At 35.1% G+C, this 144,179-nt stretch overlaps 5 protein-coding genes and 1 long non-coding RNA gene across 7 annotated transcripts in view; 3 read left to right on the forward strand and 3 right to left on the reverse strand.

Moving 5' to 3' along the window:
• Nucleotides 1–9,649: 9,649 nt before the first annotated feature.
• Nucleotides 9,650–17,862, reverse strand: LOC128990868 (loricrin-like). Of its 2 annotated transcripts, none has more exons than XM_054413494.1 (2): nucleotides 17,788–17,862; nucleotides 9,650–12,052 (listed from the first exon to the last, which is right to left on the reverse strand). In XM_054413494.1, the coding sequence occupies exons 1-2, from the start codon at nucleotides 17,846–17,848 to the stop codon at nucleotides 9,729–9,731; spliced, it is 2,385 nt and encodes a 794-aa protein (XP_054269469.1). In that variant the 5' UTR covers nucleotides 17,849–17,862; the 3' UTR covers nucleotides 9,650–9,728. The 2 variants fall into 2 exon arrangements, with proteins under 2 accessions (XP_054269469.1, XP_054269468.1); XM_054413493.1 differs by having other exon boundaries at nucleotides 9,650–12,112; nucleotides 17,788–17,861.
• Nucleotides 17,863–37,021: 19,159 nt separating this feature from the next.
• Nucleotides 37,022–40,294, forward strand: LOC128988580 (uncharacterized). The gene is made up of 3 exons (XR_008490406.1): nucleotides 37,022–37,111; nucleotides 39,413–39,574; nucleotides 40,141–40,294. It is a non-coding gene; the product is annotated as an uncharacterized LOC128988580 (long non-coding RNA).
• Nucleotides 40,295–42,693: 2,399 nt separating this feature from the next.
• LOC128991118 (uncharacterized) lies at nucleotides 42,694–48,462 on the reverse strand. Its single transcript, XM_054413863.1, has 3 exons — nucleotides 48,398–48,462; nucleotides 44,683–44,781; nucleotides 42,694–43,246 (listed from the first exon to the last, which is right to left on the reverse strand). Exons 2-3 carry the CDS (start codon nucleotides 44,768–44,770, stop codon nucleotides 43,032–43,034), a joined length of 303 nt encoding a protein of 100 aa, XP_054269838.1. The 5' UTR covers nucleotides 44,771–44,781; nucleotides 48,398–48,462; the 3' UTR covers nucleotides 42,694–43,031.
• Nucleotides 48,463–52,911: 4,449 nt separating this feature from the next.
• On the forward strand, nucleotides 52,912–64,764 carry LOC128990186 (uncharacterized). Its single transcript, XM_054412471.1, has 3 exons — nucleotides 52,912–52,997; nucleotides 62,589–62,915; nucleotides 64,313–64,764. Exons 1-3 carry the CDS (start codon nucleotides 52,913–52,915, stop codon nucleotides 64,681–64,683), a joined length of 783 nt encoding a protein of 260 aa, XP_054268446.1. The 5' UTR covers nucleotide 52,912; the 3' UTR covers nucleotides 64,684–64,764.
• A 15,421-nt stretch (nucleotides 64,765–80,185) lies between these two features.
• LOC128990387 (uncharacterized) lies at nucleotides 80,186–90,136 on the forward strand. The gene is made up of 3 exons (XM_054412736.1): nucleotides 80,186–80,258; nucleotides 84,723–85,173; nucleotides 90,028–90,136. The coding sequence occupies exons 1-3, from the start codon at nucleotides 80,204–80,206 to the stop codon at nucleotides 90,041–90,043; spliced, it is 522 nt and encodes a 173-aa protein (XP_054268711.1). The 5' UTR covers nucleotides 80,186–80,203; the 3' UTR covers nucleotides 90,044–90,136.
• Nucleotides 90,137–99,795: 9,659 nt separating this feature from the next.
• LOC128990756 (solute carrier organic anion transporter family member 74D-like) overlaps nucleotides 99,796–144,179 on the reverse strand; it is a 65,387-nt gene continuing 21,003 nt past the window's right edge. Inside the window, exons 2-9 of the mRNA XM_054413314.1 lie at nucleotides 127,624–128,860; nucleotides 118,610–118,735; nucleotides 115,852–115,918; nucleotides 110,573–110,735; nucleotides 107,944–108,169; nucleotides 105,065–105,193; nucleotides 101,676–101,833; nucleotides 99,796–100,217 (exon numbers count right to left, since the gene is read on the reverse strand). Of these exons, the coding sequence (XP_054269289.1) occupies nucleotides 101,679–101,833; nucleotides 105,065–105,193; nucleotides 107,944–108,169; nucleotides 110,573–110,735; nucleotides 115,852–115,918; nucleotides 118,610–118,735; nucleotides 127,624–128,851 (2,094 nt within the window). The 5' untranslated portion in view covers nucleotides 128,852–128,860 and the 3' untranslated portion in view covers nucleotides 99,796–100,217; nucleotides 101,676–101,678. The remainder of the gene's footprint in view (nucleotides 100,218–101,675; nucleotides 101,834–105,064; nucleotides 105,194–107,943; nucleotides 108,170–110,572; nucleotides 110,736–115,851; nucleotides 115,919–118,609; nucleotides 118,736–127,623; nucleotides 128,861–144,179) is intronic.

The raw sequence follows: 144,179 nt of genomic DNA on the forward strand, positions 1-144,179 counted from the left end.
AAGATTAGTAGTCCAAGAGTTATTTCAATATGAAACACTGGGGTACTCTGGGGATATATTGCTAGTATAAATAATGTGATTTTATTTCAAAATTGCAGAACATGGATTTTATCAACTAGGCATCGCAGAAATTTCGTGTTGCGTTTGAGAGTGTATTATACACCGTACTATATTATATTATTCCCATTCAATTCCTTTATATTCAATAACTCAATCATTGTCTTATAGATTTCACCTACGACAGTTTTTTAAAGTAGCCGTTTCAGTACAGTTCTTAGAATTGAAAAGTATCTCATAACAGCATTGTTTACTTTCATAACAGCATAGTTTTACTCATAACAACACGGGTAACGGACCAATGAGGTTCAAGGATTGAGAGAGGAGAAGCAAAATTGTAATGATTCGAAATTCAACTAATCAGCTGTTCAGGCCAATTTAATTGTTGATTGGTGCAATTAGTATTTGATATAATGTTTCGTTGCATCACTGTCAGTGGCAATTAGAGGTTATAAACAAAAACATAACCTCTCTTAGAAGTTATGAGTAGTGATTTTTAGTAACTAAAACACCGTCGTAGGTAAAGTAGTGTATGCAACTCGCGTAAATAGTGTTAACGACACTCGTAGAAGTTTTTAAGGCACTCGCCAAGGCTTACATTTTTTTCTACTCGTGTCGTTAACACTATCTTTACGCAATCGTTGCGTAAACTACTATTGCATGGTGTAATGCTTTGATGGGAATTATAAATAACCACTATTTAATCAACATTACGCGCAAAATGACGATGTTATGGCGTTTAATTTCCTAAAAATCTTTAGTGCAACTGGCAAGTTAGCCGTTGTAAATGTAAATCTCCCCATGTCAAAATTACCTTAACAATTGTTATATATTTATTATAATACGTTACAATTATAACTATGTGTATGTATTGAAAAATATTCCTTGACCTTGGGTTATTATAATTTTGGTTATTTATTAACTTAGCAAGTACGAATAAAAATATAAATATGTATTAGTTGTTTAAGACCAAGTACTCCAGGTAAACAAAAGTCCATTCAAGCATATCCGGAAGTGCAGTACAGCAGTACACAGTACACACAGTTATTTTGCCCACATGATGTATTTACTCCTAATGTGTACATGTTGGTTTTTGTGTTTACTGTTCAGTGTTTACAGTAAGCTTGTAAACATTCCGAGATATAAGTAGCTCTAGAGGTGGGGCTTTCACACTTAGCTATGTTCGGATTATCTTATCTCTAAAAGGCTTTCGTCGAGCTACAAGCTACTATCGAACTGCAGCTTGACACTTTCTATTCTCATTTCAATGACGTAGAAGTGTTGTATGGTAAAATATAGTCGTGACTATTTGTCTTACGCAACATTTTTAATTGTTATATTGTTAAAATTAAAACACTTTTTATAATTTCCTTTCTTGAAATACTGTATTGCCGTATTCTTCATGTTTTAATATCTAGATATGGAAGCAATTCATTTTGTAGATTTTAAGTCCCACAAAGAAAAAAAAACACCAGTAATTAACATTCTAATCAAATGCTTTAGTTTTAATTAAGTGATTTAAGTGTGGCTTTTCGCGTAAACTAATATCTACAGTATTTGGTTGTATAGTAAGCTGTTTCTCTTATTAGTTATAAGTCTATAAGGTTGTATTTCTATTTTAAACATATTACCTACGTAAAAAAATATAAAAAATTAAAAACACACAATAATGTACATTAAGAATGGAATCAAAGGTAGAGATAAAAACCATCAGTGGGTCTTTGGCATGAAAAAATGTTATGTGTTATTGCTTCAGTATCCAATAGTCAATCAGTCAATGCTATTATCCTGTACGTTAATAAAGTTCAACTTTACGTTAATTCAAACCACACTAACAAAGATGTAATCGTCAACTGCTCATCCAAACAAAAACACGTGTCAGGTTCAAACATGGTTCAATCGCGATAAAAAGAAGCCTGAAGCCAATTTAGATGAAACGCTTCTGGTTTATTTTGCTGGGCCAATAAAAGCGTCGACCCTCGCAAAACAAGATACTCCAGCGAGGGTGGCCGGGCTGTATTACACTTCTCCATTCAGTAGAGTCTCTTACGTAACAACAAGGGCACGAAAACTGATCCTTGTGGAACGCCGTGTACTGTTGATATTATACTTAGGTAATTACTGCGTTTACAAGCTATATAACACCTGCACGTACTCGCAAGAACGTTTGATTTTTTGCTTAGACTCATTGTAACTATATTAGTACGTGAATATTATGTATACATACAACGACTAGCATTTTTCTTATATGAGATGAAATCAATTTCTATTGAGTTAGGTGATTAGGTAACCAAACAAAATAACAATTTTAGTTTCATTTTTGTGTGAAAATGCATTTTTTAACTTACACGATTTCAATTATAAAACTGAAAGAAAATTAAATATATTCCAAACTAAAATTCGTATTAATAAATAAAGTTGATAACCGATAAAGAATAGTTTTTAATATATAAAAATAAAAAGCAATTAGAAATTAGGGTTAGGTACACAATTAAATCGAAGTGTATAGAAAAAATCAATTTTTCATAATTAATTAAACAAATAAAACATAAAATCACACCTGAAAAACTAGAATTATTATTTATTACAAGAGCGCCTGCGATGCGCAAACTCCCCATTCATATTTTAACAGAAACAAACAAAACAAGGAAGAAAACAAACAAATCCCGTCAACAAAACAGCCGATACATTATCATAAACTACAATACAGATTTTCCAGCGTCTACAACTGTTATGTAACCGCGTCACGAGGCTAATTCAAACGGGACGGTTTTTGAAAACAAGAGGTCAAATAACCTCACACATAAACACAAAGAAAACAAAGAAAGATCAACACACTTACCATTGTTGAAGCTCAGATCATTTATACACGCACTAATTGAGTTATAACAGCACAATACACAGAGATACAATTTATTTCACCCTCATGCCGACACAGTTGTTGTATAATAAGCTAACCTATCATGGTAAACAGCTGATATGGACGCCATGTTGTTTTGTGCGAGTGGTTGAGTGAAGCGCCACTAGGTTGTGCTGCCTCCTTGTGGAGTATTGATTATGTAGGCTCTCTGATGAGTGCTGCTGTCTGGGAGAAATGGTTTGTACTATGACTACTGAGGCGGTTAATTCAAAAGGTCTTTGGCGAGTAGAAAGAATTGTACTGTTTGTGGTGTAAAAGTTTCTCGAGTGCAACAAAGGAACTTTGCACTCACGTTACACATTATATCTGTCTAACAGTTACTATAAAACATAAATAATTGTCTTTAAAATATTATACAACACGTTTTTAGGTTAGGTTAAATCCAAGCATTGAACGAAATTGGAAAAGCTGTACCAGCTGATTGTAGTCTTAGTATCGTTGAGGGTTATTTTCAAGTTTACGCGTATTATGTGCCTAATAAAACACAACGTGTTGTGTTGTTTGGTTGAAATACTGGAGTGCGGCAAAAAATGAGTGTGGCAAAAGTAAAATGAGTGCGGTAAAAGTAAGTAAATGCAGTGATTAGCTACTTTGCGTTATAATCAGTGCAAGGAAGCCCACTTTTCAGGTACAATAACTGTATGAAAAGGAAATTTCTAATTTCACAGTGTCCTAGATTTTAAAATCACTTTGGATGATAAAAATGGAAGAAAAAATTTGTTTTTGTTGATAAATAACTCTTCAGCAGCTGTTTGGAATCATCCAGGATAGCCGTTAGCCTCCGAGGACACTTAACTCCAAACAAATTGTCGAATAGATACCGTGAGTATTGAATATGGATACTGAAAATATTATACTAACCGTTCTGTTATAAATCTAAAGCCTATTATGGGTGTATTTCATGCCTACATGTAAGAGTGCTGATATGCACTGAACATTATCTTTAATTTTATGGTATACTGTATAGTGCGTACTTTGGAACTTTACTTTACTTTGATTATTAGCAATAGTTTAAAAATATGTAGCATTTTCAATTGTTTCGTGAGATAACAAAAATATATAGTATATAAAACATACCCTTCACACACACACACACTGGTATTAGAATAGAAAACTGTAAGGGTCAATACAAATTGACGCCATTGGCTCGAAAACGTGCTAATAACAGTAAAATCTGGTTAAGACGTTTTTTTACAGTTCCTTTTAAATATTTGCTTTCGGACGTATTTTTTATGTTTATGATCCGTACGGTTTTCTGCTTCTGTTCATGGCATAAGAATACCTTAACATTGTCTTCAGTTGATCTGTAATTATGATAAATACAAAACGGATATTGTCTAAAATGCGACATAATCTTGTTTCGCAAAATATCAAGCGACTCCTTTTAAATATATATGCGAGCCAAAACGTAGTTTAAAGTGCGGTGCAAAATTATCAGGAACTAGAGATGTCAAGCTTGTCAACATTTTAGCTCAATAATACAGCAATGAACAATTGTAAAGAAGTAGTAGTTTACGCAACGATTGCGTAAAGACTTTTAACTCGAGTTGCGTACACTACTTTACCTACGACAGCTTTTTAAGTACTAACAATCAGGTTTTTAATTACTAACAATCATTGCTCATAACTTCTTAGAGAGGTTATGTTTTCGTTGATTGTCATTGCCACTGAAAGTAATGCAACGACTTATTGTATAATCAGCTGATTTCATGTAATTACGTGTTTGTAAAATTTCGTTAAATAATACGTTACTATTTTTTTGCAGGCAATAATAGCTTCTTCTAGCAGCATTCTCACCATAAATACTGTATCAGTCACAGTTAGGAAAATATTGCATATTTATTTGGACCACTGAACAATATAGTGAAACAGTTAATTTACAGTTAGATCTCAGCATCGAATATGTGGTCCACAACGAGTTGGGTGAAACAACGGTTAAGAGTATTTTAAAATAAACCAGAAGCTCATTTTTATTTAACAATCTAACCTTATTTTGTTTCGTCCATTTAATGAATTGCTGGTATGTAATTTCATACATTTGTTTCGATTTTGGTGGCAAAAGATTAGCACAAACAGTTTGTGCTCTCATTTCCATCTCGTCAACTTCACTTTCACTAAAACTGAAATTTTTAAATCAGTTTAATCTACCTTCCTTTAACCACCAACTTAGGTTAAAATTACGCGAGTATCAACAGGAACATTGAACAAGACGGACCAACAATTGAAATTGTCAACTGATCAGCTGATCAGCTGATTAGTTGACGTTCGAAACATTTTAATTTTACTTCTTTTCTCTCAATCCTTGAATCTCATTGGTCCGTTACCCGTGTTGATATGAGAAAAACTATGCTGATATGAAAGTAAACAGCTGTTAAGTGAAACTTTTCAATTATTCTAAGAACTGAACTGAAATGGCTTCTTTAAAAAACGGTCGTAGGTAAACATTATTTCTTCCGTAGCAATATGAGTAGAATTTTGCTTCGCAATACAACTGAAACGTGTTACACTAAAACCTAAACTAAACCTTTAAACTAAGTTATTCTATTTTCCACATTAGCGTTATATTGTGATGTTGATATCTTTTAAAGCAATTAATTCTTTGATAGGTCTCTTTCCAGCCAATGGTAAAACAGTGGTTGAAGTCGTATGAACATCGATTTGAAACGTCAAAATATTTTAGTCTACGTTGTCAGACAATAACTACTGTAATTAACATTTAAAGATAATCAGTTAGATAATTGACTTTTAGATGCTAAAGTATTCCCTACAACATCCCTAATATAAGGACCGACCTGTAGCCAATATTAATTTTACATTAAGGTGGTTGAATTTGCTTCATAGAGTGTACCATTGTCTAAATTATATTTATTCCCTTTTAGCGAATTTCCCTATAGGGAAGTAGCTATTACCGTAGGTGGCACAGTAAGACCTAGGCCCGGGGCCGATTTAGTTTTCATTTTGATGTTCCCAGAGGCCAAAAATAAAATTTACACACATATTTAACACAGTACAACCTTGATAACAAGACTCTCAAGGGGATTATTAAGTAAGACTTGTTATCAAGGTTGACTTCTTATCGAGGTTTGCAATAACATGTAACTATATGTAGTTTGAAAATGACACTGGTTATCAAGGGTGACTTGTTATCAAGAGCCCTTGTTATCAAGGTTCCATGAGGTTCCATCAAGGGTTCCGTGTATATATACACGTCCGTAAAAGCGATAACTTGAGTAATTTTTGTCCGATTTTGATGAAATTTTGTTTAAAGGGTTAAGGTGGGATAAACTTGAATGAGTTCGCGAACCAGCATGATCGGACCATGGAATCGGGGTTTTACGGGGGATTTTATGGGGTAAATAATAGGTTTTCTCCCTTTTGACCCTCATAACACAAAATTTCTCAATTTCTCTCTAGACCGTTTAAAAGAGCTTAAGAAAACAAATAATTTAGTACATCAAAGTGTTTTGTACGGTTATTGGTAACGGAAAAAAAATCAAAAAATTGTAATTTAAAAATGCCCATGTTATATTTTTACGGAGAATATTGTAAAATGTTGTAGTTTGCTTGTTTATTGATATATTTTGATCAAACTTGGCAAATATATATATTTTGTACTAAGCTATTAATATTTTCCTAAAACACACTTGATTAGTTTCCTTGTAACAGCAAACCCAGGTACTCGTTAGACATAATGTTATTTAAATAAATTTAATTGGAAATCAATTCAGACAAATGGAATTTCGCTTGGTCGGCAGGTTTTTTGATTGTCAACAATTTAAAAAAAAAACTTACAATAAGTTGTCTTTTGGTTTAGCTTAGTTAAACAGTTACCAGTTTATTCGACATAAATTGGTGATGGACATCAACGCACTACCACGTTGGTTTTTATTCCAAAACTGGAGACAATTTTGACATGGAATAGAGATGTCTGCAGTCAACAGTCATATATAGAAAGATATGTAAGTATACATCCATTCATACTTGGCTGTAGATACAATGACTTGTATGATTCATAAACTGAGAATGCTAAGCTGAGGAGACTCGACTGGCGTGAGGTGAATGTTGGAGAACGTTTGGTGACCATATTGAATTATTCATACGCAATATGTAACAGTCTTGTGAATCACCAGCTGATGTGTCTAAGTGGAAAACTCTGCATGCAATAATGTTTGTACCAAATAATGGCACTAATTACACACAAATAGTGGCAATAATATTTGTACTCAGTGTGTATATCCATTGTACTAACACTTGAACCTTTCAAGTTTTCATTCGTATAAACTAACACTAGAGAGTGTGATTTTATTCGAAAATTACTCACTGATGAATTTATTTTTATTAACATTTTCAGCAGATATTCTCTTTGATTCGAATAACTTCAAACGTAAGAAAACTGGACGTACTAAATTGTTAACGTTTGCACAGCGTTGTGTTAGTCAAACGATCACAAAACTAACACAGCTGGACTATGAGAATGAAAAAGATTCTAATGGTTTGTTTAATTCTATCGTATGGCTTTTGGAGAATAGGATTTCCAGTTCACACAAGTTCATCTTACTTTAGGGATACATTATTTTTTTCTGTATTGGCCCAGCACCATAAATTGGGCTCCAACCATCGGGTCACCATGATTATACATTGTATAGTCAATGAGAATATCTATTGGTTATTTGTGGGATTTTAACCCATTCTCCACGACAAAGTCTTGTGCTCTTACTACTATTTTTTTATTTTTTATTTGTAGAAAGGAGGTATAAATGCATTTACACACACTGAGAAGCTCAGTAGTGTCGGACTCATAAATAACCATGAACTAAATTACTAACAAATAAGCTCTAACAAAACTATACCAAAGCCTCCTCTACTTTTGTACACGTATTTATATATTTTTCGTTGATAACTGCATGTTAAAAACGTTAAATATTTTATTTACATTTACTCTATGGTTGAAATTGAACTAAATACATATTATTTTATCCTTATTACAACGAATAATAAAAAAAAAAACAGAATAAGATAACGTTTTATTTTCAAGCATATAATGAAAGAGCCAGGAACTCCATTCATGATATTTGTGAATTTAAGTAATCTTTAACAAATCATTGCATTTATTCACTGGCCTAGTAAGTAATTACTAAAGTGTAAATTTAGTCCGATAGAAATGATGAATAAATTACTTAAAATCTGGATTTTAACAAATTTTTTAATATAAATTAAAATATTATTAGTTTCTTCGTATATTCTAAAAATTACAAAAAATCCGATCTGAATGTTATTGCAGGCGTTTCTTAACCACACCACTGACAAAACATTATTTCAAACAAACGTGTTGGATAAGTTTTTTTTTATCTTTCTAACAAATCCACTAATACCCTAATAAAAATTAGACTAATACACTTTTTTTCTCAACATTTTCAACTTCAAACTTTAAATTGCAGAAATCCAAATTCGCTCAGCACATTATCGACTATAACCATGATATGCTGGATATAAATGACGGTCTCTACATTCTACATTACTGTGGGAAAGGAAACTTATTAAATACCTTGGAGGAGTTTGAAATATATAAGGACCTAAAAACCAGTGACAGCACACAAATTTTGCATGAAAAACTCAATTATGAATCTCATTATATTTTCAACACTCTACTCAGTCACTACAATAGTCCTATATCAGCTGCTGATAACGCAGACGACAATCCAGAGTCCACGTCGGTCCTTAATAACCTGGTTCAGTCTACTTCCAGTCCTGCCCGCTGCAATGTACGTGCATAAGTTGATAGGCCTATCTGTTACCGTGTATTTAATCGTTTCGTGTTTTGTGTTCGTGTTAAATGTATGTAACAACTCTGACGACACCTCAAGAAGTATATCCTTTTGTGTGCCTGACGATGGTGGAATTTAATAACCACCGAAACATGTAGCAAGTTTATTTTCGACACTATAAAACATGTCAAGGATTGTCTGACAAGGTACGTTTTTAACCATTATTAGTCATATTACGCAATTCTGGGGCTATAAAAATGAATTATAATTCAAACTTTAAACGTTACCTCGTGGCAGTGCATGTGACAAAGTCATTCTCGATCCAATCATAAAATCCGAGAATAGCCACAGCCTCTGTAATCTTCTTCACCGCCTTCGCCTCAACAGCTGATTAATTGATTACTCTGTGACGTCACGTCAAGGTCATCTAAGTGACGTTTCACCTTCAACTCTGCCTTATTGGCGTCTAGAGACGCAATCAATTATTGTCAACTTGGCAGTCGAGGTGAAAATAAACTATTATTATGAAAAAGTATGATCAAAAGGAGTTTAGGAAGTGAAATTAGTTTTTCTGGAATAAATTTCAATAATTATTTTTGTTAATTTCGCCATGTAAATACTGAAATAAAAGTACTTTATGCTAAGACGTTTTCAAAATATTTTCTTTTTTCAATACTTTTGTTCCAAATAATAAAAATGCAGTGCCTTATGCATATATAAGCAAGAACGTAATCAATTACTGTAACAAGAGTTTTATTTCTGTTCCGAAAACAATATTTGAATTTTCATATTCACTTGATTGTATGCAAAGCAATTCTAACTATACAAACAAAAGAAAAAATTGATCTATATTGTTAATTTTTGAATTGTCGAATTTCGTTTGAGGTCCAAACAATAAAAGAGAGTATGTAAATAAATAATACTATTTTATTACTTAATCATTTATAATACTCTAGGTTTTCAGTTTGAGCAAATCAGTAATCAGGTTAATCATCTGGGAAGATCAAATCAGATCCTGAGCTTGACGAGGAAGAGGCTTGACTGCCACTGTATGTACCAGATCCCCCTCGGTTGGCTGAGCCAGAACCTGATCCTGCAGCGGAAGACGCTGATGACTGACTTCCGGAGTGACTTCCAGCTCCACCACCTCCGGAATAGGAACCTGAAGAAGCTTCGCTTTGAGACGATGATGAACTTCCACTGCCTCCATACGATCCAGATCCGGCAGAGGCAGATGACGAACTCTTGGACCCAGAGTATGACCCAGAGCCACCTTGAGATCCGGAATTTGCTGAGGATCCACTTTGAGAAGAACTGCCAGATTGGGATCCTCCACTTCCATATGACCCAGAACCAGTGTTACTAGATGCTCCAGAATTGCTCGATGATCCACTTCCGCTTCCTCCTGAACCAAAGACGTTGGCTATGCTTTCATCGAGGTTTTGGCTGTTGTAGCCTCCGCTTCCTGCTCCACTATTTGCTGCGCTGCTAGCTTGTGATCCTGCATTGGATCCTGATCCAGAATATCCTCCTGCTGGTTTGGATCCTCCATATCCACCACTTCCTGCTCCAGCTTGGGATCCTGAGCTAGACCCTGATCCAGAGAAACCTCCAGCTGGTTTTGATCCACCATATCCACCATTTCCTCCATATCCTGAACTTCCTGCTCCAGCTTGAGATCCTGCGTTTGATCCAGATCCAGAGTATCCTCCAGAAGGTTTCGATCCACCATATCCACCACTTCCTCCATATCCTGAACCTCCTGCTCCAGCTTGAGATCCTGCGTTTGATCCAGATCCAGAGTATCCTCCAGAAGGTTTCGATCCACCATATCCACCACTTCCTCCATATCCTGAACCTCCTGCTCCAGACTGGGAGGAAGCTTGTGCTCCTGCGTTTCCTCCTGAACCTGAATATCCACCAGATGGTTTTGACTCATAAGAGTCACCACTTCCATAACCACCACTGCCTGCTCCACTGTTGGCTTGAGAAGCAGCTCCAGAGTTCGCCCCGGACCCGCTCGCTAGATTTGGGGAGTAGCCTGAGTTGCTGCCTTGTCCTCCACTGCCTGCTCCGCTGCTAGCTTGTGATCCTGCTCCAGAATTTGATCCGGACCCTTGGTAACCAGGAGAGTAACCAGAACTGTCACCTTTACTACCGGCACTACTACCAGCTTGTGATGACGCTGCAGATCCTGCGTTTGAGCCTGAATATCCCCCAGACGGTCTATATTGAGTTGGTGGTGGCTGATACACTGGTGCCTGCTTGGGTGGTGGTGGAGAGTAAACTGGAGCCGGCTTCGGTGGTGGCGAGTAAACTGGTTTTGAAGCGTAACCCCCTTGTCCATAGTTTCCACCACCAGACCCACTGCTTCCAGCTGAAGCACCACTATTAGCTGATGATCCTGATCCAGAGCCATACGATTGAGGTTTCTGTCCGTATGTTCCTACAGGTCTGCCACCACCGTATCCTCCACTTCCCGCTCCAGCGGAACTGCCAGCTTGTGAGTTTGCACCTGATCCAGACGAAGATCCTGGGTAGTTAGATGACCCCCCTGAGTATCCACCACTATTGCTCCCACTCCCTGCATTTGCATTTGAAGACGACCCTGAGTTTGCACCTGGATAGCCACCACTCAAATACCCACTGCCTACTCCCGACCCTGATTGACTTCCTGCATTACTACTTGATCCCGAACCGCTATTAGATAGCCCTACCACCCCGCTGTTTCCAGATCCTCTTTGGCCACCGTACCCAGTTGACCCACTTCCTGCCGCCGCGTTCGCGCTACTACTAGCATCAGAGTGGGAGTTACTTCCTTGGTAATACCCTCCTTGCCCTAACCCATTGAAATGAGGCTTTTGGTCATGTCCACCATAGGGTGTTTGATAATGTGCAGGTGGGTAATTATCAGATTTTGCAGGAACTTCTTTGATAATAACTATATATTCAGGTTTGTTTGGAGGAGGTGCGTAGTCCCTAGGTGGACCCTCATATCCGACACTGTTGGGAGAGCAACCTCCAGGACATCCATAGTCATAGCCACCTCCGTATCCTCCAGAACCAGCATTCGCGGAACTTTGAGATTTAGAACCAGAATATCCGCTCCCGGCGCCGCTTCCAGCAGAACTCTGGGCGCTGGAGCCACTGTTGCTGCCACCCGCACCCGCTGAAGACTGACTACTGGCGGAGGACTGAGAGTAACTACTGGTGAGTCCGAAGGGGCCAAAGTTTGTTCCTAGACTGCCGCTGGAGCTCTGTGCCTGAGAGGACGAGTGAGACCCCGCAGGGTGGACGAGATGAAGAGGGTCTAGAACATTAAGAAGGCCTTTTAGTACACTTCGTCCTCGTAACCTTCGATGTTCACCATCTGAAACAATACATAATCGTCAAACTATAGTGTTCAATTTGGTTTTTAATTTAATAATAATTCAAATGAATCCTAAAATTGTCCACACAGTCGCTCAGAGAATATTTAAATGAGAAAAAACAGTCAGGTCTGCTGGTGATGTGGTCTTTTAGCTATCTTAAACTAAACACCATATAAGTTTTCGCTGAGTAACGTATAGTATCTTGTGACGTGGGGCCCATATCCCACGCAAGTCGAGAAGACTGCTGAGACAGCATCCCCGAGCCGTGGTGTCTTGGACGAAGGCAGAGGCAGTGAGCTGCGAGACACGGGGCCGAGAAGGTCTCCGAGTACAGAGAGCGTCAGTACATCCGCGTCGCGTCGTCACGTGATCGGGTAGAGGGTCGGCCGGTACCTTGATATTTTAGTGCAGGGAATATTATTAATTTTGATTTGTTAGAGTTTAAGTTAGGGAAGTTCGTTATTAATTTTCAATAAATAGTTCGTTCGTCTGCTGATTTTGTTGTGCTGTTTTCAACACCTCGCCACCTCTCACCCAAGCGAGCCCCCCCCCCCCCCCCCACAGTCACAAGGGTAGACGTGACAATCTTGATTAAGTGAATGCATTTAGTACTAAATTGGTTTATTGTATTTTAAAATCTATCCTTACTAAAAATTTTACAGTTTTGAAATATATAACCATCTTATATAGTCACCAATTATTTTGTTACCCAACCTCATCACCACATCTTCTTCTGAAGCATGTGGAGTTTGATCATGTACCTGAATACCCACTAAGAGTAGTTCCCTATGGATCCATCGGGTGCATTTCCTCCACCACAATCTTAGTATGTATGTATAGCTGATTAGCATACAAATAGTCCTCCACTGCTCGCTTCACTATTGGCTTCAAAGGTTGCCCCATACTAAATGCGTACATAGTTACGTACCCGGACTACAATGTTTAAACGCCAATAACAAATTTAAAATAAATCTCCTGTTGTTTGTGACATTTCATGTTCGGAGCACCTGAAAAGAGCCCGAAATGTTAATCCCCAAAAAGGGTTACTAATCCTACGCCTGGAAAGAGCCCGGGTCTCCAAAGTACCTGAGGAGGAGGATGATGCTTCTATCAAATGCTTTTGTAGAAAATTTAATATAATCTAGAAAAATAAATAATATTGTAAATATTTTTGTACAGGGATCATAATATTATGTTATGTCTGTTTTTTGCGAAATAAATGATATTTTGATTTTTGTTTTTGTTGTCTCATTTTCTGCCTCATGGGACTCTGTAACCGGCAGCCACCCTACCCCTTGTTGTACCTTGTACCATCGTTATTTTCCCATAAATCTTACATACTCTGAAATCGGATTTTGGTATTGAAGGAGTTAGTTAATATTTAAATAGTGTACATATACATTAGTAGTACTTTAGTAAATAGTGTTGTGTTTGTCTAAGAAACTAACCAGCTTTGAGGATTATTTAACTGAAAATTATGTTGATCTTGGTTCCCTCTCCCCCTGCAAAATTGGGCTGCAGATTCGGCGGAGTTGTGGCGTACTACAAACGCCTGCGAAGGTTTCCGTTTCAGATTCATCCAACTCTGCCCGACACCAAACCCCAACATATTTATTTATGTCAAATTTTGACTTCTATTCAAGTCAAAAACAAACAGAAACTATTTTCATTGAAATCCCATAAGAGAGGCCATTGTGGGATCGAATTCCCCCGTTCCTCAATTGGCTTTGAGAAAGCTCAGTGGCCTCAAAAGTTTTTTTGAAAAAGTACAAAACCCTGTAGACCAATTTTTATTTTAAGAAACCTGGCCATGACGTTACCGTAACAATAATTAGGAACACATATTGTCTTACTCTTTGCTTGGTATTGTACCAGGGCTTTAATAGAACTCTACAATACAACTGGGCCCTGTTATAACCAGTCATTAAACTTTCCATCAATATGTCTGAACATTATCCGAGCTGTATTTCTCCATAGACGCACAATTGGCAAAGATGATTGACCAATGGTCACGAGTACAGGCGGGAGACGAAATTACCAACCATTAGAGGTTCCGGCACTGCGACCTCTGCAAACGACCGTGACCTTGAACTTCAAGAGGTTCTCCCTCTTTCCCTCCCCTCCTCCAAGCGTGACCATTCTATTTTACTTCTTTCCCAACATACAGACGAGTGTCCAACGATCTTCGTTGACATTCGTGTTTTTAAGGGAAATGCGAAATCATTTGTGCACAATAATGGAGCTGATTGTGAAAATGTGCTTCTTGAGCTGATATACTGGTTGTAACAATTAATCATATACAGTTAGAATCTGACATACTAAAGCATCAACCATGGGCAATTATAAAGATTATGTCTTTTGTATTCTTTTATTTATAGATTAGTTTTAAGACTTAAAATTAATGGTTGTTCTGTGGCGTTATAACCAAAGAACGATGCATGTGAAATTTCTCATAAGGTAAAAGATAAATACTTAACAGTACAGCCACACACAAACGTGTATTTTACGAAACATGAAACGTACCACAAAGTAAGTTTTCAACTCTACAACACGGTGAATCTCCAGAACTTTTGCTTAACGATTATCTTGTGTATTATATAAGTTTAATCTTACTTGAGTATTAATTCGTTAATGAATAATCTAACTTGTGAATGTTAATTCATATCAAAACACCAAACAATACGGGGTTTAAAGTGTAACGGGGTGGATTTTGGAAGATCTCCCTAGAAAATAATTGAAATTTCAATGAACGATTGATTTTATTTCGGTTTAGAGACTGTATTAAGATTTTGTTCCTTTAGGCTTTCATTGGAAACTAATATAAAGTATGACGATTAAAATTTGTTAACAATTATTTAAGGTGTAAGAAAGTAAACTCAAATTCCCTTGTTTACGTGCTTAAGTAAATGTTCACGAGCAATCTAAATTTGTCAGAAGATATTGAAGTAACTTAAGGCAATAGTGTAAAATTGGTATTGTTACATTTGAAATGAACATTAAGACTTAAACGAGTGGTTTTACTGAAGGAGTGGTAAGAATGTTCTGATTATTGTTATTGGTTTACTGGCTATTGTTGTTTGAACTTAATAATATTAACTTATAAGAAACCAAGTAAGGGAATTAAAATCAATTCCTTTGGCTGAAGGAATATTATATATGGAATAAAATCAGCTATACCAATATACTAACAATGTTTTGAAATTCCTAGAAAAAACTATGCGTATCATAATTAGATACATTTGACAAATATTGGCATATGTTACTAATGCAATTACTGTAGGAACAAAAACGTAAAAACGCAAAGATTTCTCTTTCACATTAAAAATAACTGCTTAGATTTTTCGTTTGAACCGTTAGAATACTTAAAAAAAGTTAAATACACCTACAATACACATTAACACACCTGACAATTCCATCATTTTACTTATTCCAACGCCAAGAATAAGCGAACCAACCCCTATAAATATCCATAATTCGTATACATTGATCAACAGAAGCATCTTAAACATTTGAAGTACTTCCAACACAAGTGCCAACTAATCATGGGTGGGTCTACTCAGAAATACATGTTTAACTAGAAGTGAACCACGAGGATTGTGTTAGTACGTTGGCATCACGGCTTCTGGTCACGTAAATTCTACGACGAGGATCAGATAATTTTGTTTACAATAATCTCTATGACACATGTTTTTAAATAAATATCTTAAAAAACCTTATAATACTTATAATATCTTAAAGTCAAAGCTAAGGCCAGTAACAACAGCTTGATTTTGTTAATGCCTGCAGATAATACTTGGAGTATTCTCAATGGAAATGCAATTAAAACAATGACATTATTGAGAGGCAAAGTTAAAATCATTAACAAATTGCCTAACTCGATGTCAAATAAAAACTACAAAACGGTGGTTTAGAATTATATTTGAGGGTAAATTTGTCATTGTATGCTTTATTCAATGAGCATAATAACTAAAAAAAAACCAAGGAGTTGTTTTCAAATAAGCAGAGTTCTTTGTTTTAACATGCATTCTTTTTAAGTTAGTGAATGGCAATAAGTAAACAATAAACATAAAACTCACTCTTCAGGACGGATACACACAATAAAATTATCCTCAGCTGTTACAAAATGAGGACAAATCTTTAAAGGAGTGTAACCTACCTTGCAGCATGTAGGGTAGGCTAGTATATTGTACATGCAACTCGTAACTTTGGAAAACTGCTTTTACTGTCAAGTTGAAGGAATTTATATACGATTGACATAGGCTTCAAAGCTGTTATTGCAGCAGCGAGACCAAACAAGAAAGAAGAAAAGGTGATGATTCAGATAAAAATCATATTAGCTATTTACATTTGCAATATCGTAACGATACGGCAAGTAAACCTATTAACCTCCGTTAAATATAAATGCAATGTATTTTGCAAGTTAAAAGTCCAGCTGAGTGGGTATTCATAGGGATTAAATACCTTTATTTTATGGGTAAGCTTTATATCGTGTTATTATTTCACATGAAAGCCTTACCTTAACTCCGAACAACAAGCATTGGTTGAAATATATTTTGTTTGCTTCGTTGAAATATTTTGAATTAGTTTTTTATTGATTAAGGGTTCGGTCATGTTAAAAGATTAAAAGGTGATCATACAGTGTTTTTTAGCGAATTTCCCATTTAGGGAATAAGCTATTACCGTCGTACTCATGGTAAGACCTGGACCCGGGACCGATACAATTTTTTATTTTGAGGTCCCTAGAGGCCAAAAACACCATCCGTTCACATTCATATATATAAATATATGTGTGTGTCCGTTAGCGCGATAACTCGAGCAAAAATGATCCGATTTTTATGAAATTTGGTACAAACGTGTAAACCTACGTTTATTCAAACGAGTTCGCAAACCAGCATAATCGGACCATGGGAACGGGGGTTTATGGGGGACGGGGTAAAATGGGGTTTTCCCATTTTTTACCCGAAACGCAAAAATTTTACAATTTCTTTTTAACCCGTTTTGTAGAGCTTAAAAAAGAAATAATTTAGTTTATTGAAGCGCTGTTGTATGCCTAACGGTCACGAAGAAAATTCAAAAATAGTGTAAGTTTAAATTCCCTTGTTATTCTTATGGAGAAAATGAAAACTATTGTAGTTTACTTGTTTATGTATATATATTGATAAAATTTGGAAAACTTATTTATTTCATCGTATACTATTGACGTATGGTCAAAACAACTTTTTACCTTCCCCGTAGCAGCAAACCTAAGCACTCGTTATATCTAATGTTATTTAAATTGGGAATAAATATGTCTTATTCATGGAAATATTTTACTAATAATGTAATAAGACAAGTTGAAATTCGCTTAGTCTGCAGGTTTGCTGTGGTGGGGGTATTTTTTTTATTATACACCCGATTTATTACTTGTTATCCATTGTTATGTTTTTAAAAGTATTTCTAACAACATTAAAAGTATAATACTATATAAACCATCCCAAAACACATTAGTGAAATACCTCTACCTTGACATCGACGTTTTGCTTTGTGTTATGTTACGATAATGAGATTTTAGAAATCATCTAAAACTTAAAAAATATAACACTAAAACATATTTACATAATTAAAAAAATAAAATATCTCTAACTCAACAATAATTCTAATGAATAAAAACATCAACCACAAAACACAAACTAACCATAAGAATGGGCAGTTCCACATGCTAAAAGCGCAGCCACAAAAATCACTCGAGGTCCCATGCTGCACTGACACTCCACAACTAACTCCAGCTGGGCTCGCACGAGCCATCATATGTAATTACATTTGTGACGTCATGATTGTGACGTAGACCGGGTATCCCTGGACACTGGATACAGCATAGCAGCGTCAGGGCAATCCTCGGGCACGGGCATTCTGAGAAAACAAATTGACTTTTTCCAGCCTGGAATGCGGATTGCTTTTGTAGAGGATGGTTTTCTTTGTTTATTTTAGAGGAGAATCCTTTAAACATTCACATTTTTAAATGGTAAATTCTCGCTGAACACAAGGCTCAAAAAACTTACGTTGTGACCAGGCTCAAAAAACTTACCTTGTGACAGGGCTATTCGTCGGGTAACCCTTAACAGCCAGGCATTTGTCAACTTCTACCATTGACTTTGAAAAGGGCAAGCACAATTATCATCGTATCGTTAAATCTTGTTATTGGGTGATTGGGCGAATTTTATCATTGAAAAGGCCGGTTTTTTGTGCTTTTCTCTCGGCATTATATTCTTTACCACAAGACGGCAAAGAGTTGCGAAATTAGATCGTTTTAGTTTGGGTGAAAATGGATTGAACAACAAATAATACTAGTCAAAAAAACCCTCTACAAAACTAACTTTTCTTCATGTAATCCAAGAAATAATAAATCAGTAAGGAAGTGTTATATGTTTATTTTGTATGTTACTTATACGTAATTTAAGGTATTTCACCTAAAGCTTTTTTGAATGTGAGACTTACAATTTTATCTGCGGGCTTTGGAAACATTTTGTCCTTTAAGGTAAAACTAGGAAACCAGAAATGGTGCATACTCTAATGGTAATTAAATTCACTAAAGGATGTATAGCGTAGTTTAATGGTACACCCACAGGCGGAAACACGTACTTAGTTTCATACATTATATAACTTCATTATTTTTTATCAGTTCTTTAAAAGTGTGACATGGATAGTAGATAAAAAAGTACAAAAATGAAATGTTAAAACATTAAGTAACAATAGATTTGTATATTGTAAAGAATCGACATTTCACAACAAAAATTCCACATCAGCACTGGCCAAGCTTGGCACAGCATTAAGTCGATAGCTAAATTGGAATCTGCGAACTGACAAGGACACCGAAACAATAATCCTAATATGAAATTCCATTTTGATTGGACCAGTGGTACAGATGAAAAGACAGTCTCCAAAATTGATAAAAGAATATCGATTAGATTTTTTGTTCATAAGCTGTAATTATTAACAATATTTATGAATAAGATAATTAATAAGTAGTCCTTGGGGGAAAGGGGCTATAAAGTAAAAGTTTGATATAATTTTTGAACGCACCAATAATAGCTTTCTGTTAAGGATTTATTTGTCTTTGTTGTATAATTTCTCCTTGCTTAGCATTTCTAGTCACTATATTGTCAAACCATACTTTAAGAAACTCTCATAATCAAATAGTAAGTGTTTTTCAACAACAAGCGAAGCATTCAACTCGACTATTTCCCTACACTCTCTCTTCAAGGTTCACTATGAACAGTATTGAGGGATCCAATGTTTGGTGGGGAGGATTTGTATCCAGAACTCGTGCAAGACAATTCATAACGTCGGAGAATTCGTAATCGTAACAGCGACGTCGTGAATTCAAATCATGTTTCTGGAAACATTATATGTACAGTGCTACTACTCCTTACTTAGTGCTATACCTCACAGGATTATATCGTTTTCCTTGCTACTTAACATCATTTTCACCTAGAGTTACCCTGATAGGGGTTTGCAGAATAGTTTATCCCTGCACATCAATGTTTAATTTATTTTTACCAAACTAACGTATTTGAGGCCCAATCACTAGCTATTTCATTAATGCGGAGTGCGGAAAATAAGGCTCGGCTGGTCTGGTGGTTTAACTTCAGGGGTTTTGTCTGAAAGGCCTAGGTTCGAATCCAAACAATCGCCAATGGATTTTACCTTATTTAGACCTGATAGTCTAGAGAGGTCGCCGGAAGACTGTCCCCCAGAAAACCCCTCCCCAAGCATTTTCCTGCGTCAGAGATCGGGGGGGGGGGGCTGTTTTCCAGTCACGGACACTCAAGTTTCGTTGTCATACATTTAAAAAATAACCTAACCTAACCTAACCAACCATACTTGCTGTAAAATTTCAAAATTCTTTATGATGTTCCCCACATGCCTTTTCTTTTATGAAACGGAATTAATTACTCGAATTAAAATTATAATTTACATAGCATAACATTTTTCTAGAAGGGTAGTATTCCAGTCCCGCGTCACAGCTCCCATATTGGTTAGTTGGCAGATTTCGTGACGTAACGTTTCACCTGAAGGGGGGGTTTCCGGGGGGGGGGGGTAGGATTACGCATCCCCCTTCGGAGCCCAGCTTAGGGTACGTTAGTCGGTGAGTCTACATGTCTATGAAATAATAAGATCTTTCAGGCAAGAAAACTTACTCTGAGTTTGAGAACTCTCTTGATGAAGAGTCGTAAATGCAAATAATACATTCCATCAAAATCATGAGCATACACAGTAAATGCTTCAGACTCTTGTTCTTTCATTTAACAATTTGATTTAATTTATGAAGTTAAGACATTGGGACATATTACATTGGACACTAATTTTATGGGTGTTTTATTAATTTTATATTCGGCCTTTGTAAATATACTTCTTTTCCAAATAACTTAAATTTTTTCCCATATAGGGAATAAGCTATTACCGTAGGTCTCATGGTAAGACCTGGGCCCGGGACCGATTTACTATTTGGTTTTATGGTCCCCAGAGGCCAAAAACACCATCCGTTCAAACTCTGTCAATACTTCAACAACACTTTAAAAATTCAATCCAAAAGATTTATAATTTCCACATATATAAAATATTTTATATGGTTTGATGCAAAAACTGATAATCACGTCATCGACTCAAACAAAAATATCAAATTAAAAAAAACTTTTTTTGGGATGACCCCGAAAACATTAGCTCTGTAAACCCTTCCTTCCCCCCTATTAAATTAAAAAATGTTCCAATGTATAAAATGTTGAAATAGTTTAACACAGTTTCAGTGGGACCTTCTACTCCACAACGCTTGTATTCAAACACACCTGAGTTGTATTCCACATGGATGTACGATTCTTTTCCCATCAACATCCGATATCGCAGTGCCCTTGATGATGTTGCGAAAGATAAGAGGAAAACACAGCCAGTTAATGAACCTGCCACGGAGTATAATCTACGAACTGCAATAACAACAAACTTAACTACGCGGGGAAGTGGTTTACTGTAGTTAGGTGGGTTTTTACCGTGTATTCGGCGTTACCACGGTTGGGTGAACGTATAATTAACTATTTTAATGGTCTTTTGTAGCTGTAAACGTTGGGATATGAATTTTTGCTTTTTGCGGATAATGTAATAAAATAGATAGTAGTAGTGCTCGCTTGACATTCAGAAGATCGTCGGGTCTGCCCAAAGAGAAAATACTTCTCTTTGGGCAGACCAATACGTTGATGGTTCTAAACTGGATACCGGTCCTTGATAATTGTCCTTTAATAAATAGTCGGCTAAAGATGGCATTGACCAGTGACATACGGAGATACGGGTTACATACGGTGTAAGCTACGGAGATAGTCTCACTCCATTTGTATCGGTTTAAAAAAAAATACAATAACTACGCCACAGTATTAACTAGTTAATGCGTGATAATTCCCCATTGAAACAGTAATATATGGTGTTGAATGTGGCAAAGATTACTTTAAGCAAGTATGAAATAGTTGTGTAAATAGTGAGTGAAGTAGCAGGCAATTTGCACTCGAGTTACACATTATATTTGTCCTACAGTTACTATAAAGCATATAGATTATTATTAGTCTTTCAAACAGTAAACAACACGTTTTAGGTTAGGCTAAATCCAAGCGTTGAAAGAAATGGGAAACAACTGCATCAGCTGTTCGTAGCCGTAGTATCTTTAAGTGTTGCCAACCTATTTTCAAGCGTACACGGATTACGTAAATAATAAAAACACGCTGTTTAGTGTTGTTTGGTTGGTACTGGTGTGCGAAAAAGTAAAAAGTTTGCAGCGAAGTAAGTTAATGTAGCAATTTATAATCAGTTCAAGGAAGCCCACTGATTTGAGTTGTTAAAAGATAACTCAAAACACAAAGAACTACTTCAGGAACAGAAAACAAAATAAAAGAATTTATTTGTATACCACAAAATACAAACATTGATAAAGCCATGAGAAAAACGTTCAACCGCTCAAATGTGATGATCAGTTAAAGGACAAAAAATAATGCACTTCAAATTATAAATAACAAAATTTCAAAAGAAAATATAGCCAACCAAAATCAAGATCCTAGAAAATCAAACGGCAAGAAAGTCTAAGCAAGAAAGTAAATTAATTAGAATTCTGTACAATTTTCTAAAAATATATATATGAAATGGATGAATGATTTTTTTTTATCGTAACAATTTATTCTCTTTTTGAATTACTGAATTGCCCTTACTAAGATATTTAACAAACATATTTAATTTGATTATTAAAATTAATAGGATTGAAGAGTAGTTTGACTCTAGATTGGTAACTTAATTTTAACGACTACTTACCAGTGTACAGTGTCAAGGCGGGTCACAGTGTTGGAGGATGCGTAGCTTCGCCCGTGAAGGTCTTGGCCAGACTGTTACTAATTAATTTCGTGTATTATGTAAATTGCGAAGCAGTTTGCTTGTTTTAGAACTGCATCATAAATGTAATAAATTTCCCAATAAGTAAATAAGAAATTATAATTACTTTTACGACCATTTTGAGTTAAACATTTTGAGTCTGTAAAAAAGATACCCATTAAATATACTAAATACTCTATAAAATTCCTTAAATTTAATGATTTTTGTGCAAGGTAAATTCTTAATTACTTACATGCATCTTTAGATGATTTATAGTAACGAGTAATAACAATAATTTGGCATATAATTAAATGTTTTGAATGAGGCAGAATTGTAATAATTAAATACAATGCATTTGCATCACATTAGCATTACATGTAGTTTTATGTTAATTACTGTTCATAAATATTATCTATTACTGATATTTTATGTATTCTGTAGATTTTAGTATTGCCTTTTGATACTAAAAGTCGACACCTTACTACAACGTAAAATCTGAAGTATGTAAAGGATTGCGATGGTTGGTTTAGTGTATGGTAATGTTTGAGTTAGTTATGTTGAGTAAAATCATCTCTAATCAATATAGAACGCGCTTTAACGTAAAAAATAACAGGGAACAAGTAGATAAAAAATTGTTCTGTGTTCTGCAATAACTTTAAATTTAACGAAATAACACATACATTTAGAGACTCACAGAACTCAGTAAATTCTCACAAAAATTGTATCAACTCCTATAAGCGTGTTATCCCAACAACACCAATTACAACGATTGTAAAAAATCAGAAAAAACGTACATTGTATGATTTTGCAGTTTAACGATATTTTATACGATAAGCCATTTTATACATGACGCCATCAATTATTTCCGTAATCTATATATAGTTCGCATTGCTCACGTTTCCGTAAAACACAAGAAATACCAGTAACCATGGTAAGGTCAGTGCTACCTACAAGATCTGCCCTGAATGACAAATGGTAAGGTAAACTAGTAAATGTAACTGCTTGTTGTCCGATGAATCACAAGTCCTCGCCAGAAAGGTGGGGTGTTTTAAGGTAATTGTCATGCTGAACAAACGTAGGGTTTGGGAGGCAGCCAACTGTAGGAGGCTTGGGATCCGGCTGATCCGTACTGTAGCTCATGTCTACCTTCCAGGAGAGGCAAAGATCATAATCAAAATAATCTCTAACATAACAATTAAGATTAAAAATGTAGACGACATCAATGATCAGGAGAACCCAAAACAAGTTTCGAGCAGTTGGACTAACAACATACTTACTTAAATTGGATTTGAGTAGAATTCCCATTCCACTTAACAGGCTGAAAATTGTTTTGTTGCATGATCGTCTAAATGGTTTTTTTAAATAGTAAAAGTTGTCTGCATAAACCGGTTGTAACAAACCTTACCTAAACTTGTCTTCAACTGATGCACATGGATAATAAACGAACGATGGAGTATACTCAATGTATAGCTAGCCTATATCGTACCATTGACTATGGATAGATCTAGTACACTATAACCATAAAATAACTCCTTATAAGTTTATCACTCATTTACTGTGCATCAGTTGTTGAAGACAAGTTTAAGATTTTCTCTATCCCTGGCTAATGCAGACATCGATTACTATTAGACCTACAGATTTTATTTATTGTATTGCTAATACTCGCTATCTAATCAACTTTAAAACTATTTCAACTGAAATATCATTTGCCATCTTCACATAACTTTCACTATTATGTCAATATTGCCCTTCACTATGACTGATATCCTTCCGTATGGTTTGTGACTTTTTAAAACGTTTTTATTAGCTTGTTTTCTTGTCCGGTACAAATTTAGCAATCAATTTTATACTAACTTCCCGATGAGCTAGAGACTTGAAACTTGAAAAATAGCTCACAAAAATGGAAGACAATGCAATATATGACAATATTATATCATTTAATTTTCATATTTCTCTTGGGCTACGCCCCATGGGCTTGTTTTTATTAGCTTGCTTTCATACAAATGTTGATATCAATTTTAAACGAAGTTCCCGATGAGCTATAGACTTGAAATTTGAAACATAGCTCAGAAATGGATGACAATGCAATATTATATCGTTTAATTTTCATATTTCCCTTGGGCTACGCCCCATGGGCTTCCAAATTGTCCATGTTTACATTTTGAAAGAATGTAAATATATCAATTAATTTAAGTCAGCTGTAAATACTTAAATTTGACAGTTCGAACAGCAGAGGTTAAGAGGTACGCTAAGAGGTTATGCTCCCAAGAGATTCTTTATACAAACAAACATTTCAAAATACAGTAAAGATAAACAATCTGATTGCAGATATAAAGGTGTTTGTTTATAATGTCAATTGTTATTTATTTAGAATTCTATAAAGTAAACAATAAATTAAATCAATTAAACCTTAGATTTTCCACATGCCTCTGTCTTAATCTGACATAGATGCTTGAAATAGATTTAACACGCTCACTCCCGCGTGGCGAGAGACGTTACATGCAGAGGTGTGTGACTGAACCTGTTAACATCCACACACATTAAAAACTAAAAAGTAGGAAATAATTTATAAATAAAAAACCTTTTTTAAAACAAAATGTTTTTACACGCGACGAAAAGTAGAAAATAATTTATAAATATGTGGAGAGTATAAATACTTGTAAGATTTAAAACGAAAAACGTGGGGTGCATGCAATTGATAATAATACATTAGTTCAATAGGTGAAGGTAATTGTAAATGATCTATTGCATGCACCCCACGTTTTTCGTTTTAAATCTTACAAGTAGTTATGCTCTCCACATATTTATAAATTATTTTCTACTTTTTATCGCGTTTAAAAACGTTTTGTTTTAAAAAAGGTTATTTATTCATACATTATTTAATCTCAGCTGATTCTAAGGCTCACAGACCAATCTTCTCTACTCTTCATCAATCTCTGGCATCTGGAAGAGTGGATAGCCCTGGTAATTTGAATGGAATCCTTCTGTCGTTGGTTTCTCACTTTTCATTTAAAATCTTAATTTTATATATCAGCTTCAGCATCATCCTCTTCCTCTTCATCCTTTACCATGCTGACTGTCCCCCCTTACTTAACGATAGAGCCATCCGATTGCCATCCTACAGTGCATGTCCTGGAAGACGTCGTCCTATTGCATTACCACATTCCTTGTACATAGAAATATTTTAGCGAAAATCCAATCATAGATGGACTGAAATTCGCTTAGTCTGCTGGTTTTCTGCGGTGAGGTATTTTATTTTGACGTTTTGATTACATCAGGTTGTTGGTACGATGTACTTCCAAATACTGCTGCAGAATGAAAAATTTTCACTTTTGGTAGAAACTGTACGGAGTGTAATATCTTGTCTGATTCGTGATTCCTTAGCCTTTAACATTGAAAAATGTCTTTTGTTGGATGATAAATAGATGTATTTAATATCTTAATCATTTAAGTCCACAAAGTGTAAGTATTTCATACTAGAGATAACAAGGTGAGCAGAATGGAGTGGATAATCAGCAACGGTTGTTTACTAGGTAAGATCATCTGTTTCTTTGGATAGTTTACAAAATGAACAAAGAACAGCTTGATTAAGTTTTCAACTATCAAGCATCTTAATTTATTTTATATTGTCCAATTTTCTGATGTAAAATACAATACAGGGTGATTGATATAAGTTTGCCAGACGTTTTATTCGAAAACAATAAGAGATATCAAAAAAAGTTAAATGGTAAGTGCCTTGGATTTTTGATTTAAAAAATTGTAGTCAAGTCGAAAGAATTATTTTAGCCGCCATTTTTGCAATATGGCCGCCAACTTTGATTTTTCTTATGGAACACCCTGTATTTTATGATGTATTCCGGTAGAAAATGTAATTTTAAGACGATTTTATTCTTGTATTTCTTTTCATAAACCTAACCGTTTCAAAGATAATAATGGTTAAAGTTTTGAAATTTCTGCATGAGAAAGAGTTTCGATAAAGGCCTAAGCAAGCATGCCAGCTGTTTTATTCGAAAACTATTCGAAATTTCACAACTTAAACAATTATTATCTTTGAAACGGTTAGGTTTATGAAAGAAATCACAAGAATAAAATCGTCTTAAAATTACATTTTCTACCGGAATACATCATAAAATACAGGGTGTTCAGTAAGAAAAATCAATGTTGGCGGCCATATTGGAAAAATGGCGGCTAAAATAATTTTTTCGACTTGACTACAATTTTTTAAATCAAAAATCCAAGGCACTCACCATTTAACTTTTTTTGACATCTCTTATGGTTTTCGAATAAAACGGCTGGCACACTTATATCAATCACCCTTATAGCAGAAGTACAATTTAAAAAATCTTGAATTTTCTACTTTACAGAAAGACTTGCTATTACCGACGACCGTCACGTCCGTTATACAAAACTAACACCTGTGGTAACAATCTGTTTCCTGATTGGTCAGTCAACAATAACATGACAGAAGGAACAATGGAACTGTGAACTTTGCAAACGTTTGCCTTGGGGAACCCCAGGAACCTTGGACTGGAACCAAGGAACAGCGGAAGACGGAACGCCTCAACTATGGAGACAGGAGGTGGGTCACTGGAAATCAAAACTGAATTCTGGTGGGGAAAAGTTGATAAATAAAACGTTATCTTAACGCTTGCATTTATATTGGAACGTTTTTAAAAATAAAACAAAATATAAAAACAAATACTGATAATACAGTGAGGATAGTAAACCAAAAGTATTTAGACGCTGTTAACTATTTTCATACAATTAAAGTAAGAGACTACATGTCAACTACAAAACAACAACGATGCAACGTTACAAGAAAATCTTGTTGCTCTATTTTATGGTTGTATTCTTAATTAAATTTTTAACTGGTTTTAATTAGATAATAAATTGCCATAATACATGTCAGACTACATAATACTCTAGATAAAACATACCTTGTGTTGGTTACTCTATGATAATACATTGAACAAAGTCAATGGGCTGGAATTTACTTTAGGTCCTACATTCATTCGAATGAATATATCTATCGATATATCGATTAATCGATTGTTTCATTCGATATATCGTTTGGTTAGTTAGGTAAGGTTAACCTAACCTAACTAACCAAACGATATATCGAATGAAACAATCGAATAATCGATATTTTCATTCGAATGAGTGTAGGACCTAAAGTAAAGTGCAGCCAGTCAATGTATTGATTGTTTTTTATTGTTTGTTGTATGTATTTAATTGTTAATTACATTAAGTCAATGTAAAAGTGCATGTGCTAAAGTTATGATTTTATAGTGAAACATCCAAGAAAGAGTCAAAATAGATGACAACGTGCGTCGACTGGTCACGTTGTTTGTAATGTTTCGTCGTGCATTGTAGGTCTTTAAGTTTAATTACAGATGACAACCACGACCGTGAAGTGACGTCTATGTGGCTTGGCTAGTATCAACTAATTAATGATCTGACAATATTGCTAATGTTGATTGAGCATTTCTTTAATAACATAAAATGCCTTAACTTAGTTACAGTTTGGATAACCTTCGATGTAAAAGAGATATTTTGTTGTTATATTGAAATTTTGTTCAGTTAATCACGATATTCATATCAAGGGTGGAAATAGTTATTTGTGTAACTAGTGGGCGAAATGGCACTTTGCTGCACACGAGAGAAATGTTTACGCAGGAGCCGTAGGCGAGTGTGGAAAGATTTTTCCTTCGAGTTCAGCAAAGACACTTTGCACTCGTTTACACATATATTTTTGCATGCTTTATATGTTATGGTAAATGAACTATGAATTGTTTTAATGAAAACGAGCTGGAAGAAATACGTGTATTTTATTCTTTTAACTTAAACTTAATTTAATCCGTAAAACTAATATCATTCTTAACTCAAATTTACTAATTACCAAAAAACTTGAAACTGAACTACTGAACTTAACTCAACTAAATTATATACACGCTTCCATACCAAAACTTTTAACTGGACAAGAAAAAACCTCTTTCCTACCTATTCTCGAGGCAGTCGTAGTATCTTTGTGTTGCCAACCTATTTCCAAGCGTACGCGGGATCATGTGCATAATAAAAGCAAGCATAAAAGTCTTGTGTTGTTTGGTTGGAATACTCGTGGGCGACAAAGTAAGTAAATGCAGCAATTGGCAGCTTTCTGTACTATAATCAGTGCAAGGAAGCCCACTTTGTCGGGTGACTGTAGGAAAAGTAAATTCTGTAGGCTCAAGATAACATTTTAAGCACAAATCCAGTTTAAGAAAGGTTCATGGTCTGAACAATGTACATGTAGACTCTTGATTGTCCAATAATACTGTTTATGATCCTTCAGCTTCTCATGATCGAACTATCACTGTATCAAAAACACATTTACATAGACTATTTTTAACTGTGACTTTATTTTTATCCATAGCGAATTCAACACTGTGAAACAGCAAATGCACAGTTTATGATAAAATGAAACGGCTATTTCTTTTTTTTTTTACTAAATGTGAGAGTTTTACTTGTGAAAAACTCGCCTCCTTTTGTATAGCAATCTAAACTTCGAATATACCAATCAAATTTGCATTGGTGCAGCTAAGCCCATCAGGCAGAAACGCAGAATCTTCTACACCGAAGTATAAAGGAAAATATATGAAGGCGCTGAACTATAAACATGTGTATTCAGTATTCTCTTCAAAATGATTGTGGTTTTGTTTTAACTATTATATATCAAGTGTAAGTTACATTGATATTTTTTTATTTGCTCAATATTTACAAAAAGCTCATTTGTTCTGCGATCACGCAAGTAGGCTATTCAAGCCTACCTAGACTATATATCTTTCAGAAAGTTAGATGAATTATTTTTACATCTAAAAGTTTTGTATTTTCATTCACTTGTAACACAAATTTTACGCTTTAGATTTAAATGCAATGTGGGTGAAATACAATTTCCTTTTAGCGAATTTCTCTATAGGGAAGTAGCTATTACCGTATGTGGTATGGTAAGACCTAGGCCCGGGAGCGATTTACTTTTACATTTTGTATACATACTATTATAAAATTGAGGTGGTGTCTGTTTGTCTGTGCGGCTGCCACGACTAAACCGATACAGCCAAAATTAAACACACCGATAGTCCACATACCTATGGAATGTCATAGGCCTATTCACTTCCCTGAGTTTCTCTCGGGCTACGCCCCTTGGATGTCCAAAGTTTTGAGGTGAGGTTTTCAAAAGTAAACATTAATTGGTCTCCATGGGTGCATAAGAAATTCACCACCTTTGTTTACCTTTGTGTTAACATTTCAATGTAAACAATCATAACTGTTGAATGATTATTTGACAATTTTAAGCAGCTGATTAAAAAAAATATATAAAATATTTCACACAATTATTTCACATCATTTTAATGTTAAGAGTAAGACAATTCAATGTAGGTCATCCTTTTTTGTATAAATTTGGTGGCTTTTTGTTTATTAATTCGTACTACTTAACAAGTGTTTGGATTAGGTGGAATAGTGCATCTTCCCATTGCGAAGCATTGGTACAGAAGCTAGTCTATGCGAGATGACTCCAGTTAATTTTGTCCGATTTTGACGAAAATTTGGTTTAAAGGTGTAAGGCGGGATAAACTTGAATTAGTTCGCGAACCAGCATGATCGGACCATTGGAACGGGGTTTTATAAGGCAAAAATTGGGTTTTCTAATTTTTTGTCCCTCAAAACACACAATTTCTCTCTGGACCTTTTTAAAGAGCTTAAAAATCAAACAAATTAGTATATCAACGTGCTATTGGTAACGGAGAAAATTAAAAGAAATTGTTTAAAATCCCCATGTTATTCTCATTGAGAATAATGTAAAATGTTGTCGTTTGCTTGTTTATGGATATACTTTGATCAAACTTGGCAAATTTATTTATTTTATTCTAAGCTATTAATATTTTACTAAAAAACCCACTTTATTAGTTTCCTTATACTGTAGCAGCAAACCGAGGTACTCAAACCTAATGTCATTTGAATAGATTAATTAAAAATCAATTCAGAAAATGGAAGTTTTGTAATGTATGTTTTTATGAAAATACAATAACAATAAAATCCAAACAAATACATACTAATTTGACGGTTACAATCAGATGATCTTTTGTTTGCAATCCGAGTGACGTCAGAATATGACGGGAATAGCACACCACGCATGTATTTTCCTTCCACCATGTATTAATATATAGATTCTTTTTCACCACACTAAAATGTTTTAGCAGGTTTACAAACGTTTATTAGAGGCCGAAAGCTACGTAATGCTGTCTATGCCAGCTGTCATCGTCATTTGGGGACCGAGCAGGTTTTTACATCCCTAGGGCCGAAAATCAGCTGCCCATCTTACTTTCTTAAAACTACATATTATTGCATATTAACACAGACAATAGAATATCATAATAATGGTCTATTATCTGTGATATTAAATACACCATCAGTATCCATAGCATTGCAATAACATTGTTGTTTTATTGTCACCGGTTCTTTCTCAATTGTTCCCATCAAGTTGTCCCTCAAATTATTTTTCTTCACATAACCTTTAAATTTGTAGTTATGATGTTAGTGTGCATTAATATTGTGTTGAATAGTGGTAATAGGGTATAGTGTGGTGAAAAATTGTGTTCGCACCACGGACCGAAATGGTTTTGCAGCTCTCGATCTATCTATCTCGACTTCGTCTCGAACTTAGAAACTATTTCGAGCCGGCAAAAAGTCATTATCGGCCCTAGGTACGAAATATTCTATCACATAGAAGACTAATGCTTTGACATGGAAATGTAAGGTCTACTTTATGTTGGTGTATTATCCAATGTCAATACTTTGTTTGATTACTACATATGAAACCTAGATGAACTTTCACACGCTAGTTGTTATAATCATAAACACTATGAAGAACTATTAGGCATTTTAAGTTTTACTAAATATCACAAGTATTAACAGACCATTTATATTCAAGCAGCGCCGGTGTAAGACATGTCTGTGTATACTAACAGCTTGATTTGGCAGGCAAAGAATCAAACAGCGTTAGGTTCGCAAAATTTTGGCGACCATCAAAGCACATCAAATGTTTTGATTTCAGTCGTGGGACTCAAAGAATCGAGATGTCAAAATGTTCAACGAACTTTGGTGTGGGACAGTAACTACTATTACATTACTAAAATCAAATTTACTTAGTTCTTCAAAATTGGAAAAGTAAGTAACAGACTCATCTTTTATGAAATATTTAACCTAATTTAATATTTTAAAACAACTGGAATATAGTCCCAAAAAATGAATTTCCAAAATGATTTTAGTTATGGCAAATAATTATCATGAGCGCAAAATATAGCTAAATGCTAAAAAATTGTTTTTGGCATATACATACTCCAAATTGTACTGTCGGCTGTCTTCTCGTATTTTGTTTGTAAATAAGTCCTACTTCCTTCCTTAAAAGACCTATCTTTATCCGTTTTATAAGACGAGCTTCAAACCACCGAGTCAAGATCTCACATTGCGGGATTTGAACCCTTGATTCCAGAACCTAAGACCCACACTCTCACCAGCCAAGGCCCTTATCGTATAAAGCAATGCCACTAGATTTTAATTACAATTCAACCTCCACATAAAAATTGCACCTTGTGGATATACATATGAATGAGTTTAGTGTGAGAAATGAACAATTATGTGGTTGAAGAATATAATTAACATTCGTGTCTATCATCAAGACTCATACTCTTACACTCGGGGCATGCATAAACTTGAACACCGTTTGAATGCACGTATTTAAATTATAATTAAATTATTTGAGCCACACTTATATATTACGAATTTTTACTTTGATGTGAGTTTCACAATTTTCAATTAATTCAAATTAACTCAATGCTACTATTAAGCCAGCTACAAATCAATCCTGTCACGCAAACAGATCTCATAATCGACTGATACACTCCAGTAGGGAAACATTGTATAGCTCTACTCTCAATCCAAATTGTCCTAAACAAGAACTTACAGCATGTGTATGTAGCGTTAAGGTGTGTATATGGCACACCTACTTATGATATTACCCTTCCTACATAAAGTTACAAAATTTAAACCACCATGCTCAGAAAATGTCTAACATTCATAACTCCATGAGTGTATTTGAGCTTTTTTCTCGTTAAATCATTGCAGTCATAACGCAGCTTATGTTATATAAAAATAATCTTGACTGCTCATTTGTATATGAGAATTTGACAAGATTCGCAACTATGAGTCCAACAAAAACACCAACTAGGTATGAATATGTGCTTACTTATCCATCAAAGTTCACTGATATTTTACAAACCTCTTTACATTCAACTGCGCAGACAATTTTCTAGAACTACTTTCAAGGGAATAAAACTAGTTTTATTTAGCCTCTAGGAAGTAAAAATCAGCTGTCGTCAACTCAGTTGTAAATTCCGACTGTAAACAATTGCATATATCAAAAGTATGTATCGATTGTAGTTAATTGTTGCCTTATTTACAGTTCCCTTACAGTTAGGGGATAAAACGAGTTTTTAGCCTCTATGAATTAAAAATCAGCTGTTGTCAACTCAGTTGTAAATTCCGGCTATAAACAATTGCATGTATCAAAAGTATGTATTGTAGTTAATTGTTGCCTTATTTACAGTTCCTTACAGTTACAGTAGCCTTGTTTTTATAGTTCGACATATCGATAGCAAAATGTACACTAACACAATCGTAATAGACGAAACGATTGAATCACTTACTAAAATTGCTTGTTTCCATTAGCAAATTAAATTTAAAACAAGGTAGAAGTAGTTTTGAGAGACTTAAATTAAAACTATTTCAGTTTTGGAAATTATTTTGTTTAAATAATGGTGCAAAATGACGAAAAATATAGTTCTTAACACGGGCAAAAGGTGTCTTTTCAACCCTTGCTCATTTTCCGTTGTGCTCGGGTCGAAAAGAGTCACTTTACGTCATAATGATGAAATTTACTATTTCGAACCTTAAAATTGTCCTCAATGATACTTTACACTATACAAATACACGTAATTTGCTTGAATTTGTAATGGTGAGTAACTCGATTAGTAAATTACAAAACGTCCACAATATTTTGCGAATTTCAATCGAATTTGTGTTTCACTACTATTCCATTCTGTGGGTTGTTTTATCGTGATTTTCCAGCTTCAACTGGCTTTGTGAGTTATTCTTTTTTTCTTGCTCACCTGTGGATAAACTCCAGGGTCCAGAATGTCGAGGAACCTGTGTTTTAGCGAATTTCCCTATAGGGAAGTAGTTATTACCGTAGGTGGCACGGTGAGACCTAGACCCCGGACCGATTTACTTTTTCATTTTGATGTCCCCAGAGGCCAAAAACACCATTCGTTAAAATTTGTATATATGTATATAGACTTATATATATATACAGGGTGTCCCGGAACTCTTTACCAATATTTTAGGGCATTGTTCCTGGGTAAGAAACATATCTAAATATCATATTTAAATTGTCCGGAAGTCCTTAGTTACTCAGATAGCCACCATTTTGTTTTTTTCACTTATAAATTTTTTTCTGAAAATTGGTTAAACATACGAAGTTGAAACTTTGCACAAACATTTATGACAACTAGACAAAGCTACAAAAAAATTATGAAGATTTTTAAAATTCATAAAACAAAATGGCGGCTGTTTAAAATTTCTTTTCTTAAATTACCGGTACTCGAAAACCATTGATTTTAAAAAAATTTTACAAGAATAACTTTTTTAAGGCAATTTTATTACAAATCGATCGACCCCTTAATATTTCAGATCGGACGAGTATTAAATGAGATATGGCAGTTTTAGTGATACGTGACCGCTTTCAGCATGCGCTGCAACTAACCTCCAGCGGTCACGTATCACTAAAACTGCCATATCTAAGTTAATACGCGTCCGATCTTAAAGATTAAGGTGTCGATCGATTTGTAATAAAATTGCCTTAAAAAAGTTGTTGTTGTAAAGTTTTTGTAAAATCAACGGTTTTCGAGTAATTTAAGATACAAAACTTTAAACAGCCGCCATTGTTTAACCATTCTTTAGAAAAAAATTAATAACTGAAAAAAAAACAAAATGGCGGCTGTGTGAGTAACTAAGGACTTCTGGACAGTTTAAATATGATATTTAGCTATGTTTCTTACCCAGGAGCAATGCCCTAAAATATTGGTAGAGAGTTCCGGGACACCCTGTATATATACGTCCGTGAACGCGATAACTTGAGTAATTTTTGTCCGGTTTTGATGAAATTTGGTTTAAAGGTGTAAAGCGGGATAAACTTGAATGAGTTCACGAACCAGCACGATCGGACCATGGGAACGGGGCTTTACGGGGGGTTTTATGGGGTAAAAATTGGTTTTTCTCACTTTTGACCCTCAAAACACAAAATTTCCCGATTTCTCTTTAGACCTTTTTAAAGAGCTTAAAAAAACAAATAATTTAGTATATAAAAGTATTTTTGTTTGATTATTAGTAACGAAGAAAATTAAAAAATTGTAAATTTAAAATTCCCATGTTATTCTTATGGAGAATAATGTCAAATCTTGTAGTTTGCTTGTTTATGGAGAATAATGTCAAATCTTGTAGTTTGCTTGTTTATGGATATATTTTGACCAAATTTGGCAAATTTATTTATTTTGTACTAAGCTATCAATATTTTACTCAAAAACACACTTTATTAGTTTCCTTGTAGCAGCAAACCTAGGTACTCATTAAACCTAATGTTATTAAAATATATTTAACTGAAAATCAATTCAGACAAATGGAAATTTGCTTAGTCGGCAGGTTTGCTGCGGCGGGGGTATTTTACTAACACGGCCACAAGAATCTCTTAAAGTTTCTCTTAAGGATTCGCCAGCACAAAAATACTAGTAAAACTCCCAATTTCTCTTCTTAGGAATCCACCAATATTCGCACTCCTACAACCTTAAACTTCTGCAAACCCTGACCGTCACGGGACCCGGGCAAGACCTTCCTTCTCCAGACAAAACACAAGCCTCTCCCAGGCGGAAGTCCCGTGGCCGATTGTCCACGGATCTCCTCAGATGGCCTCGTCGATCAGGAAGATGCTCCAGGATCAGTCAGCCTTGTCGGTTTTCCGACTCAGGATATAAGCGTGGAGGCGGCGAGGGCGGAGGCAGATCAACATGAGTCTTCAGAGTGTTGTAGCGTTGGTGGTGTTAGTGGTCTTCGGGGCGGCCGTACTGGCGGTGCCAGCGCCTGATAAGAGTCGTAAGTTTCAAATTTTAGTAGTTTCAGGTTTTGGCAGGGGTGAGTTTGATTGTATGGAAGAGTTTGTTGCATTGTAGACCAGAAAAAAAGGTTGACATAGTTATTTTCCTTCCGTCGAATAACATTGTTTTGTGCTTTATGAAATTCGAGTATTTTATTTTTAAAAGCAGATTTCAGGAGATGTCAATAGTATTTTTTTAATGCAGGTTAAGTGTTTAAGTTTGTCACATGTACCAAAGACTATCTGCGAGATTCATCGAGCACTTTAAATAGTCGATTATATGTATAAACTCACTTTTAATCGTGTTTTGAACATTATTTTTGCTACACTACAAAGATGTATTATTTATTAATTAAAAAGGACATTGGATATTACTTTTATCACAGTTAGGAACATAACAAAACTCATAGCATATTTTAATATTTACTTTGGTTGTACAGTGTCGGTTGTTTAAAATTAAAACAGTTGACAGAACAATAACAAATATTGTTTACGTCGGCAAAATCCAAATAAGATTGTAAACATTACTTTCGCATAGTAAACATTTTTTTTGCGTAGTAAACAATTTAATGATGAATTTTCGCAAGTGATAAACATGTAAAAAAACAGGTAATTTCACTGTAGTGTAGCGAAAATTGTATTTTGACAATAAACTTGATTTATTACGTTGACTTTTTAATACGCTTTTATAAAACTTCATATGCCTTCAGAAGAACCATTTCTAACCCAAAATAGCACGAAATACCATGAAAATATCATACAGTTGCTTTAGTTTTACTTTAGTTTATGCGTTAACTTTGCAATACCTTTGAAAGATTTGTAGATATACCTACTCGTATAAAATGTAACGTAGGTATAAAAGAATAGTTTAATTTTCAGTAGTGTTAGGCTATATTTTTAAATGATTGTGTAATTGGTTTTTACAAAATTAAAATTAAGTAACATATTGGAAAAATTGTCTCCCCAATTGTACTATTATGCCTAAAGCTACAAAATACACTAAAATTCTATATCTCATCTATAAGGGAATTTAATAAAGTTTTAATCCATTTTGACCATTTTGTAGGCCTACAAATACAGAATGTTTTTTGCATGTAAATAAGAAAGGTTAATAATTGACTACAACTGTATTATGATTTACTACAAGAATGTGTTTCCCAGCTGACGACAAGGCAGAGAAGTACTCGGTACGCAGCTGGTTTGGTGGCGTATCCCATCACGGCCACAGAAAGCCCGGGAAGTACTACCCAGGTTATGGCGGGTACGAGGGTGGCCGCCCCCAGGGTGGGTGGGGTGGGGCTGGCGCAGCGAGCTCAGCGTCTGCCTCCGCATCAACAGCCAGCGCGGGGGGCGGCGGCCCACATGGAGGCGGCTCTCACAGGTGAGCAGGAGTTAGTTCTTAATGACTAAGGCTACTCTAAGTATTGCATTATCTCTAGTAGAACCTTGATAGCAAGACTCTCATGGGGATTATAAAATAAGACTTGTTATCAAGGTTGTCTCCTTATCGAGGTTTGCAATAACATGTGGTTAGGGGTATAAATTCTAGGGGATCTAAAAATGACGCTTGTTATCAAGGGTGACTTGTTATTGAGGGTCTTGTTATCGAGGTTCCACTGTATTATTGTTATGGTGATTTGTAAACCCTCGACTAGCAGTCAGTATAGCAATTAACAACTAATCTAACATTTTAGCATCGTGAATGTACAGTTTGTGATAGTCTGCTGGTGACTTATTGTATAACTTTGGTGATTTTATTTTTTTAACTTTGATGAACTTTGGTGACTTGGCCAGGGGAGGGTTTTTGTTATTTTCTGGAAAGTTGCATAAACCATAAGTGCTCAAGTTTAGTAAAGTTGAAGTATGATTGTTATGTACAAAATCAATCAATAAGATGGGGACGCCACCTAGGTACATTAGAGGTTAATGGTGTTTTTATATACACTCGATTTTAAGTGATTGCGGCATATACCACAGAAAACGTACTACTATAACCCAGAATGCCAACCGCATGGTAAAAAGCATTAAGCGTTTTGAGAGAGCTTTGCCTGTCAATTCGTAGGCAGCGCCACCAGCGTTGCCATGCAATAGCATAGCAACGCTGGTGGCGCTGCCTACGAATTGACAGGCAAAGCTCTCTCAAAACGCTTAATGCTTTTTACCATGCGGTTGGCATTCTGGGTTATAGTAGTACGTTTTCTGTGCATATACTCATCTCATTTTTGTAGATACAGTGATCAAACCCGTGACTCTCCATATTGTAGTCAGAGACGCTAACCTCTAGTCGAACAACTAAGCTTAACCTAATTTACAGCATAGTAAGGTATTGTTAATATTATCAAACTAATTAATAAAATGGATTATTTTAATTTGTGGATCAACCATTCATTATTGGGTTTCATAACTAAGTGTGTTTTTGAGTTAAAACACTGGCTATTACTTGATCCATAGTAAACTTCAAAGTATAAAAAGTAAAGTTTGTAAATAATGCTTTTTAAATGTGCTCTTTAGAAAGGGGACGGTTTATAGATGGGCATATGCTAGGTGTAGTCCAGCAAAAACAGTTGACTATACATATTTGAAGGTTATACTTGGCTTTGTGTGAAGAGAACGCTATTTGGTTGAATTTGTAGTTAATCTTACAAGAGTGGTTATACTCTTCATTTTCATTTCAAACCTTAGTTTTTAGTTACATTCTTATGTTTTATCATTTTTAGTATTACGTTTATATTATGGCACCTTATTATGTATAGAGATCTCAATTTTGTTAATTTACAATCCTGGTTATTTGTCTGATCGCTGTCTTTCTTTTATTTTTTTGGTTATTTTATCATGAAGGAAGCCCCAAACAGGCTTTGCCTCGGGGACCCTACATTTTCTCCCAATAAATTGCACAAAAAAAAAATTAAATTAAAATCATCTAGGTATAATTCTTAGGTTTCTTTATTATGTTAATATTGTTGTGAATAAGCCAGTGTTTTTTTTCCTCTTAGCCAGTCTGACACGTGGGACATTTAGTTTAAAAGAATATTATATCAATTTCTTTTTATTGTGTTGTACATTGTAATTTTAATTATTGTAATACTTGTATCACTGGGAGAAAATAAATATTCTTATTCTTATTATTTTCTTATTCATTTCATTTCATTTCAATATCTTTATTCAATAATTGTACATTGTACATTGAATAGTGTCAAATTCCTAACCTAATAAATACAGTTATAAGCTAAAATTACAATTTATATAATACTAAGAAACTACCAATAAATTCAGGTTAATTGAGGAAACACCTCTTTAATGGAGTAAGGAGCCATTTCTATGAGATAATTTTTTAAATTTATTTTTAAATTTGATGTTGCCAATGGGTTTTAACTAAATAACCAATAATTTATTTTACTAAATTTGATAAACGGGCTGGGATGGCAGATATAAAGTTATTTATGGCACAGTAATGACAGAAAAAAATGTTGAATTTGATTTTACTGAACGTTTTTAAAATTTGGTTTTGATAATTCGATACCTGGGAGTTGATTGAATGTTGCTATTGCATTTATTTGATACTTGTTGCTTGGTTGGACATTGCTACTTCTGTATTTGAAGTCAATATTAAAACTAAGGATTAACCAGTCATCTCATCCATTACTTGATCGTCAACTGATAACTCATGTTTCTGTTGTTCCAGCAACTCCAACTCCCACAGCAATAGTCACTCCGCCACTCTAGGCGCTGGTCCGTTCTACGGCAGCCTCAGCAGTAGTCAGGCCGGGGCGTCAGCCAGTGCTGGGGCAGGATCAGGGTCGTACCACCGCAAACCCAAGCCTAAACCCCAACACTACAGCCATGAGTAAGTTGCTAAATATGGTCCTGGTTACCAAGCTTTGCTGTGAAGGAGATTTTTCCTCCCGCAGTATAATCAGTCTTACCAATATAAAATACCGTGACCTGGTGGTTAGGAACCCACCTTGTGTTTTGGTTCATCTTTCTAGAAAAACAAGACAGGAGCCTCTTGTTTAGGTCTTCCATTTTCGTTGATAATTGATATAAAAGGGAGTTTTAAGTAAAGTTTGCAAGTAACCATTCTCTCTTCTCCAACAAATAAGAGTATTTTTTTAAATGTAGAAGAATCGAATTTTGCTTATTTTAAACATACCAGTCGGGTTAAAACTCGTTGGTTGATCCAGTTTCCTTTGCTTATACATTCCAGTGGAGTATCTGTATCAGATTAATTTAGGAAAAAATAAATCACTTGATTACCCCTTAAAATACCGTACTACTTCAACGAAGGGGTTACGTTTGGTTCTGCCACACAGTTGCATAAACTTGGGTTTATTTTAGGCGCTTGCATTAGAATAAAACATTACAGTTAACTCTTACTAACGTTAACACATTTTAATAGCAACTTGTTTTCAGGTACTACGACTACTAGGACGGCGTTCAACGACAAAAAACCTACTCTCGTGACTTATAGTACAAGTTCATTCGCCTGATTTGTGTAGTGTGATATTTTTATTTATGTATTTATTTATTGTTATTAATTTGTTTAAATTATTTATGTAACTTATTTATAGTTTTGAAAATATTAATGTAAGGTGTTCTTGTGAGTAAATTACTTACGATTTTACTTTGAGTGATTTTTGTCTAGTGTCCTTTTCTAGTGTTAATGCAAGTCAACATCGGATAGAGCAAACAAGTTATAAAAAAAACTATTTTTCAGAAACAGGAGTACAAAATCTTTCTAAAAGTCCCTTTTGGAATAAATCTTAACGGGGGTATTTTTCTTAAAAAATTTTAAATATTAGCGAAAGTTTAAATAACTATAGAAGATTTCAACTAACCAAACATATTTTACACTACAAAAAGTACTTCTATAATACAAAACTAGATTTATAAAAAAATAATATGAATGAGTTCGTAAAAAAGTACGCTAAAATAAACTCTTATTTTAAACAATACATATTCACCGTTGTATTTGTTTTGTACACAGTAGTTTTCACAAAAAATTAATGCTGGCAAAACCTTGTCCATGTAAAGGTACGGTGTGTGCATTTCAGTATCCAAGTAATATTATAGGATAAAAAAGTTCTCATGGTTCCGGCATTTGCCTTCGTAGTAGCTGACCAATAAACCAGGCAATATATACCCAATTATAATTTTTCTTTAATATTAATTTTTACTACATTTAAGATACCAACTCTTGTATAACTAGCCACCCATTCAATCCCCAACAGTTTGCCCATCCAAACCATAGTAGCCTGATGGACATTTACATGCTAGCTAGGTACCCTGATACACCCTTCAATAAATTCGCATTTTTTCAAGACTATATGCTTCCTTAAAAATGCGAAATGCTATGGTGTCATACACCTACAGCTGGGCTTATTTTCAAACATCTTCTAGGATCGAACCGTCGACCTTCGGTTATATCAGACCGCTTGGCGTGGCCAGAACGGAAGCCTCCATGGTCATTTACGCAATGTTCACCACATTCCTCCATGGTCCGGACAAGGGCGAACAGCTGTTATGCATCACTGACATCTACAGACATCCTCAGCTCTTACATCAAGTACCATGGGTGAAGTAATGTTTTGACAAAAACATTAATTTTGTTTAGGCCTAAACCGTGAGTGAACAATTTTCTAAAAACCATTGTTATTAAATAAATCTTTCTATATCTATATAAGAAGGAACTATGTATATATGTATGTACGTTATGGACTCCGAAACCGCTGGCCAGGATGTAATGCAACTTTCAGGCATTATTAAGCATATTTCAAGGATGGTTTGTGTGAAGTTTAGTGTGGATCCGTCAAAAGGGCTCTGTCCCAGAGGGTTTTAAGTGGGCCAATGTCAGACTTTTTGAACTACAATGTTTACAAATATACAGGGTGTTGAAAATGTCTGGAACCAACATTATATCTGGTGAGTGGTTAAAGAAAAACAACTGATATTTTTTATACGGATATACTATGGTTTTACCTATCTTTTGGTGCCTTATGGAATTTTTTACCACTTATAGGGAACGTCCCGTAGAGGATGCAGTAAAAAGTTTTAATGGAAGCCTATGGTAAATGATACATCATTTTAAAGGCCAATTTTTTCTGAGTAAGGAGCCACAAGTTTCATCTCAAAAGGACCATCCTAGCAAAAATGGTGACGGTTTGAAATTTAAAAACCCACTTATAGGGAACGTCCTGTGGAGGATGCAGTAAAAAGTTTTAATGGAAGCCTATGGTAAATGATACATCATTTTAAAGGCCATTTTTTTCTGAGTAAGGAGCCACAAGTTTCATCTCAAAAGGACCACCCTAGCAAAAATGGCGACTGTTTGAAATTTAAAATTCAATTATTTTCAAAAACTTCAAACAGTCACCATTTTCACTAGGGTGGTCCTTTTGAGATGAAACTTGTGGCTCCTTACTCAGAAAAAAATGGCCTTTTAAATGATGTATCATTTACCATAGGCTTCCATTAAAACTTTTTACTGCATCCTCCACAGGACGTTCCCTATAAGTGGTAAAAAATGTCATAAGGCACCAAAAGATAGGTAAAACCATAGTATATCCGTACACAAAATATCAGTTGTATTTCTTTAACCACTCACCAGATATAATGCTGGTTCCAGACATTTTCAACACCCTACTAGCTGTTACCCCGGCAACTGTTTTGTAGGTTGTAATAATCACATGCTGTATTAGTCACGATTTGAAATAGTGCCACAATAGTTCCACAGAGTGCAGCACAGAAAACTATTTTAGTTTTGAATAAGTCCAAATATATTAAACCCCAATCACAGCACACCTGTGCACTCAACGACGTTTAAATTCTCCAATGTTAAATATGTAACGCGCCGGGTAACTGCTAGTAGAATATACAAACGAAATAATTAATTGTTCCGATAATATGTCTTACAATACCTAGGTATTTCATAGACACTATTTTAATTAATAAAAATGCTCATTAGGTATTAAATCTTTATTAAATTAGGTATAGTAAATTGTAAAAATGAAAAGTAATATTACGTATTACAATACTGACATTATTATAATCCTGGTCACTACTGGATTTACTTTTATAAGTTAAATGTATGGTATAGGCCTATGATACTCAATGTTAGTTAGAGTTATATTGCAAATGAAAATTGTAAAATATATAACAACTGTCAGTTTTACCAAGAGGATTGACATATAAAGTTTCTACTTTGTCTGCCCCTTTAAATCTTGGAACTGATGTTGATGTCGGAACTCCTCAAAGTTGAAGGCTTCCTATCATTTACTCCCGTGTCTACTGTTCTCCTGGGTCTTTTACTTCTCCGTGGAGGTGACCGCGGCCGCCGTCGATGTGGACGTCGTGGAAGTAGAGGTGGAGCTGGAGGTACCGTTCAGAGGAGTGCCAGGAGTTGGCACCACCAGTAGTTTGGTTCTGCCTTGACGCTGTATGGGGTTGGTTGGTCCAGACCTCCCCTTCACCCTCAGGCTCGACTCCACCACGATCTCATCAAAGGCTGGGATAAATGCCGCTGGAACAACCGTTATAGATCAGAGTGGGAGTTAGTCAATAGGAATGCTATTGTGGATACTGATATACAGGGTGTCCATAAAAACGTTTCAGGACTTTGGGAAATGAATCCCCATACTAAAAGGAAGAAAAAGGTTTATGGGAAGGTATGTCCGAAAATGCATATTAACCCAGATATTCGCCATTTTGTTTTTTATACAAAAATATTATTATCTGTGAATTTTTTTATTCGATGATTATGAAATTTTGTAAAAATATTAACATACACAACACCTATAATAGAAAAAATAATAAAGTTGTTCCGATTGTAAATTTCAAAATGGCGGCCGTTTGAATTTTTCTAACTTAATAACTCAAAAACGGCTAATTCTATGAAAAAATGTCAAGAATATTTTTTTTTAATTTTTAATTTCTTATCAAACGATACCAAGATCAAAATGATCAGATGAAAGATAACTGAAATATAAAATTTGTGTGTAAAAATAAGGCAAAGTTAGTCGGGGAACCCTTAATTTTTGCCTTATTATTATTATTTTGTTGCCAGACATTTCCCAAAGTCCTGAAATGTTTTTTATGGACACCCTGTATATACACAAAGGTAAGCACGGTACGTGAATTGATGTTCAAAGGTCAGCAGTGTAATCTTGTGGCCAGAGAACTTACCTGCCATGCCACTATTCTATGACTCATGTGAAGTCAGTTGTTGTCAACACCGTTACGCCAAGGACGTTGGATGGCTTAGTGGGTGACATTCGACATGTTATTGCTATAGATAAAATATTATAATCTCTTGTATATCATCCTTATAGATCAGATTATGACAATTTTACGGTTAGTTATGTTTAGCTTAGTTAAGGACTATTTTGTTTACAATTTTTTATTTAATTATAATTACCTGATAAATTTACCTAATAAAACAAGCGTAACAGAATTCCACTATATATCTGTAAACTATTGCTTTCCCCTAGATTTATAACTAAGAAGTAGATCACAAACCGTGAAATTTCCCTAAAATAAAATGAAGTGGACTAAATTGGCCGATATGACACACCAACAATCGTTATGATTACGATAGGATGAGAAGCCTACTTACTCTTTCAAATTTAATTTAACTTAATGAATAAAAATGTATCGGTCAAATATCAAATTGTTCAGATACTGCATCATCAGATCAACACCCTCCTTAAGCTTAAATACTGTACTATCTATTAAAATCAAAATCCTCTTTGCATAAAGGAGATAAAAAGGTTAATGCCATCGTTCAAAGTTGAGGCGTATTCTGCTTGGTTTTCAACACTTTGAAAAAGACCTTGTATAGATGAATATTGATACTTACATTTGGACTACATTTACTACTTGGATCTACTTACATTTACTATTCTGCTTGGTTTTCAACACTTTGGAAAAGACCTTGTATAGATGAATATTGATACTCACATTTGTTGGGGCTGGAGGTAGGAGCCTGTGGGGCGGGGGCGGTGTAAGCTACGGAGGCAACACATAACAGCAGTAGTACAGCCCACATCGCCACTCACTCTGCAAAACACACAGACAGATACTGATAACACAAGGGGTCACTGTGACCTTCGCTGATAACATGTGTATCACTGTTTGGCGAAAATAACTGTGAACACGATTCATACGAACATTTATCGCCAATCCGTTGTTTTTGGTCAAAATGGGAGTGGATTGACTATGACGAAGGTAAAAGCACAGACAAGGAAAACGTATAAGGTAGGTAACCCAATTTGACGCCGTTTTAAATTAACGTAGGCCTACATCTTACTAACATTATAAATCTGAAAATTTGTGAGTTTGTGTGTGTGTGTGTGTGTTGCTCAATCACGCATAAACTACGGGACGGATTGGGCTGAAATTTGGCATGATGATAGCTCACATTCCCGATTAACATTAAAGCATATTCTTATCTCAAAAATCCTTTCGGGCTCCGCCCCAGTGGCTCTGTAGTTCCCCATGTTAATCTTATGTTTTTCATATTTAAAAGGAATTAATGCATCTTAACAGCTGTTTCAATCAAACAAGTTGGTTCTGTTCTATGATGGGTGCAGCACTATAATTTTTTTTATTTATTTATGACAACAGCTAATTTCCAACCAAAAGGTGAGTGAGCGTAGCGAACGAACTTCAACCTGGAGGCGAGTTACCGTAGCAAACGAGCTAACCTGAAGGCAAGTGAGCGCAGCGAACGAGCTCCAACATAAAGGTGAGAGAGCGTAGCGAACGAACTTCAACCAGGACGTGAATGAGCCATGCGAATACTTATGAAGTTAAAAGGGGCAAAGCCCGCGGGTACAGCTAGTAAAAATATAAAGATTGTTTTCATCTGTTATGTAAATATTAGTTTTCATTTATCAGACGGATTTCTTTTAAAATTACGAGTCTCTTTCCTTATACTTTGGAATGGAATGTGAACATGCATAACAACATATTTATAAATTCTTTGAATCGACACTAAACACGCCGATTGTTACGGTTGATTGATTGATTTTTTTTTACAAAAACATGAACAAAAAATAATGTAACCATAAACTCTTACAAAATGTTCTATTTGATATACAATAGTTTCACAACGATAGGATTGACGCAAGATTTATCTGAATGGGAAGTCGATGTATGGATGGTAATAAATACCGTAAATATGATTTACCTACGACCGTTTTTTTAAGTAGCCATTTCAGTTCAGTTCTTAGAATTGAAAAGTTTCACTTAACAGCTGTTTACTTTCATAACAGCTTAGTTTCATTTCATAACAGCATAGTTTTGCTCCTAACAACAAGGGCAACGGACCAATGAGGTTCAAGGATTGAGAGAAAAGAAGTAAAATTGTAATGCTTCGAACGTCAACTAATCAGCTGATCAGTTGATCAGTTGACAATTTTAATTGTTGATCGGACTTGTTCCTGTTGATACTCGCGTATTCTTAACCTAAGTTCACTACCTGCAATTCATTAAATGGACGAAACAAAATAAGGTTAAATTGGTAAATGATTAATGTGCTTCTGGTTTATTTTGAAACCCTCTTAACCACTTTTTCACCCAACTCGTTGTGGACCACATATTCGATGCTGAGATCTAACTGTAAATTAACTGTTTCACTATATTGTTCAGTTGTCCAAAAAAATATGCCATATTTCCCTAATTGTACCTGATACATTATTTATGGTAAGAATGCTGCTAGCAGAACCTATTGACTGAAAAATTAAACCTATTATTTAACGAATTTTTACAAACACGTAATTACACGAAATCAGCTGATTGTACAATAAGTCGTTGCATTACTTTCAGTGACAATGACAATAAACGAAAACATAACCTCTCTAAGAAGTTAGGAGTAGTGATAGTTAGTAATTAAAAACCAGCTTGTTAGTAATTTAAAAACAACTGTCGTAGATAAAGTAGTGTACGCAACTCGCGTTAATAGTCTTTACGACACTCGTAGAAGTTTTTAAGGCACTCGCCAAGGCTCGTGCCTTAAATTTTAACTTAACGCAATCGTTGCGTAAACTACTATTTACACATGGATGGTTTGCGGGAGGTTCTTTGCTGGATATACGTTTTAGTCAGTGTGATACGGTGAAGAAGGGTGACATTTTCTTTGGTTTCACGAAGCACTCGTCTCGGTGGAAAACTGTTTTATGTGTCTGACTGTTGTAAATGGTTTTTAGTCCTAGACTAAACTCGAAAAGAATGTTGCCCAAAATATTTTCATAGTAAACAAAACCTCACAAATAATCAAGAAATATTGTATAGTATGTGTGATTTAAGGGAAAAACTCAAATTACTCTTTGAAGTGAACTATGAATGACTGTGGTAGCGGTATATAACGTGGGTAGTCGTCTAACCGGTCCCTAAACTGGGAAGCAGTGTCCTAGTTGGCAATGTGTGTGAACAGCCTTGACTATTTGTGATAAACCGAATTACTTTCAACTACTTCGGATAGTGCAAGTCGTATTCCGAAGTACCAGACAGACTAATACTGTACGTAAATAATGCAATGTAGGTAGTTACTACTGTATGCATGTCATGAAAGTACAAATATTCATCAGGCTTAAACGGACGAGACAGACAGTAAATGTGTGTTGACAACCAAGATATTCAGATACAGATATTGACAAGAGCTACAGACATTTCAAGGATACTTGACGTTGCTCATGAACAAGTAACCAACGGTGCCTAACAATGTTACTAAGTGTTCCATGTTTAGTTGTGCGTACTTACTAGGATTGTAAAACAGTTTATACTTGAGATATTAATGTTATGTTGTGTTTTTGAGAGTTTCAAGTCCGGTTACGTTAATTGCGCTGCTGACAGCTAAATTTATCCACTTTTTCGTTCGCTAAATGTAACCGTGGGCACTATAAGCTTGGTAAAACTTTACTAGGGGGAAAAGTTCATAAATAAATCATTATTAGTGTAAAATACCCTAGCCTCAGCGAACGTACAAAGAGAATTTTTTTGCTTGGTTGGATTTTTACTTAAAAAATTTAACCCGTGGGGAAATTTGACAAAAGTAATGAAATACAGTAGACCTAACAAAAAATGCTCAGGAACATTATGGTTTTTAATAATTTGACTCAGTGATGTACGAGTACTTAGTGTACGTATTTTAAGCTGAGCATGAATAAAGGATGAGTTTAGGAATGTGGAATGAAGTGGACTATCAGTCTAGCCTAGCTTTCATACTGTCCAATATCATCAGAGTTTACTGTCCAAAAGATTGAAATTTAGACAACATCGTTTTTTTAAAGCTGATAATTCAAGGACTGCTAGGCCATTAATCCAGTTTTTAATAATCACAAAGCTACAGACTTTTTTTCTGATCAAAACAGCGTCCTTCCGATTGTTGGGATCCCTACATTTACCAGAAAATAACCTATGTTACAATTATTATTAGAATTGCTATTGGATAAAACTATCGTTATGCTGTTTAACTATTTAAACAACAAAGGGGAATGGTAAATATATGCTTTCAACAAAGGGTAAATTTGTTTAAGGAACAAGTTTTACATAATCTGTACTCTACGTCATTACACGCCAAATGTACTGTCATTTTAGATTTTACGAGAAAACAAGAATTCAAAAAAGGAAATACCGGAATTAGAACAAACAACAGAGACAGAAGCAGACTTACCTTATCGACAGAGGCTAGCGTTAGGACTGAAGTCTCATTCACTTTCCTCAGTGAAAGCGGTCGCGTCATCGTCCAGCGTCCAGTGGCTCGTCATGATTGCCTTTTTCGGAAAAACTGTTGCAAGAAAAGTGGACTTGTAAACAAACTACTTCCGATTCTGTTGCTGTAAAAGTACGCAGCTGCATATCAGAAAATGAGTGGTCTGTGTTTATGTATGTTTTAACATTCTTTACAGATGATTTCATAGTTACAAAATATATTATTAAAACCTACAGAACAGAGTTTAGAAGCAACTAATTGTGGACAATGGGAAAAGTAGATTTAAATATCTTTGGAAGAACTAGTTCAATCGGCGCTAAACAAAAAGAGGCGAACCTGTTAAAATCTCAACTTCTTGACCTAATATGCTACAGTAGAACAAAACCGTAATATACTACACAAAAATGTGCTCAACTAGCATTTTGAGCTCATTTCAAGTAGTATTAGTGACAGCCAATCATTTTACGTTCCTGATTGTAATGTAAGAACAGCAGGCCAACATGACCCATAAACGAGCATCTCTGAGTACCAATTAACTCATTATTAACTTGCAACTCATAAAAAATATATATGCACATTTTATAAACAATGAGAGTATAATAGGACGATTGTATTCTCAACACACGTATGAAATAAATCTTCCATATGATAAAGAAGTAGTTCTTATTTGAGCACGTAAAGAGAAAAGGAAAAATATGGATAGACTGGCTAATTCACGATTCCTAGGTTGGGATAACTACAGAAAGGTTTTTCGGAAGTTTTGGCATCCAATATTCAAGTTTGGATGCCATGTGATTTTTGCTATTCATCAGGAAGTGTTGTAAGTCCTAATTTGTTTATATGTTAGCGAACATTAAATGTCATACACATACTTATATTAAAATACGCAACCCCAACGTAATGATATAATAATGCTAATGAGAGAGATACAGATAAAATAAATATTGAAATAGTATCAAATTACAAGAAAAATAAAATCATGCAACGGTAGATTCCAATTAATTGGTGGAATTCTCTCTTCAACAATCACAGGATTTGTACAGGATCGTAACGTGAAGGTTTAGACCGAACATAAAACAGTTTACGCTCATATCTCCTTCCGTGATAAGTTGATAGGTTGAAATCACTCGCATGGTGCGCGTAGTTATGCATTCATTTTGCAGTTTATCATTACGATAGGACATGACTATAGGATATCATTGTTTACCTACGACCGCGTTTTAAAGTAGCCATTTCAGTTCAGTTCTTAGGATTGAAAAGTTTCACTTAACAGCTGTTTACTTTCATATCAGCATAGTTTCATTTCATATCAGCATAGTTTTTCTCATATCAACACGGGTAACGGACCAATGAGGTTCAAGGATTGAGAGAAAAAAGTACAAATAATTGTAATACTTCGAACGTCAACTAATCAGCTGATCGGATGATCAGTTGACAATTTTAATTGTTGATCTTACTTGTTCCTGTTGATACTCGCGTATTCTTAACCTAAGTTGGTGGAAGTTAAATGATGGTTGATTTTAAAATATCAGTTAGTGAAAGTGATGTTGACGAGATAGAAATGAGAGCACAAACTGTTTGTGCTAATCTTTTGCCACCAAAATCAAAACAAAGGTATGAAATTACATACCAGCAATTCATTAAATGGACGAAACAAAATAAGGTTAAATTGATAAATGAAAATGTGCTTCTGGTTTATTTTGAAAACATCTTAACCACTTTTTCACCCAACTCGTTGTGGACCACATATTCGATGCCGAGATCTAACTGTAAATTAACTGTTTCACTATATTATTCAGTTGTCCAAAAATATATGCAATATTTCCCTAATTGTACCTGATACAGTATTTATGGTAAGAATGCTGCTAGCAGAACCTATTGCCTGAAAAAGTGACGTATTATTTAACAAAGTTTTACAAACACGTAATTACATCAAATCAGCTGATTATACAATAAGTCGTTGCATCACTTTCAGTGACAATGACAATAAACGAAAACATAACCTCTCTAGGAAGTTATGAGTAGTGATTGTTAGTAATAAAATACCATATTTTTAGTAATTAAAAAACTGTCGTAGGTAAAGTAGTGTACGCAACTCGCGTTAACTACTATTACGACCGTTAAGATCTCCCTCAAAGCAAAAGTATAGTCACAACTTGTTGTTGTCCATCTGTAGTTAGTCATTACTCTAATAAAACAACTTTTTCACTATAGTGCGTTCAAACAGCCGTGGCACCTGACGGATTAGGAGACCCCATGGAAACCCTTGGAGTCTCCTAATCCTTCAGGTGCCACGGCTGTTTGAACGCACTATAATACTAATATATGATGCATTTAATTTAGAATAGTAGCAGCCAAGAAGTCTTATTTGGCTGACCAGAGAGGAGACATATACTTTATCTGCATAGATATTACAGCGTCAAATCATGTATGCTGTAAGTACCAAGCGACGTAGATGATTGGCCATAGTAACTATAAGGTCCTGAGAAAAGTCTGAAACTTTATGATGGTTCAAACTGTACCAAGCTGTCCTTTATTATTGGGCTTTCAAAAAATGGTGACTAAAGAACCAGCAACTCTTACAACATGCATCTCACTCCATTATACACTCATATTCAATCCGCAACATGATGACCCTGCCTCAATGAAACAACAAATAATAATTCTCTTTATAATCCATCAACCACATGTTTTTTTTTCCTTCAGCCACATTCCCGCCCAGACAGCTTGTTGCATATTCTCTCCTGGTCCTTATTTTCCCTGATCCTGGCACTCGGCACATCCTCGATTCTGCGTGAGACAAGTCCAAGATGGCTCGTGTCTGTGTGCACGTGCGCGTGTGCGTGTTTGGCACATCTTGTTTATTTGGTAACTCTCGTGCAGACGCATGTAAATCAGACATCAAGTGCGACTTTGTCTAAGTGACGGTTTAGGATTCAGGTGGGGTTTAGAGTGAATTGATTTCGGGTTTGGCGTTGCTGTAAAGCGAGAGCTCATGAATCTCGACTTTGTTGGGAGTAGGAAATAAGTATGCGTTGAAACTGTATTTTTTATCTGTTCTTAAGGAGTGTTCTATAAAATTATATTAAACTCTCCAAAGAGAGCCCATAAACCCTTTGGAGTTACTCAAGGACAATTTTACTGAATTTTTTTGTCACAAACCACTTGGATGAGTTGATGTCTACTATTGTCATTAACAATCCAAGACTATTAGTTCCGAATTGGAAGAAAAAACTGTAAAAGATTTCTCGTTCATAAGAACTGTTCCATTAAATATAGGGAACCTTGGTCTACGTTTGTTGCGCATTGAACAGTGAGGAGGCTACAGGGTTAGAGGGATACATGCAGTAGATATCCAATTCAATTATTATCACTCTATTATATATACGTATCATCGCGTGGCTAAATGACCTTGGTGACTGGAAGGATTCAAACCAAAACGTAGTTCAGGACGAAAATCGCTCTAACCACCAAACCAGCCACTCTCTTCGCCGATATGTGTCTCTCTTCTCAACAAATACGAGGATGAGGTAAGGAAATGGTTGTGCAAATGTATGTGGTATAAATTATAAATTATCTATTGGTGGCCAACATATTAGTAACATTAAAGTTATAATTTTTAAGGTAGATCTTAAAAGAAATTGTGCTAGTTGTTGATTATATATGTTAACGAATTATTGACTATCCGCAAATAACTTGTAATTAACCGTAAATTACTGTCTTGAGTGTATGAATTATATAAAAAATTGTATTAATCATACCTATTATTTTCTAAAAAGTCCATATACATATTAGAAAAATAACCACTCCAAAAAAGTGATAAGATCCAATTCCAGCGATGGTATAAAGGACACAACAGGCTTTTTACAAGGCAGAGATGAGTGAATGTTACTCACAACCTGGGGTTCAGTCACATTCGGTTATAGTACGAAAATCCCAATGAATCCCACTTTCAATGAAAAGAAATTACCACTTTCCAAACATCAAAACACAACTGACTTTCTCACGTAAAGCTACTGACTCTTTTTGACATCGAACTGGTAAACCTCTTCTCCCAAGAAAAACTAAAGACTTTTCTCATGATCTTGAGAAAAACACGAAGGTTTTTCTGGTTACTACGCAATATGCGGCAAGTTTCTTCTTTCTAGGGAAATATTAAAAGCTAATGACTTTTATCAAGATCTAACCAGCAGCATTCTTATTCTTGGAAAAAGCAAATGGGTCTTTTAAGGATATAACTGGTGATCTTCTTCAAATTAATCATTGTTAATCATCTCACTTTTCTCAGAATAACACCCTTCCACGCTTGCATTAGGAATATCTAATAACCTAGATCGAACCTACAACCTCCTGCTTACCAGCCGATCACTATACCCTCGGCAGTGCCAGGTCGACTTATTAGTCCTGGCACGTCTAATGTGGGGAGGGGAGACTATATAGTCCTGGACTCCCAGGGACCATGGAACCACGGACAAGATGGAACCCAGAGTGATCCTCCTGCAGCTGGCGTCCATCTCTTGTGTCCTCGCTCTGCCCATCGTCGGCATCGGCACTCTGGAAGGTGAGAGGATGGTGTCCGAGTAAACTTATTTTTCATATTTCTAAGGCGAAACGGTTGATTCGAATCGCATTGCTTTACTTGGTTATTTTTGTCTCTAATAAAAAAGAATCAGGGGTTTTTATAATCGTGCCAAAATACACGTTTGCATGCGCAGTTAGAATAAAAATATAGTACGCCCGAAAATTTTTTTTGACCCACGCTAATTTTTCCGACCTCAAATTCGCCTCGTTGTCAAACTAGTATAGTACTGGTGTAGAAAAGAGTCACCTCGGAGTCTTCGGGATGAAATTAATGTACTAGGCCTATTTTGCTATATTGCAAAAAAATTTCATGCAGCGGACTTAGGCAGTTCTTTTTGTCTCTAGAGCAAAAAAGAATAAGCTTTTTTCCTCACTTGTAAAGTTGTTCCACTGATTTTGTCCAATAAAATATTTCGTATTAGCTTTGGAATTTGTTTGGGGTTATAGTCATGAAATTATAACTTACTGCAAAAAAACCTCTTACATTGATTAAAATCCATATATAAATCCCAAAGTACCCATGCACTTTTGAGAAAACTAAAATTCACACCCCCATAAACCATATACTTAAAATGTTCTTCATGACGAGAAACCTTGCGCAAAACTATGCATTATTTCATAAATTGCTCTTTAAGGTCATAATTCCTTTCTAAAGGGAACTTTCCATGTACCTAATGTTAAAAATACCTCAGCTGTACTTATGTTTTCAATTTATTACCTAAAATCTGGTGTGATTATTTGTGCGTATTACCTTTGACTATTAATACAACAACGTATTACTGTATACGGGGTGAAGCCCGTAGGTAACAGCTAGTTTAAAATAAGAGCCAATGTTATAAATTATCTATTAGTGACCAACGTATTAGTCACATTAAATTCATAATTTTCAAGGAAGATCTTGTGCTTAGATGAAATTGTGCTAGTTTGTGACAAATGTCGTTAATCATTCGTGTTTTAAGTCATTTCAACCATCGCTCATTTTCATTTTACATCTTTGTCAAACACTCGCAATGTGTCAATCGTGTGCTTAGAATGACATTCCAAGTTATCTAAGATACACAAGCTTTTACATTTAAATAATTAAATTTAATTTAAAATGCTTGGATCAGTCATCTTATGCTATCTTAATATTCCGAACATTTGCTAACTTTTATTGTGTTTTATTTCAGCAACGCTTGATATCATTTTACAAGAGTACAAATCAGAGTAATTTTAACGATATTATTTTAATTCAAAAGTAGGCTATAAGAAGTAGGTTTATAAATATATAATTTTCTTTATTCAAAATAGTTGCAAAGTTAGTAAATATAATTTATCCGGCTAAATTATTAATACAATTTTACACTGGCCAAATGCCATATTATCAAAAACCAAACATTTATTTTGAAATGTACATTATTATTGGTTTATATTACTGGATTAAAACTATTTCTTTTCAACACAAGTAAATTAATTACACTTGGATATGGTAAAAATTAAATTTATCATCTGAATTTTCTGAGTTTCTTTTTGTATGTTTTTTTTTTTAATAAATAGTACATTCTTACCTTAGCAATCCTTATTATGGTTGTCCGATATTAATTTCGAACCCGTAGGTTCATCTTCAGTCGGAAGTTTAGGTAGACCAAATGTTTATTATAAAATCCACCCGATGGGTTTCGTAGAAATATTGATATTTAACACGAACACGGCACACATTACAATTGACATAAATAATATTCGGAGTTTAGGGATTCGTGTTAAATGTCAACATTTCTACGAAACCCATCGGGTGGATTTTATAATAAACATTTGGTCTACCTAAACTTCCGACTGAAGATGAACCTACGGGTTCGAAATTAATATCGGACAACCATAATAAGGATTGCTAAGAATTTACTATTTATTTGATTATATAAGCAATCCAGAGGCTGAAATGATAGATGTTTTTTAGTTGTATATAGGTTTTGTAACAAATATTTGTAGCTAGTTTTTTTTAAATAATTTAAATAAAAGGGGTCAAAAAGGTACATTTAATTAGCTCAAAAATTGTCTAGCTGTTAAGCAATGGTATTTTGTGTTATGCATTTAAATACCCTTCTGATAATTTTTTTTCCTTCCACGTCACATTAACTCTAATTGTATCAAATTACGAAAAATATGTTTATAAAACCAGTCTCTACGATGTTACTTATTTTCTTTTCTATAACAAATCCATTTACAAAAATTTCAATTACATCGCAACAGCTAAAGTTTTATATTTTAAATTACATTAAATTCTGAAATCTGATACGAATAAAAAAAAATTGGTTTGAACAAATATTTCACTATGTTTTTCATCAACTAGAACATTCAGACTTTGATCATTTCGGAATTTAAACAGTATAAAATTACAAACAACCTTACGTGTTGAGCTTCCAGCTTTGATAATGGAGTATAGGAGTTAACTGTTTACATTTGTGTACATTTCCACATAACTGTAAGGCATAAATTTATATAATCAACTAGCTGACCCGACAGACGTAGTCCTGTCCTATTGTGGTTTTATGTCACATGCTCGTACATTTTCAAGATGAGCTCGTTCGCATGGCTTAATCACGTCCTGGTTGAAGTTCGTTCGTTACGCTCACTCACCTTTAGGTTGGAGCTCGTTCGCTGCGCTCACTTGCCTACAGGTTAGCTCGTTCGCTACGCTAACTTGCCTCCAGGTTGGAGTTTGTTCGATACGCTCACTCACCTTTTGGTTGCAAATTAGCTGTTCTCATAAATAAAAAAAATATATAGTGCTGCACCCTGTTGGTAAACCTATTAACTTTTTAATGCTATTGAACATCACAGAATCAGATAGTTTAGTTGAACCAGCTGTTAAGGTTCTTTAATTCCATTTAAATATGAGTACTCATAAGGTTAACATGGGAAACTCCAGAGCCACTGGGGTGGAGCCCTTTAGACGGATCTGCACCAAACTTCACACAAACCATCCTTGAATAATGCTTAATAATGCCTGAAAGTTTCATTACAATCTGTCGAGCGGTTTTGGAGTCCATAAAGGACAAACATACAAATATACAAATATACAAACATACATTGGATTTTATATATATAGATAAACAAGAAATATTAAATAAGAAATTAAATAATACAAATAGATAAATATTGAGAACCTCACTGTCTAATTGTACTTGAACTTCCAAAATCCTCTTAATTAACCATTGACTAACGATAGTCTACTTTACAATAGTTTACTGTCCTAGGCTTCACGTTTGCATGACTTATTTCATGTATGAATATAAAATTATTAAATTCATACTTTTTGGTTTTTAAGTGTGACAAAAGTCATGACAATAGGAAAAGATTATAGGTATATCTGTTTATTTTCTTACTTTTCATAAAAATAATTTTGGCAACAGTGTATGGACAACTCTATCAGATGACGTGAATGAAATTTGTTCAAATTTGTGTAATATTTAGTTAATGTTTTTCAGTATTTAAGATTTACAAGAAGTTCAAACTGTAATTTACATGTAAATCAAACTAAAATTTTTGATTATACTTATTGGTTTAAATTAATTAAATGTATAATATATTTTTTGGGAAGTGCCGTAAAGGGATCAACTAATCCCCGAACTCAGACTTGGAATGTGTGTGTATGCGTACAGAGCTGCAGACTACACCTGTAGTTAGATTTTTACGGAATTTGGTATGTATCAATATTATATCCAGTTTTTTTTTTTAATTTGGATTTTTTTATGTTGATTTTCCCATAAAAACCCATAAAATAACAAAAATCAGATTTTTTTAAATGGCCCAAACTATTTTGATACAATTTGTTATGTTATAGTCCTTAAAGCTCTGAACAAAATGGTACAAATCCCATTTCCGTAAAAAATACGGTTCAAAAGTTATTGTACCTTAGTACCTTATGTTATTTTGGTATTTAGAAAAACATAGCCTAAATAAAAATACCCCCGCCGCAGCAAACCTGCAGACTAAGCGAATTTCCATTTGCCTGATTGGATTTACACTAAAATGTCTCCTTAAAAATATCACATTTATTCCCTATTTAAATAGAATCAGTTTAACACATACTTAGGTTTGCTGCAACAGGGAGGGCAAAAGTGTTTTTTATGTAAAATGTTAATAGTTAGTAAGAAATAAAAACATTTTCCAAATTTGGGCAAAAAATGTTAATAAACAAGCAAACTACAACAGTTTACTTATTCTCCATAAGAACAACATGGGAATTTTAAATTTACAATTTTTTGAAATTTTCTCCGTAACCATTAGGTGCATTATAACGCTTCAATATACTAAATTATTTGTTTTTTTAAGCTCTACAAAATGGTTTGGAAAGAAATTGCAAAAATTTATGTTTTTTGAGTCAAAAGTGGGAAAAACCCATTTTTACCCCATAAAACCCCCCATAAACCCCCGTTCCCATGGTCCGATCATGCTGGTTCGCGAACTCGTTCGAATAAACGTAGGTTTATACGTTTGTACCAAATTTCATCAAAATCGGATCATTTTTGCTCGAGTTATCGCGCTAACGGACACATATATAAATATATATATATATATATATATATGAATTTGAACGGATGGTGTTTTTGGCCTCTAGGGACCTCAAAACGAAAAAAAAAATCGGTCCCGGGTCCAGGTCTTACCATGAGTACTACGGTAATAGCTTATTCCCTATATGGGAAATTCGCTAAAAATCTGTTTTTATAAAAAACTTGTTTGTTTCAAATTAGTATGTTATGGTACTTTAAATTCTGAACAAAATGGTACAAATCCCATTTTCTTACGAATTACGGTCATAAAGTTATTGTAGCCTATGGTATTTCTCATAAAAAAAAAATTAAAATATGGATTTTAGGAAAAAAGTCTATTTGATTGAAACTATTGTGTTATGGTCCTTAATTCTAAACAAAATAGTGCAGCAATTGCTGAAACAAATTACAGTTGAAAAGTTATTGCAACTTTTGTGATTTTCCTTATAAAATCATATAATATCATAGTTACTCCAACCGCTCTCTCCTACTCCTATACTATTCTATACTACTTTTCTATACTTGTATTTTAATTTTTTTAATTATGTCAAGGGTTTTGTTGTCCCAAGTACAGTATATAATATATTTTAAATAATTTTCGCATGTCCCGTTTTTGAGATTCGTGTGTACCTTTATGGCTAAAAATCTGACATTTGAACTTATATTTTTCCTAAACCAAAACTCCAATTTTTTTATTGCTGATAACTCATTCTAAAGGCCCAAATAAAAATATAATATCAAATTAAAAATTAATAAAATGCTCACATTATTAGATGCACAGCCTTAAAGGTTGTTGACATTCTAATGGGAGAAAGTAGTGTCAGAGTCAGATTGCTTATACATGTACCTATTGGCTTAACTTATATTACTGTGTCTGTCAAGTGAAAAAATAATTGTAAAAACCAACCTTGTTGATAATTTGAAAACAAATTCTATGTTTGCAAATACAATTCAGAACCTTTAGAGGACATGTATGAAGAAGTTAACCCTTAACTATATTGAATGAGTGTTGATAGTGAATTATGTAAGTAAAAATAAAACACTTTGGAATTAACACAGACCTGGTTTCGTTTAGGCAAATATTCTCCTTTATTTCTTATTTCCTGACTTGAGAATTATTACAGTATTCTTGAAACAACCTAGTACTATAATACTAGCTTGTTTTTGTTAGGATAGGTAAAATGAATATTAATAATAAATTAACTACAACCCAGCTTTTAGTCAACGAATTGTACATTTTCCTGCTCTAAAAATAACTCTGTTATTTTTTACAAAGTTAAAGCTTTTTGAGCAAGATGGTATTAAACATGATACTTGGTAACAATAGGACTTAATGTAACCTACTATTGATAACTATTCATTCTGTAAGCAAACATAAAAATATTTTTTTGTCATATTGCTGCGAAAATAGCCGTTTTAGCAAATTTTCCTATAGGGAAGTAGCTATTACCGTTGGTGGCACGGTAAGACCTGGACACAGGACAGTTGTACTTTTTCATTTTGATGTCCCTAGAGGAGAAAAACACTTGACTATTCGTTCAAATTTGTATTAGATATACAGAGTGTTTCACGGGAACCCTTGACAGCCTTTGGGAAATAGTTCCTTTGAATGAAAACTAGAAAAAAGTCCTATAAGCACAGTTTTTAAACTCACTAATTTTCTATTTAAACGCAAAAGTATGCTTTTTAGGTTTTTAGTGTATCTGTTGAACATTTTGTCCTCTAGATTGAAAAAATTGACTATATATTTTGATAAAACTTGCATTGCTAGATTGAATATTAATTTTAAAGAGATTCCATACTATTTTGTGCTAACATATTCGGTAGGTATGACTGAGAAAAATAAATTTTAAAATAAAATATTCCCAAAAAAAGAAATGGGATGGTTCAGGGATAGAACAGAAAGTGGTGTTTACCAAAAACATAAGATATTGACGTCGCTGGATGGAATCTAAAACTAATGATCTCTACATGTGTTTAGGAGGTTTTGCCTGTAACTGGTATGTAGGTGCATGGCTTGCTGATTTGTTAATTTATTTTTTTGCATGGTTTGCTGTGTGAGTTTGCATTTTGTAATTTATTATTTGGAATGATTTGATTTATTTATTTTATCAGTTAAGTTATTTAATGTATGAGACAAAGCCTATTGTACATTTTGTATTGAATGGCGAATAAAGCTTTTGAATCTTTTGAAGCACTCGGGCTTACTTGAGTCAAGATACTGTTTGTTATTAATCTCTCGTTATACCTGTAAAAGATCTAACCTCATATAGTTGTGTTTGTTAGGCCTGTTTTAGTTGTTTTAAGATGTCACAAAAATGCCACGATAGCAAATAAATCCTTTGTTTCCATTGTTTTCAAAACTAGATGACTTTTAGGCACATTGTGTTGTTTAAAAATAAAATTATTTGTGTTATTTTTTACCATCGTTAATGTGTTGTAAATTTTACGTTTCGTTAATTCAACAAAGTTTTATAAAAACCATAATTATCAACAATCAACTCAATGTGAGATGAATAACCGATCTCGCTCTCATCACATTGAATCTACACAGACAGCCAGAGTATAAAACGAACCAAGTCTGTCTGACTCGAAAAGGAACTCGAGTCAAGACAAGAATCATTTCCTGAATTCGTATTTACGAGTCAGAGTCAACAGAGCTTCGGTGCTATACCAGGAATAAAGGTAAGTCCAGTACTCGAGTAGTTGCGGTATCGAGTCGGTAAAGTACTCGACTCGCCACATCACTAGAGATTGATAAGTAATTGGAAGAATCTGAATAGCATAGCATCAGCATCCTATAAATTGACATTTTCCACAGATAGTTAGTCGCCTCACTAGTGTCGACATTAACGTTCAATTTCTTATAAGCCAATCATCGGTCCCAGGTTGGGGACGCGACTCTCGGCTTCTCAAACAAATAGTATATTACTGTGTTAATCTTATATCTAATTGAGTTCTACGATCTAGCGAAGTGCGGTAGTCGTGTACTAGCTACTCAACACTCCCTGCGAGTGTCGGTGCATACAGAGGATTCATAGCAAATAACTACGGCTTTAAATAGCAATATAGTCCTTTAAATCTTTAGTTTATCGATTGTAGTTTTCTTTTGTCATCGTTAAATCGGTTTATTGTGCCTGAATAATTTAATATTACAAATAAATAAATAAACTTACATGTTCTATGTTTTAGTGACACCTAGCGGTTACTAGGTAAACTGCTGCACACTAATACACTCTAGCGGCGATTTGGCGAACTGCTGCGCACTTTGGCTAGTGAGTAGTGGTGACACCTAGCAGTAACTTGGTGAACTGCGGCACTCTAAGACCCTGACGAAACTATCAAATCAAGTACTGTACTAACCAGCTGCTTATTGCATTTGCAAAATTTAAAATAAGCTAGAAGTCGTTTTGAGAGGTTATCTTTAGAGAAAAATATGTTTGTTTTCTAACTTAGTTTGTTACTAATGTTGCATATGACGAAAATATAGTTCAACACAAGGACAAAAAGTGTCTGTTCAACCCTCGCTCATTTTGCAACAAAAAAAGGGGTTGAAAATTGAGCTCGGGTTGAAAAGAGTCGCTTTACGCCCTAGTGATGAAATATAATAAAGTTTCAGCGCTAGGGGCATTTTGTAATTGCGAAATGCGAATAGTAAACGCTTTTAGAAGAAAACGTACGAAACCCCACTTATTTGTGTATGCCGGGTATTGAACCCGGACCTCTAGAACCAAAGGTTATAACCATTAGTTCCTTACCCACTGACCCACTATTTGTTGAGCTACTACCAACTTTACCCACGGACGCTAGGCTCTGTTGGGTGGTGAGGTGAGCGCATGCGTGGGCGGTCCCGCCAAAATGTTAGTTACTCCCGCGCTTTCAGCATGGGCGGACATTGAGTTAAACCCACGATTACTAGAAAAAATAGTCAATGGTTAAACGCTGAACTTGGGTCACGAAATATTCACTTCGATCCTGTGTGTGAGACGTTGATTGGCCGCGTTTTAGAGTTACCGGTATGGATAACACTGTGGTAAGGCGTTTTAATTCTTTCAGCTACATAAGAACATCAATTTAAATTAACAAATCGCAGCATAGTTTCAAGGTTATTAAAGTGCAAAATTCCCTAATTGGACAGTTTTATGTTGATGTTTGCATAAAATTGTCTAAAGTATTTGTTGACAGCTTTGGTCCATTAAAAAAATGAAAATAGGAATCAAATTTTATTTATTTTTATTTTGAAAACTGAGTTTATTAATAAACTTTGCCTATTAGACACAGTAAAAAAAACTTAAATTTATGATATAAATAATATGTAACTTAGATTAATAACGTTGTCCATATAAATGATTTTGAATAATTTTACATGATTCTTTTAACACTTTTATGACTATTTCATTTTTTAATTTTGATGGAAGATTATATATTTTTTAAATTCTTCAAAAAAAATTTTAATAGTCCCTCTTGCACCAATCATTATGCCAATTACTGATATAGAATTTATATTATATTTGTTTCTTAAATAAGTTTCACATTTACTATAAATTTCCCTCTTTTCTTCATCTACTTCTAGGGGTTGATTTGTTGATGTTTCGAACCTTATAGTTGGATCAATTACAATTCCACTTTTAGATTTTGTATCATATATTAAAATACCCAATCTTCTGTTCGATCCACCATCTGCAATGCGATGTATTTCTTCTACTACTTGCCAGTCAGATTTCCCGGTCCCAACAAACTCTGCTGGCCAGTGATTTAGTATCCCACAACCTAACAATAGTGACAGCTGAATTGGGCAATGAGGTTTTCAAAGAAGCCGTTGTCCAGATTGCACCCAGCCCTTTTGACTCATGGAGAAGACTGTATAATGTGTGAGGGTATAGAAAGGCTGTCGATTCGCTTTCGTAATTTTAACGAGTTGTTCAAGGGACGGTCCAAACCACGGCCTTATAATAATTTTTTTACTAGCCAAATGCCAAATTATATGGGTCCAGACCCTTATAAATAATTAGGTAAGGTATTTAAACATCCATTATGTCTAGATGCCAACAACGCTGTCGTCCGAGACAAGAGAGAACCAAGTCGGTCCATGACGTTCAGCGGGTTCATGCCTGGCAAAGGACTGTCAGCTTTCGCGACCAGCGGGGACTTCGCCCCCTACGGTAGACGACCCTGGGGCCAGGGCGAGTCAGCCCAGCCGTCAGGGGAGGAGCACCCTCCTGAGCGAGGGCAGAGTCCATGGACACCTGAGGACAAGGGAAGGGACGAGGAGGAAGAAGAGGTTCCACCGCCGCGACCTGGAAAGAAGAACAAGAAGAAGTACAATACTAGGGAAGAAGACGAGGAGGAGTACGAAAAACCCGGTAGAGGTAGGTTTAAACATGTTGAATAGAAAAGTGAAAATGTAGTCTTTAAAAACTAAAGTTGGACTAATAATAATCCTAAGATCATATTACAACAGTAGCAATGGATTTTAGATACTGAAATAGACATTCCATCTACATAAAATCTGCTGCAGCCTATATATAAAAAAATGAACATTGTAGAATAAGCCTTTCGCAGAGTATGCTTCAATATCAAATTATATTTTTGTCCATTAGCTTTTGTTGTTCTGATGTGGCACAAAAGGTTCTATAGCTTACAATAAGTTGTTGTTTCAGTCTATCTTGGTTAAAAGTTGGCGTATTAAAAATAAATCAGCAAGTACATCAGCGTACTCTGTCGATGACTCAATGTAAATAAGAGTAGTTATATTCACATGTTATAGAATATCTAGTTCTATCCAGTAAAAGATACAGTAGTAGACTTTTGATGGGTTGAAGCCACGAAGCTGCACCCAGCTGTCTTACGTTTGGCCTTTAATACAAAGTGCTGGTTTAAAAAACAGCTGATCAGTAACCAAAAGTACAAAAGGCATTCTACCAAATATAGGAAACTAGCTTCGCCCCGTTTAACTTAGTGAGCTTGTTCGCATGGCTCAATCACGTCCTGGTTGAAGTTCGTTCGCTACGCTCACTCACCTTTATGTTGGAGCTCGTTCGCTGCGCTCACTTGCCTTCAGGTTAGCTCGTTCGCTACGCTAACTCGCCTCCAGGTTGAAGTTCGTTCGCTACGCTCACTCACCTTTTGGTTGCAAATTAGCTGTTGTCATAAATTTAAAAAAATAATAGTGCTGCACCCTGTTGGTAATCCTTGTAACTTTAATGCTATATTGAACATCATAGAACAGAACCAACTTGTTTAATTGAAACAGCTGTTAAGATTAATCAATTCCATTTAAATATGAGTACTCATAAGGTTAACATGGGAAACTCCAGAGCCACTGGGGCGGAGCCCGAGAGTCCGATCAAAATAAAAACAACTTAGTTTTCCTATTTAATGCCTAAAGAATCAGTGTACCAAATTTCAGCCTCCTAGGTAAATGGGAAGTGGGAGAATTAGTGATGAGTGAGTGAGTGAGTGAGTCAGTGAGGGCTTTGCCTTTTATATATATAGATGGCTGGCTGAACAATAATAGCATAATCCGTTCTTAAAGCATCAAAATAGTAGTTCCATTGAGTTTTCCTACCTTATCATACCATTATCGTTACATCGAGCCATGAATACAATACTGAATGTAGCCTGATATGAGTGAACAGTGATTGTATAATGGAGTGCATGCCTTGTGTTGTGTAGCTTTGTTACCGAGTAAGACCAGTTGTTTCTTTAGTTATTTATTGAAATGTAGAATGTAAATACAAATGTAAAATATGTTTGTCCGTTCCAGGAGGTAACGCAGCAGCGTCGTTCAACGCATGGTTCCCCATCATGCTTGGGATGTTCCCCTCGTCTTTTGGAGACGAAGGAGGATACTCTAGGGGTTACCCACAACAGGGACATGGAGGAAGCTATCCTAGCCAGGGATCAGGAGGTCATGGACCCAGCTATCCTAGCCAAGGGTCAGTAGGTCATGGACCCAGCTATCCTAGCCAAGGTCCCAACTACCCTAGTCAGGGGCACCAAGGGGGATTCCGGTACCCTCAAGGGGGTCCCCACACGACCGTCATTGCCAACAGCGTCAGCAACGGACGCAGCGGCGTGGCGAGTAGTCACGCTATAGCCTACGGGGGCGGACACAACCCTCAGCATCAACGGTGACCTACTGTACATACACTGCCTAACAACCCACCATCACCTACAACATATTGTGTATCTAGAATAAATATTTGTCATTAGTAACAGTTTTGTTTGATATCTTCCCTTTGTTTACACCTTCCAACGCAAATTATATTATTTTGTGAGTTTGTAAGAATTTTTTCTGTATTGTTAGGGTTAATTAGGGTCCTATTGTTATATTGTATCTATACTTATTTAATACGCAAGCAGGATTTTTGTGACAATTACTCCTCCGAAACTACTGAACCGATTGACATGTTTTTGGTCTCATTGGAAAGAGCGTAACGTGAAGTTGTGCAGGAAACTTTCTTTTTAGGGAAATAATTAGAGGGTGAGGCCCTGGGGCCCATTAAAGTTTCGTATTTCTCCATAAGATTAACATGGGAAACAAATATTGTTATGAAACTCCAGCTGTTGTCAGAAATTAAAAGTGAGAAGAAGAACAATTGTAAACAGTCAATAAGTTTGCTAATTTAACAGTTAGTTTGCCACAAACATTTACTTACTCGGTTGAAATGAAATAGTTACTATTTGAATTTGGGTTGGCGTAATTATTACAATGGGAAAAATCGAGAGAGCCTGGATAAATTGATATACTAAAAAGAAAACTGAATTAACACTGTGCTGCATTTCTTAGTAATCATTGAAAGAGACGATTTGCAAACTATGGAAACATAGGAAAGTCATAGAACACCACCAAGGGGAAGAAAAAGAAATAATGTGTGTTATAAACACTAAAAAAAATCAGCTTTTGAAAAATGATAAGATATTTACAAGAAATGTTGATTATATCGATCTGTTATGTACATCTTGAGTATTCCATAATATTTGAGTTGAATCTTTTATAGTCATAAAAAATAAGACTGTTATTCGTTTTAAAATAACGCCTGTAATACTTAGCAATTGCTCGATTTCGAGCAACAGGGACACTAGTTATAATAATTGTACTACTGTTAACATGATAATATAACAATAGACAATTTTATAATAGTACCAGCTGCTGTACCCGTGCTTCACAACGGGAACTATACCACCTAATCCTAACACTTGTTAAGTAGATCGAATTTATAAACAAATACCCCCGCCGCAGCAAACCTGCAGACTAAGCGAATTTCCATTACCCTGACTGGATTCACACTAAAATGCCTCCATAAAAATAGCACATTTATTTCCCATTTAAATAGAATTAGTTTAACGAGTACTTAGGTTTGCTGCAACAGGGAGGGTAAAAAAAGATTTTTTTATAAAATGATAATAGTTTGGTAAGAAATAAAAGTATTTTCCAAAATCGATCAAAATATGTTCATAAACAAGCAAACTACAACAGTTTACTTATTCTCCATAAGAATAACATGGGAATTTTAAAATTACAATTTTTTTGAATTTTCTCCGTAACAATTAGGCGCATAATAACGCTTCAATATACTAAATTATTTGTTTTTTTAAGCTCTACAAAATGGTTAAAAAAGAAATTGTGAAATTTTGTGTTTTTAGGGTCAAAAATGGGAAAAACCTATTTTTACCCCATAAAACCCCCCATAAACCCCCGTTCCCATAGTCCGATCATGCTGGTTCGCGAACTCATTCAAGTTTATCGCGCCTTACACCTTCAAACCAAATTTTATCAAAATCGGACAAAAATTACTCAAGTTATCGTGCGGATGGACATATATATATATATATATATATATATATATATATATATATATATAGATATATAAAAATTTGAACGAATGGTGTTTTTGGCCTCTGGGGACATCAAAATGAAAAAGTAAATCGGTCCCGGGCTTAGGTCTTACCATGAGACCTACGGTAATAGCTACTTCCCTATAGGGAAATTCGCTAAAAGCCACAACATTTTTACAAAAAAGTACGACCTACATTCTGTTTACATTAAAATATATGAAAAACATAATTTTCATAACTTACGTTTATATAATCTTTCTTTTGTTTCTATCAGAAATGACATAAATAAACCTACCATATAGCTGTGTAAAATATTTTATTAAGTTTGTTTGGATTAGCTGTGTGAAATTGTGAAATAAGCATTTAGCAGTTCTGATTGTTTACATTTATGTCAACGCAAAAGTAAACAAAGTTTGTGGATTTTCCCATGCTTCCATGAAGACCAATTAATATTTACTTTTGAAAACCTCACCTCAAAACTTTGGACATCCAAGGGGCGTAGCCCGAGAGGAACTCAGGGAAGTGAATATGCCTATGACATTCCATAGGTATGTGGACCATCGTTTTGCTTAATTTGGGCTGTGTCGGTTTAGTATGTTAGTCGTGGCAGCCGGACAGACAGACACCACCTCAATTTTATAATAGTACCCTAGAGATAGATAGATGGATAGACGGAATTACGGATAGTTAGAAGATAGATAGATTGAAAGATAGAAGTACATGGCTCAGTTGAACCACCGACAAGGTGCGGTCCAGTACTAATATACAGCGCTCTTTCGTACACAAACACTTTTAGGGAATGTATTATTTTCTGTTATTTATATATATCTGAAATATATATATATATCCGAAAATATGTATCTGAAAATATATATCTGAAAATATATATCTGAAAATATATATATTTTCAAATATACATATCTGAAAAAAAAATATATATATGGAAATATATATTCGAAAATATATATAGCTGAAATATATATAATCTGGTCTTGCGCAGTGATGTATTACCTATTGTTTTTACTTGAGTAGACATTTTTATCTTAGGAAAATTGAAACAATGTTTTGTTAGCATGGGGTTGGCACTTAATGCCTCACAGTTCTTGGTGAAATCACTACCTAAACCTGAAGTAAAGAGCAAATAGGCTCTATTAGAGCAATATATTAACATTGCATAATTTAGATGCTTCGGGAATTTAGTTGTTTTGGCACCTACCCTTAACCACCACTTCGAACATCCAGCATATATTTTGTAGAATACACTAAAAAACCACATCAGCTTTTGAAAAATTATTAAGTATTTACAAGAAATGTTTATTATGGAACTGTTATGTACATTGTGAGCATTTCCATTAGTTACATAATATTTGAGTTGACTCTCAAAATATACAACAAAATAATAAAAGACAGCTCTTATCACAATCGTGGTCGGGTTTCATAATAGGGTTTCGTTAGGATTGGAATAGTTTCTTGATATTCAATCAAACTTCAATGGTAGGTTGGTAGAACAAACCCACCTTTTAGTTTACGGGGTGTGTAGGTTAGTCTGAAACTTTGTAACTCAAATTAAATTAATGCTGTCTTGCTCCTTTTCCTTGATAAATGGAGCACCTCCAAAGCAGAAGAAAGACAAGGTTAAAGGTTAACCACCACACATTTATCTAAGGTCAGGGAGATATTCTTTTGGTATAATATACCATATATTATATGCCTAGAGTATAAATTAATGTCATTTATGTTTTAATTATTTATAGTTTTTTTTTTCATGAAAATGTTTTGTAGCTTTTATTTTTCCGTTTTATTTGATTTAAAATAATATTATACATGAAGTATGAGATCCTAATTAAGAATATAGACCCCCAATTAAAAATAGCAAAACCGCCAATAGACCAATGTTATTCCTCAGTACATATGCTATCTTTGTTTGTAGGTCTATTAGACAACCATTTTCCACGTTGAAGCGTTAAAAACTCACATCCACGTTTATAAAACGATATTGGCATTATTTATGGTATTAAATTGCCATACTTGTTTTAAAATGTTTATTATTTTCACGTGTTTTTGCAATTTTAAAATGTTGTTTATATTTTTGAAAAGTCAAGGTCAGAGTCAGTTCTTGGATTGAAGGACGATCTAGTAGAGTATGGCCATTCGATTTGGTTTCATTTGTAGCTCAGCATTACGAATACACCAAAATATGTATTTAAATAAACGGTATCAGCATTCTGACACATACTTTCTCCCATAAGTTTGTCAACAACCTTTATCATGTGTAAGCGGTGAGAGTAAATATACGGAAATGGGATTTGTACAACTTTGCTCAGAATTTAAGGACTATAACATACTAAATTTATATCAAAATTATTCGGGCCATTTTTTGAAAAATCCTATTTTTCGTTGTTTTATGGGGGTTTTATGGGGAAAATAACATAATTTACAATAACTTTTGAACCGTAATTTTTACAGGAATGGGATTTGTACCATTTTGTTCAGAATATAAAGGACTATAACATAATAAATTTTTATCAAAATCGTTCGGGCCATTTTTGGAAAAATCCTATTTTTCCGTTATTTTATGGGGTTTTATGGACAAATCCCCATTAAAAATCAAAATTTATATAAAATGGAAAAACCATCAAAATTGTAAGGACCATAACATACTATGTTAAATCAAAACCGGATTTTTTTATAAAATCCTATTTTTCGTTGTTTTATGGGGTTTTTATGGGAAAATAACATAATTTACAATAACCTTTGAACCGTAATTTACAGAAATGGGTACCATTTTGTTCAGAATTTAAAGGGCTACAACATACTAAATTTTTATGAAAATCGTTAGGGCCATTTTTTAGAAAAACCGATTTTTCCGGTTTTATATGGGTTTTTATGGGGAAATACCCATTAAAAATCAAAATTTCAAAAAAATGAAAAAAAAACGCCTGGAGATGCCATGGATTAGAACCAAATTTCATCGAAATCGGACCAGAGGTGTAGTCCCTAGCTCAGTACACATCCAGACACACAGATACATAGACACACAGACACACTGACACACACACACACACACACAGACATCACTTCGAAAACCACTTTTTTGGGTCCAGGGGGACCCAAAACGAATATACCCACTCAAAACTCAAACTCGAAAATGTTGACGAAAACAATACTTTCTCCATATTCTATGGTATAGGGGGAGAAAGTAAAAACAAAGATTTATCACACAGTTGTGAGGTGACAGCAAATGAGACATTGCACTAGTACTGAGTAACAAAACAATTCTCATTAAACAGTACATGAAGATACAGTAACTTTAATAGAATAAACGCCTCTTCAAACATCTTCATAACGATAAAACACAACAGTTAAAGGTGGAGTTCGCATTAAATCTCAGATCACATGTAATATTTAAGCCTTTTCCTTCGTTCGATATGGCAACAGTGTAGCTTTAGTCGTAAAACGATGCACCAACTGCATGCAATGAATGTGTCCTGCACGCGTTATGTCTCCCGTGGACGCATTTGGCAGCCGAAACTCCATTGTGGACTTCAAACTGCCGCACATTTACACATAATCCTCACATGTCATATTGTGAATGTCAAATTATCTCGAGACCATCAGTTCTTTACATAATTTGCTATTCAGCCGTTTCGTAAGCAAGTGAAACAGTACTGAATCATTGGTGGAATTCTGTACAAGTGTATATGTAGGCTTTCATAGTAAGCCACCATAGTATATATTAAGAAACTGGACACCAATTGTTTAATGTTGGTCAAGTAACAAGTACTGTAACTTATGTAAATTAAATAGCATAAATATATGTTCTGGTATTTAGAAAGTATCTCATCTAACACACCTAATTTCATGGCCGTAAGCCAAAGAATGATTGCCTTATAGGTTATGCTGACTACTCAATCCTCTTGGAATGAAGGAAGTGTGGAAGTTCTTATTGTCTATGTGCTTTGTAGTTTTAGACAGTTTCTACACTCAATCGACTGATTTTTACAACTTTAACCTTCAATAACAACAGCATGCGTATACCTTAGTCTGAAAACGATTGAGCTAAGTCCACATTCGAATACTTTTGTAGTAGTGCTGGATATTAAGAAGACATTCCGACTTTAAAAAGTTTGTCCATGATAAAATACTGTGTCAAGCAAAACTAATTGGTACAAATAGGTTTTAAGGTCTGTGTGTTTGGAAATTCTGTGGTTATCGTAAAACGATAGTCATAATCGTATTAGTAACCATTTTCTACAGTATTTATTTGGAATATGTATTGACTCTTTTTTACCATCCAATTAATATCTGATACCCCACAAACCCACATCCGGAATCCAACATGTTGTGTACAATGTATGTGTATACAATTCCAATGACGTGCTATTGTGTAGGCACAAATCTAATACGTGTTTACGCCCAAAATTATCATTAGAAAATGATGTTTAAGAAAATTAAAATTAATCAATTGTGTTACCTTTAGAAAGGTTATACCGCGTTACTATTAACTTGTACGAAAAAAGATCCCTCTTCCTCCGATGCCAAACAAAGGTGTATTTTTACAATGTAAGTCATGTTACAGTGTTTACTGATGTCTGTCGCGACTTCAACATTGTTCCATACAGCATCAAAGCTTTCCTGCATTGCAGTTGCAGTTCTAGATTGAAGGTGTTTCATTTACTATTGTTGCGTATTTCTAAGAAGGCTTTTTTAATAATAAAATGGACTGTATGATGGGATATTGAATTTCATTTTCGTTACAAAAATAATAAATCTATGGTATCTCCAGGCCTTGTTATTCATTTTTTGACATTTTGATTTTCAATGGTGATTAAAAACCCCTGAAATTAAGGAAAAAAGACAGTTTAAAAATGCTTCAAATGATTTTGATTAAAATTCTGTATATTACAGTTCTTTTTAACCCTGAACAAAATAGCATAACCTCTATTGCTGACAACTTTATGGTCAAAAGTTATTGCAACTTTTGCTATTTATCCCTCACCACTTACCCATGATAAGAGTTACTAGCTAATGGGAGAAAGTATGTGTCAGATTGATGATACAGTTTATTTCATTATTTCTGTGTGATTTTCGAATCACTGGCCTAATGACCCAATTGTGAGAGTCCAAGCTCACCAAGTCCGGTCATTTCCTCTACCCCCGAGGTGCTAAGACCTGCACTGCCTGAGGGGCACCACGACCACACCAAGGTCGACGTTGTGGCTCGGTCATGGAGTCACTGACCGCCAGACCATTGATTGACGTTCTGGGTCAATCTTACTGAGAGTTGAATCAGGGAGCGAAATCGTACCTCTTCAGTCAGCCGCCGTAGAAAATGCAAGTAGTGTACAACACCTTCAATCAATATAGCCTAGAATTGTGTTAAAATGTTAATGACAATAATTTAAAATACCCCCGCAGCAGCAAACCTGCAGACTAAGCGAATTTCCATTTGACTGATTGGATTTACACTGAAATGTCTACTTAAAAATATAACATTTATTCTTGATTTAAATAGAATTAGTTTAACAAGTACTTGGACCCTAAACTCAAATTATAGCTTCGACATTCCCTAGTTCTCAAAATTATCTTTCTTTCAACACAAAAATCATGAAAATCCGTCGAGTGGTTGATTCAGAATCGTGAAATAAAAAAACACTGTTTCGTTTTAATATTATAGATTAGTTTAACAAGTACTTAGGTTTGCTGCATCAGGGAGGGTAAAACTGTTTTTTTTTAATGTGAATAGTTAATAAGAAATGAAAACATTTTCCAAATTTTATCAAGATATGTTCACAAACAAGCAAACTACAACAGTTTACTTATTCTCCATAAGAATAACATGGGAATTATAAATTTACAATTTTTTTGAATTTTCTCCGTAACCATTAGGCGCATAATAACTCTTCAATATATAGGGTGTCCCACGAAGGGGTTTAAACGTTTGATTTTATATTACGCGCCCATCCATGCACCGAATTATTTGAAACTTTACACACTTTACAAAGTAGGTTCTAAAAATATCCTGGAAAAATTTCAATCCCCTAACCTTAGTAGAAACAAAATGGCGGCATATTGAAAAACGATACTTTAAAAACATTAAAAAAGGTATTTTTGGTTTTTTTAAATACTTTTATTGTTACTTTCCACGGCAATATGACTTTTAATTAAAAAAACTAGAACATAGCCTAATGGAAAACTAAAAATAAATCAAATATCTAATAAATAATAATAATAAATAAATAACTAATAATAAATCATGAAAGTAGTTTTTATAGAAAGCACATTGGTAAATTTGTCAATATGCCACCATTTTGTTTCTAATAAGGTTAGGGAGTTGAAATTTTTCCAGAATATTTTTAGAACCTACTTTGTAAACTGTGTAAAGTTTAAAAAAGTTCGGTGCATGAATGGGCACGTAATATAAAATTAAACGTTTAAACCCCTTCGTGGGACACCCCGTACTAAATTATTTGTTTTTTAAGCTCTACAAAATGGTTTGGAAAGAAATTGCTAAATTTTATGTTTTTTGGGTCAAAAATGGGAAAAACCTATTTTTACCCCATAAAACCCCCCGTAAACCCACGTTCCCATGGTCCGATCATGCTGGATCGCGAACTCGTTCGAATAAACGTACGTTTACACGTTTTTACCAAATTTCATCAAAATCGGATCATTTTTGCTCGAGTTATCGTGCTGACGGACACACACATATATATATAAATATATAAATATATATATAAATATATATATATAAATATATAAATATATAAATATATATATATATATATATATATGAATTTGAACGGATGGTGTTTTTGGCCTCTAGGGACCTCAAAACGAAAAAAAAATCGGTCCCGCGTCCAGGTCTTATCATGAGTACTACGGTAATAGCTTATTCCCTATATGGAAAATTCGCTAATACAAATATTAGTGAAAGCCGCTAAACTATTGAAGCCCACTATCGTCTATATTTCAGAGACTGGGGAATCCAACCGACAGTTCCGCCAAAGTACAATCACTGATTATGGGATTTATAGTCTAATACAAGGATCTAAACCTGCTTCACGGATTATCTACAATTTTCCATTTCATCCTTCAATGGTTACAACCATCAAGTGGTCGAAAATGAAGTTTCATTACTTGATAATATTGACTATTCTCGTGATTAATTAATTAAAAGTATAACCTTTGTCAAATTATATGCTGTAGAAGTGAGTCCATGCCGTAAAAAAATGGAAATTGAATATTGTAGAATTTTAATATTAAGCACGCGCCTCAAAGTCACCAATCCTAATAATGCACCAATGCTCAATATAAGGTAGATCATTTCAAAATAACTGTTATATTACACACTGATTTTCAAAATTGCATCGTATTGTATCTAAATATACTAATAAAGTTTAGTTTACTGAATATTAAGTGTGCATTTAACTGTATATATCTTCTCAATTTTGTATAGTGTGGTGAAACACAGTGTTGAATGAGATACTTAACGCATAATTAATTTCGACCTGATTAAGGTAGTATTAAGGTAGTATTTGATAAAAACAAATCAAGATCAATTAATTGTTATTCTTTGCCTAACCGTTCTGAGGATATCCGCAGTACAATATTCAATATTCTAAGTGAATATATTGCTGTACGAGATGCGCAGGCCAAACATTAAGTTGCTTCATATGGAAACAGTAAAGTTACATTACACATTTATCAGCACAAACATTTACGAACTTGTATACAACAACTGGAATATCTAAAGTTAGTTTTCAAAACAATTAACTTCATGCGAAAATGTATATAGCTGGAGAGGTATAATTTTGAAGAGTGTTTTTACAAAACACTTTCTGTGTAGGATAGGAACCATCCTCACTATCCTCACCATGAAATATAGCTATTGTTTTATTATTAATCAATTATTCGACCTCAAAAATTAAAAAAAATAATGTTTACAATATTTAATAATTATTTAACTAACATTACAATACCTCTATTTCCGATAAAAATAAAACTCGAAAGTTTTGTAGAAAGTATTGACTTTATTTGGCGAACACATAAAACACAACGCGGTTTTCGTTTGTCCATCAGCATTAGCCAATAATATTCCAGCGACTTTTGGTAGATTCGAGTTTAAGGTTTGTAAGTTCATTTTATTAATACAACCCTAAAAATCGATAAATGGTAAAATTTGCCATTGAGGATTCGTGTGTTTCATAACCTATTAGTCTAATGTGACCAAACCTATCCATGTAAATATAGGCTAGTAAAAACTAAGACGTTACCACTCAATAAAGCTTTGTAAAATGAAATGTATTGCTGATTGGTAATAAATACCATAAAAACTGCAACTTTTTTTACCAATGGTTTCACAAGGGGAAAATAAACGAGTTTTTCCAGTGTGGATTATCAAACGATTAAATCAATTGCAGAAACCAACCGATTAACACAGAAGTATTTCTACTTGAGATTTTACTGAAAGAAGATGAACAAGTTTTTATGACCAGTTAACCAAGTTTTCCACTGCAAAATACCAACTGATAAATCGTATTATAGAATGTCCACTGGTCCATTCAACAGTGTCCATCTTAAAACTTTGCCAAGGAACGAAACCAATTTGTTATACACATAAACCAAGTCATATATTTCATATTATATACGAGTATCTAAAGATTTACCTAGTTTTAATTAAGGTTGGTACAAAGTTTTAATTGAGATTTTACACAAACACAAAATCATTTCCATGACCAAAAACAGACTTTCAACTTATATATTAAGCATTTACTTATCTTATAAAATAAAAAAAGGTAAAACTACTTTCTTGGGTGGCATTAAATGAAGTCTTCTGATGCTGGAACTGGTTAAACTGGGACGGATGGCGTCGTCCTGTAATCCAACTACAGTACTAGGAGGTTACGAATTGTGGATATTTATAGGCATGCACTGTGGATGCGATACTCCCTGGTGTGGATTAACGCACGAGTGAGTACTACGACTATCCGCAGTACTGTCCTGAAAATTAGATCATTTCGTATATACCAAGGCAAAAAAATGTGGTTCGGATTCCACTATAAACTGTAGGTCCCTTAGTTAGCTGTATGGGCTATTAATTAACAGCTGTGTCTAATGAATAAGTCGGCCTTAGTCACTAACAAGACTACAAGATCGCGCCACTCATCCTACACTCATCTCCATTCATACTTGGCTTAAAATACCTACTTTGTATGGTCGCCATTTCATTGAAAAGTATTAAAGTAAATAACAATAAAACAAGTTTTCTATTAGAGAACACCAAGTAATTCATCCCATTTTTTTACGAGACATTTTACCAACAGAATAATTAAGAGTAATAATAAAGAAGTATTTTTCTTGAGATTATACCGAAACCTTTTTACCAAGGCAGGGTTTCATTGCAGAAGAGTGCAGATTTTTTCCAGATTTCCTCCTAAATTATCCTGTTTTGTCTAGATTTACCGAGAAGCTAAACACCCTGTTTTATGTAGCCTAGGTGCACATTACCGGGTCTCGTGGTGCAGATTAGCGAGGGGTTCTCTACACTCTACAGACTATCCAAGGTCCGAGGCGGTCAGAGAAGGTCTCGGTCGAGGTCGTGATTCTCAGTTTTCCTCCTACCGTGCCTCATCTCACAAAGAGCCATCATAGTTGCTTTATTACCACTTCTTAGCCACCGTTCTAGATAATTATGATGTTGGGAGACCAACAGTGAAATGATTCACCATTAGCGTTACTATTTTTCTAAATCATCTGCGATTTCGGGTTCAAGATCAAAATTGTTGTTTTATTGATGACCTTTATTCATAGTATTATCAACATGTATAAAATCAAACGTATGTTCATTCATCCGTTAATTTGGATTGAAATACTCCCAATATAAGGATTTGCTCGGTCACATCCCTTTTTCAGCCGTCCCACTTGACCGAGACAGTATTTACTATTGAGGTGTAATTTTAAAGATTATGATCCAGCAGAGTGACGTATCGTAACTAAAAAGGGCAATTCCTCCAGGGCTTCACCTCCTGGAGTTTGATTTATTTTTAAAATTTTGCTCTTAAAGAAGCTGTGACGATGAAAACTTTCTTTATAACGGTTAAACTGTGAATTGTAATTCAACTGCTGATCCTTTCGTCCTTCAGTTTAATGTTTGACCACTTTCAGATTACAAATAAGTTTTACAAACGTTAATTTGAGGTTGAACGCTATGATGCCAGATGTCGTCGTAAATTGGGGACCGAGCAGATTTTTACATCCCTAGGGCCAAAAATCAGCTGTTTGCTTATTTACTTAAAACAGTAATGTGTATTAAATACACAAGCAGTGCATCACAAAAGACTTATTTTGTTGCGCTGCCTAGCAACTATTTAGTATTATTTCTTCTGATTCCTTTAAATAATTCTTTTACAGTTTAGTTGTGTTGACTATAAGTGTGCATTTATTGTACTGTATCTATTTTTTCAATTTTGTATAGTGTCGTGAAAAATAGTATTGAATGAAGTACTTAACGCATAATTAATTTCGACCTGATTAAGGTAGAGAAATTACTCTTTTGGTGAAGAACTAAAATCAACAAATTAAGTTTCTCGTTAATTAGTTCTTTCATTCACCTAATAACTTTTATAAGCAAACTTAATCAATCTTTCATCGGTAAGATGGTGTGGCATAATTATGTTTTATCATGCTTTCCTCAGAGTCGAAAACAATTTGGGCAAGGGTCCAACTCATAGGTATATAATCCTTTACATTGACATCTGGTTTCCTTGAAATGTATTTGATTATTTACTGAAATAAGCCAGGAAATGAAGTCGACATCAATTCTTGAACACGAAACTGCATAAAAACAACAAAACATGCTTCGGATGTCACAATAAAGGTTGACTAGTTAGTGTAATAGTATATTACGTTACTAGTCCTGAAAAAAGTGTTTACCGGACGAGTGTGGTCGTTCCCGTGCGAGACGAAGTCGAGTACGGGATTACCATACGAGTCCGGTACACACATTTTGGACGAGTTACGTACGATAGTTTACGCCATACTACTAAATCTGTACAAATCCTAATATATTTTCACCAACTAAAGGACTAAAATTCACTAGTCATAACCTCTAAGAAAGGTTATGTTTTTGTTTATAACCATTCATTGCCACCTAAATATAGTATAATCAGCTGATTGGTGTCCGGCAAAACTCATTACAGCACAGTAGTACGCAATGAAACCCCATTTGAATAAGCTGGCGGCAAACAGCTGTTTTCTGGACTAAATCCTTGCGTGGGAAGTTCGTCAAAATAATGTAGTGTGGCGTAAAGTAAATGGCATAACTCTATACTGCCCATAGCCCACACAATCGCAGCAAGACTAAGATATTGTTCTGCACAATCTGGGAAACCCTTTCGTTTCAATGTTGACTCAGGGCTCTGTTAATTTTATTTTATTGTCATGCCAATATAAGCTTGTGAGAATGATTTAAAACTTGATTTCCATTCCAGCAAATTTGAAATCAAAATTTTCACATTTATTTTATCTGTTTACTTTCCAAATGTTGAGCTGCTTGAAATTGATAAATTTGAATAGGTAAATAATCATGGTTTGGTTATTAAAAGATAAGATGTAAATCTGGGAAAAATATAGTTTTGCTGATTTTGATGGAAACTGTAAGAACGTTGTTAAAACCCTTACTTTTATACAATAGGATGAGAATTTTTATAAACAGTCAGTATTATAAAAAAAGCAAAGTTCTTAAGTTAATTTATTTTAAGGCCGATATCACACAGAAAACGTTTAACACAATTAAGATTACAACTGGCTAGTTGAAGTACGACCTTTTAAAACAAGTTTTCTAATATAACGTAGAGCACACTTTGATCGGGCACAAAATAATTTACAAATCCCTCTTCTCCCAACATCATTTTTAGAAGGCGGTAGTGTATGACTCAAAGCAGTGGGATTCCCCGTTGGAAGGCTACTTCTATGAATACTGCTGCTACTTGCTTCTGTCAACAAGACTTGGTCTTATACACGAGTTACTCCACGGGCATCTAATTATTCAGCCAAACAAACGATAACCTTGCTAGAGGTGCGTCATATTGGCGCGAAGGCTTTACATTTGGAGGGAATCCCGCCAACCGGGAACAGTAAGTGATGTTCTAATCAAGGAGACATAATTGTAATTTGAATGTCTGTTTCCTAGTTCATTTTCAAGGCAAATTGTTCTTTGTGTTTAAAGTGTAGAGAGGATTAGTTTTCATCCAAAGTAATTTGTCGTAGAAATGTACATTAAAGTATTTTACAGTTCGAATGTGAGGCCATATTAACTTGATTAAGTCACAAGTCATTTATTTGGCCATATTTAAATTAATGCATTGGCTAAGTCAATATACATTAAAATTAAAAATACTTTTCTTATAAACTACTAGCTGTAACCCGCGGGCTTTGCCCCGTTTAACTTCTTAATTTTCAAGATTATCTCGTTCGCATGGCTCAATCACGTCCTGGTTGAAGTTTGTTCGCTACGCTCACTCACCTTTAGGTTGGAGCTCGTTCGCTACGCTCACTCACCTTTAGGTTGGAGCTCGTTCGCTGCGCTCACTTGCCTTCAGGTTAGCTCGTTCGCTACGCTAACTCGCCTCCGGGTTGAAGTTCGTTCGCTACGCTCACTCACCTTTTGGTTGCAAATTAGCTGTTGTCATAAATGTAAAAGAAATAATAGTGCTGCACCCTGTTGGTAATCCTTGTAACTTTAATGCTATTGAACATCATAGAACAGAACCAACTTGTTTAATTGAAACAGCTGTTAAGATTCATTAATTCCATTTCTCATAAGGTTAACATGGGAAACTCCAGAGCCACTGGGGCGGAGCCCGAAAGGATTTTTGAAATAAGAATATGCCTATATGTTAATCGGGAATGTGAGCTATCATCATGCCAAATTTCAGCCCAATACGACCAGTATTTTTCGCGTTCACTTGTCACAAACATACATCTAAACTTTCTCATTTATAATATTAGTAGGATAAAAATAACTACTAAACTAAACAATATTTATATATTAATCAATTTATGAACCAAGCATTATTGCACTTTGTAAACTGTTGTTACAAATAAAATGTTCTTAGTACATTTTACGTCACGCATTCAACGCTCATCCTTTGTATTTTTTGCCTCAAACACACCCTGTCATTTCAGCATCGAAGATAAATAATTAACCAGTGATAAAACAATAACAATAATAATTAATATTATGGGAACTTGAAACCTACATAATCGTGGAGTTATTTTCCAATTATCATTTAATTCACGTTTATTAAGTATCAGTTCATTTACTACCTTCATAACACTTCAATCAATACCTAATTAAATCAAATGTAACAGCAAATTTGTATTTTTAACATTTCGAAACCAGGCAATTTCAAAATGAAACAACATAGTAGACATTATGAATAAAAATGTCTTTAAATAAGTTAAGCATGTCCTGCTTGTAGACCGACTTCATATCCTATCGCTTCTAACCACTAAACGAACAATTTGAAACTTTCAAAAATCCTTTTGAACAGAAATCTCCACATTAAAAAACTGATAACACAAAGCCGATAGACCGAAGTTACATAACTCGAATAACATTGTAGTCTAAACCTGGACGATTTCATCGTTTTGCGCCGCGATCAACGATTCTGACCTCACGTGGGTCCTTGAAAGCGAACTCGACCGACAATTAGCATCATTGCAGATGGACTGTCCGACAAAACCGGTAGAAGAACAGGAGTAGAGGGAGAATTATAAAAGCGAACCTCTCCGACAAACTATCAGTAACATCATGAGGGTTGGTGTAGTGTTGGTGCTGTGTTGTGTGTGGCTGGCGCTGGCTGAGGGTAGGTAGTGTACAGAATAGACCAATGTTTTAAATACTCTCATAATAAAATATAATGTACCATTGGTCCGTGTATGGATTAAACTAAACCAGTGTTTTATTGATGCAACTATAGCTAAAATTTTAATTAATAAAATTTAAAATTAATTATCCTACGAAGTACTTTATGCACATCAAGTTTTACATTTTTGTACATTTAAAAAAGAATACTGGAAAAGTACTTTCCTGTCAAAGGGAACATTCATTATTATCGATGATTTTTTTCGATATATCGATATTAACAAATTGAAACATATCAGCTGACAACTGCGATAAATATTGTTCAGTATATGAAACTGTTCTAAAAAAATAACCTAACATAACTAACCAAACTTGCTGTAACATTTAAAAATTCCGTGTTTAACTTGCCTTTTCTATTATCAAACCCAAACGGAAGTTTTCAATGGTACAGCAAGTTTGGTTGGTTATGTTAGGTTAGCTTGGAAACAGTTTCATTTCTTAATCCATATAGACTATTTTCGCCTAAACAAGATCAGTTAATTGTTGTTGTGAATTTGTAATAGTTCTGATCGGAAAACAAAAATATCGATATATCGAAAAAAATCATCGATAATAATGAATGTTCCCTTTAACAGGAAAGTAACGAATACTGCAATGAATCAGCCATAGCACGGACTATTTGATTTGGCAGTGTTCTGCACATTACTATATTAACAATCTCTTGTGATCGGTTTTTTAAACGTTTAATATGGACAGAAGAATGCTTTTATACATTAATAAAAATATAATTCTGACACAATTTACCCATCCATGCTTCCATACATTGAATCCAAATTGAGACTCAATATTTCTTGCCATTTAAATACGTTTGAAAGTCCTCCCCGGGCGGTTCACATTTAAAATGAATCTATTTTTATTGTCGCGCATTACTTATAAATAGTTTTACCTACGGCCGTTTTTTTAAGTAGCCGTTTCAGTACAGTTCTTAGAATTGAAAAGTATCTCATAACAGCATTGTTTACTTTCATAACAGCATAGTTTTACTCATAACAACACGAGTAACGGATCAATGAGGTTCAAGGATTGAGAGAGGAGAAGCAAAATTGTAATGATTCGAAATTCAACTAATCAGCTGTTCAGGCCAATTTAATTGTTGATTGGTGCAATTAGTGTGTTTCGTTGCATCACTGTCAGTGGCAATGGGAGGTTATAAATAAAAACATAACCTCTATAGAAGTTATGAGTAGTGATTTTTAGTAATTAAAACACCGTCGTAGGTAAAGTATTGTACGCAACTCGCGTAGATAGTGTTAACGACACGAGTAGAAAATTTAAGGTACGAGCCTTATCGTTGCGTAAACTACTATTACCACCCGAGTTAAGATTATATCACTGCGAGCGGTGAATTGGGTGATAATGGTCATCTGGTACGTAGTTGAAAGACCACCTATTATAGCCGCGGATCCTCCACCTGTATAAAACCACATAAAACTCCTCAAAGGGTCGGTCAGACTACTCGACGTCGACACGACGTGTGCGTATTTGGCAAAGATGACTAAGTTTAGCGATGCGTTTTGAATGAATTATATGACAACTCTGTTACTGGCCATTATGTTCATTAGCCAGGCCTGATAAATGTAACGTATGATAAAATGGCTGCCTTTGTCTACAGATATCCATCCGATAATAAAAATAAGTTATTAGAAGTTTGACACATGCTTTGCAAATTATAAAAAAAATCCTTTAAAATAATCTAAGGGTAAAAACACAGTGGAGCAGGGCAGGTAGCTGGTAGCCTGGCTGGTCGCTTACTCGCTTAACCGCTGGTTACCTGGATGGTAGCTGGGACATACACACAGTGGCGCTCAGTACAGTCGCTTGTCAGCCGCCGTGTCGAGATGGCGAGTTCTAGTGACGAAGAGTTATTGCTCGATAGTACAGGATCTAAGTGGTTTTTACTAACTCAAGTAAGTGAACGCGAGTGTCAGGTTCATCCTGTCAACAAGGAAAGAAAGCAGCATTTTTGAACATGAGCTAAATAACATGTCCCAATACATTTGTCTTCAAATAAATATGCTTTACTATACGTATAATTGATTTTCTACCTCATCATTGCTGGTCACTATTATCTATTGAACATTATCTCTATAGTCTGTTAATATCACATCCATCCACATAAATACCTAGTTTTATTTGCATAAATTCAGTGACAAGCTTTTTTAATATTTTTTAATTATTATCCATCAGAATAACATAGTGGGATGGGCTTGGTTCCACAAAGGCACACGAATAAAAACCTCCGATATTAATTTGTCTACGTCCATTATTTTATTTCTTGTAAACAAAACAACAACCAAATAAATCGATTAAAACAAACAACACTCCGTATACAGAGAATGCGCAGTGAAAGATCCGACGTGGAACTAGCGAACTCGAGAACACGTGGCTGTCAAGTTCTGCTATTTGCGCATGCTCCAGTCGAGCCATCCCCGCTTGCAGCTCCCAAACAATCGACTTGGCAATTCTTCTAGCTTGCCGCCTAGCTTACTGCTACCATCTCGGCTACCTGCTAGGCGCGACTGTGTGCGTACCCATAACAACGCGTGCGTTAATTCTACATAGCAGTAAGCGAGTAAGCGACCTGCTAGGCTACCAGCTACCTGCCCTGCTCCACTGTGTTTTTACCCTAAAACAGCTTGTATAACAAATAATTAACTGTAGTCTAATAATCAATGTACAATAAACAAAACCACTATAAACAAATTACCAAGTACCTTTGAAAACACTTTATTTATTGTTTCGTCAGCTATATGGCAATGTAAAGTTTAAAAAAACTTTTGAATTGTGTAAGCAAGTGAATTTAAACATTTTAGTTTTCTTACCATTTTCATAGAAACCGATTTATAAAATAATTCGGATATCCATCCGATAATAAAAATAAGTTATTAGAAGTTTGACACATGCTTTGCAAATTATAAAACAGAAAAAAATCCTTAAAAGTATCTAAAACAGCTTGTATAACAAATAATTGACTGTAGTCTAATTATCAATGTACAGTAAACAAAACCACTATTAACAAATTACCAAGTAGCTTTGTAAATACTCTTTTATTGTTTCGTCAGCTATATGGCAATGTAAAGTTTAAAAAAACCTTTGAATCGTGTAAGCAAGTGAATTTAAACATTTTAGTTTTCTTACCATTTTCATAGAAACCGATTTATAAAATAATTCGTTTAGTGTTAATATGGTAACTTTAATGCCAGGGAGGTAGAACCCAAACATATAAAAGTTTAAAATATAAATAAATTTAATATCTAATTGAAAATAAAGTTTAAGCTCGAGAATAGAACAGAAAAAATTCATGTATTCGTATAATCAGTAACGCATAAAGTACATACATTCATAAGACAGGCAAATAAGTATTTGATAATATACCTACTGTATATTAATGTACTGTATTTTCTAATACTGAAAGTTATTATGGTCAGTTTTCAAAGTTTATGGAGTTTAAGGAGAAGGTTTCCTGGATTCCCCGCAACTTTTTAGCTGTATTTATTAATAAGTTGATGAGCTGTTGGCTGTTTTTTTATGGTTGGGGCGAGATGGAGGAAATGGAATTCCTTCCCCTCAAACAGCCATTTTGTGAACAGAGTATAGTGTCAACTTTTATTCTTTTAACTAACTGAAATTACGTAAACACATTTAGTAAAATGTTTACACAGGACATTTAGTAAAAAGGGTTTATAAATACAGTAGCTGTGATATTTGCTCCCTAGTTGCGCCTTTTATAGTAACAAAAATGTCCATACTCAAATGCTTATTTGGTTTATGCGTCAGCTTTTAGTAGAATAGTGTTCCCAATTTGCCTCCTTTTAAGAGTTCTTTAAATCTGAATGTGCGGCGGCGTATAAACACAAATTTATATCGCACAAGTTTTATTTTTTACCAAACAAAAATATACTTTGATATGACATTACTATATGACAATAGTTGGACCTAATTAGTTGTCACAGTTTGAAGTTGGATTAATTGAATGTTACAGAATTTAAAGGTAGTAACTAAAATGAAATAATTACACCAATAATAGTTGTAACACAAAGTCACTCTCGCGACTGAGGACCGTTGCAATCCATTACCGCGTGGTAAATGATACCAAACATATTCCATGAGATCGTCAGTCGCTGCGGCGTGCGGGACTGACTTCGCTCATTGGTATAATATAACTATGATGTAATAGTTTATATATCGCTGGTCTCACGGCCCGCCGCAGGGTATAGTCTCTGCCGAATTCGGCGGCTAGGAGAACACAGGAGATGGGTCAACCCTTCTGCGTTTATTCATTAAATTTCAATATATCGCGGAAGATCAACTACTCTATTATATAATATACAAAATAATATATATATATATATATATACATATATATATATATATATATAATATTAATAATATACACTTTGTGCAGGTGGTCGGACCAGGCTACGCTCAGTGAGGGCGGCCGCTAAAACTTACGGGAAAGCCTACGGAGGATATCCAGGTGGCGGATATGGAGGGTACCCAGGAGGAGGCTACGGGGGTGGCTATGGAGGAGGCTATGGTGGAGGCTACGGAGGAGGCTATGGTGGATATCCAGGCGGCGGATACGGTGGCTACCCAGGAGGTGGCTATGGAGGCCACAAGCACAAGTACAAGCCAGGGTACGGAGGAGGTTGCCCAGGGTGTGGAGGAGGTTACCCTCAGCAAGGATATGGAGGCTACCCAGGAGGTCAGTCTCAGTCTCAGTCTAACTCCCAGGCGCAAAGTTCGGCCTCCAGTCAGTCCTTCGGGCTGAACACTCCCATTGGACCGTTCGGAGGGTCCTTCAGCCAATCGCAGAGTCAGGCCAGCTCGTCAGCCAGCGCGGGAGGAGTTGGAGGGTAGGTCAGATTAATAGAGTAGAAATTCTTGTGCTTTTCAATATCAGTCATTTTGTTTAAACTATGGTCGTCTTACTATCTATACTCCGTTCAAACAGCCGTGGCACCTGACGGATTAGGAGACTCCATGGAAACCCTCGGGGCCTCCTAATCCCTCAGGTGCCACGGCTGTTTGAACGCACTCATGTCGTCCTTCCTTTATCACTAATTGTAAGCCCAAAGACAAAATTACATCTTGGACCGACATCATTTCCGATCAGGTTAATAATTAATCGCTCAAACAGAAAATAATCGTGATCTTTATGTGAATTGGTGTATTGCCGTTGATAAATAAATGTTTAAGCTGTGCTGAGTACAAAACCCGCGATTAAAGCCGGAAGTACAAATTATAAGGTTGTTCCAGTGGTTATTCCATGTTAACTACCGCCTAGGCTACTTGTACAATACAGTTCTCTGTTCATGAGAGTTCATGTTCAAGAAGGTTGGTCATCTTCTCAACCGTGAACCACGCAATTCTTCACCTTGAAATTTGCATTTCAATAAGTTTATCCCTGTTTATATAAGTTAGTGTTTATAGTCTGTGTTTTAATGGTTAAATGCATATGCATATCTGCAAAACCATTTCGGTCCGTGGTACGAACGCTATTTTTCACCACACTATACCCTATTACCACGATAATAATGCACACTGATAGTCAACACAACCACAACTTTTATATGTGAAGAAATATTTGAGGAATCAGCGAAAAAAAAAAATAAATAGTTGCTAGGCAACGGTGACAATAATACAATTCTTTTGCAATGCTATGGATACTGATTATGTATTTAATATGGATTCATGTTCTAAGAAAGTAAGCGGTCAGCTGATCAGTTGACAATTTTAATTGTTGATCCGGCTTGTTCCTGTTGATACTCGCGTATTCTTAACCTAAGTTGGTGGAAGTTAAATTAAGGTTGATTTTAAAATATCAGTTAGTGAAAGTGATGTTAACAAGATAGAAATGAGAGCAAAAACTGTTTGTGCTAATCTTTTGCCACCAAAATCAAAACAAAGGTACCATAATATGCAATTACATACCAGCAATTCATTAAATGGACGAAACAAAATACATAAGGTTAAATTGATAAATGAAAATGTTCTTCTGGTTTATTTTGAAAACCTCTTAACCACTTTTTCACCCAACTCGTTGTGGACCACATATTCGATACTAAAAACTGTAAATTAACTGTTTCACTATATTATTCAGTTGTCCAAAAATATATGCAATATTTCCCTAATTGTACCTGATACAGTATTTATGGTAAGAATGCTGCTAGCAGAATCTATTGCCTGAAAAAGTAACGTATTATTTAACAAAGTTTTACAAACACGTAATTACATGAAATCAGCTGATTATACAATAAGTCGTTGCATCACTTTCAGTGACAATGGCAATAAACGAAAACATAACCTCTCTAGGAAGTTATGAGTAGTGATTGTTAGTAATAAAAACCCAGATTTTTAGTAATTAAAAAACGGTCGTAGGTAAAGTAGTGTACGCAACTCGCGTTTAGTCTTTTAGTCCAGTAAAATAAGACATTTTGGTATGCAAAAGGTCGGGTAGTTCTGATTTTTGGATATGTTGTTAGTATTGGGCCCATAACATAAAATCCAAGTTATCCACCTCGAGATACTGCCGCTCGCCGCGGGGCACGCCACTTGTTATCGAAATATCAAAAATCTGACCATTCATGTGGGGTTTCACTCGATCTCGCGAACAGTTGATTTTACCGAAAGTATTACTTTATATAATTAAACGAGGATAAATTTGTGACAGTTTAAGCCCAACAGCAAGTATGTAGCGTAAATAATGGTCACAATACAGACCATCAAAATAAATAAATTTTGCAAATACGTATAAAAATTGTGGTTTTTTCAATATGTCCACAATATAGTTAATTGAAGCAAACACCGTATTGATTTAGAGAGTATGCCAGTTTATTTGTTATTAATAGAAAATAAATGAAAGTATGAATGAAAATATCCCCACCTCAGCAAACCTGCAGACTAAGCAAATTTCTATTTGCTTGATTTGATTTTCACAAACCTATTTAAATAACATTAGGTTTAACTGGTATGTACCTAGGTTTGCTGCTATAGGGAGGGTAATATAGTATATAAAATAATAATAGTATGATAAGAAACAAATAAATTTACCCAATTTTATAAAAATGTGTCTATAAATAAGGAAAAAACAATAATTAAAATCTTTGCTATTGGAATAACTTGAGGTTGTTTAATTTTCTCCGTAACCAATAACTGTAAAAACATTTTAATGTACTAAATTATTTGTTTTTAAACCCTACAAAATGGTTTAGAGACTCATTGTAAAATTGTATGTTTTGAGGGCCAAAAATACGAAAAACCCGTTCTTAACAAAAACCCCATAAAGCAACCGTTCCCATGGCCTGATCATGCTTCGCGAACTCGTTTTAATAAATGTAGGTTTACATGCCAAAAACAGACCTTCAAATATACCTTCAACGGCAAAACTACTCTTTCCAAAGCTGTCAAATGTTTATACATAAACATTTAAGCTAAGCTTTGGGTACAATACTTTCACATGAAAACAAAATAAAACAGTGTAACATAGTTAACAGTTTATTGAGGCTTAAAGATCAGGCAAATGAGATCTTCCAATCACAATCACTCTACAGATCTTCCATGCAGCGGGTAATTTTTCCACGCCAAGTGCGCCCATCTATACAGGGCATGCTGAATATGAATTAATTGAAATACATGATTGATATTGAAGAACACAACAAATTCACAAAGATCGGAAATTTCACTACAAGACGTACAGACGAGTTCTGGTGTGATACTGGTCTGATACTATTGTTCAAATGGATGAGTAATAATCATTTCGTGCTGTGTAGAGTATACTTCAACGTTTTAGTTTCGTACGTTGGCAATAAGTTGCGTACACCTATTTGACCTTGAACATAGTTTTGGTAATAAATTATAATACGAATAATAAAATATTAATGATAAAAATGAGTAAAAATAGCTTGCATGTCTGCAGGGCTACAAATGGTTCGCATATTGAGGTGTGGTCGTGTTAAAATAACTTTTATTTTATTACCTTTCATTTAATGTATCAGCATAGCCTTCTCTATGGTATCAGTCGTTAAACAGTAGTTTGTATCTAGTACAATAAATAAATAAATTTTCTAACTAGGTAAGTTTTTTGCAGACCCTGTATAAAAAAAAAAAACTAAAGATTTTACTAAACTGTATCCAAAAAAGTTATTATCGTCCGTTAGCACGATGATTCCCAAAAATCATCCGATTTAATGGAATTTGGTACAAACATTACTTTTATTTGTGAATCAAGAGATGGACTATTTATCATTTAGTTTGTATTGTAAGTGACTTAGCCTATTGCTTTTGCTTAATGGCTTAATGAATCATTGAATCATCTAAACGTACATGTATTTATTAAAACGAGTTATTAAAAGCATGATCGGCATGATAAGGCCGGCCATAGGAACGGTTGCTTTATAGGTATTTTGCCGGTAAGAATTTTTTTTTTTCATTTTTAACCCTCAAAACATACAATTTTACAATTGTATCATTAAAGAATTTTGTAGAGCTTAAAAACTAATAATTTAGTACATTAAAATGTTTTTTACAGTTATTGGTTACGGAGAAAATTAAAAAATGTAAATTAAAAAACCTCAAGTTATTCCAATAGCGAAGATGTTTAATTATTGTTTTTACCTTATTTATAGACACATTTTTATAAAATTGGGTAAATTGATTTGTTTCTTATCATACTATTATTATTTTATATACTATATTACCCTCCCTGTAGCAGAAAACCTAGGTACCAGTTAAACCTAATGTTATTTGAATAGGTTTGTGAAAATCAAATCAAGCAAATAGAAATTTGCTTAGTCTGCAGGTTTGCTGAGGTGGGGGCATTTTTATTCATACTTTCATTTATTTTCTATTAATAACAAATAAACTGGCATACTCTCTAATTCAATACGGTGTTTGCTTCAAACAACTATATTGTGGACATATTGAAAAAACCACAATTTTTATACGTCTTTGGAAAATTTATTTATTTTGATGGTCTGTATTATGACTATTATTTACGCTACATACTTGCTGTTGGGCTTAAACTGCCACAAATTTATTCTTCTTTAATGTAATAATATAAAATTTCCGGTAAAATCAACGGTTCGCAAGATTGAGTGAAAAACAATAGGAATTGCCATATTTTTTTATAATTCGATAACAAGTGGCGCGCCCCGCGGCGAGCGGCAGTATCTCGAGGTGGATAACTTGGATTTTATGTTATGGGCCAAATACTAACAACATATCCAAAAATCAGAACTACCCGACCTTTTGCACAGCAACCCCATTTTTTCTGACAGATTTACTGGACTATTTACAACTGTTCTAAACAGTTGTAAATTTTGATTGTGGCAATCGCATGGATCAAAATTATTTATCGATTGATTCATTAGTTAACGTTTTTGCTTATTGTTGCATAAATAATAGGTAGTTGTTGTAAATAGTTTGAAATATTGATGGCATGATGATAACACAATCATAATAGACAAAATGGTTGGTTAGCCTATGGTAATATCGGGCGGAATGAGACTCGGGCGAAAAGTGACATAACCATTAACAGCAGCAGCTCATTGTGTCATAGTCAAATATACAATTTAACTACGATCATTGGTGATAATGAAACTGGTAACAAGTTGAACGTGGAAACTGAAAGTCTACTTTGCACCTCGTGTATTTTTCATAGTAAAATACTCCAGTGCCAATAAATGCTTAACATTTTTATTCTGTTTCAGATACAGGGGGAGATAGCTTTGAAATACGATTGAATGAAACTCATCTACAAAACTGATTGAAACTCAAAGATTTATTTATTGTAATTAAATTTTTTGTAACAACTTTTAAGTTTGGCAGCATTTGTTTCTACCTTCCAGAATTGTATTTAGTTTGAAATAACTCGAGTACCTTTTACTTGTCATTTTCTCATAAGAAATTTATTTTTTTTAGGTGAACATACAATTCAATAATTTTATGATTTATTCATTTCCTAGCCGACCCGTGCAAAGCATTCGCAGTGAATTCTTCTCAAATCATTCTTAAATTGTTTTTACACAGACATAGGTTTCACATAGCGCATCCTTGACAAAGCCACGAAAACTGAATGTGTAAAAAACAGGGTCTAGCACGTCAATCCTTCCTTTGTTAGCGTGGGTCCATATGCCTTATATAAAGTCATGGCAAAGGTCTTTAGCTTTCCTAAGGAATTTCCCTTTCAATGGAAATTCCTACTTAGTCAGTTTAAAAGGATCACGGACTATTGCGTAGTATGACAGTTTAACCCCAGCACAGAACACTAAATAAGAAGCGCACTTCTTATTTAGTCCATAGAGCACTTTTTATTTAGTGCTCTGTGGACCGGAGACGGCCAACTTCTGCTTTTATAGTGTGGTGTAGGTACCTAAGGTAGCTACAATCCATTTTGGATCGTGCTTAGTTTTTCATCAACATGATAATAGAGTTCTTTTTAGCATGTGTTTAGGAGATAACGAACCTAAAGCGGCCTACACTACACGTGCATTGCACGCCGTGCAAGCACGTCGTGCCAAAAACTGACAAAACGTGCAAGTGTGTGGTGAACACCGTGCAAGCACGGCGTGCATTGGCATGGCACGGTGGAAATCAAAACGAGTTTGATTTTCGGCGTGCCGTGCCAAAGCACGCCGTTCCAACGTGCTAGTGTGTAGGCGATCCCCGTGCCACGTGCTGGTAGTTCAACCAATTTTGACAGGATTTGGCCCTATAATAGTACTTTCTTATTAGTGAATCAACGGCATTTTGTCTTGGCCATTTGCAACACAGATTAAATACGCACATAGTGGCGTCCCCATCTTAAATAATTGATAATTATTGATAATTGATAATTATTGATAATTGATAATTGATAATTATTGATAATTGATCATTTATAATTATTGATAATTGATAATTAATCATTTGCACGACCATCGAGATTATAACATAATGGATCGCGCGCTGTATGTGATGCGTGACCCGAGACGCAGTCATAGATCTCTATATAATATATCATATGTATATATAATATACTATCATATGTATATATAATATACATCCTCCACCACAGTATTGTGAACCAAGTGCCCTGCCGGCGTATATCTGTACGGCAGCGAGGTGCAAGGTCTGGACTAACCTAGGCACTTAAGGCGGCTTAGTGCTGCTGCCTTGTGTCTATTTTTAATGATTAATCAATAATGTCTTTGAAAAACACGTGTGTGTTCTGCATTTCATTTGTACGAACAGACGATGTAATTTAGCACGTTGCAGGCTACACTGGAGATCAAGTGTGTGGGCAAAATGTGCCGTGCAAAGCACGTCGTGCCAATATAAAAAATGGCACGGCGTGCAATGCACGTGTAGTGTGTAGGCCGCTTAAAGGGCTTAATGTGTAAAAAAAACTCCAATGGATACAACAGAGCGTTCTACGTCGCTTGGTAAAGAACCGAATCAAAACTGATATAAACCGTTTCCTGTCAGTAACAAATTCGAAACAACATATCCATTCATTGAAACCTGAAGTAAAGGAAAGATAAAGAGGTGATATTTCAGGATGGAATTCTTATACATAGTAGTACTTGGTAGGTAGGCTACGTCAAAATGAAGGCCATGTCGTAAATAAAGAAATATAAAAGCTAAAGAATCCATGTGGTACTTACTTTTAAGTTGTTCTAATGTTAATTGACTTCTTTCAAGTAAATAATCAGATTTCATCTACAGGGTTATTTAGTAGAAGTACATATTTGGTAGAAAGCACAGGCTAAGTATAAGGTTTTTTGTCTCTTTTTTTTTGTAAGTGTATGGTTTATGGGGGCGTGACTTGTAGTCTTCTCAAAAGTTCATGGGTACTTTGGGATTTATATATGGATATAGGTTATGGTGCCTATGTTGTACAAATAAGACAAGTAACAACTATTTAAAAAAATTCACCCTCACACTTTAGAGGTATTTCTAGGTGCAGTAATACTATTATAACATACTACATATAGATCATCTGCAGCCAGTGCAATGAGCCACGGAGTGTGCTTCTGTCAGTACCTATTTCATTTCTACCGTAGTTTTAAGTAACTCTATAACTGGTGAGACATAAAAGATGTTATAGTATACAGCAAGTTTATCTTTCAATTTTTCATACTTAAAAAGTCAGTGGATTTGAAAAAAATGAGTATTATACATCAGCAAGCTCTCTAATAGCTTTAACATGGGAATGAGAGGTTTACCCCCATAGTAAAAAACTGCACTAGTCTTGAGATGAACAAGAAAACATGTAGGGCTACTTATGTACAATTCACATAAAAAATAGAATCTACCAAGTAGCCTACACTTAATACAAATTATTTTTAAACAGCCCTTCTAAAATAATGTTTCTACACGTCTGGGGATCCAACTGAGGTACAGGAAGTCAGATAACATCTGTATCTGCTCAGAAATGTTTTGCATTCATACAGCAATACAGTACAAGGCTGGTGACATCAGTTGGCCCAACTCCTTCCCATTCATAAACCTATCTCAACTATTCATTTATTTATTTGAACATTGGAAGAAACGCCGAAGGAATTATAAGATGTTCTACCAGGTGTTTCTTCTGTGCAGTCAGCATGTAGGATGAATTCGATGAATATCATATGACTTTGTCTAGCAGAATGCCAGGTTAGATATCCTATTATGGACCAGCTGTAAATATTAATCTGTGGTCAGTTTGTGTTCAAATAGAACTTAGCTAAAGTGCTGTCCAGCGGTTGTGTTACTGAACAAATTCTATTTTAACTCTTGGTTTTCACACTATTAATTGATGAGACATAAAAGATGCTATCCACCATTAATATATTCAATGTATGAGGGCAGATTCTACGAAACACTATAGTTCGGCCGCTTAGAAAACGACCTGCGCGCTAATGCTAAACCAATGCTAGAGGAGGTCGCTTTCTAAGCGGCCGAACTATAGTCAACTTCTCTACTTCTTAAATGAATAAAAGTGATGTTTGTGTAATTAAGATTTTTTCAACTCAAAAAATCTAAGTCATTTAGTCCAAGAAATGAAATTGGAGAAGAAATACCTCTCCCCGTGACTCCGCTGCCTGCCCGTGGTCGTGCTGTTGTCCGATAGACCCGACCGTTATAATAGAGTGACCACAATAGTGATAAACTGCTAGGGATAGACTATAATGTTTACGATAAGAAGATGAATTCACAAGACCCCTGAAGACGCCACACAAGGTGGCGAAATGCATATAATGTCACAAACATATTACCTACAAGAACTCAGGCAACAACAAAACACCCCCGCCGCAGCAAACCTGCAGACTAAGCGAATTTCAACGTGCCTGATTACATTTTTACTCAAATATTTCCATAAATAAGACATAACATATTTATTACCAATTTAAATAACTTTAGATTTAACGAGTGCTTAATTTTGTTGCTACGGAGAAGGTAAAAAATATTTTTTTAACAATGTCAATAGTATAGGATGAAATAAATAAATTTGCCAAATTTTATCAACATATAATGTATCAAACTACAACAGTTTTAATTTTCTCCATAAGAATAACACGGGAATTTTAAATTTACACTTGTTTGAAATTTCTCTGTAACCATTAGGCATAAACAATGCTTCAATATACTAAACTAGATCAGATTATTTTATTTGAGTTATCGTGCTAAAGGACACACACATATATATATATCTGAATTTGAAGGGATGGTGTTTTTGGCCTCAGGAGACCTCAAAACAAAAAAGTAAATCAGTCCCGGTTCCAGGTCTTACCACGATACCTACGGTAATAGCTTATTTCCTATATGGGAAATTCGCTAAAAGATAAATCTAATATAATCATAATGGTAATAAATGGTATTTATTTAATACATTGTTTATGTGTTGACGAGGATTGAGGGAGATCTGCTGGCATTTGTTAAGAGAACATTTCAATTAAAACTCATTGCAGAAGTTTATATGAATCTCCATGATGGAATATGGGTCCAAACCGTAAACGAAGATGTGTTGGCATGTACTCTTACCAAAATCCTTTCGAGGAAATTTTCACATTCTATACAACATAAAACAACTTAGGTGCAATGGCCATTGTCCGTCAACCAGAATAACCCGACTTCTTCAACCAAAAATAATATCCAATTTAATATCCAAAATTGGATATTATTTGGGATAAAAAAATGAATATCCAATCTCAAGTGCAATTATGTTTTATCCATCTTCACTGTTTAAAATTTACCCATTGCACTGCACCGGACTCCTAGTGCCTCGTAAAATAAGTTGTCCTCTCTGGTTGATAAGTTGCTGTAATAGACAGCAGTTCACTGAGTTGAAGGTCATCGGTCGGGTCATCAACTAACTGTTCCACTCTTTACTCTACTTTGTGATCATACCAAATGAGTAATCAGCCCGTAAGTGAATGTGTATACAGGGTTAGTAAAAAGTGTGGAGACCCCCTGTTATTTTTTAACGGCCCATACTAGAAAAACTAAACTCTGCACACCTTTATGGCATGTTATGAAGTACATTTTCTGCATAACCACCACTTGGTGCACCTACATCCCCAAAATGGGGGATTTTGGGGGAAACTCAAAAATTTCAAATCCAAAGACCCATTGAGAAAGAAAACCAAAAACGCAAATTAGAGGTCTATATCTCAATCCAGTAAAAAATGGCAGCCAATTGATATTCTCAGAAGTTAAATTTTACCTACAGTTTTCCAAGTCTGGAGACCCCCTGTAAATTTTGTAACGGCTCACACTAGGAAAACTAAACTCTACACACCTTTTTGGCATGTTATGAAGTACTTTTTAAGCCTAATAGCCACTTTTTCCCAAACCCAAAATAGGGGATTTTATGGGAAACTCAATCATTTTAAATGATAAGCCCCATTGAGTGACCCCTCATTTTGAAGGTCATAATAAAAGAAAACTAACAACGCAAATTAGAGATTATCTTAACATTATCATACATTATTATTATCTTAACACAGTAAAATAAGGCAGCCGTTAGAATATAAAAGTTATTTCCGATTTCTAAAGATTTCAATCAGCTGCCATTTTTTACTGGATTGAGATAGATACCTCTAGTTTGCGTTGTTGGTTTTTCTTTTACCAGGACCTTCAAAATGAGGGGTCACTCGATGGGTATTTGAAAATTTTGAGTTTCCCCCAAAATCCCCCATTTTGGGGATGTACACCAAGTGGCGGTTATGCCCAAAAAGTACTTCATAACATGTCATAAAGGTGTGCCGAGTTTGGTTTTTCTAGTATGGGCCGTTAAGAAAATAACAGGGGGTCTCCACACTTTTTACTAACCCTGTATATTGTGGTGGCGAGTGTGAGGGTGAGGTCCATTTTGTCATCCTTTGGATCATGCAAAGATTTGTCATGCCTACAGTAGGATTTGATTGGATGTTTTATTCAGGCATTCAGAAAACACTTTTGAAATCATATAATTACCAAATGTTGTAGGATTTATTTAAGCTGCAGGTATTTAAAACAACAAGACAACATTTTATCTAGTAGTCTCAGTTACTAAATGAACACAACATTTTAAATCATGCGTTTTAGATCAATAGGGGGGCTAGCCTTATAAGACCCCTTGTTATCCATTTTTCTATAAATTTTACAGTTGTAACATAAAAGCTAATAATTCACAAATATGTCTGAAGAGTTAAGGTAAGAAATGTGTAAAATCAAACATTTTGAACATTAATTTAAACTATTAAACTCGGACCCTCTCTTTACCGGGAGCTAGTGTGTTCCAACCAGACCGGGGCCCTCTTAGGAGGTTAGCCTTATGGAAAAGTTAGATGAACGCCCATGTTTAAAATGTACCATTAAAAAAAAAATAATTTTTAATAGTTTTGTTTAGTTATGCATCCATGGTACAACTCTACAAAATTATTTTATCCAGGGCCAATCTTCATCATGTAATCACTATTAACGAGTTCTTCCCACCTGAAGACTGGATCAGATTCCAGATCAAGAAATGTTGTGAAACTTGTGTTCAACCTACCAATGATAGATAGTATCTGCGATAATCAATTAAATAATCAATATAAACTTACCATCACCAACAATAAACTTTAAACATTAAATCTTACATATCTGCGAGGTTCTTCTAAAAAAGGTACTAACAATCTGGGTACACCATGTAAAATTGTATAGAAAATTTTTTTATTAGGACAATTACAGCGCAAGGAAAGGAAAATAGCTTGTAAAAAATTAGAAAGTTGTATAAAGATTATAAATGTTTGTGATGTTGATATTCAATCACTGATATTGTCAATTTAATTATCTCTCCTAACCTACTTAACTATTTGATAGTAGTAAATTTGTTACAGTACATTGTCCAAAAAATCCTAAGAAAGGCTTAGATACAGTTTGGTATATTTGTTTTTAAGAACAGTAAGTTTTACATTTCATTTTAAAATTAACTATTTTATTTTTCAGTTATAAAGTTCTGGTTTAAGTTTTATATATTGAAATTTTATAAATTGTTGTTGAATAAGTTTATATTTTATGTTAAACATTGTTGCAAGCACGTAATAATTGACTGAGCTTCTCATAAAAAGAAGCTGTTAACAACTTTAAGAACATTAACTTGAAACTTGTGATAAACATTTTTTTAGTTTAGTCGACATTTCTAATCCTATTAAAATATCGGCCTCAGTGAAATATCAATATTGTGTAATAAGCAGAATACAAGAATCAGGACTGCATATAGTCCTTACTAGGCTTTGAGAGTTTAAAGATCTTCAAAAAATAAAATCCAAAGCAAAAGTGAGCATGAACAGCAGTAAAATTCATACGAATGATCTAAAATAACAAATATAACATAAACGTTGTAGTCTAAAATGCCCTTTAACAATCAATTTAGCTGACATAAACTAAACAATAAAAACAGTAAAACTTGTAAAAGAACACAAATGTTTGACATAAATAATCACTATTTACTTGTTTAACATGCACTAAATTAGGACAAAACTCAAACCTAAAAATATTCATTTAACAAATATAAAATTAACTTATCAAAAGACACAGCCCAGAACATTGGACGATACTTAACATCTATGTGATGTTAGATCAGTTCATAGATTCCATGGTGCAATAATCAACCTAATGTATTTACATGTTTTAATATACAAATCTAGTCACTAAATACTGTCTAAATTTAGTTTTCATTTTATTTAAAAAGTTTTAACAATTGCATAAAGTAGAGTCCTGCTAGTATGAACATGTAGGTAAGTGGAATGTGTAGATGGCCTCTAGCTTTCCCAATGTAAACTCTATAATCTGATGTTAGAATGCAAGGCTTGAAGTCATCTTACAAGGGTCAGTCTTACTTATGTGCACCAGATGGGTTATAGTAGAGTATTGTTGCTGCCATCTAGGTTCATGTAAATGCAATGCCACAAAAAAATATGAAAAAATGACTTAGCCAAAAAGGTTCAGGCCTCACAAGTTCTGATTAGTAAGACTCCGCTGTATTTTAAATATCATACAAGCAGATGTATAATTGTGAATGACACATAACGTGAATTCTATAGCTTAATTGAAATTATATTATAATTTAGCTAAAAATATATCTTTGAAAATGTGATGTCTATAAAGTCTTCTAGGTGAGTTTGGTTACAGTATGAAAAACTTTTCTACTAATTTATAAAACCAAGGTACCATGGTATAGGTATGGTACAAACCAACGTGGTTAGCAATTATTTATCTATGATAATATCTTATAGCCCTTAAAAGATCTAACTGTAAAAACATGTAACAAACACACTAAAAATGTTCTTTTTGTTTCCATAGTTGAGATTCTATAAGAATACTTTATCTACAAATAAATTACAATCATTTAGGCCTTAAACTTTGTACAAATCTACAAAAAACATTAAATCTACTAAAATATATATATATGTAGAAAATTTACATATTTTACTAGAATTATTTCAACAATTTGTCTACAAAATTTGCCTTTAATGCACCATATTCCTCCAGATTTAAAGCCACAACATTCATAAATATCTAATTCCATCTATTCAATGCTTGACAGATTCAACCACATAAGTAACATTTTATGTAAGAAAATTGCTCGGTAAATAAAAAATACAGTCTTATACTTAAATCTATGCTTGGTTATTATGCCATCAAGTTTGTACTCTCATGTTTAAAAACATTAACACAGTTTTGGGATGTTGACATCACTTTAACATTAGTCAAACATTATTAAAAAATGCTATGTTTTATAAAAGTATAAAAATATTTGTATCAAATCAGTAATTTCTCAGTACTAGATGTAAAAATACTTGACTCAAAGGCCATCATGATAATAGGGGTTTTTAAGCAATTTTCTCAGGCAACAATAATATCATAAAAGAGTAAAATTGTATAGGCCTATTTATTCATAGTTTATTTAGTACGTTTCATCACTATGATGCTAAGTGACTCTTTTCAACACAAGCACAAGTTTAACCCTCGGAAAATGAAAGATGGTTGAAAAGACACTTTTAGTTTGTGAGGTGAACTATATTTTACGTCATATTGCATCATTATTTAAGCAAACTAATTTACAAAAACAAAATAATTTATATATAAAGATATGCTCCCAATATGACTTGTATCTTGTTTTCAATTTTGCTATTGTTAACAAGCTGCTGTTTAGTAAGGTATTGTATCCTTTTGTATATTGTGATTGTGTTTGTATCCATTATACTATCAATAGATATCAATATGTCAAACTATTGATGTATCAATATTTTTCTTGAATTTCTTGGGATTTCAGAGAAATAAACTGTTTTCTCGAGTCATCCATTCTTAGATTCAATGTAAACAGTTTTAGTCGACAATAAAACATAATGAACCACAATCTATTGGAATCCAGAATTACAACTGATACTTTTGATACAAAGGTAACAAGTGAGCAAAATGTACTGCAAATGACTCAAGAAGAGTTTTTCTCCTAGGGAGAAAAAGAGCTACCGTAGTTTAGACCCCCAATGCCTGTATTGGAAAACAGCTGTTTTTGCTGCAGTATGACAAATCCACCTACTGATGTGCAGAGGCAATCCTTTTGGAAAGAATAAATTTTTCAGGTTTTTAATAATTTTAATTGTATTTTGGTAATAACCACCCTTGTTAATGATTTTAACCTTGTATATAAAGTGGTGTGTTTATAGTTAAATACAGCTATATAAGTCCCAAATTGGGCGGTTTTGATACATTTATAAAATGGCTATAACCTAAAAAACTAATATCAAGTCCTTTCATTACCTTAGTTTATCGTTTAGAATTAATTGTTACAGTTTATTTTAGAAAAATTAACTGTCAAACTGGTAAAACACAATGAGGTAAATGCTTAAAATAAAAGCACACTTGGCTAAAACAGAAAACTGTTCTTCCATAAAGTATTTCAAACAACTTTCCACTAACATCTTGAAATCTAATTTAATAAGATAAAATATATCATGTTTGATAATTTTAAACACTCATTGCTAAAAATCTATCATTAAAAATTAAAGAAATTAAATTCTTTATCATTAAAATGTATCAACACTAGTTTTTAAAACTTAGTGAATAATCTTTTGCAAAAAAGGTATAAAAATAAAATATACATCAAATACAAAAAAAGCCTAGCTCCTCAAGAAACTATTCCTCAATTCATTTTGAATTAATCAACTTATAATGTAAACTTTACAAGTTTTCCTTAAAGCCTTTGTTAAAAGATTAAAGTCCGCAGTTCACTGATGACTGGAGACTCCTGAAGGTTGAAGGTTGAGATGACCCTTGAACCCTCATAAGGGGAATGGGGCTGCAGAGTAATGGTGGGTAGTGAGGGAGGAACTATGATGCCCTAGGGTTGTGAGGTAGCATGGCACTCTCCCTGAACTTGGTAACTGATGTCCCTAGGGACTTGATGCTTCTGGAAGAAACAAGTAAGGCATCAGAAGTAGATATTTGAAAACATAAAAGTCAGACTTTTAGGTTGTTAAACATAGAAACAAACAAATTGGAAAGCCCTAGCTGTTTAACACCCCAAATTCCAACACCCAAAGTTCAAGAAATGAACTCACGCCAACATGCTTTCTGTCCATCCATTATTTGCTCAACCCGACCGAGATACTAGTGACTAGGGCTGACGCCCGATTGCGCCGATGGTCGAAGAAATGTACAAGGGTCCTAATCCCTCGACCACCATTTACTACCCGACTGCCCCGAAAGTCAAAATCTGCCTCCCCCTGTGCTTTCCCCTTCAAAGATCATAAGACCCTTTGTCCACTTTCCATTTGAGTTTACATGCCAGTGTTTTGTTTTTCCTCCACCTAAAAGATACACAAGTAGGTATGCTATTGGTGTTCAGCTATCTCGTTGACTACATGATTAATTTTAAAATAGGCTATTGATCACAACAATGCAGATTATATTGAATAAATACTGATCAAATGATCGATTCATATTTACAACATAGTGTAAGAATATTATATTGAGCCATCTAATAGCCTTGAACCTTGAACTTGAACTTAAAGAATTGAACTTGAACCTTGAATAACAAAAAAAAATATATACAACCCTTAGGAAGCCTAGACAGTAGATTCTAAATTATTAGTCTACTTAAAGCTGCTGTGTCAGGGTCATTGCAATAACACCAAATATTGCAATAATTTCTAAGTCATTAAATTGATGATTTCTACATTTGCTTGTTTACGATTTTGTCTTTTACGTCATAGATTTGAGTTCTTCATCCTGAGCCGTCTGCTTCTCCATTGTCAAAACCTATTCATGGGTTTAAGTTTGTCTTAAATTGAACGAGGTGGTGGTTTTACTTCTGAACCATTATCATAAAAACGTAGAAAAATTATGAACAGTAAGTAGGTATGATATAAGTTGAGATAAAGTGTTACACGTCAGTATACTGAGCCCCAGGTCTCTGTTTAAATTTCCCTCATAGCGTGAAGGATGGCAGAGAGATGCAGGTGTGAGAAGTTTACAAACTGTGAGGTATGCTGTGTGCCAAAACAATTTCCTGCGGTTGGATAATGCCAGGTGCCTCTTTATTCCAAGTATACGGTACAGAGAAAAGGGTTTGCTTTCATGCACTGATGTAAAGTAACGCCACACCGAGATAGTAAATGATATTACACAATACTGGACCATTCACAGAGAGAGGTTCGTAGAACATGGATGGTGGTCATTTCAATGAAAAGTATTAAAAGTATTAACAAAATATTGTTTACAATTACACTGCTTGCCTAAGAATCAGAAGGTGATTCAAAATTCATTATTCTTTCACTCACTCTGCGCTCATATTCAGCTTTAAATAATTATATTAACAAGTAAACTGTTGCTGTATGAAAAAATAGAATGATCAATTAAAACTTACTAATCAAACGCTCGTTTCCGATCTTGACTTCCCCGTCATAGGGTTGAGTTCTTCATCCTGAGCAGTCGTCTGCTCGTCTACGAAGTTGATGCTGCCAGCTTTGTACCAGACGATGATGTCGACAAAGAACGCACACAACATTAGAGCCCCAGTTGTACCTGCGTGAAAAATATTCTCAATTAATTGTTTTCTGGAAGCACACAATATAATTAAATGGCTTTTAGCAAATTACCCATAAAGGGAATAAGCTATTACCATTGGTCTCATGGTAAGAACTGGATCAGGGACCGATTTGTTATTTTTTTAAAGAACCCAGAGGTAAAACACAATTCATTTAAATTTATTTATCTATAAGTTAATAGCAAGCATGTTTCTTTAAAACCTTTTTTCTCAGCTCGTGTGCATCGTAGGGAAAATCTATGGATAATGTTAGAAAGATATTTTCCTGAAGGTGTGCGGAATCCCTTTATAAATTAAAATAGGCTCACAAATAAGCACAACAAATGAATTTAATTTATTTAACATGTGCCTTATGGGTTGCCATGCTGGTGGCAAAATAACAACAAAACATGAACAGAAAATCAAAACCAATGGAAGAAATTTCAATCACATCTTTTATTTACAGTGTGGGGTGAAAATTGAGAAGTCTGTACATTACATATTTTTGGTTGAGTTTTCGACCACTGGACCTCTAGTGTATATAAATATGTGTGTCCGTTAGCAACAAAAGAAATCTTAGAGAAAGCTGAACAGGACAGGACAGCAAACAACAATAGAGACTTCTACCGATCAATAAGTTTTTTTTAGAAAGGGATACAGTCCAATGCCATATGGGATTAAAAACAAATAAGAACAACTGGTGGTACAGAGCAAGGAAGGAATACAAGTATGGCAGGAACAGTTCAAAGATCTTTTGAATGTAAGACAGTCTGAACAAGAAGAAGAATAGGAGGAAGTGTACCAGAATGTAGATCCAATGGTACCATACCCAACAATTTAAGAAGTAGAAACGTCAATCAAGGAATTAAATAACAATAAAGCCCCAGGGGAGGACTCAATTCCATCGGAAGTAATCAAAGCAGGAGGCACAGAGCTGGCAAGGGAGATCCAAAAACTGATCCTTGATATTTGGGACAACGAATTGATTCCAAATGAGTGGAAGGAAGCAGTCATCATTCCTATTCACAAGAAAGGAGACAAAAAGGACTTCACCAATTACAGAGGCATTTCCCTCCTCAACTGCACCTACAAAGTACTATCAAAGATTTTACAAAAAAGACTAGAGGAATATACATCAAATATCATAGGAGAACATCAAGCTCACTCATTAAAGTACTCATTAAAATTAATGTTATTTAAATAGGAAATTAATCTGACAATTTTATGGAAATATTTTGGTCGAAATCCAGACAGGGAAATGGATATACGCTTAGTCTGCAGGTTTGCTGTGGCGGGGTGACGTATTGTATCAGGAGGATATTGCCTTCTTTTCATACTATTAAATTCAATGACGATAATTCCTTTACTTTAACCTTCAGCGTTTTATCTCTATGGAGTTTATCTTGTACATTGTTGATTGTGAAAGCGAGGTAACACATAAAACTATAAATGTTTGTTTCAACATTTAAATATTTCAAATAAATTTATACTATTAAGAAATAGGTGAACACTACCACTTGCAGACAGTCCCCTTACACTGTATAGTAAATATTGATTGGTTGACCAGTAAATAAATGTTTTTTTCTTATAGAAATCATGATAGTTTTTCTTTCACAACAAGGTGAATGCATTCATCAACACCTTACTCCTTGTACTATATTCAAGCACGATTGTGGACAGTAAAACATATTATTAGAAGTACTGTTTGGTTTTATTAACCAAACCCTTTTCTCTTGTGTGATAATACGAATTTTTAAACATATACAGAATAACAATGGCACTCAAAACACTTTTTTACTAATCGTGTCTTTGCAACATTATACAAATACTCCTATTGTCAAAAGAACACTACTAACAATTCGAAAAGACCAGAGGAACTAGGGAGGACGGCCGGCGGCGCAACTTATAAAGAACCTCCTTGCGCTAATTACTCCATTACACACGACTAACAAATTTTATTTGAAATTGCTTGGTTATATGCTGAAGATCATCTCGTTAGCTACAACGAAGTTTGTCGCTTGAAGTTTGCTTATGACAAACAAACAAAAATCCTCGCTTAGTAACTTTTTCATGTGAAGGTGTGATATTTGTTTAATATTTTCAGTTGTTAAAAATCCAATTACAATTTAAATAAGATTATATTTATACTGTCAGATTCTGCATTTAATGCAGGTTCCGAATATATAACTTTAATTGCAGTCAACGTACTGTATGGACGGCCAGGAGCATATTAACAACCGTGTGCACGGCTTTAGGAACTGACATATCTGTGTTGGGCCCAGGGTCGTCCCTAGGTTGGCAGCGCCCAGAGCAAGCGTGGTCGTGGCGCCCCCTCCCCCCCAGTAGTTGTATTCGCATATTTTTATTGCACGGTGCCCCCTCAGACACGGCTCCCGGGGCAGCTTGCCCCTGTTGCCCCCCCCCCCCCTCCGTCGGACGGCCCTGGTTGGGTCCCACATAGTGGTGGGGGAAGGTTGCCAAAAAGGCGCGCTTTTTATCCCACATCTCCTATCTACCCGGTGTTCCAGTTGTGTTATATACTTCGATGGATTGTACACACTGTATGTATAAAGTATGTATGTACACATGGCACAACGGTGTTGAGTTCTTATCGTAGCATCGGGCACAAACGTGCGGCGAACACTTATATGAATTCGTACTCACTCTGTCTTTGTTCTCAAATTCCTACAAGTGTCCGCCACGCGTTTGCGTTGAAATGAACTCAATGTCGTTGTTCCATGTGTATATAGTGTACAATCATGTCATATAACTTTTCTTCTACCTGAGGGTGCCACACACCGTGGCAAAATATTGGAGGAAACCACTAACCTGCAAGAAGAAAGGTTACTAAATGAGGTAACAAATAATTCAATTTTCTAGTTCTTGCCACTGGGAAATAAATAAAATCACATTTGTACGAAGGTGTGCCTACAGCTTGTTCTGCACCAACTTATTTCACAAGGGTCAAGTGTTTTCCTAGTAGAGAAATTTTGAAAGTAAAATTCAGTACTTACGATCCAAGACATAAGAAATCTCTAATACAGTTTAGGTTTGTTGAACAGCCAAAAAGTGTGACAACACTGCAATGTTGGACATCAATATTAATATTATTATCTGAGGGATTGTAATACAGATAAATTGTTAAGTCTGTCCAAACACGTTTATTTTACCAAGTACTTGTAAAACGTTTGTCTCTTTTCACAGTGGGTTCATGTCCAATTTCTACTTACCATGAAAGAACAACCGGAACATCTTTGTGTCGTAGAGTCTACAAGCACCTTGTTTGCCACACACTGTGTCCCACAGTAAACAAGCAGAGTCCACCAACGCTCCGTAGATGATAGGGCAAGGCACGTTACCTGTGAAAAACTTCTTGATCAAAACCTTTAAAAGGATTATTATAAGTGGAGGAATTAGTAGATTTTAATATTTTGCGGGTTGTTGTAACTAAAACTGGTTCATCAAGGTTGATGTCTGATTTTTAGGTAGCTGGGACATTATTGCTCTTGCTCTATGAGGCTCTTCCTTCAAATCAGTTTTAAGAAGAGATGTAATTGTTTTACAAATAAAATGTAAAAAATTAAATCAAATACCTAACTATAGTTCGGCCACTTAGAAAGCGACCTCCTCCAGCATTGGTTTAGCATTAGCGCGCAGGTCGTTTTCTAAGCGGCCGAACTATAAGACTATTCATTACACTCCTTGAGTTTTTTACATAGTATAACTGAACTTGTAACGCTCTGAAATTCAGCAACGCCTACATACAGACTAGCGGACTGATCACCCGCTAAATATTTCATCTCAGTCTTTAAGCGCGCATCGACTGCCTGACCGCATTCTGAATTTCATTTCGTCACTGTAAAATATTTTATATAGTACGCCTCTACCACTTCATACTCTTCGCTCCAACGGTTGCTACATCCCATCTTCACTCAATCGATAAAGTTGTAGACCTCTGATTGGTGGTTGGACTCAATAATGAAACTCGATGGATTTGTGGACTGAAACCGACGCTTCCTCCCTCTTCTCCTCTAGCCATGATTTTGTGACGAAGACAAAAAAAATGAGAAGTTGATTTTTTTGTAATTCAAGATGTTTTCAACTAAAGTGTCAACTAAATTTACTTAAATCAAATCACCCTCGAGGTAAGGTTTCTTTCTAATACATATTTTGGGGGATTATGTAGTAACATTTTGTTATTTAGTGTTTTCTTGAGATGGGTATGCTAATACTATGTCCCACATTGTCTTACGAAAATCCACCTGAATCATTCAGACTCATTTTGGGTCCAGCTCTTTAGGTTAGTAAATTTAAATTTGTTCTCGATTTGTTTGTTATTAAAGTCTATTCTTAAATTTGGTAATGTCTGTTTTTAAATGTGTTCTGATAGTACGGCTTTCCCGTTCACTCTGAGATTTGATTCTGTTACTAGCCTATTTTGTAATTTTGCCTTAAAGCCTAGGCTAAAGATGCTTAACGAACCTTTTGACTTTAACTTGTGCTAGGCCTAAGTTCAGTTGTCTTAAATTTGGCAAAGTAGCCTACAAAGTCACTGAAATTGTTAAAATGTAGGGCCTATGGATTATTCTGTGTTATCTTTCAAAGTGTTTAAATAGACTATGTGTAAAATGTTTAGTTTCTAGGTTATACGAGCTGGGTCCATGTTGTAAGTATAATATTGTCGAATGTTAGGATTTAATTTGTTAACGAATCTTATTTAATGTATGTAATGTATTGTGTGGTGCTATGCATAATTATGTACTATGGACCAAAGACTTGAGAACAAGTTTGATAGGTTAGTTTAGGCCATTCAGACAGACAGTATTGTTCAAAACTCTAGTGCCTTATAGCTTGTGATTTCAAAAGACTGAACTTTTGCTGTGTTATTTTAAAGCTATTAATGAATTTAATAATTGTTACATGGACAGTCATCGACTGATGTGAAATATTAACTTACCAAAGACAGTGTGTGAGACTGCTATACCGTTGTGTTATAATAATGTTACTATTCATGAGGCCCTTTTCTAGGGATATGTACGGGGAATGCTGGCTCGGGAGATGTCCGTACCTGCTGGATGAGACATGCTCACCGTCCGATGACTAGGCCTACCTACTAAGCCTACTAGTCAAACCAAAATGGAATTCTGTTCGTCTCGTCATTTACAGTTTTGTGAAGGACCTGATACGCCTTACCGCTAAGTAGACAATCAATAAGTTACCTATCATAAATCATTATTCTGTATTTCTCTTTCTTCGGACAATTTGATCCCTTAACGATAACTGATATTTTAACTTGTATTTCTTTTCTTTCTGTTTAATTGTGATATTTGTTTTAATTCATGCGTAGACATGTTAGGCCTAGGTCTCTAGTTGAATTCATGTTTTATTTTTTTATGAAACCGTAAGTTACCTAATTTATATTTTAGAGTTATTCGACTCAAGTTAAGGTGGCCACCAATATTAAGTTTTTTTAAATCATCATTGTTGAGCGTTGAGTTATTGTTTCCTATCATACTGTTATAATAGGTTTGACAATCATTAAATTTTGTTTTAAGATCTGCAGATGTGTAATCCTCTTAAATTTCACTTTTCTTATTAAACTATTGTAACTTAAATTTAATTGTTGTGTTTTCACTATATTAATATTTCCTACTGTGTTTAAAAACAACTTTAGACGCTTCCTTACAAATTAATCTTGCTCCTCACGCTCATGCAATTACTATTAGCCATATTAACACATTAAATTGTCTAGGCCTAAGTAAATGAGTAAGTGGGTCTGAATGATAAGTTAAGTGGTCCTCGAGGGTAAACCTTTTAATCTCAACCCTGTACTGCCATTGGACTTCCTTGTTGGCCGGTGGACGTTCTGCAGTAAACAAGGTGGCGCCTTCCCGAAGAGGATCCCTTATGTCATTGTGACTCTTTAAAAGTTTTGAGTACCAAACCCCCCCCCTTCTCTGAGTTAACCTGGGCTTAGTTCAATTAACCTATAACTATTAAAATTAATAAAAAAAAAGGTTACAAACTCTCTTCTCAAACATTTTTAACTAGCCTATTCTAAACAAATGTTTAGTTAAAAACAATATATAAATGATAATTGCTAAATTACCAAAAAGGCCGATAGCAAACTGAATGAGACCCAACGCCATTGCTTTGTCTTTGGGATCAACACAGCGGAGAATGAGAAGCATGCTGCCAACTTCGGAAGTCGAGTGGACAAAGACAAAGACGGAGAATAAGACGATGTACAGAGTGAAGTTGTTGCAGTCACTCTCACACACACCAATGCGCTCCGTTACTTGTTCATCAGACCCCATACAAGAGCATTCTGTGAACTAAACAGAAGAGTTGTTATTTTTCCTGAGTACTTTTGTCTTGAGATTATTTAAGTTGATCCCCACTTGTATACATGTATAAATGGTGTGAATAACAACTGATAATAATATAGTAGTGGTAACACAAATCATTGACATTGGATAGTGTAGGACACATCCTATCTATTTAAGGAACATCCATAGCCAATTTTATTTTAAACTTTAGATAAGGTTAAGAGTAAGAGTAAGTTTATTTACATTATTGAGGCTATTAAGATTATCTCCATTGATAAATTAATGGTCTCAATTACACAGAGCGAATTTACAAGCTTCTAGCCAGCAACTAAGCGGGATTGTCAATGAGTTTGACATACAATTTCTGCTTTTAACCAATTTCTGAGATAATTGAGACTAGTCCTACTTATCACTTGTGCACCAGCAGCTTTGAATACACTTGGATAGTTTGTTGATCTAGTTCGATGAAAATTCAGTGAGTGACGAGTATTAAATTGCAGAGTCAACTCTTTCCAGAGCTTGTATAATTGTAGCTATCGAGTGAGGGTGGCAAATACACTGGGCTAGTTTATGAGCTGTGTGAAACAAAACATAATTGTAGCTTGTAAACCAGTCCTGTGTAGAGTAGACGAGCCTTAAGGGTTTAGGGTACTAAAGTCCCTAAACCAGTCATACAACGAAAATATGAATAATCCTTTTATAAATTGTGCTACTATTTTTATGTCTTCTCTTTTGGTCCTTCGTACTGAAAATATTTTTGTATATAGTTCATGTAAAATTTTGTTAGGTATCCAAAACAGGAAACAATATTTGATAAATAAAAATGCTAAATATGTGTTTTAGTTTTAAGGCAACTTTTCGCTACGCCCATAACCAAAGTGAATTCCTAAAAAAAAAAACCTGTATTGATAAAATTTCATTGTTGTGTGGTGCATGATATAATTTTTATAAAGGTTTTTAGGAAAGTAATTTTAACCATACTATAGGCGGAAATAAGTTGTAGGGCCTAGGGGCGCCCAAATACTAGATTTGGTCCTGATCGGGCTGATTCTTTGATCTCTGTGATATTGCTGGTTTGTCATTAAGTTTCCAGTTTTGCTAGTTTCAATGACGCAGATTAATTAGAAAATTACAGAGCTGGGTAGGAGAGTGTTTGATCCATTAATTAATATTTACATTTAAAGACCCCGGCATATGTCACAAAAACTGGAAAAAAGTAAATAGGTGTGATATATGGGAGTGAGCTGGTCTAGTGGTGGAACTCGGGGCTTCTCAGCCCGATGTCCCAGGTACTAATCCCACTAATCACCAATACAGTCCACTCTTGGTAATTCAAACACTTGATAATTCAAAACTTTCGATAATTCATAATGAAGGCTCAGTCCCTAGAGAATCTCTCAATATTTCAAATTTTTACCATGCATTTTGATACACTCGGTATTTCAAAGTCCAAATGGAGGGTAGGTAAATTTGTAACACGCAGTAATTCGAAGTTTCGTCGGAAAAACACTCTATAATTCGAAGTAACTCAATAATTCGAAGTTTCGTCGGTTAACACTCTATAATTCGAAGTCATGCTGTAATTCGAAGTTTCGTCGAAAAAACACTCTATAAATCAAAGTCACGCAGTGATTCGAAGTTTAGTCGGCAAAACACTCTATAATTCAAAGTGATCTCTTCCTGTTATAAAAGGAAACTATAAAGTACAGTTACATCCTGTTCCCATGGTAGGCTAGTGTTGGACGTTTTGATGTTTGTTTGTTTAGTTAGAGCAGTAGTCTGAGTTAGTTCGCTGACTTGTTTTTCTAAGTTGTCAATCCGATCTCTAGATTGCGCGACATCTCCTTGAGCACAAACGTGGTTGTCGACAGCTGATAGTTCAGCTATTGGCGAAATAGCGCTAAATAACAGATTTCTTTGCAACTACAGTAACTGAAAAATAAGCCGTTGATTGTTTAAAAGTGTACAAAAATACGGTATGATGTTTTATTGTAACGTGCTGTACCTTTGTATGTATTACACAAATGAACTCTCTGTAATTCGAATGGTTTATTTTTCTCCCAATAAATCGAACTCTTGATAATTAAAAACTCTTGATAATTCAAATTTATATGCTTGGACCACCAATTTCGAATTATCAAGAGTCTACTGTATTGATTTTATCTATATGTGATAATTCCCCGACACTAGAGGGGACTAGCCTGAAGTAATGCGTGAAACAGTTCAAGGCTAGAATCTAGGGCCCTATGAGGTAAAGTTGGGACATACAAAAATTTTAAAACATACGGGTGATACACACACTTTTAGCTGAAGAAGACAGGCAGTAATAATGGTAATTTAGTACATTTATTCTCTTACATGTATAAGAAAGGTGCTAAATAAACAAATCCGTCATTGTCTCTCACCCACCTGCTCTACAATAGACGAGTCTTTGCTGAGTGTATAGTTATGACAGCCTGCATGACAAGGGGAGTAGTAGGTGAGCCTATCCGAGCCACACACTGGGTTAAACTTCACCATGTTGCAGTTACAATCCAACTTGCAGGGAGGCTCAAACTTGGCTGCATTGAAACTGAACAGAAAACAGTGAATTAATATTCTGGTTCAAATAAGTTGCGTGTAAGGGTTTAAGTGAATGGGTAAAATGTATTTTACTACCTCGCCACCTATGAGACGTAAGGTCTACCACAATAACACATAGCTAGGTAGCTGAGTAGTTGTAATACTCAGTAAAAAAGGTCGCTGGTTCGATCCTGAGAAAGAGAGAATAGTTGGCCCAACTATCCCAGATCATTGGGCTTTTAATAAATGTTCCGGGCAAAACCAGTTGAACTCTGTTAAAAAATCATCATACAATGTATTCAACACTCCATTCTGAAGATTTTAAGATAATGAAGGCAACTGAAGTACAAGATTTAGTTGAGGAGGGTTGTCAGAAGTAAAGTCAGTAAACCACGTAATCTTATGCTCGCTGGGAAAAATTTTTGAATATGTGGATTTTTAAAACTGGTTTTTTTGCTATTTGGTAACTAATAGAAGCCATAAAATAAAAATAGTATATATTGTAAATCAGGGAGTGTAAGTTTTAGTTTTTTATACTAATGTTACATAAACGGTATCAGAAATCTGACACATACTTTCTCCCAATAGCTTGTAAACAACCCTTATCATGGGTGTGATAATTCACGGGGAAAATAACAAAAGTTGCGATATCTTGTAATAGTACGGCGGTTTAGCTAGGATATTATAAACTATTGTGCACTTTATGATAAAAGCACCAAATTTGGCACAGGTGTAAACCGATGTAATATGATCAAATTTAGATGTGGAGCCATCGGCCAACTGCCCCCTAGCGGCCGTGGCGGCCATTTTTCAAAATGGCCGCTACTGTATAGACAAAATACAATAGAAGTAAGATAAAATTGTCAAAAAAACGTCCGATTTTGATGAAATTTGGCACAAACGTGTAGGATAGCATCAGTGAGCTTGAACTAAAAAATCAGAATGATCGACCATTGGATGCGATAGCACCACAAGTTTTATGGGAGTTGACATTTTTCAAAAATTGGGTTTTTGCATTTTTACAATAAAATCTTTGAATGATGAAATTCGGACTTATTCCATGTTAAAGAGCTTAAAAAACAAACACTTTAGTTTTTTGGATCATCAGCGTAGGTTAGATGGTTGTGGAGAAAATGTAAAAAAATTACCTTAAAATTCCTTATGCTATTCTTATGGATACGTTGTCCTATGTTATTCTTATGGAGAATATATAAAATAACATATGAATCTTATTTATGAATATATTTTGATGAAACTTGGCATTTGGCTTTATGTGATTATAGTAAATAGATATTTGTTTAAAATACCCCAGTTGCAGCAAACCTGCATACTCAGCACAATGTGAAACCTGGCAATATATTAGCTACAGTAGTAAAATGAATATATTTTAAGTTAGTGATTTTATTACTTTCTTGATAAAAATCGGTTAGACATTCACTGAGTACGTAGGTGTTCGGTTACAGGGGTACTTTTCGACGTTTTAGCTTTTTGTTCCTGACTTTTGTATCTGTTATAAAAACGTCGTATCCGAGGAGTCAACGGTTTCCTTGGTCACAAGATGAGGGTTAAAATAAATGGATGGTGACAGGACCAGAGGTTGCAAGGCTCATTGAAGAGTTTAAGTAATCTAACCAAGACCAGTCACAAAACACAAAGCATCACAATCTTCTCTCGTCTGTACATTGGATGCCAGAACCGGGATGGGAATCTAGACGAATTCTTCAGACATGAAAACCAAGCTTTCCCTCCTGCACTACCGGATAGGGTTAGCATCCGGTTTGGTGTGAAGAGTGATCTTCTCGCATGTCTAGAAGACTTCAGTCCGCCTAGGTCTGAGATTCCTTCATCAAGCTGCATTGTCCTAGACGGAGCAGTCATAATCCAACTGCTGAAGCCTGCTACGACAAAGACCTTCAACGATTATGCCCAATAAGTATTTGTGCCTCACATACTCTCAAAGCTTCATCACACCACGCGACTGGATCTAGTGTGAAACAGCTACATTAACAACTTGTTGAAATGTACAGCAAGAGCCAGGCGGGGAAATGGGGTAGACGAGTGGTGGGTGGTTCAACTAAACCCAACAACTGGGCCAGCTTCCTCAGAGTTGAAGAAAACAAGACAGAACAGTTCGCTTTCCTCTCTGACGTCCTCTACGACTCATTACATCTTGCACACAAGGAGCTGTTCATCACTAAAGGAGATGATGTCTTGAGAAAGTCATCGCTTGTGGATACTTCATCACTGGCTCCTTGCAACTACGAGGAGGCCGACACCCACATTGTGTTGCATGCCGCTCACGCTGCTCACAATGGCCACTAGACGATGCTCATCTGCACAGTTGACACCGATGTTGTTGTCCTGGCAGTGGCGCTGGCAAGTACCTTGAATACGGAAGTTGATGTGTGGGTGTCCTTCGGCTGGGTTAAGACTTTCCGCTTCTTTGCGGCCCATGAGACTGCTTGGGCTCTGGGTCCTGACAAGGCAGATGCTCTACCGATGTTCTATGCGTTGATGGGCTATGAAACGGTCTCTTGCTTCGCCGGACGTGGAAGGAGGACAGCATGGGCAGTGTGGAAGGGCTACCTGAGCTTCCAGACGCTCACGTTGCTCTCAACTGCACCAGAACGTGTAACTGAAGACGCCATGCACTCCATTGAAAGGTTTGTCATACCACTATATGACAGAATAGACACGGACAACGATATCAACAAGGGGCGTCGGAAAATGTTTTTGAAGAAAAACAATTGGTGATGGCGGTGTTTGCGCAGGAACCAGGGCCTGACCCCAGACATGTCCGCCTTGGTTTACTGCTCTTCGAAAGTGCTGCCCTCGTTTAACGCGATGAAGCTTTGAGAGTATGTGAGGCACAAATACTTATTGGGCATAATCATTGAAGGTCTTTGCCATAGCAGGCTTCAGTAGTTGGATTATGACTGATCCGTCTAGGACAATGCAGTTTGATGAAGGAATCTCAGACCTAGGCGGACTGAAGTCTTCTAGACATGCGAGAAGATCACTCTTCACACCAAACCGGATGCTAACCCTATCCGGTAGTGCAGGAGGGAAAGCTTGGTTTTCATGTCTGAAGAATTCGTCTAGATTCCCATCTCGGTTCTGGCATCCGATGTACAGACGAGAGAAGAGGTTCATGTCAGCTACAGCTTGAGGTAGTGTGATTTCCTTGGTGTTGAGTACCAACAGATCTTGACTATTTTCTTTAAATGGATTCCCAAAGTCTTTCATCACTTTTATCATGGACTGGACGTCTTTTTGGAAAGATGTCTGTACACTTGAGGACTGGTTGTGATGCTTTATGTTTTGTGACTGGTCTTGGTTAGATTACTTACTCTTCAATGAGTCTTGCAACCTCTGGTCCTGCCACCGTCCATTTATTTTAACCCTCATCTTGTGACCAAGGAAACCGTTGACTTCTCGGATACGACGTTTTTATAACAGATACAAAAGTCAGGAACAAAAAGCAAAAACGTCGAAAAGTACCCCTGTAACCGAACACCTACGTACTCAGTGAATGTCTAACCGATTTTTATCAAGAAAGTAATAAAATCACTAACTTAAAATATATTCATTTTACTACTGTAGCTAATATATTGCCAGGTTTCACATTGTGCTGAGTATGCAGGTTTGCTGCAACTGGGGTATTTTAAACAAATATCTATTTACTATAACCACATAAAGCCAAATACCAAGTTTCATCGAAATATATTCATAAATAAGCTTTATATGTAATTTTATATATTCTCCATAAGAATAACATAGGACAACGTATCCATAAGAATAGCATGAGGAATTTTAAGGTAATTTTTTAACATTTTCTCCACAACCATCTAACCTACGCTGATGATCCAAAAAACTAAATTGTTTTTTTTTAAGCTCTTTAACATGGAATAAGTCCTAATTTCATCATTCAAAGATTTTATTGTAAAAAATGTTGTTTCATTTTGAAAAATGGCCGCCACGGCCGCTAGGGGGCAGTTGGCCGATGGCTCCACATCTAAATTTGATCATATTACATCTGTTTACCTCTGTGCCAAATTTGGTGCTTTTATCATAAAGTGCACAATAGGTTAGCTAATCCGCCGTACTATAAACAATAATTTGTACAGCAATAAAGGTTGTACCATTTAGAGTTGGAAGGACTACAACATACACGGTTTTAATAAAGTTGGTCAAATGATTTTTTATCCGTTCTTTTTTCTTTAATTTTTATGGGGAAAATTACTACAGTTGCAATAACTTTTGAACCGTTATTTTTACAGCAATGGGGGTACAATCTTGTTCAGAGGCAAAAAACGTTTAAATTATTTTATAGATTTTTTTTCAAAGTCCTTGATACGTTTTAAAAGACAGCACAAAATTGTATTTCTTTGTAGTGACAAACACGGATTAATGAAGGTCCAGATTTTTGACGTAAAATTATCCATGCTCTACGTTAGGCTCCTAAATTATTTGTTTGTAATGAACAAGATAGTTTAGAGAGAAATTGCAAAATTTAATGTTTTGGAGGTAAAAAATGGGAACCTTGGGAAATTTATTAATTCACATATAAAGAAGTAAAAATATGTTTTAAATATAGTAATGTTCTTGAAATGTTATTTTGATAACAAACTACTGCTAATGTTATCAAAGTACTGTATTGGACATCTTGAACAAGATAAAAAAAATCAATTAATCTATGAAAAGGATGTCTCAATAACCATAAGCAAAGCTTACATTTATACTGTATTTTTGAAGTGGTATTTTGCAGGTCAGCTTTTAACGAACATTGTTTACATTTTTGTAATAGACAAGATGATGTGGCATAAATACTATCTTGTTTACAAGAAATTGTTTCAAGTATGAGATTGTCAGTTAAATTGTAAATAATTACTTATCTTGGCCTAAATATTGAAACAGGAATCGGGGTATATGTTTTGTAACATTCAACTACAAGAAGGATTTACATCGTACGTAGTTTCTGTAACATCTCGCATTTCACTAATAGACACACTGGTTGGGATCATACTATTAGATCATTTGCAACTCAAATAGTCTCTTTTGAAAGTCAAATTTATGTCTAGAAATATCAGTAACAATGTGTGGGTGCCTTGTCTTCGTTTACTCACCCTTCGCCTATTTTCAGACCCGCAAAGTCATCCATTGGACATCCAATAGTCATCAGGATCCCCATTCCTGAAAATTCAGAATTGCTGAAATTCCATGTCTGAAAACCTCTAAAACTTAATTCCTTAGTTTTACCTTTGACTGTTTTTACATAGGACGAACATATGCTGTACATTGAATCCTCGATATCAACTACAGAAAACATAATTTACAGTCAAAACAGTTGGAACGGTGACTATGAAATAAGTTATAGTCCAGTCAATGAATGATCCAAAAGTAGGTGTAGAGTGCGTGAGCAGGTAACTAAGCGATTCCTTCAGAAACTTGTTCAGGGGGCTTAGGGTGTTAACATACCAAAAGTCCTGACTCCTAGGTGGTGAGCCAGGGGGTGGAGGGGGGAAAAAGGAGGGGGAAAGGTACGCATTTTGGGTTTGTTGATTATATCTCAAAAACTATCAACTTTTTGTATACTATAGTAAATTATAAAATTGAAGAAGATTAAATTTTCTACAAGAAAAGTATATAATGTGTTTATTTTGGTTCAACAGATTACGAGTTATAACTTATTTAATTGATATCTTATTAAAATACTCCTTCCATAAGAAATACATGTGAATTAGTATGCGAAATGGGGCGAATCCTATCCGCCCAAAGGAAATATAACTGATATTCTGGAAATCTTGACAAAATTTCCAGTAATTTGACACTTTAATCATGAAATTTTGTCAAAAATTAAAGCGAGGGTGAGCGTTTAAAAATGGGATGATTTAAGGTTTTTTTTTATTTCCAATAAAAAAACACCAAAACTCGACATTTTGTTACCTCGCCCTCTCCTTAATTTTGGATCAATTTTAATGATTAAAGTGTCAAATTACTGGAAATTTTGTCAAGATTTCCAGAATATCATTTATATTTCCTTTATAAGTTATAGGAGTCAGGACTTTTGGTATGTTAACACCCTAAGCCCCCTGAACAAGTTTCTGAAGGAATCGCTTAGTTACCTGCTCACGCACTCTACACCTCATTCCTTGACTGGACTATTAGTAGACTTGTTTATTTAATACCAGCTGATTTTATTGATTATACTCAAATGTACTTTTTTCACAATAGTTAGACAGTTTTAGGGGAAGAAATCTATCCCCTCCACTTGACCGTTGCCTATAAAATAATGGTTCAACTGCTGATAAAGCAACACATTAAATACAAAAAAGTGGTAGGCGAACTTCCACCCAAACTGCCTAAATATTGTGAACAAACCATAGAGTGCACCATAGTTCAAGATATTTTGCATCTGGTACAAGTGTCTTCATGCATCGATCACCGAGGTAATGAGTACCTCAAATCAGCAACTGTCGATAACGCTGCCTGCTACATCATACAGGCAATATACAAAACAACAATCCCGACAGCATAATTGTCAGGTTACATAGCACAGAACCCATTACCTATTTAATATGGCCGCTGGAATTGGCCTGTGTGATTATATGTACTAAAGCACAAATTGCTAATCACAGTGTTCAAGGGGTTTTCTATAACCGGTTTCAAGGCCAAAGATGTTACTTTCCATTAAGCAAATGATACGTGTTGTTACGGTGCCAGTTTGCATCGCACAAAACGATAAATCATCATGGACATGGTTTTGCCGCAGGGAGACAAGGTTATGGAGTTGTGTTCCATAGGAGCTATGTAACTGACCCGCCTCTAGTGACTACCTAAGGATGTTTGTTTGAAAGGTTAATGTACCTAATTACAAGGCATTCAACTGATTGTTCCTAAATAATCAAATAATCTAAGGCAATAGCAATATCAAAGTCAAAGTCAAAGTCAAAACATTCTTTATTCATTATAGTTTCACATTACATGAACTTGAATAGAGTCATAAGCTAAATTCAAAATTGCTTACTGCTAATTAAATACATAAAAAGAGTACTAAAATTACTTTACTTGAACTTTTAACAAAACCATGACTTTAAGGATAACAGTATTTCATCATCAGTATCATATCAGTAGTATCATCATTCCACAATCATCCTTCACTATAGTATACTCCGTTCACAGAATTTAGTCGGTTTTAAGGGTGGAAATCTATCCCTTCCACATCTTGATCCTATCATTTTAACATAGCAGATGAGATCATTCTCAACAGATGAGATTTTTGTCAAAATGTCAAATAGCAGCTTAGGTATTAAGCATCCTCATCAGTGGTGGCCATATTGGATTTTAGTACCATAAGAGCAATGTTAAATTTAACAGAACATACTGTACCTACCATCGTTTCAGCATGCCGGTGTTATTTATAAAGTTATAGTTTTGAAAATTTTTAATTAGGTTTGTAACAGAGTACTAGGGATTAAGAAAATAAATTTCTTTATAAGGTTTCTTTAAGGGCCTTTTCTTAATAAATTAAATTATTTAATTAAAGGCTTAATTAATGATCATTAAATTAAAGTGGAGAGGAAATGGTAAAACTAAAATCTTGACTCCCTAGAGAACCACTAATCCTTAATTTTAACACCTCAATCATTATTTTATCACAACAGTAGAAACTCTATTACAAAAAGTTAACATTGCTCTTATGGGACTAAAATGCAATATGGCTACCACTGATGAAGACTCTTAATCAGAAAAAAGTGGTGGGGGATCGGGGGAACTTCCCCTCAAATCGCCTTAATTTTGTGAACGGACTATAGCCTTTTCCTCCTAGACACTAAGGTGTGCCATTCTACTTCTTTCTCACAAAAAGCTCAACATGGTAGTTACCTATTGCGTAGACAACGGCAGTAAAGGCAATCCAAGCGGCCACAAACCTTGCATTGGGCTTGACTCTAAGGATGAATACTCCTGACATGATAATGCCCAGACCCATCACCAGGATGCCTCCAATGCCTGCAACACATTATTGACATTATTTTTTGTCATACTACTGTATTACATCACACACAGGATGCGGTGCACTGATTTCGAGCACTCACTGAAGCGGCAGTAATGGGTTCGCTAATCTAATGGTGATTTCGAGCACGGAACCTCCAGGTCTGGAAGGACAATGCATCTATCTGTTCATTGATGAAATACCTTAAAATCTATCATTGATTTTGGATCCCAGGTAGCCTAAATAGGTGTTCACAGTCTGAGTTAACAAAAACGTACTACTGTATTATAATTTTAATTAAACCCACAATTTAATTAAGAAACAAAATTGAACTGTATGTCGTGTGAAACCATTTTAAGGCATTTTCAAAGAACCAACATTGTATCTTTTGCATACTGACCCCGTTGAAAGGCATGGGTCTAGTGGCTAGTTTTGTATAAATGTGTAAATCAAAATTTATTCGAACGAGTTCGTGAACAAGAATGATCTGACCATGGGGACGGAGAATTATGGTGGTTTTATAGGGTAAATTTGGGTTTCCATATTTTTGAGCCTCAAAACTTAGGATTCCCCAATTTCTCTTTACACAGTTTTCGAAAGTATTTTTGTACGGTTTGAATTTCAAATTATTTAAATTGATAATTGATTCAAATAATTTAATTTATACGAAAAAAATTTAAAACATCCCTAATCTAAAACTCTCAAGTTATTCTTATGCAGAATAAGTTAACTGTTGTAGTTTACTTGTTTTTGGATATATTTTATTACATTTGAAAAATTGGCTTATTTCATCCTAAGCTTTTATTATTTTACAAAAAAACACTCTAAATTTCCTAAAATTCTCTAAAATTTCATGGGGTTTCCACCAAGGTTTGAAACACCATGGATATTGTTAGTGTCTCACAATACACAATGAATCTTGACATAATCAGAGAATAATCCTTTAAGATTCTACAAACGTTAGGTAAGTGGATAAAACGAAACGGATGTTGAACAACCCTTGGATTTTGGATTGGTCATGGATTTTGGAGTTTCTGCGGAGGGATTTTAACCACGATACAAAGAGAAGACTTCAACAAGATTTTACGATAGAAACATACTTTAGTTTAGCTGATTATCTCTCAACATTTTCTAGGCCAGACACGAATAGAGTTGCACTTGATCTTAAAAACCTATGGAAAAATGAAGAATGTGCTACGCCTCAAAAATCTTGTAGCGTAACCTAACGTCCTCAGTCATAACGTGATAGTAGAGACTCGGACTAGAGATTAGAACTTCCTCACGCACACACTCAACTTCCGCTGTATTATCACTTACTATAACTAACTATGACTTTCATTTTCATCTTACTCCAACCATACTAAAAAGAAAGAAGAAAAACATTCATTGAGCGGAGCGAAGCTAAGCTCTTTGGTGTCGGCTTCAGTGGAAACATTCTAACACCACTCAATAATGGCTGAACATATTTTAGCCAAAGCTACCAAGGTTATTTTGACAAATGTTTGGGAGGTTTGAGACAAAATAATTTCAATTTTTGATTATGCCCATACAATTTTAAAGTACTGTAACCTAAAGTTTTTTTTTATTTTAACATTTGCCTTATGGGTTGTCATAATGGTTACAAAATAATGACGTATATTTAAACAAATGAGCATAGCGTATGTTCAAAATAAAGCCAAGATACGACCTCAACAGTGAACACAGAACAAAGGAATAAGTCAAATGATGACTACAGCACAACTGATCAAATAATACAGAGGAATTGGTATTACACGCCTTTTGGAAACTACCACTGATCAAATAGGAGTGTAGGACTTTCGGCCTGGGGTGATTATGAGAAACTTACCCTCCGCAACAAACAATAGGGAACGTGGGTAGCTCTGAGTCTGCTGTCCCCAAAAGATTCCCTATAGGTAAATTGAAAAGATTTTGTGGGTAAGAGGGAAGTAGGGAAGGGGTGATATGGGGTGTTTGACACAGCAAGCTGGCCAAAAACTATGAATAGGATTACGTACTTCCAAGAATGACCTGAGCCCCAGAGCACTCCAGAGCAGGTATTAGATGGATTTAAATCAAAGTTTGGGCTAGTTTAGTTACAAACACCGTGCTAAAAATTGTATATTCAAACAGTTTTTAACCAATTTTAACGACGATTTGACGACATATGTGTCACCTCAGTTCAAGATACAAAAACAGTGGATATGTATAAATTGACCATCATAATATTAGTTATAGATATTATAGTTTTGTATATACATTATACCTTTTATAGATAGGCTACTGCAGAAGGTGGGGCCACCATCCGCCTATTGTCACTATAGCTTTCATAAATCACAAACGTTGACGAATTAGTCACACTTAATATGATTTCCAGGCTTGTTTACATAAGAATCCATCCACTCAATAGTACAAAAATATTATCCATACAACAGTATATTATATTATTACAGTGATACAATCAAATTTTATGTAAACGGTTAAGGCCATTTACCAAATAAAAATATAGGCATAAGGCATATCAAAATGAAGCTTAGAGTGTGTAGATTTTGCCGAAAAGTATTGATATGGACGAACTCCCTAAGGGCTCTGCCCCACAGGCTGATTTTCAAAAGGCTACGCCTTGCATGTTTTGGAAGTTATTATTTGATTAATTTAGTGAACAACAGCTGGCCAATGCAATCGACAATATAGTTTGTTTGTTTACATTTTTGTTTACTTATTTTATTATTTACTTTTACGTTCTTAAAAGAGTCGCGGTGAATGGACAGTGAAGCTATTTATAGCTAGTTTGTTACAAGTGAGTAACTAAAGGTGTTCGAACCATGATGACTATGAGATTAACAAACCATGTATGTTGTTCGTTCCAAGAGGTTGTCACCGATCTTTAACAGATCGCAATTTCATTGAAAAGTATTAAAGATGTCGTGAAAGAGAGCTGCGTGTTCAGGTACAACCTCGGCCAACCTTAGGACGTAAGGTATGAAGGTTCCACTGCCTTTAACATCCTTTCACATGAAAATTTCTCGAACTTGGGCCCTTTAAATGAAATATAAAGTCAAAGTTGATTAAATTAATTTAATGGTGGTTTCTGTTCACCCGTGAATTCACGGGTAGAACCTCTTGTTTCAGTTTAAAGTGTGAATTGTAGTTTAACAGCTGAATGTACATTCGTAGTACATTCATTCAGATAATTTAAACAAGAGACGTAGTATAAAAATAAAGATAGGCCTACTTTAATTAAATTACAGTCTGGTGTAAGGTAAACAAAAAAATGCAGTGTTTAAAATAATGTTTACCTAAAAAAACTTCTGGTAGTGTCCTATTTACAAGCAAATACCAAGTGAAAGTAAATAACAATTTGCTATGTAAAAACCAGATAAACACTAAGTATAAAATACGAAATTAAAAACTAAACCAATGTAACAAGAGACAAGTATGTTATAGAAATGCGTTTAAAATATAATCCTATATATTAATTAACAGTCTGGTGTATTGGTACAACAAAATATTAAAATTAAACTTGTAACAACGGTGTTTAAATGATCAATTACTACAAAAAGGCTTTTAGTGATGTAGATATTTACAATCAATAAAAGAAATTTACAGTTTGTTATATACAAAATCAGAAAATTCAGTTGGATGGAATTAAATGCCCCTATGCATTTCATTCAACAATTAATTAATGTAATTTGCAACTTAATAATTGGAACACACAATTCAATATTGTGCATTTCCAACAAAAATTATGTTGGATGGAATTAAATGTACTGTTGTTATTAGGTGAAATAACACAGAACAAGTAAGTATCAAAATTAAACTTTTACGGCCAAAATTTAGCGTACGCAGCCAACGAAATAAAGAATTCAAGTTAAAATTACTACAAGTATTTTGCATTTAAAGGTTTCGTAATACAGTAAAGTTAAATAGACACCTTCTAGTGATGAAATGCACTATTTTGTATTGTTTTACTACCTTACACAAACATCTGTTACTTTTATATTTAGTGTTCGCGGCCAACGAAATAAAGAATTCAAGGTTCAAATTACTACAAGTATTTTACATATAAATGTTTCGTAATACAGTACTGTTAAATAGGTATACCCTCTAGTGATGAAATGCACTATTTTTTATTGTTTAACTACTGTACACGAACATCTGTTACATATTTAGCGTTCGCGGCCTAAGAAATAATGAATTCAAGTTCAAATGACTGCAAGTATTTTACATTTAAATTTGTCATAATACAGTACTAACACCACTATCATATACAGTATTAAAAGAAGCATAAAAGATTTATTTTATGTAGTAAGAATTTGCGTATTTTTGAATCTAAAATTTTGAAACAAAAATAGGTTTATTTGGGGCGGATATCCACCACCCGTAGACACCATCACTTCCTGAGTCGTTAATGCCAAAGATTACAGCAGTTTTCTAATACAATAGTAATGTATTTCCTCGAAGGTTGGCTCCAATGCTATTTGCTCTGTTTCCTGTGTCGACGACCCTGTCCACCACCCCACAGGTATTTCCGGGAGATTCCTGGGATTTAGTGGGTAAAGCGCAAGCTCAGGTCAGGTACCTACTCCCGAGAAACCTACCCTTTACACCACATAATAGGGGCAGCCCAGGCCGAGTCAGGGGCAGCGCAGGCCGAAAGTCCGTTTCCCATCAAATAGGTACAGTACCAGGTGTCCCAAAAAGAATGGTTCATAAGTAAACTTACATAAATACGTTATTAAAGATTAAAAGTTTACTGTATATACACCTTTTTCCTTGACTTCATAAGTTTTTCCTACTATTGTTTCACTGCCTAATCTCTAGATGTTATCTGCTATTTAGTCAAAGAAAGTCAAGTCAATGTTCCAGCTCTGACTGCACATTGTGGATTTTTTTTCCAAAGGCTTCCCTTATCTTTGCTTTAAATTGATCTGAAATTGCTTTGAATTGAGATGAATGAGCGATAGACACCCTTGATCTTTCACAAAACCCAAGACCTAGAGAAATAACACCACACATTTTATCTTTATAAACCATTCAATACACTGTGCTTTCAACAGCAACTCCATTTACTATATTGCAGCTTAATTTTTTAAAAATTCAAACGGGCTACAACAATTGAACAGCTGATTTCTGTTGAAATGTACCGAATGAAACTCTAGATATCAGCTTTAAAATTAGCCATAGTTTACTTTTCTACGACCTTTGGTAACACGTATATTAAGCTGTAGATATGATCCATTTTTTTTGGGCCACGGTGTATTTTATAGATTTTATTTCCGTAATCTAAATTAGGTCATAACAAATAATATTTATCTTATGTGATTGGGAATGGAAACAACTATATGAATCAGAAATTTTAAATAACTAGGTATTCTCAAATCAATAGACCTATTAGGATCTAAATAGTCTATTATGAACGCTGCCTTATTATTTACTTTAAACAGTGCAATTAAACTTCTTATCCTGTTGTGAAATTTAAAACATATTCAATGCTTGTGGAAACGTTTGAGTGTGCCAATGACGACTAAATATAACCACGTGTGTTTGATAGCAAAAATTCACATGAGAGCTAAAATACCCCCGCCGCAGCAAACCTGCCGACTAAGCGAATTTCCATTTGTCTGAATTGATTTTCAGTTACATATATTTTAATAACATTAGGTTTAACGAGTACCTAGGTTTGCTGCTACAAGGAAACTAATAAAGTGTGTTTTTGAGTAAAATATTGATAGCTTAGTACAAAATAAATAAATTTGCCAAGTTTAATCAAAATATATCCATAAACAAGCAAACTACAACATTTGACAATATTCTTTATAAGAATAACATGGGAATTTTAAATTTACAATTTTTTTAATTTTCTCCGTTACAACGATACTTTTATATACTAAACTATTTGTTTTTTTAAACTCTTTAAAAAGGTCTAAAGAGAAATCGGGAAATTTTGTGTTTTGAGGGTCAAAAGTGAGAAAACCCTATTTGTACCCCATAAAACCCCCCGTAAAGCCCCGTTCCCATGGTCCGATCGTGCTGGTTCGCGAATTCATTAAAGTTTATCCCGCTTTACACCTTTAAACCAAATTTCATCAAAATCGGACAAAAATTACTCAAGTTATCGCGTTCACGGTCGTATATATATATATATATATATATATATATATATATATATATATATATATACGACCGTATATATATATATATATATATATATTTATATATATATATATAAACTACATATATAAAAATTTTAACGAATGGTGTTTTTGGCCTCTGGGGACATCAAAATGAAAAAGTAAATCGGTCCCGGGTCTAGGTCTTACCGTGCCACCTACGGTAATAGCTACTTCCGTATAAGGAAATTCGCTAAAAACAAGAGTTAATCAGCTGTTTTACACTAATAAAGCATTATTGTTAAATGTTTATTTAAGTTTGCTTGTTTTATCATAACTGAGTTTAAACAACGTTTTCTATAGGACTTCCCAGCCTATTGTAAAATTTGAAAGTTTTTTTTATGATAGTACTGTATGTGTTGGCAATACACTTGATCGGCGTGTTGTATTGATCCGCATGTCGCAACGAATACACCAAGTGTCCAAGTGTTGGGACTTGGGGTATAAATTGCCCAAGTAAGTAAGCCTAATGTTTTTACATTTTTGTTTTACAAGAAAATGCCTAATTCGCATAAGAGAGTAATATTAAGGGCAATTTAACAATGCATTCTCAAAAACTACCTGATACTTGTAGAAAATGAAGACGAGCAAATGAATGCTCGAAACACATGAACAAACTACTTCTGGCAATGTTTTGAGATAGTTGAATGTAGAACACTTGAAAAAAATCCTTTTCATGTGTTTAATCATTTAAAGAAAATATACTTTAAGGTATGGTGAATACTATTTGTGCAATTATCTCAAAGCAAGTCTTTAAAATTTACCAATCATATGGATCCATGTCCATGATTTCTGCCTGAATTGCGAGAACTGGCCAAGGTTGAAAAAAATGTCGATTGGTTGGGTTCAACCAGAAATGTGGGTTCACCAGAAGACATTAGCAAGCAAACATAGATAAAAATGCCGAAACAACGGATATGTATAGAGTATAATGTCCACATCTTTATTTATGAAACTTGTTATAGGTGTCGATGGTTCTGAGACAACTGATAAGTTAAATTGATGAAATCTATACTATTATAAAGAAGAGGTGGTGTCTGTGTGTGTGTTTGTATGAGCTAATCTCAAAAACTACTGGTCGGATCGGGCTGAAATTTGGCATGATGATAGCTCACATTCCCGATTAACATATAGGCATATTTTTATCCCAAAAAATCCTTCGGGGCTCCGCCCCAGTGGCTCTGGAGTTTCCCATGTTAACCTTATGAGAAATGGAATTAATGAATCTTAACAGCTGTTTCAATTAAACAAGTTGGTTCTGTTCTATGATGTTCAATAGCATTAAAAGTTACAAGGATTACCAACAGGGTTCAGCACTAGCACTATTATTTCTTTTACATTTGTGACAACAGCAAAAGGTGAGTGAGCGTAGCGAACGAACTTCAACCTGGAGGCGAGTGAGCGTAGCGAACGAGCTAACCTGAAGGCAAGTGAGCGTAGCGAACGAGCTAACCTGAAGGAAAGTGAGCGCAGCGAACGAGCTCCAACCTAAAGGTGAGTGAGCGTAGCGAACGAACTTCAAAAAGAACCGAAATTTCTTAAACCATGTCCTCACTCATAACTGCTATAAGCATTTGATACTTATATGCCAACCCCGTACGAAGGACGGGTACTCTGCTAGTAGTTTTAATATATCGATTACAGTTGTATTTTATCGATTACGGTTGATTTATATGTATATGATTTATTGTTTTGTTTTGATTTGGCATGAAACATGATCGCTCCGCTCAACTGGCGTTCACTGCTACGAAGCAATCCTGGTATTAATTTAATGAAACTGTGCATTAAATTCGTGCTTCACAATTTGCATTACTAGTTTTGGGTTTAATGATTCCCCATCTAACTTTACCGTACCAATACTTTTAAACAAAAATTCTGGTAAGAGTGGTAAGCTGGAAGGTGTATGACGCACTTTACAACTAAATCAGCATTTTTAGACAATACAATGCCGGGATTCCCGCGCCGTTCGCCAAAAGAATGAAAGTAGCCTCCGGTTAGAAAGTAATATTCGATTAGTCCGCGAATATTGTCGATGACGTCATTTTTTAAGGTCAACTTCAAACGTGAACGTGAGTGAGTTGGAGAACCGATTGCACGTGAGCCTGTTGGGTTTTATTATTTTATCACCTTTGGTTCAGATAAAAATCTTGTTCAAATCCGACTCGTGGTGAGTGCAGTTTTGCACCAAATATTATTAGGTGAATTATACTTAGTTGTAAGAGTTTTGGTTTACTTTTCTGTCATCCGTTTGATCTGTAAATAATTAATCCGTGGTTACATAATGTGTTGACAAAATACTGTATCATGCATAAATATGTCAATGGAAATTAACACATTTAATTAAAAGGATTATCAACTAAGAATGTTCACCAATCTTATGGATATCTTCCAAACTGTATGCACTGATTCATTTACTGAAATATGTCACAAACAGTACATAAGGCCTAATAAAAAAACCCTAATGGCCTAATGAATTATGTGTGTAAATCAAACAGCTCTCCCATCTCGACGATGGTGTCGTCCACCAACAAATAGATGCTGCAGTCTGCAGTCAAGCTCTCCAAGAGTTGGCCTACGATCATATGGATGTCCAAGTTCAGAGTTTCACACCCTTAAAACTATCGATTTTGGTAAGTATTTGTTAGGCCTACAGGTATTTTTTAAGATTATTTTTATGAAATAAATTTAAGAGGTGGTATTAAAAAATGATTGGAAGAAAAATGAAAGATACTAACCGGAGACCATGTTGGCAGTATGGGCTGTCTGCCTGAACTGCGACTCTAGGTACTTGGGCAAGAACGTGTAGAGCCCTGCGATGGGCAGAATGTGCAGCACACTACTGGCCGTGCGAAACATGAGGATGTCGTTCTTCAGCAACCTCTTGATGGCTTTCGGAAAGTCTCTGAGGCTGGGGTTCTTGCGTTCGCGCTTCTTCACAGAAGGAGCGACGACTCTACAAGTACTCAGTCTTTTAGGAAACGCAAACATGGCTAAGGACGCGAGCATCAGAAGCGCGGAGATGCACACGAGACCCAACCACCAAGCGCCGACCCATCGAGGGTCCTTGGGAGTCACTGGAGGGTCCACGGAGAGGTCGACGTACAACAGGGTGCACAGAGACCCTAGGATGAACCCTAGCGCTGGTCCCAATATCCGCACTCCGATAGTGATTGCGAAGTACAACGGCGACTCTCTACCAGCCACGTTGTCGTCTATGTAGGGGATCCCTAGTGTGTACACAGCGGTCTGTCCCATCCCCACGCCTAACAAACTCACGAAGAATATCACCAGCACCTTCTTCGTCGTCTTCGTCTGCGCATTCTGCTCCTGCATCGCCTCCTCTCTACACTCCTCCAACGCCGGAGTGTTGAGGGAGAACAACTCCGCGGCGTGGCAGACGTCGGGCCTCATCACGGTGGAGTTAGGCGTCTGGGTGATGCTGTTGAACATCGTCTCTCTACTCTGCATCAGCTGTTCGCCGAAGATGAAGTGTGGCAGGGAGCAGGTGAAGGATGCGACGGCGAACAGAACCATCCCACAGGCGATCCACTTGGGTCGGTGACCCTGGCCGCCGTAGTACGTCAACAGCAGCGAGGAGCCTATCTGACCTATCTCCGTTGCACTCATGATCACTCCTGTGGTCTTGCTCTGCAGCTGAAACAGCTTCTCTATCGTGGTGATGACGCTGACGAAGTACGTGTAGTACATCCCCTGCAGCACCCAGGTGACGCAGAATGTGACCAGGAACGCCTGCTTGGAGGCGAACACCTGGAGCCAGCCGGGAGTGCACATTCCCAGACCGCACTGCAGGTCTTCGCCCCGCGACTCCGGCCTCCTCGGCGACCCCGTGATGGCCGCACCGTTGTGCTCCGCCAGCAGGGCTGCGCCCCCGCCGTTCGTCACTTGCTTGTCCCACACCACTTCTTCTCCACGTGAAGGCGCCACCATCTTGTCTTCTGGCATTACCCAAACCTGCAAAAACAAATATGTCGGTTACACATTGATTCAGATCCAATTCCAACAAAACAGTAAATAAGTCAAAATATTTTATCTACTGCAGAAGTTTCTGTATACAATGGGGTAGATATTTGAGATAACTTTTTTGCAGCTTGAGTTTCATTTTTAAACAGATCCAATTCCGACAAATTTCAATCATTTACTCGGTAAACTTTACTAATATCATAAACGCGAACGTTTGGATGTTGTTAGTATGTCACATTATTTACGTTCAAAATACTGGACCAACTGAGCTGAAATTTTGTAGGTGCATAGCCAATATGCCACATATAAACAAACTCCTATTTTATTTAGAAAACTCTACTAAGACTCCGCCCCACTGGCTTCCAAAGTTACGTTATTCTTATGAATACACCACGAATATTACACCCGGTATGGATCATAAATGTGAACAAATTACGTCACTGGCCCGAATCCTTTACTATTGGAATAACATGTTTGGACGTTTGTTCCATTTAAATAAATAATACACAAATATTTACTTTCGGGCCAGTGACATCTACTCCTTTGTCTAATCTATGGTCAAACACAAGTCAGTGGCTGCATTCTACTGTTGATAGGGACTGATCAGAAATAGTGAACAGTAAACACGTCTGGGCGGTAAAAATAGCGCGTCCGACCGAAGAACCAGGTCAATGGCATGTGAAGTCGGTAGTCGCCATCACATCACAGCACATTGGTGTTGTTGTATATCCATCCAACATCCTACACTATGTCATAAGATTACATTTCATCATACAGTTGACTTTTGACTTTATCCAACTTCACGGTGGACTAAAAACTGTGTTCGTTCACATTATGAGTTTGTAGCTAGGGTTTTTTGTGGGGTTTATTACTAACTAGGCCTACATAATGTATCTACGCTATGGTATACGTATTGACTTAGTCTAGATGGACTATCTATATGGGTTTCCCGACTTGGTTATCCAGATTGAGTCATCCTATCTATAGTCAATAGCATATACAGTTCCAAATAGTTCTTATAATGTATTTAGTTTTCAAACACGACGTCACATCCCAGAGATTAACGTAAAAATCTCAAAGTAGACTTTTTATTCAATCTTTTCCATAAGGTACCATAATTTGATTGTTAAAAGACAAAAACTGCCATGTGATGTCGTAAATGTCCTTATTTCATAATTTGGTTTTTACTTTTCATTCTCTCCTTACTATAAGTACCGGTATACTTTAGTCTAATTTTGAGATTTAAAATTTTAATGGGAATTGAGCAACAAATTTCTGAATATAAGATATGGCACACCTTGTTGTAAAAATACATTGTTATCCTCGGTTTACCTTTTTTACCTCTCACCCAATAGGAAAATAACATTTTTTGTAAACATTTTTAATCCTAATTTTCAGTGAAAATATTGACACAAAATTCGTTTTGGTACCCCGTAAGTTTAAAAGAGTTTTGAAATTGTTCTAAACTAAGACAAAATCTCAAAAAACTTGTCATTAAAATCCCATTTAATTCAACGATTTAATTATTTGAATAAAATTTTCCTCTCACGATTCCGTTCAAGAAAGTATGAAATTCCTCACACATTGTCATTAATTCTCCTCGTTCTTACATTTACTTTTTATAACTTTGCCTCCTTCATGTTTTCCTAATTGTTCATAAAAATACAAGACACAGTACCCCATTCATTAGTGTAATATCCAATTCATCCCTCAGCTTACTTTAAACAGCCCTTTAATCCCATACAATCCTAGGTTCGATCACTAACTTGTTCATGTTTAACAGCCGAAGAGTCACACAAGCCTCTCATTGAAGGAGGTCTAGGGATAATTATTAACTCAAACAAGTTATGTGTGAACAGCTGTTAAATTGTTTGCATTTTGGCGCCGGGATGTACGGGGCTCAGTTTTCAATTGACGAGGTAATACAGGTAGACAATTACCGGGTGTCCCAAAAAGAATGGATCAAAAGTAAACTTGCATAAATACTTTATTATTAAAGATTAAAAGTTTACTTTATATATACCTTTTTCCTTAACTTCATAAGTTTTTCCTACTATTGTTTCACTGCCTAATCTCTACATGTTCTCTGCTATTTAGTCAAAGAAAGTGAAGTCAATGTTCCAGCTCTGACTGCACATTGTGGTGTAGCCTATTTTTTCCAAAGGCTTCCCTTGTCTTTGCTTTAAATTGGTCTATAATTGAGATGAATGAGCGATAGACACACTTGATCTTTCACAAACCCCAAAACCTAAAGAATCACACCACAGATTTTTATAAACCATTCAATACACTGTGCTTTCAACTGCAACTCCATTTACTATATTGCAGCTTAATGTTTAAAAAAATTCAAACAGGCTACAACAATGGACCAGCTGATTTCTGTTGAAGAGTACCGAAAGAAACACTAAGATATCAGCTTTAAAATTAGCCATAGTTGACTTTTTTAGGACCTTCGGTAACACGTATATTAAGCTGTAGATATGATCCATTCTTTTTGGGACACGTTGTATTCTACATTTTATGAATATCCTTAAATTACAAAATACTTAGGGACGTTTCATCTAACTAATTGTTCATCAATTGTGTACATTGAAGAGCATTGAAACAATTTTGAACGATTTGAAATAGTTTTGTACATGATTGGAATTTTTTGTAAATTAGTTATCGGTATTACGATTGAAAGTTAAATATCACCCCAAATTTATCGGTTCGTAACAATATTGCTTCTGTCATCTCTTCTTTAGTTATATAGTCGTTTCTGGCCCCTCCTCCCCAAACCGTGACAGTTTTCTTGAAGAAAAGAAACTACGAAGTTTAGTTGGTTGAACTAGCTCAACTAGCCATATCTACCGACAGTTACTATTTTATAATTTATAATTTAATTCTTTCCTACTACATTTTGTACCCAAAACATAAATAGCGTAAGAATTGTACTGGTAAATTAATTATTTGCATTTTAATTAAATGAACTCACTTATAAAAACGAAACATAAGCCACGTCTGCTAGCTTCTGTTCTGTTCCACCTAGCTTTGCAATTTGATTTCCATTTCGTCGATCCAAATTAAACTAGCATCTTTCCTCATGCGAATTACCAAAGTCGCCACACGAAGTTGGGATTGAAACTAAACTAAACCACATATGAAAGCTAAGCTTTCGAATACTTTCAAGTACATTAGTACCTTCCACTTCCTAGAACTACCAGAAGTACAAGCCGCACACGTTGAGGCTAGGTGCATCCGTGCGTCACAAATCGTCCATTGTTCCTCAAATGCATTTTATTTACGTCTCATACTAATTGCAGGGGGAAAGCTGTCAATTTGTGGTAGATTCCGGTTAAACCTCACCCAAAATTGGAAAATTATAACGTAGACAAAATGATTGTATTATATTTAAACTCTTTCACTCTCTACGGAACTCTTTCAGACCACATCACATCCTTCATGTATAAAAGCGTGTTCGATATCACTCAAAAGTGGTATTGTAATGTTTCTTTATTTTGATTTTGATCTAGGTCAGATTGAAATAGCCAAAGACTTTTTAATAATGAGTAGCCTACCAGTATTGAAAACTGATATTTTCTTGACCAGTACTCTGTCTTTCTTGGAACAAGCATTTGATTTATTAGATTTGTTTCATTACAAACTTTATGATTTGATATTTATACCATTTACATAGTACACCGTGTCCCCCAAAAAAACTGAACAATTTTAAATTGTCATATAATACGTCCGGGCATAACTAGTTTACTTTGAAGGTGATCATGATAACTGAGCTCATGAAGTTTTGTTCAATATCAATTGTAACTATCAGCTGATTCATTGTTGTCGCTTGAAACTTGAAATTTAAAAACATTGCCCTGTCATTAAGCAGGCACCATGAACGCACGAGAGAAAGCGCAATGCGTTGAGTGGTACATTCAAAGTAAGTCAGATATTGCAGTGCAAAGAACATTTAGAAGACGCTATGGTCGACGTTCTCCATCACTGAACAGCATTCGAGCAAGGTATGACAAATTTATGTTAACTGGAAGCTTACAACATTTAAAAGGTAAAGGTTGGCCGAAAATCCAAAATGAATTGATTGAAAACGTGCAACAATTATTTCTTCACGACCCTCGAAAGTCTGTTCGCTGTGCAGCATGTGAGTTAAATTTGTCAAAATTATAAGTTTATAAGACAGAAGTTTCCGATGTCCGAGAATTGAGGCAAAGAATAAATGCAGCCTTTACTATCATTACTGACGAAATGCGGCATAGAGTGTGGGCTGAATTGGACAGCCGTATTGACTATCTTTTTGCCAACAATGGCAACCATGATGAAAATCATTAACACATATGATATCAAACAAAACTTAGGAATATTTGGGTCAGTCAAAATGTAATTAGTTTATCGTGTGATTGTTAATAAACTTTTTATGAGTAAATAAAATTGTTCAGTTTTTTTTGGGACACGGTGTATTTAATTTTGCGATAAGACCATGATGTTGTGTGTGAGTCTTATTTTATTTCATTTCGATTGAACCTCGTTCCTCTGCAAGGGACAAGCCGGCGTTACAGGGTGTCTGGTTAATTCATAAGCTCTGTTTCGTTCAGTGTTTTATACAGTCAAATAGTTGTTGTGTGACAGAGGTGGGTTCACTGGGACAATGGCCGAAGTTCAATACTCTAGCTCCTAGCAGACTCCTGCCTTGCATTGGACACATTCCTATGTGCATTGGCTATACTGTATGTATAAAATATAACGGCTGCACTTTACTTAAGGTCCTACACTCATTCGAATAAAAATATCGATCGATATATCGATTTATCGATTGTTTCATTCGATATATCGTTTGGTTAGTTAGGTAAGGTTAACCTAACCTAACTAACCAAATGATATATCGAATGAAACAATCGAATAATCGATATTTTCATTCGAATGAGTGTAGGACCTAAAGTAAAGTGCACCCAATATAACTAATACTGTCCTTCATCACTTACAGTCACCTTAAAGCATTGAGAATTACGTAGTCATGTATATGCAAGGGATGATATTTTTGTTTTATGTCATATTCCCTTTTCGAACACCCCTCTATATAGTTATCAGAAGGTTTCTAGTTCGGTCCTGATAAGAGTCAATAGATTTTTTATGGTTTTAAAGTTTAAACTAAGCCCGCCTGTTCTTAAACCCTGGGTTTGTAATGAATGGCTAGTAAAAAAGGTATTATTGGTCAGTACGAAAGATATAACCCAATTCATTCCCTCACTCTGTTACCGGTGTCGGTGTGACGATGTCGTACCCCTAGGCTTTCAGAGTTATCACGCTTAGCTTAATAGCTATAATTCATGTAAATAGGTTGTGTATACTTGTATTATACGGTTAAAAATTAATTACAATGTTTGAATTTTCCTTGTACATTTTATCAAATTCTAATGATTTTAAACAATCAAATAAGTTATTTCATAACAAGCACGTTATATGTCCAGATATATAATTAATCGACACTAATCATTAATCTTGTTTGATAACAGAATAAAGTTAGAGACAGAGAAAAATGACTTTGCCTATCTCTATTCTGTGGTAGTCTACTGTCTCTAAGAATGTGATCAGATTCTAGGTACACGAGGTGGAGGTGGTAAGATTACGTTTTTAAATTAATGCTACACAATGTTTGTAAACATTAACGTCATCAACAAAGCACAGTAGGTTCCTATAAACTGGCAATGCAACCTTGTAAACACTAGCTAAACAAACTAACTTGTAAACTAACTTATAAACAATTAGGAAGTTTCAAGTAACGCTACGATAAGTGTACAATCTTTTACCGGAAGATTTAAGATTTGAGGAATGTTTCAGCCAAAAACGCTACTGCGCAGTCATATAGTCGTGGTTATGTATGAATGAGAAACTAGCACTAGGTGTCCTTCGGTGGACATATGGGTCACATGTTGACGCAGGTGTTTGTGTGAGTGTCTGAATCTATAATGTCGACATCCCTCCATTTCACTTTCAACAATTATAATTAATAATGTTCCGAAGCTAATGAAGGAAGTAATCACAAGTTCTAGTTTTGGTAGATTGGTCTATGCTAGGATAACTAGTAGTTTTGATTGTCCTTATATGAAAACTTGATGCGTGGGCATGGCTATCGACTGGTAATCAGTAGAAGATTATGCTCAGGAAATACAGTAGCTTTTTTATGGTTCAGAACTGGGCACACAAGTCCTCAATTATTGGTCTTTTATGAAATCACCGTGGCTAAAGAATCAGTTGATCGTAGTCAGTAGTGATGTTATCATCTCATTGATTCGATAATCATTCTTCACCTTAAACGCACGAGTGTGTCGGCGTATAGGCCTACACCTAATACAAGAGTGACTTTTCATAGTTTGAGGAACTGTCTCGATTTTAATACAACAATGATATAATTCTTTGTCAAAGATTTCACGAAAGTTGTAGGATTAACTTAATGTAAATACCAGCCTGAGAAGTCAGTACGTTTTTCATAGTTCTAGGCTGGACCCAGCTACCCTTTGCCATAGGACTTTTATTAAAAATTGCTCTGGCTGAAAAAACAACTGTTCTTAGTTAGTAAGGCGTCTCACTTCGTTCTACAGGCGTCTCCATTATCACTCATTTGCCGATCAAAATTCAAATCATTGTGTCTCTGTTTTTATGTTACGAAACGAATGAAATATTTGTTAAAGTATAAATGCACAAAGCGTAAATAAAATAAAACTTTGTTAAGCGTTTTATTAAACTCGTCCACGAACATGACAGGTTGTGATCATTGGAAAAAAGACAAACATGTAGAATTCGTAACTATAGCAAAAGACACAAATAGAAAACAGATTATATCTGACCTCACACTGTGAACCACGTCCAATAAAATACCATGGGAGACGGTTCACAGGCAGTGAACGACAGCTCCATATTACACCAAGATACTTTAGGGTTCGGGAAGGTTCGGAAACGGTCGAGCACTGTCGAGGACGAACGCTTCAACTAACAAAGGGGTCTTAATTAGATTCACATATGAAGGCTGGACTGACAATGACTGGCAAAAAGTATAGCGAACTGAACAAGCGCTCAGCAAAACAGCTCATAGTGAGCGATCAGGGGAATAAATCTTCGAATAAGCGGCGAGCGAAATGGATCTTTGAGAGAGCAATCATTGAAATGGAGCTCTTAATAAGTGAGCTGTGAATTTATCTCCCAATCAACAATCAAAGAAGTAAAGTGTTGTTATTATATATCTACGAGAGGTCGTCCAGTGGTCGAAACTCGACCAAAAATATGTAATGTACTCACTTCTCTATTTTCACCCCACACTGTAAATAAAACATGTGATTGGAGTTTCTTCCATTTGTTTTGATTTTCTGTTTATATTTCGTTGTTATTTCGTCACCAGCATGGCAACGCATAAGATCCATGTTAATTTTTTCAAATTTTTAAACTCATTTTTTGTGCTTATCTTTGAGCCTATTTAAATTTATAAAGAGATTCTGCACACCTACAGGAAAATTGCTTTCTAAAGGTATGCGTAGATTTACCCCACGATGCACACAAGCTGAGAAAAAAGGTTTTAAAGAAACATGCTTGCCTATTAATATATAGATAGATGAGTAAAGCTCTAAGTAAACAATATATAGAAAAGAGATGATCGAAAAGTACTTCTGAATCATCGAAATTAATTATGCTCTAAACAGGTGAACAGAGAAATGCATCCATGAATTAGTACACAGAGAAATAATGCTCCGAATAATATCGAAGATAATTGTTTCTCTGATTGAGTATGTATTTATAAACCGTAATGCATTCTTATGTAACCATGAAAATGAACCTCTAAATGAGGTAAACAGATTGTATCATTAAGTTAGTGTGAGTAATCAGGAAATGCAATCTCTAAAGAACGGGATAAGCAATGTAAGTAATTAATTAGAGAGATAATCCTCTACATAAAAAAAAAAACAAAAAAAACAATGAAATTGAATGAGCAATCAATGAAGCTCAAAGGTGATCAGTGAAATGTATCTCTGATTAAGAGGCGAGAAAAATCTCTTTAAACCCGATAAACAAAATACATCTCTAAATAATATTCAAAATGAAGCGATCAACAAAATTTCCTCCGACCAATAAGAGACCAGCAAAATCCACTTTATGGGTAGGGGATGAGTGAACCATAAGCGACAAAGCCTATCTGAATGAATGTGTCGTAATCATGTTTTATTATTTGTTATCACTAGTACGTTTACAGCGAGATTCGAAAAGAGAAATCGGTTAGGCAACGCCTGCGGCGGTCTTTTGCAGATGAATCATTGAATATCTGTCTAATTTTCATTAAATAACACATAAGTGAAGTACTGTAGGTTACAACTATAATTCTTAAATTATGGCGAAAAAATAATTGTTGTTTGTTTCCATGAAATCCAGAAAAATAAGCTGGTAATCACAAAATTTGTGATTTAAGTGATTTCTAGAGTTTCTCTTGTTAACTATTGGACATTTTCAGACAACTATATTTTTCCAACGCTTTGTAAAAGGTTCAGGAGAAAGGTGTCCTGATTGGGTTAATTATGAATTCCTTATGTTTATTGCAGTAAGGTAAGGTGGTGTAAAATTATGAAATTGAAGCATCTTTAGGTGATCATCGTAAATCGCTATCTTCAATCGTATGGTTTAACAATAGAACATGAAAGTTAATTAGTGGACAAACGCCAATACAACATCTACAAAGCACTGAGCTCTTTGCAGCAGTTAATCAAGTTTATAATTGTATACGAAGTGACGTAAGTTCTTAAGTATGTCCGCGGGCCAACTAACAGAGACCCTGACCCTTGGTCGAGCAGGACGGTCTGCCAGGAAGTCGGTGATTGGTTAATAGGAGTCAGTCAGCCGGTGGCAGCACAGAAGCCCGCCAAAACTGTCACATTTGGCGGGTAACAATTTTCCAGATGCAGACAATTTATTGCCAATGGTAATAAAAACGTATAAACAAAACACGAACGAATGACTAGTTTCTAATTTTTATTTTCAAAGTTGAGCAATTGGTTTTTGGTAACTTTTAGAACTGTGAATTTCAAAACTTACAGGGTCGCACGAATGGATTTTCGGAATCATGCCTTGTCATAGCTGCAAATGCTGCATAAATGAGGTACAGTAGATCAAACAGATCGTACTTGCACGTTCTTCGTGTTTTAAAAAGAACTTAGAAAGAATTTAGTATGATTTGTGTGCTGTTCTTTAGCATGGTTCTTACTGTACTAAGGTTGATTAGAGTGTACACAAGCTACACTCTAATCAGCTTACCCCCTCAAAAATCCAAAATGGCTGACACCTAAAAACGAATATAACACGATTTAATGGCTAGTCAATCAACAAATTCATAGTTCATATGAACATATGGACACAATGCCGTTTATATTGGCTAAAACGGTAAGAGCTATAAAAGATTTGGAAGAATTTTAATGATCAGGAACTAAATTTTCTACAAAACATTTTCAAGCGTTTTTCGAAAATCGCACTCCTTCACCTTAAAAAAAAACGCCCTACTTTCAAAATTTGATCAATTTCTTTCAAATTTATTATTATTTTCGCTATTTTTTCGACCTGAGAATTTTCTTTTGCAAATATTATTAATTCTTTATATCTAACTTAGTTTACTTTAAATTCTACTCATTACATGTTTTTTTCGTAACCTTACTTCTTCAACCCCAAAACTTTGGTTGAACTTAGCTTGATTCCGAAAGAGCTGCCTTTTCGGAGCTTTGCATATTGAGGATTTGAATCGTACGTATCGGAGGGAGGTCTTTTGCCTTCGTATTGGAATTGTAAATTTAAAATCATGGAACTTGCCCGGAATTCGAATTGTCGAAGTTGCACTTCTTCGGAGGTTATATGGTAAAGCTTCTTTGCAAGATATTTTCCCTCGGAGCTAAACGGCTCCCCAAAATGTTTACAACCGTGTTCCCCGCGTCCTGCAGACACAGAGAGAGCGACCCAATAAGACACATCCATATTCCATGCGCGGCCCCGATAGTCGGTTGTGCAACGTGGTCGCTCGACGCTGGTTGCTGGTTTCACTTTTGCGCGTTGACGCATTGGCACCGGCCCAGACTCTCTCACTTGCAAACACCCCACTTGTCACTGCCGCAGATTTATAAATTTACCAGGATAAGAATAAGAAAATGTACTGGACTTCTAGCACGGTTTCGTTGAAAATACGGCAACCCAGTATTTATGATGCTCACCTCACAAAGGTCGCCGGTTCGATTCTAGTAGCCAGTGCTTCTTAATAGTTAGTAGATCGTGTGGTGTGAATGTTCTTGGTTTCAGAAACTGATATTATTAAAGAAAACAATAAACTAATAAACGTATCCCACTAAATTTTATAAGTCAATCTTCCTCACTTATTCATGTTAAACATGCAGCATTACGTTCCTGTGTAAATGATGACAATTTACTACAATGAGATTCATGTTGATTTTGAAATTATTAATACATTTAGGACACAAACAATAGAATGTATGAAGTGCATGATATTATTGCCTCAGAATCAACGATACATAATTGGAATTGCTCCTATGGTCAACAATATTCCGCCAATAATGGAAAGTTGTAAGCTAAGGAGACAATCGGACAAAGTGGTGACAATTTTCGTCCAACAAATTTAAGTTAACAAATGTAATTTTTCGTCCGGACGAAACACGTAGTTGCGTCACGACAAGGTGATGTTAGTTGTTTCGCACATGTATTTAATGAAATTACTATTACAGTAGTTCGATGTGTAAGTTGTAGTCAGTCTTCAAATGAAAAGATCAAGTGAATAATTGTATTTGAGTAGTGCGAGTAGTCTTCCCACCCTCAAGGGGTCAAGTCTGTGTTTATGTATATTTCACGTTACCAGCCTGTTACAAAATCTTGTGACCGCTGGCCCATATACTCAGTTCAACTCAGTTTATAAAGCCAAAGCTACTACGTACTACAGAGGTTACTAATTGATAACATCTTCATCCTATTGTAAATGCTTAAGCCTTTTTAATGTGTGTTTCATGTTGGTACGTCTGGACCATGGTAATGTCTATTAAATGTATGTATTTTACCGTATTCCCCTTACTGTGCGTGTGTGTTTTTTGTGTTACAATATCAGAGGAAAATATGGATTATAGTTGTATAGGTTTAATTAGTTAAACCGTCTTTTCAATGAGTAAAATATATTTATATGGATTTGAACGGATGGTGTTTTTGGCCTCTGGGGACCTCAAAACGAAAAAGTAAATCGGTCCCGGGTCTAGGTCTTACCATGAGACCTACGGTAATAGCTTATTCCCTATATGGGAAATTCGCTAAAAAAACAGGAACTAACCTGAAACAAAATTACCTAAATGAATCTGATGGAATTAAAATTCAAACTATCTTCAGCATAAATTCAAAAGGAGTATGTGTAATGCTACAACATAGACATGGGTATGGGGTGTCAACTACTCCCTCTACTGCGCAATATCCAAGCCAATCACGTGCTATTAACCAGACTGTGTTGTCGAGTGGTTGTTTTGACGGCGTGGACAACGACAAATCTCCTCCGAGGATAAATGGCCATTGCTACCAAGGTCATCTGCTGATCGAAAATGGCGGCTCGGCTCGTCTCAAGAGGAAAATACCGTCTGTGGGTCGACCACATGATTCATTTGTCTGCTTGTAATTATTCCTATCTTGTTTTCCAATACGCAGGTCTTTGGACTTTGCTTTAACAACTTAGTCCTGCACACGGATTTATACATGGATGTAAAGGTACATGGGAGAATGTATTGTAAGACGCCTTTAATGTGTGTAAGCTGAACATCAATAGAGGCTGACTAAGATGACCAGTGTAGCTTTGATTGAAACTGAAACTAGAAGTGTTTACAGGAGACATGCAGGACAGAATGGTTCAGTTTAGAACCATAAACAGAATTCTGACTTTTCGCAAGAACGAACCGAATACCGAATCCCTTTCAGGTACTCATCTTTAGTAATTACATTTACTTACTCTCTTCTACACTGTGGTGTCTGGAAACATAATGTATCGTTTGGTGTACAAAAACTATTTTTTAGCATTGTAAAATAAATAAATCAAATGTATGTAAGTAAAAATCCAGCGTATTACTAGCACAATACATGCGCAGTATTCCCAGCACCACCAACCAATATTTACACAGCTAAATTAATTGATATACATCAAGTCTCAAGTCTGATTTCGTAGGTAACAGTAGTTTTAAATATCCATTCACCTTATATAGTATGATGAATCCCAGGTATTCTTCTTATCACTACAGTGAGGTACAATAACTATAATTATTCAGATTAGTTGTTTAGATAGAAGGTGCCAACCACGTTCATGAAACAACCTTGTTAGATAAGCTAGGTTGCAAGTTATTTAAGAGGTGCTTTAAGTTAATACTAGTTGATAACACCTTGTTAGGTTTTAAAATATTTACTACACTGTTAATAGTTCTCAGCCAAGATGTATGGAGTAAAAGTATGTATGGACTTATACTCCATACATGTTGGTTCTCTGCAACTTTACTAGGAGAATACAGAAATAGAAAATTCGTTTTCTTTATTTATAATAATGGATATAACAACTGAACTTTTAAAATGGTTACTTCGTCGCTTCAAACAGCCAAAATTCAATATTACAGCTAAATTAAGCCACATAAAATTGGCTTTACACATTTCAACCTAATGTTATAACATGCGCTATATAACTTCTATGGTATCTTAAATAAAAAATTGATCCTCTACTAAAAGAACAATTGGTAAAATTAAAATGATGTATTTTAAATTTATTTTTCACCACACTATGATTTTTTTTAGCTGTTTTACATACGTTAATTGGTGGCTGAAAGTTACGTTTTTCTGGCCATGCCAGCTGTCATCGTCATTTGGGGACCGAGCAGGTTTTTACATCCCTAGGGCCGCCAAATACACAATCAGTATCGATAGCATTGCAATAGAATTGTTTTATTGTCACCGCTGCCTAGCAACTATTTATTATTTTTTTTGCTGATTCCTCAAATTATTTCTTCACATAACCTTGAAGTTGTAGTTGTGTTGACTATCAGTGTGCATTTTTATCGTAGTGAATAGTGGTAATAGGGTATAATGTGGTGAAAAATAGCGTTCGTACCAGAGACCGAAATGGTTTTCGGCCCTAGGTACGAAATATAATATTACAGTGTAGAGTTTACAGTTGACATGGAATAAAATAATTTTGTAATATAAAGGTTTACTAGCAGGAAATACTTTTAGAAAAGCTATAGTTAAAAAATTCTTCATTGTAGCCGATATTTCATAAGGTTTGATAGCACTAGATAGCTCAATTGTAACATACCACATACTTCGGAAACACCCGTTCTTTTACAACACCAAAACAAAATAGAATCCATTTTGGTATCATGCCGATTAAGATGAACACAATTGTCATTAAGTAGCTTAAAGAATGGAAGGCTCGTGCCTTAAATTTTCTACTCGTGTCGTAAAGACTATTAACGCGAGTTGCGTACACTACTTTACCTACGACAGTTTTTTAAGTACTAACAATCTGGTTTTTAATTACTAACAATCATTACTCATAACTTCTTAGAGAGGTTATGTTTTCGTTGATTGTCATTGCCACTGAAAGTGATGCAACGACTTATTGTATAATCAGCTGATTTCATGTAATTACGTGTTTGTAAAATTTCGTTAAATAATACGTTACTATTTTTTTGCAGGCAATAGCTTCTTCTATCAGCATTCTCACCATAAATACTGTATCAGTTACAGTTAGGGAAATATTGCATATTTATTTGGACAACTGAACAATATAGTGAAACAGTTAATTTACAGTTGAATCTCAGCATCGAATATGTCGTCCACAACGAGTTGGGTGAAACAACGGTTAAGAGGTTTTCAAAATAAACCAGAAGCTCATTTTTATTTAAAAATCTAACCTTATTTTGTTTCGTCCATTTAATGAACGATATGTAATTACATATGGACGATATGTAATGTATTTAATTGCTGGTATGTAATTTCATACATTTGTTTCGATTTTGGTGGCAAAAGATTAGCACAAACAGTTTGTGCTCTCATTTCCATCTCGTCAACTTCACTTTCACTAAAACTGAAATTTTTAAATCAGTTTAATCTACCTTCCTTTAACCTCCAACTTAGGTTAAAATTACGCGAGTATCAACAGGAACATTGAACAAGACGGACCAACAATTAAAATTGTCAACTGATCAGCTGATCAGCTGATTAGTTGACGTTCGAAACATTTTAATTTTACTTCTTTTCTCTCAATCCTTGAATCTCATTGGTCCGTTACCAGTGTTGATATGAGAAAAACTATGCTGATATGAAATGAAACTATGCTGTTATGAAAGTAAACAGCTGTTAAGTGAAACTTTTCAATTCTAAGAACTGAACTGAAATGGCTACTTTAAAAAACGGCCGTAGGTAAATTTTCTTTTCGGTCCTCGCTTATTGTTGAGTTAAATTTCAGTTTATATCAAGAAGATACACTGTCGGCTCTAGAGCATTGACACACTGTAGCTGTAGCACCCGTCTCATGACGTATACCTTTACGTCCTACTCCTTCAGTGAATGTAAGGTCAACGCCCGGCAAAGGCATTTCCGAGTGTCCAAATCTGGAATGAATCTGAGACTGCAAATTTGCAGGGTGTTTCAGAATGCGGATCTAATTTCGAGGAACTGCCAGGCCGTAAAGATGTGGTGGTGAATGCAAGATGCTAGATATCCTTTACCTCTGCCGCCGCCGCCGCGCCGCGCCGCGTCCTTCATTCATGCGTTGGGTGTGTCTGGACTGCTTGAGCCGTATGTTTAAGCGTTGACTAATAAAAGAACGAGACATTCCAAAACGGATGTTTTAAGTTGTCGCCAGTTTTTGAAGCAGAATGGACGACGTTAGGCTGTACCACTACATGCGCCGAGCTTATAGCGATATCTGTCGAATAGGCTAAATTGTTTACCTAATTAACCTGATGAACGACCTTTTATAAGCACACCTTAAAGTCAAGTCAACTATTTTTGTAACAAAAACTAGAGAGAATTTTATATTGTAGCTCAATAAGTTTGGTTATTTTAAATACAAAATTGGTGACATCTGATCCTTATAGACGGGATGACTTCAGTATCCTAAAGTAATGGTTTAAACTTGTTGGAGTTCTCTTGTGTTCCATACGGTTAAGGGGAGTCGCTACTGAAAAATTACCAATTAAAAAAAAAACGTGAAAAAAATATTTGAAGTGAAGCGTGCACACCTGTTTTAAAACCTAGTATAAACTTC

The sequence above is a fragment of the Macrosteles quadrilineatus genome, unplaced genomic scaffold (assembly GCF_028750875.1).
Source record: "Macrosteles quadrilineatus isolate MER2022 unplaced genomic scaffold, UCM_ALF_1.0 Scaffold_3__2_contigs__length_128488019, whole genome shotgun sequence".
Taxonomy (NCBI): domain Eukaryota; kingdom Metazoa; phylum Arthropoda; class Insecta; order Hemiptera; family Cicadellidae; genus Macrosteles; species Macrosteles quadrilineatus.

Coding starts and splice junctions, on each gene's coding strand:
- LOC128990387 (XM_054412736.1), top strand. CDS start 80,204: ATGAGGGTTGGTGTAGTGTTGGTGCTGTGTTGTGTGTGGCTGGCGCTG. Junction 80,259..84,722: donor GTGGCTGGCGCTGGCTGAGG/GTAGGTAGTGTA, acceptor CACTTTGTGCAG/GTGGTCGGACCAGGCTACGC.
- LOC128990868 (XM_054413493.1), bottom strand. CDS start 17,848: ATGGGACCTCGAGTGATTTTTGTGGCTGCGCTTTTAGCATGTGGAACT. Junction 12,113..17,787: donor TGGAACTGCCCATTCTTATG/GTTAGTTTGTGT, acceptor GTATTGTTTCAG/ATGGTGAACATCGAAGGTTA.
- LOC128991118 (XM_054413863.1), bottom strand. CDS start 44,770: ATGTGGGCTGTACTACTGCTGTTATGTGTTGCCTCCGTAGCTTACACC. Junction 43,247..44,682: donor TACCTCCAGCCCCAACAAAT/GTGAGTATCAAT, acceptor CGGTTGTTCCAG/CGGCATTTATCCCAGCCTTT.
- LOC128990186 (XM_054412471.1), top strand. CDS start 52,913: ATGGAACCCAGAGTGATCCTCCTGCAGCTGGCGTCCATCTCTTGTGTC. Junction 52,998..62,588: donor CGGCATCGGCACTCTGGAAG/GTGAGAGGATGG, acceptor CATTATGTCTAG/ATGCCAACAACGCTGTCGTC. Junction 62,916..64,312: donor GTACGAAAAACCCGGTAGAG/GTAGGTTTAAAC, acceptor TGTCCGTTCCAG/GAGGTAACGCAGCAGCGTCG.